The 144,179-nt window shown below is 35.9% G+C and overlaps 1 protein-coding gene across 1 annotated transcript; it reads left to right on the top strand.

Moving 5' to 3' along the window:
* The first annotated feature begins 137,369 nt into the window (after positions 1-137,369).
* On the top strand, positions 137,370-140,206 carry LOC149532201 (GRAS family protein RAM1-like). The gene has a single exon (XM_089809832.1). It carries the CDS (start codon positions 137,857-137,859, stop codon positions 139,576-139,578), a length of 1,722 nt encoding a protein of 573 aa, XP_089665958.1. The 5' UTR covers positions 137,370-137,856; the 3' UTR covers positions 139,579-140,206.
* Positions 140,207-144,179: the final 3,973 nt, after the last annotated feature.

The following is a 144,179-nucleotide window of genomic DNA, read 5'->3' as shown; positions in this document are numbered from 1 at the left end:
CAGAGAAGTTATTTGAAGCTCATGACATCAAAATGTAACCAAGACATTGTTAACACTGATGTGGTCTCTATATGTCCATTCCTTGGTCCACCAACCATTTGTTCACAAGTGATTTAACCTTGGATAATTCAGATTTCTGAACTAACTCTTTAATGTGAGCAACAACATCTAGACTTCTCTCGTCAACACAAGTCTTTAATGTATCCTTGTCTAATACATTAACCGACTCTCTTTTTCTCCCTTTTCTGAAAGTGGCCACATGGAAATCATGTAGTATTCTTCACACTTAGTCCATTCTTGAACAAAAATTGCACCATCCATATCCCCATAGTTCTGATAACATTGTATTATTTTATTCATAACTTTTTCCCCAGACGTGATTTGGAAAATAGCTCTGGTGATAACCTTTTAAAAATAGGACATGAAACACATATCCAAAATTTAAAAACATCCAACGACACAATGAGAAGATACGCCTTCAGCACTGAGACATAATTTAACTACATGTAAATTCGTCAAGGAGATATTTGGTTTGGTATTTGTCATTTATAACTATTCATTAAATGGATTTTATTAGCACATTACCATCATCCTTTGAGGATATTGACTCAACTTGAGAAGTATTCTATCAAACAACATACACGTTTCAGACTTTGCATCTTGAATGCATTTATTCTGTCAAACAGTTCATGTGCTCAATCTATGCTCTCACACTGACCCGCCGGTGTTTCACTTGAATGCTTTCGCTCTCGCAGCTGCAAGCAGAATTGCTTGAAAGTTAAATAAAATCCTTTCCATGTTTTTACAAATGAGTGGAACATTTGGAAGACAATGTGATAGTTAAAATAACTACCAAATTTCGTTTATGATAACTGCCATCTTTGGCTTTTTGACTTCTCTGGCAACTTTGTAAATTAGCCAAGTTTCTGACTAAATTAAGTTTGCCAATAATTTCAATTTTCAATTGGGCCTTTTTGAGAGATTCCATACTTCATGAAATGTATATAATCTTCGAGACTTTCCTCACAATTACATCTTCCATGGGATAAATAAATAATGTTTGCATTGCTGATAAAAGGATGGCCTCATAAACATGTCCGGCTAAATGATATGTCGGATATAATATTTCAATCATCTTTGAGAGGCTCTGAGCACAATATTATCATTGTAACAAAGTTACCGATAAATCTTTCTAGTGGGCTATCATTGGAAGTACCAATAAGTTAATGACAGTTGACTTCTTAAAGCATACCCGATTTTCAAAGATTTGTGATCTCTTGCAAATTTCAAAAATGCATTACACTTGCGATATTCAAATTCTTTCCACAACTCAATTGCATATTTATGTGATTCTATAAGGCTACCAAAATGATTAATTTAATGGTTTTCAACCTTTTCTTCATCATGTATTGTCACCTTCATTTCTTTCTTAAAAAATTAAGTTAATATCTAAAGGCACCCACTTATGTATAGTTTTACAAACTCTATTGATTTGTTGCTTGCTCACTAATTTGCTGATGGTGCTCTGAAATAACTTTGGACATTCAACTTCATCGGAGGCACCAACTCCTTGTGACCTGAATTAGCTAGATAATGAATTCAATATGAAAGTTCAAAATTTTGTCATTTTAGAGTTGGAGCTAACAATATGATAGTGTTTTATACATTCTCACATGTATATAAATGTAAAACATGGTAATGAATATTCATATAACCTTCTTAATTTATCACAACTTATATTTCATTTATAATATTTTGTATAACATAAAATATAGAAATGGAATACTACAAATTGTTTTATTAGTGCTAACACATACCTTATACTTACATTTATTGGATTGGTTTCCGATGTCTCTTTCTTCTTTAACAAAGTGCCTCTGTCCATGTTTCGGGCCCTATGACTAATACTGGTTAAGTTGCATATGATAAGCATGTGTTTGGTCAGTCCCTTCATACTCATTTACATCCACCTTGGCCTTCTGCTAACATCAACTATTTTTATGGGTAAGGACAATGTTCTCCTTATATGTACTCTTCGCATCATATCTTCTTTTTGATTGTTTGCAATGTATACCTCGAATTCATTTCATGTACTATTTGATTTTCCCATGTAGAAGGCATTCACTCCATACTTGCCATAGTTGCAATATTCTTTGCATGTTTTCTTTTAAATTCTATAAACTTCTTTCCTTTTACTATCGATCTCTACACTATGCATTTCTTTCCTAGTGTCTCCCCCTAATTTTGGGCTGCTGCATATGTCAGTGAATAATGACACATTGAGACTTTTAAATGTACTTTTTCCTACTTATTTTTTCAAAATTCCTTCTCCCTTTTTTGGTCTTATAGTTGTTATCCTTTTATACTCTCTGTATTCAATCTCATTCTCGTTGTTTTCAACCTTCATTCCTTCTATCCCAAAATAAATAATATAATTTGGAACTATTAATTCTTCATACTATCAAATGTGATTGAGCTATCTCCAACATGGAAATAGATCCCTTTTCATAGTTTATTGACATATTATCGTTTTACATAGCTGTCGAAAATCCTTTATACATTTATCATTCAAATATGAACACTATGTCTTTTGAACCTGCATATACTATGTCTCACTCATTGTGAGTGCTTGGGTTTATATGACACTCATTTTTGTAGCATGATTCTTCATTGATGATGTTTTTAAGAGTTCATTAGTTTAATCACTAGGCATCATTGTCATATTGTATTTACTTTGCAATATTTTGTGTATCATATCACCATTTTAGAAGGCATTTGGATGTGAAAGGTATTTACACTACCACTCTCTTGATTCTTCCATGCTATCAATGCTTGACTATTGTCGTAATTTTATCTTTTATGCTATCCTTTATTGGATGTCTTGATGAGCTGGTGCTTTTGTAGCTCTTTGTTTGATGATAATTATTAACAATATTTCCTCATGCTTGATATAATATTTTTTCATCATGCTCTACTTCATTGTATTGTTGATTACATCTTGATAAAATTATTCTTTTCCATTACCATTAAATTAGATCTACTCCCCATCAAACCTATATTTACATTTCTTTGCACTTTCTCAAGCAATTTGATTGGTTGTCATCGTGTAATTTTCTTCTTCTTTTTGTTTGATTAAAGATATGTGATACCGGATTGAAAGAGTAATATCTAAATGGAAGAGAATCTTCTTTACAAGAAGGATGGTGGTTTGATTCTGTTGTGCTCTAATATCGCCATATATACTACTAGATTAATTGAGATAAATATGTTATAATAATAAATTGAAGCAAAACAAGAAGTCTTTTTAGAAAAAGAAGAAGGAAGCAACAATAGCAACCATACTAGTAGCAACAAAAATACAAAAAATGGAGGCAAATATAGATGCCACAATCAACATTACATCAAAAGAAAAGCCATAAGAAAAACTAGAATTAAAAATGGAAGCAAAATTGGAATTAAAATGGAAGAAAAATCAGAAGCAAACCTAGAAGCAAAACTAGAAGTAAATTTGGAAGCAACACAAGAAGCAAAATTGTAAGCCAAAGAGGAAACACCAAAGGAATCAATAATGGAAGCAAAATTGGAGGCAAAAAAGGATGTTATAATAGAAGAAAAACCTCATGCCAATTTGGAAGGAATTTTTTTTTTCTATTTTTGATGCTATAGTAAAAACAAAACTAGAAGCAATATCTTTTAGTGCAAAATCCAACACAAATATGGTGTAAAAAGTTAGCACAAAACTTGGCACCAGAGGTTGGAGGAAATTTTTGTGTTAACTTTTACTTACACACAGAGGCTCTTTTTATTGAAAACAAATACACTTAAAGTCAATGTTGTTTTAGGTGCCAAGGATAGGGTTTTGTTGTAGTAAGGAGGACTTGGAAGGTATGTGGAAGGACTATATGAGTGGAAGGAAGAATGGGTGGAAAGATAGGTTCACAAAAAGTGAGAAATGGGAAATTATGATGTCCCTTCACTCAAAGGAAATTTAATAGATAAATAGCAATAGTAAACTACAATAAAGGTGAAATATCAAATAAATAACAAAATATAATTAGAATTATGATAATAAAATACACATAATCATACATATATAATTTGATATATACCTACTTAGTAAATAAATATAATTAAAATATGGCTAAATAATAATATCAAATATCAAATTATCCAATCAATTACTTCGGTAATGGTGAACGTAGGACCCGTAGAATCATCAAAATTGACAAAAATTATAGGCCATCGAATTTGAGAAGGTGAATTCAAAGAATGCAATGTGATGATTGTTGGTACTTTTCTTTGGTTTCAATGAAAGCCCTGTGTTTTCCATGAGAAATTAACACAAGGAAACAACTTCTTTTCTATCTTTGTGTGTTGATTTCAAGAACTGTACTGTACATTGCTCAAATTCCATCTCCACAAATTCCAAAGAAAGAAAAAAGCACTCAAATTTTCACCATAATGAACATATCATAGAAAAAAATGATGTTTTCCTAGCTTCCACAGCTTGGTTCAAGATCTTTTTTTTTTTTGAGAAATGAGTAAACACTTTTGATCAGAGAGACTAAACAAAGTGGCAAACAGACCAAAAATTGTAGATTCTACAAAGTCTCAAAACTACTTTTCTTTGGTTTCAGTGAAATCTTTGAGTTTTCCATGAGAAAGTAACGCAAGAAAACAACTTGTTTTTTGTCCTCCTATGCCAATTCCAAGCACCGTACTGTACATTGCTCAAATTCCATCTCCATAGATTCCAAAGAAAGAAAAAACCACTCAAATCTTCACCATAATGAACAAATCATAGAAAAAAATGATGTTTTCCTAGCTTCAACAACTTGGTCCAAGATCTTTTTTTTTTCTTTTTAGAAAGGAGTAAACACTTTTGATCAGAGAGAGTACAAAGTGGTGAATAGACCAAAAAACATAGATTCTATGAAATCTCAAAACTAAAATTTGAAAACTAAGTATGTAGTCAACACCTTGCTCCATCTCTCAAATATATTTGAGGTATTCAATTAGTTGAAGGCAAGTGAGCCAACTTCCTTAGGAAATGATACCGATAGGGCTCCTCAAGTCGATAGCCAATTTTTTTTTCTAAAACCAAATATGCAAGCTTGAACTAGAAATTGGACATGATCTCTAAAACCTTAGGTGGATAAAAAAACCAGGAACTTAGATTGGGAGATTCCAAAAAAGATAATGGGATGACAATAGTTAGCTGAAGAAGAAAATCGAATGCATTTCCTCCCATAAACTCTGTTTAATCTATCCAAGGCATTAGCAAGAACTTATCCCATCATAAAATCTTGAATGGTGAAGAACATGCTTCAGGCTCAACCATAGCCAAGACAACCTCTCAACACCCACCTAAACCTAAGCCTTTATATAGAAACCCTATCACTAATACATACATTCCTCTACATATAATTTCTAGGGCTCATTGGAATAACCCAAAAACAGGCAGCTCAGATGAATGGAAAAGGCAAGATGAAGATAGATATATCTCAATGATCAATAGACCTTCAAACTGCATACATAAATCTATGAATGGGAAGAAAAAAAACTAGACAACAATGACAACTTCATTATAATTAGCAACATTCACAATATAAAAAGGTGGATGGAATGTCAATATCAAGGCCTATTTGCACATTGGAGTGGGGAGGAATCAAACAAATCAAATTGAATAAGATGGCTTATAGATTTTTGCAATAGCTAGGTAAGTATTTCTAACCATTCTTTACATACTTTATATCTGCATTATCAAAATTTTGAAATTAGAAATATTTTTCTCTATGTCCATTACTGTTTCTTTAAGGGTTATCTGATTAAATTCTTCAAATGGGAACCAAACTTTAGTGAAGACGACATTTCTAATACAAAAACCCAATTTGGATAAACATCAAATCATTATCCCTTGAACTCAAGAATTTGGAAATTATAAAGAAAATTGGATTTGCGATAGGGGACCTTCTAGGTGTTGGAAATGTAGTATAGACTAGGTGACTGAGAGGGGCAGGGGGTGAATCAGGAACCAATAAAACTTATACTTTATTTTACCAATTAAACATTCACCATATAATTGCATGCATGAAAGACTAAAAGCAATAAAACATTCATAACACTTGACACAATATTTGGTAACCTAGAAACCTTCCAAATAGAAGGTAAAACTAGGGTGGGGATGATACCCACAAGCTCTATTATTGTAATATAAAGTTAGCCTATTAAAACTTACAATTGATCACTTTTGATGATCTACCCTATTAGGAGCAATAAGGTCTGTTAGGTCCACCTTGTGAAAGGATTTACAACATAAAATGAACTATGCACTCTATTAAGAGATTTGGAATGAGACTGACGAAGGGCCAAACCACCCTTACCAACCACAAACAACACAATAATAATATCGAGACAAAGAGATGACAAAATGGTTCACAAAGCATGCTTTTATTATACTTGAAAATCCTTACAACATTAAGAAGATGATATCATAGATATGAATTCTTCCAAAAGAGGTTTACAAATGCTTCAACATAAGAGAACTCCCAAATAAGAGCTTCCACAAGAAGAGTCTTCACACCAAGAAGAATTTCCCAACTAAGATCTTATACACTAAGAACTTTCACCACCAAAACTTACTTACTAGGAGAGATCACACCATGAGAGCTTCACTACAAGAGCTTACACTTGAAGAGCTTATCCTTGAAGAATTTACACTTGAAGAGCTTGATTACAAATGATCATAAGCCTTGCTTAAATAGGCACTTACCATCAACGATGTTACAAACACAACCAATGTGGGATAAAAGGTAAATACAACTACAAATATCAAATTGCCACCCAAATACAACTAAGCACCACCATGTGGCCAATTAGAAGATTACATGTCCTTTGTGGATCACAACAAATATTAAATGCATGATTTAAGGAACTTTCCACAAACTTCTAAGATTTCCACCTACACACTTCGATAAATAGAATGAAAGCTATTTTCTTATTTTTCTATTTACGCCACCTATGCACCTTGAAAATAAAAATTCCTCCTTTTCTCCTTTTTTTCTTTTTAAATTTTTAAATATTTTTTTTTCCTCTAATTTTTGTCACTTTCTCTCTCCTTCAATTTTATTTATATTTATTTATTTATTTATTTTTAACAATTTTGATCACACCCCCTTTTTTGTGATGGAGATGCTCCTGCATTAGACACCCATGGTAGGAAATTTTTGTGAATATGAATTCAAAAAATAAAGCAATTGAAAATGACACTTTTTTTTACCTTCTCTTGGAACACCTAGCTAGAACAAGTATATATTGCTGATATATTTTATTCTTTCTTATTTTCCAACATTTAGCTAGGACAAGTGTCTTATGATGAAAACAATCCTCTGCAATGAACTCTACCAAAGTATAACTCTCATCCTCCTCCAATCTTGTTGAATTCAACATACCTATAATAAACTCAATAATTCCATACCAATCTTCCTTTGCATACCACACATCACTAACAAGATCCTCAAGTAAACCATCATCATTATCTTTGAAACTCATTTCATATTCAACATCCCATGGCTCATAAACATTTACCTCTTTTACATATTCATCTTCTCTTTCTTCTTTCATGTCATCAACAATGCATGTAACTAATTCACTTGCTTGATCTCCAACTAAGGCACTATACTCTTCCTCCATTGTTGTAGTTTTCAAATCATCTTGATCTATTTCAGGCTTATAAATATTTTCATCTTCATACTCCTCCTCTCTTTCATCTTCATCCTTTTGCTCTTCTTTTGTATCACATGTGTGACACTCCAATGGATCTTCTTTCCTTTCCACATCCAAAGAATTATCATCATCTCTTTTTTGGTGACATGCTCTTCTCTTTTGCAACTTTGCTTCTAATTCATTCACTTGCTTTTGCAAATCAAAGAATGCAACTCGCAATGCCTCTTGATTTCTTGCTCTAATTTTCTCAAGTTTAGGAATCCTTAGAATCCATCCAATAACAAAAGTCATCTTCTTATTTCTCTTCTCCATACTTAATTATTTAGAAGACAAATCTCATGGAACACAAGCACCTCGTGCAAATTGCCTCATAGTTGGCGATCTGTCTACACAATCAAGAACTTCTTGACAAACTTCACCCAAGCCAAGGTCCTGGTGAAAACTGCCTCACATTCGGTGATCTATCCACATGCTTAGGAACTCCTACTCTAATACCATTTGATGAAAGGCCAAACCACCCTTACTAACTTACAACCAAGGTCACAACAAATATTAAATGCATGATTTAAGGAACTTTCCACAAACTTCTAAGACGCCACCTACACACTTTGATAAATGGAATGACAACTATTTTCTTATTTTTCTATTTATGCCACCTATGCACCTTGAAAATAGAAATTTCTTTTTTTCTCCCTTTTAAAAAAAATTAAAAATTATTTTTTCCTCTATTTTTTGTCACTTTCTCTCTCCACTAGTTTTTTTTTAAATTTTTAATTTTTAACAATTTTGATCACACTCCTTTTTTGTGATGGAGATGTTCTTGCATCAAAGACTATAAAGTCCACCTTTTTCAAGTATTTGATTGATGTAACTATTAGGATGAATCAGTGGCTGATCTCTGATCTGCAACTCAGTTTGCTGAATGAGATTCCTTTGAATAATAATAATCACCTAGCCATGATAGATAAGTCCCTGCTTTTCCTTCTACTACTTATAGCCTTCTATAATTCACACTCATCTACTTGTTCACATTGATATTTGGATATGATACAATGTATTACATATATACCAATTCAATTCATTACCTTCTAGAGTCGGATACAATACCAAATTCAAACAATTTCCACAAAGTCAACTCACTACCATAGCTCAAGTTTTGAAAACCACTCGGGTGATGTTCTAATACTTGAAAAACTTTGGTACTTGGTTGATGTAGATGCTTGATCCATACTATCACTTGGGGTAATAGGAACTCGGTCAACATTGCATGAATCAATGAACACTGAAGAACTCAGTAGACTCGATTGACATGGCATGGCTTGGTCAAAACTACCTTTGTTCACTTTATTCATACTGCAAGCTTAGTAGACACTATAGAGCTTAGTTAACACTATACTCTATCTCAAATTCTCAGTAGATAGTGTGAAGCTTGGCATGAACTGCAATCTGTCTCATTGGCTTGGTAGCAACTGAAACACTTGGCTTACACTGCTAGTAGTATGATAAGCTCGGTAGTGACTTTAGAGCTCTGTAGCAATGTAACCAACTGACTGAGTGTTGAGTCACTAATAAACAAATGATTTGACCATGAGGTCAAAAATATTCCCCTTTGGCATTAGTAACACAAACACTTATCATATCAAAAATATGAATGCTCAAAATACAAGTCAAAACTCCCCCTACCAACATGTTTGGGTTTGTAATTCAATTTTGAATAGAGTCTTCTATTGCTACTACTCGGTAACCTTTGACTTTGTTTTTGATTTTTCAAAATTGTTTTTGTAAACAAATTTACTCCTTTGTATATACATAATTTATATTTGTACATGTATTCCCCCTTTGTATATACAATTCTCCTTACGTATGATATGCATTTACATTCCTCCATTTTTGAAACAAATGCCAAAAAAAAATAACTACAAGATAACACCAAAATTTGGCAAGAATTCAATGTGCACCTTCAAAATTATGGACATAGTCTTGTCACATTTATCTTGCAAAAATTTTGATGCATGTAAGGTTATCTACACTTCTACTAAAAGTTCTATCACATGATCAACTATGGAGAAATTGTTATCATGGATCAATGTCTTTGTATGTGCAATATGTTTTTACATTGCATCCATGTTGGGAAGGATCATGCCTTGAATTTTTGTAAGTTTGGTCCTTTTCCTAGCTTCTTCCCTTAACAATTCAGCCTAAAGACCTGTCAAATATTTGATCTTTACAAAATGTGTAGAACTGCAACTAGGGTCAAGTAAAAATTGATGTGCACTTGCCTTCAAATCAACATCTATCTTTGATAATTTATCCTATATCTCCTTTGTAAAGTTAGATATATCACTTAACTTTACAAACAAAGCAATAATATTATTTACAAATACTTTAAATGTAGCAAGAATAGTAGACAATTCTACTTGGTCAATGGCTATCCTCTATGCTACCTTCTCTAAAACTTTATTCTCAAATTTTCTTTTTGCTCTCTGTAGAAGTTTGTCTTGACCATTGATGTCCTCATTATACTTATGAAAAACTTCAACCAATTGATCCAAAATAGGTTGTTTCTCATCAATCTCAATATCAAAGTATCCATAAATATGCTTTTGATGTCTTCAAGTACCTAGTTTTTGTTCTACTCTTCTCTGAGCTTTTGCTATTTGGCCCTCTTTTCCAAAGCTCACCAAGAGTATCCATTTGATCAAGAATTACATTGAAAATATCCCAATCTAGTATCAAAATGTACTCATCTACATCAATCTGTTCATTAGAGGCTTCTACCTTTTTACCCTTTTATTTCTAAATGGAAGGAACAATTTCCTTTTCTTTACTCAATACATCAGTGCTCAGATGAGGCTTAACCTCAACTATCATTGCACTAGCCTTGGTAGTAACAACAATAGAAATAGTAGTAGAAATGGTAGGAATAGTAACAAATATGGAAGAAATAACACTAACACTAGGAATATTATCAATACCTTGTTGTGATTCAATTAGGCTTGATGCTGGAGTGATTTGAGTTTGCTACTCAATAGATGAAGTGATGGAAACTTCACTCATTAATGCACTCAGTAATATTTCTCCAATAGTTAGTTGAGTGCTTGGTGAAGTAGTGTTTACCTCAACTAACTTGGTAGTAACCTTCTCTAAGCTAGATGACACTAAGGCTTTGCTCAAAGAGTTAGGAAGAGAGGTCATTACCTCTACTACTATCTTTTCAGGATTCAAGTTTGTAATACTTAGGATTTTAGGAAGATCTTCTCTTGCAGCTTCTTGATCTTCTTGATCTTCAAAATCATCTCCTTCCATATTTTCTACTTCCTCATCATCTATATCTTCATTATCTTTTTCCACATTTTCTACTTCATCATCAATTTACACAATCTAATCACTAGGTTTGTGTAACCCATAGATATTTTTCCATGCTATAGTGTTGTATTTCATAATAGATTCTATGTCCTTTGACAAGATCAATAATGTATTGAATTTTGGTGTAAGGTTTTTCTCATTTTTCTTTAATGTTTCCATTACTTCCTTGTTTGAAAAATTAGGCATAAGTTGCCTCAAAGTATGTTCTCTAATGTCTTTTGCAACATTTGATGCATTCTCCTATACAGGTATAATTACCTTTAGAATATTGTTAGGAACTTTCTTGTCCATATCATTAGGAGAGTATGTCCACTTTGTCATTTTTACCACTAGGGCATCTTCTATTTGTTTCTTCTCCTCTGCACTCCTAGTGTCATACTTAAGAGTTCTGAAAGATCATATACCTCCTCTTTCTTCTAATCTTTTCAATCTTTTGGCAAAGGTAGAGGCAGTCTTTGAAATATGATTTTCTCTACTTCATCTTAATCATCATCACCTAACTTTAGTTTTTTCCTTGATTTTTTTGGTCTTCTGGTGAATACAATAGGGGAGGACTTTGTAGGTTTAGTGATTATGACCTTCCCTTTCTTCTTGGAGGTTCCTCTTCTTTAGGTTCTTCTTGCTCTACATGCTCTTCCTCTCCTTCTTCTTCATCAAGGTTATGTCCTTTTCCTTTAGTTAACTTAAGTATCTTTTCTACCTTCTTTCTTCCTCTTTTCATTGCTTGGGGAAGCTTAATTTCAAGAGTAATTATGGCTTTGGCTTCCTGCTAAGTGCAAAAATAAGGTGCCTTAGGGTCAATAGGCATATTCAAGAGAGCTTCAATGATTTCCCTTGTATCATCTATGTTTACTTCATATCCTAGGGGCTTAATGCATGTCACTCTTGGCTTGACTGCATGGATATGAACTTTATCACAATTAACCAGAAAAAAAACATCATGTTCATAGTTTTCTACTAATTTCTTAGGAATTATATATCTACTTTGCATTTTCTATTTGAAGGTTTCAAAATAGGAATCCATTATACTTTCAAAGTTATCACCCATTTCTTCTATAAATTCATTAATCTGATGTAGCACTAGTATATCTTTCTTCCACACCATTGTTCCTTTGGAAGGAAATAACTTTTGCACATAAAAGAATAGGAAATTCAAAAATTAACTAAACTTACATGGATTTTTCTTTGAGAATCAAATTCTCTCCATGTTCTTGCTGAATTGGTTCAATATTAGCTTGACAAGGTTGAAGGATAGGTTAGTCTTTACCACCTTAAATACTGGGTCAACAACTTCACAAGGAACACTGTTTAATATGCTTGAGCTATATATCTTATGAGTAATCACATGGATACCAAACTTTATCTCTATATTTGTAACTCCATTAAGTTTCATACCTTTTCCATCCCACTTGACAAGAGTTCGCTTAGTTAGTTCAACCCGACCTAGGGTTTTTGTAGTTTTTTCCTTGATCAACATTGGCAACCCTATTATCCTATATATCATCTTCTTTGTAATTTGAATAGAGTGATCTAACCACAAATGTATGTCATGGAATCAGCTCAAGATGAGTCTAATCCATTTCCCTTGGAAATCCCTTGGCATATGCAAGAGATGTGTTAATTCTTTGGTTTCCAAATGCTTGTGCTGGGGTTGCAAGCTCCCATCCACACATAATTTATTGAATGGTTGGTTTATCTCTAGGGTTCCTAGCTCTTGAATTGAACAATGATAAAATGATTGAATGTCATGGATTAAAAGTACCTTTGGAGGAATTTGTGACTGTGCTCCAATGGGATCCAGTTCCTCTATGATCGTTGGACTTAGTTTGAATGTCAAAGATTTGCAATCAACTCCTTGAACCAACATCTCCAAACCCTTATTTGTTTTGCTACTAGAAGATGCCAGTCTTGCTTGGTAATGCTTCAAACATGAAAGAAAACTTCAACAACAATACCTTCAAATCACTAAGGGCTTTGGAATGCTCTTAGCTCTTAATTCTAGAAAATTCATGGTGAAATAATGAACTTTAATTTCTCCTTTTAAAAAATTTAGTCTTCAAGTCACCATTAATGCATCATACAAATGCTCACTCAGTGACAAGTTATCCTCCACTCATTCAGGTTTTTATTGCTCAAAAGATACCTTCAACTCAGTAAGAACTTTGAACTTGACAAAGTTAGCAAATCAGCAGAGTTTTTTACTCAACATAAACTTCAATCTCACCATCCACATCCAAGCTTAGTTAGGTCATGCAACCTGAACACACTTGATAAGGTCTTCAGTTGTAATATCTACTCGGTGATCCTTGTGCATCTTGAATGCTGATATGGATCTTCTGCTTTCTGACTAAAACTGATGTGAGATGTCTTCTCAGAATCCAATTTCCAGTAATCTCCATAAAGAACTAGGTTGAAATGGTTGAGTCACCCAACTCATTGACTTGGGTGTCAACACTTTCATTACTCTAATTTGCATTCTTAGGAGATTTCCTTACCCATTTCTACCTCATCTGACTTTTGATATTGCCAGCCTTTTCTTTCTTTTCATCTTCAACTCTTCCTTGGTTCATACAGTTCTTGGCAAGATGTCCAAGTTTTGTACATAGAAAACATCTCTTTTTACCGTCTCTCTTCATTATGTGATGTTTTATGTAGTTTGATTAGTGTGCCCAAAATCACCATAATAGTGATATCTGCACCATGTATTATAATCCCAACCAAATATGGCTTTGAAAATTTGTTCTACTAGGTTTCATTTCTTGGTCTTGCACTTTGAAGATTTGTGTCCTTGTTTTTTGTAACTATGACACTTTCCTTCAAACTTAGGTTTCTCTATGCATTTACTTGCTCTATGTCTTGGTTTATTGCAATTGTAACACATTCCACTAAACTTTGATTTACCATTTCTCAAACACTTGTTTAATGTATGTCCTATTTTTCCACAATGATTGCATGTAGGATTATTGTTCTTTTGAGCTCCTTGCTGAAATGATTCACCTTCTTCTATGTATCCTAATCTAGCTTTGCCTTTGTGTATAAATTGAGTTTGCTCATTCAATTGATTCATGATTTCATGAGATTTCATCATCCCCTCATTGGTTTGCTTCTCTATGTTGGGGTCATTCTACAATCTTTCACTTTCTGTCTTCAAGTTGAAAATATCTTGATTTGCATCATTGAGTTGATCAATCAGATATATTTTCTAAAGAGATAGTTGATTAATTTCATTGTCCTTTTCTTCTATTTCTTCTATTTATTTTTCCTTTTTTTCCATGACTTCACACAATCTGACTAATTGAATTTATTGTTCTCTTTTCAACTTTTTGACTTCTTCATGAAGAGTAAGATTCTTTTCAAGTAGATCTGTGATTATTGCATCAGCTTCATTTGAACTTATTTCTTGACAAATTTCTTCAATTCTTTCTTCAATGTAGAGATTATCATTCATTTGAACTAGAAGATCTTTCCTTCTTTTCAGGGATTGAGAGAGCCGCTCCTTCATTTTCTTGAGTTGATCCATGACCAATTATAGATCTAGTTTTTCATTTTCAATAGCTTTCTCCAGTCTATAGACTTCCATTGTCTTTGATATTTTCTCAAGTTGCTAAACTTATGAAGTGAGAACCGAAGCTCTGATACCAATTTTTGCAAATGTAGGATAGACCAGGTGACTGGGGGGGGGGGGGTGAATCAGGAACCAACAAAACTTATAATGTATTTTACCAATTAAACATTCACCATGTAATTGCATGCATGAAATACTTAAAGCAATAAAAATTTTATAACACTTGTCACAATATTTGGTAACCCAGAAACCTTCCAAATAGAAAGTAAAATTGGAGTGGGGATGATACCCACAAGATTTATTACTATAGTATAAAGTTAGCCTATTAAAGCTTATGACCAATTGGTCACTTCTAATGATCTAACCTATTAGGAGAAATAAGGACTATTAGGTCAATCTTGTGAAAGGATTTACAACATTTAATGAAGTATGCACTTTGTTACGAGATTTGGAATGAGAATTTTAAGTCCACCTTGTTAAAGGATTTGACTGATGCACCTATTAGGATGAATTAGTGGCTAATCTCTAATCTATAACTTGATTTACTGAATGAGATTATTTTGAACAAAAATGATCACCTAGTTGTGATAGATAAGTCTCTACTTTTCCTTATACTACTTGTAGCCTTTTTAATTTTTCTCTCATCTTCTTCTTCTGCTTGTTCACATCGATATTTGGATATGATACAATTTATTACATATATACCAATCCAATTCATTATCTTTTGGAGTCAACTACAATACCAAATTCCAACAATTCTCACAAAGTTGGTTCACTGCTATAACTCGGTTTCTGAAGACCACTCAGGTGATGTTTTGATACTCGGAAACACTTTTTAATACTCAAAAAAATTTGGCACTTGGTTGATGTAGATGCTTAATCCATACTAATTACCTAGGGTAATAGGAACTTAGTCAACACTGGATGACTCAATGAATATTGAAGAACTCGGTAGATTCGATTGACACTACATGGCTCAGTCAACACTACCTTTTTTCACTTTATTAACACTATAAGGTTGGTAGACACTAACAATTAGGTTAACACTATAATCTATCTTAGATTCTCGGTAGATACTATGAAGCTTGACATGAATTGCAATTTATCTAATTGGCTCAGTAGCAACTGAAACACCTGGCTTACACTACTAGCAATATGATAAGCTCGGTTGCAACTTTAGAGCTTGGTTGAAATGTGATCAAATGACTAAGTGTTGAGTCACTAATAGAAAAATTATTTGACCATGAGGTCAAAAATAGGCACAAATAAGAATCATTCTTAATCTAATAATATTAAATTACTAATCAACTTAGAATTAAATAAATAAGAAGTTAAAAACCTTAAAAAAAAACCAATAGATCTATATATGAGTAAGGATAACCATATATAATGGAATCATATTAGGAATTCAAATATTGGATCCAACCTTACATATCTATCTCCAGTCTACTATTAGGAACTTAGATCTAGGAATGGAACTTCCATTCTTAAATAGGGATATAAGAGAATATTTATCTATAAATGAACCTAACAACATTAGGCTAGTAAGTAATAACACTTGTCAGGATAAAGGATCCATAGAAATGGGTGAATCAACCAAAATAAAGGATTTAACATAAGTAAATACAGGGGAAAAGGAGGTTCATAATGAGATGAAAAGCCTATTTAAAGGGGGAATAAACATAATACAATTGGAAAATAAAATGGAGTATTTACTTCAATGTTCGATCTTCTCCCAACAAGAATCATACGCTCAGGAAATTAATAATAAACTACTAGTCTTAGACATGATGTCCCAAAAAATATTATTAATTAATAATGATATAAAAGATCAAATCACAATATGGGAGGAAGAGCATTCAAATCATTTATATAAAGGCAAGCAACTCTAGTCCATAATATGCAGAGCATGGAAGGAATCAGTTGGGATAGAACCATTAATAGAAGACACAATGAAAGACATCAAATTGAAGGACCTAGAAGGTAAAGGTAAGGAGAATAGAAAAATTGAAAATTGAAAATCACTAGAGATAGGGGAAAACTTTAGTTAGAATGCCTCTCTTCAAGTAGAAGAACCAAGCATATGGTTACTTCAATCAATCTTGTCAGCGATGAGAGCATAGTATCAAGAAGATAAATTTAGAAAGTCAATCTCAAAAGGAAAGGGAGAACTACAACTCTAATCATTCTGTACAAAAGTATAAAAAAATAACTCAGTCATTTGAAAGATCCCTTTGCACGATGAAACTCCTTTACCGACAATAATAGGAAGAACAAACCACATCACAACAAGCAAAAAGAACAAAAAAGCAAAAAGGAAGTATAAATTCTGTCAAACTCCAGGCAATGGATCTAACCCCTTTGAGGAAATGGATAATGAGAAAATTCTTTTAATAAATCCAATTCCTTTGGAAATAGAAGCACTAATGGCCAAAGTAGAAATCTTATATCTAGACAAGGATAGAGTGACTCAGAGATCCTATTGGGAAGAATTTGGAATCATTGATGAGATAGGTAAGGTAACCAACATGGAGACCCCTAAAAAATCTATTCAGTTCAAGGTGGAAGAAGAGGTTATATTCCATGAGGATTAAACTAAAAATGATGAATTAATGGTATATATAATTATAGATAAGAAAAAATAAGAGAAGGAAAACAAGGATATGGGAAAGGAGACTAGGGATTACATAGACAAACTAGGAATAACACAAACAATGGAAGGAATTAAATAACCAAATTGTGGAAAATATTACACAAAGAAAAGAAAAATAAAGCCATTAATGGAGTTAAGGACAATAGTACGAAATGCAGATAATCATCAAAAAATTCAAGATGTCTTTAAAGAAGGGAAGGGAAGAGCCTTCCCAACTCACAATGAGGATAATATCGTGGAATGTTAGGGGACTAAATGCCCCTAACAAAAAGTGTTTACTCAAGAGCAACCTCACAAATTGTAACTTTGAATTAATATTGATTCAGGTAACCAAATTAAACATTACAGAAGGAGAGAAACTGAACCAAAAATTAGGAATATGGAGGATTTCTCTAGTAGAATCAGTACAGAAGTTAGGCAGAATTGGCAATATATGGGACCCCATGAGGTTAGAAGTAACAATGATGGCAACCAATCACAATTGGATGGATGGACATATTAGAGGCTTCAAATTAGATATAGTTTTCATAATCATTAATGTCTATGGTCCTACAATCATAATTGATAAAAAGACAATATGAAATGAAATAAACACCTTTATAAACACACAAGAACCTAATACTTTTTGGATAGGAGATTTTAATACAATTCTAGAATTAAGAGAGAAACATGGACGAATTCAAACACTCTCCCAAGTAATGGAAGATTTCATAGATTGGTTCACCAGAGATAATCTTATAGATATTCCACCTACCAATGGTTTATATACATGGCATAATAGAAGGGAAAATTTCTACCAAATCACTAAAAGATTAGATAGACTTATTTTTAAAGGAGATATGCAAACTTTAATGTTCTCCACCCAATTAGCCATTCTACCATATTCATGATTAGACCACTTTCCAATCTTCTTGGAGATAAAAGAAGAAGAAAAACCCTCTAGAAATCCTTTTAAATGCGAAAAGATGTGGTTCCTCGATAATAATTTTATGGAGTGCATCAATCAGTGGTAGAAAGAAGGTATGGTTGAGGGATCCAAAATATTTATTTTATCTCCAAAATAAAACTATTAAAAGAAAATATTCACAAATAGAACAATTTTTTTTAAAGAACATATTTAAAGATGAAGTGGAAATTAAATAAGAAATTTGTAATTTAAATGAAGACATAATAAAATAGGGAATGAGCAACACTAACTACACAAAATAAAAAGAATTACTATTATGACAATAAGATATTCTAACTAAAGAAGAAATCTACTGGAAACAAAAATCTAGAGAAACATGGTTGAAAGAAAGAGATAGGAACACAATTTTTTTTCACAACAACACAATAAATAATAGAAACATTAAAAAAATCTCTAAGATCAAGAATAACAAACGAGTAGAAGTTGATAAGCCATCTCAAATAACTAAAGTCTCTATTATTTTTTATAATAATATGTTGAATGATTATGAGAGCTCCAATCTAACAACTCAAAGTAACATGTTAAACACTACTCTAAAGTTGATTACTGATGAATACATTAAACTTCTAGATAAAGCATTCAAAAAGGAAGAAATAAAGATGACTATCGTTAGCCTTAACCTAGATAAATCACCTAGACCAGATGGATTTCAAGCATTCTTCTTCTAAAAATGATGGGATATACTAGGGATGAACTATGGAAATCTCTTGAAGTAACAAGGAATTCAAAATCACTTTTGGCAGAAATTAATAACACCTTTCTTATACTTATCCCCAAGAAATCGAACTATGAGGGGCCAGGAGATTTTTGACCCATTTCTCTCAACAACACCATCTAGAAAATTCTCACCAAAACCCTAGCTAATAGACTCAAAATAGTTCTTCCCAAATAAATTTTGAAAGAACAAACAGGTTTCATCCCAAATTGATCCATTCTAGATGGCATTATAATCATATAGGAACTGATCCATTCAATTAATTGAATAAAGGAAGCCTGCATGTTAATTAAGCTTTATATTAGAAAAGCCTACGATAAGGTTAATTGGAAATTTCTATGTAAAACCCCATAAGCCTTTGACTTTTCACATCAATGGATAAATTTAGTATTCAACTATATATCTTCACCTAAAATTTCTTTACTTATTAATGGGACCCCTGAAAGGTTTTTTAGCATATCAAGAGGAATAAGGCAAGGGTACCCCATCTCACCATTCCTCTTTATAATCATTATTGAAGCATTTGGAATAGCAATAAAAAGGAGCATAGGGAAACTAAAATTAAAGGCATCTTGGTCACTGAAGGATTAGATAACATAACTCACCAACAATTCAAAGACAACACTATACTTCTAGGACAAAGTACAGTAGAGGAAGCTTGCAATTTCAAAAATGCAATTAACACTTATATGGAAGACTTAGGACAAAGGTTCAATATAAAAAAGTTAGAAATTTTCTTTCTCAATACTAATCCAACAACAAAAGATAAAATTTTCAATTTATGCTATTTAATAAAGGAAATTTTCCTTGCAAATACCTAGGAGTACCTATAAACAAAAAATCTAAAGATAACAAGGCCTGGGAACCCATACTAAATAAATTGGATAAAAAGATTGCAAATTGGAAAGGGAAATGACTTAAAAAAGATGGAAGAGTAACTAAAATCAAATCAATACTTTTGGCCATTCTGACCTACCAAATATCATGTTTTCCCTTACCAATAGGGGTCAAAAAGAAAATAGATCGCAAATGCAAAATCCTTTTTCAGAATGGAACCAATGATAATAAAATGAAAGCACTAATTAAATGGGAAAACATCCATAGACCAAAAGAATGGGGGGTTTAGGTATCAAAATCCTCAACTAGAAAAATATGGCCTTAGGTGCCAAACTAGTTTGGAGGATGTATACTGAGAAGGAAAGTAAATGGGCTCAACTTCTCTACCATAAATACCTTAATTATCTAGATCCTCTTTCTCTCTTTAGAACTGTTAACCCACCCCCGCTAGGTATCTCAAATTTGGGACTTCATGATGCAATGTAGCCCACTTGATTCATTAAAATCTTACCTGGTGATAGCTCCTATTTTCACTAAGCTTAATTTTTAAAATTTATGGCAAAAATACTAAATTGATGTTGTGTTTGTTAGGGTTGTATATTTCTTGTTTTCATCTAAAGAGGAAACCCTAGCATGTTTTGCCTTGATCTAATTATTTTTCATTGTTGTCCCAAGTGTAAAGTTTAGTGCCCTAGGGTTTTAAATTTATCCCACATTGCAAAATCTTCATAAAATTTGAGCTTAGGTCCCTACCCTAGGTTTTATAATTGAGCGGAATTTCATTTTGTGTTTTACATCATCTTCTATGATGTTACGATAAGAGGGTTAGTGGAGCATCACAATGAATAATTTTCAATGTCCTGATCCTAAGATAAAGTGTTGTATCTTAGTATCGTGGATGAGAAAGATGGTCTTCCTAATCTTATGATTGCCTTTATATCATATGATTGTGTGGTAGTTTGATTGGTTTTCTTTTTGGTGATCTCTGATGTTACGACAAGGGAGGTCATCATGGCATTGAGAACAATGAAATAAGGTGCTATGATATTATGAAGCAACGAATATCTTAAGATCGTAAGGTAAATATTTGGTTGCTATGATGATACATGATACTTATGATTGTAAGATCGTAAGGAGATTGAAGATAGGTAAGGTAATGATGCGTTGTTAGATAGGTGTCCATTTTTTGTTTAGCTAAACTATGGTATGAATACTAGATGTATGCTTAGCTAGAGTAGTGGGACCAGAACAATTTTTATAATGAGTTTTTGATTAGCATTTGGTGGTCTCTAATCTTATGAAATATAGTTCATCGTAAGATCTTAGGGTGATAAATGATGTATTCTGATGCTATGAGTAAGCTGCGATCATAAGATCACAAATGAAAATTACAAAATCCATGATGCTATGGTAGAAAGAGTTAATAGTTTATCAGAGTATCATAGATGTTTCAAAGGTAACTAGAGATGTTACAAGATAACAAAAGTGACTGTGATCAAAAAATTGTATGGTGCAAAAGTTTAAGATAAGATGCTATGAAGCTATTTTCCATAAGATCATAAAGAAAGAAAAGGTTAGTGCCAATGTCACAACAACAAAGGAATTGTAAGATCATAGAAGGGTTTTTCCATGGTTTCCAACTAGTTGACAAGGGTTTTTCAAAGGGTTTCATAGCATCATGAGATTGTTTCTTCAGTGGTGAGATAATATGAGAGGTATTTTCATTAGTCACGATCCTAGCATTGTAGAACCTATTTTGACATTAAAGTGTTAAGTCACTTTTTTGAGCTGGAAATAACAATGAATTTCTCAACCAATGAGATTTAAGCACAGTACAAAAGGTGCATGGCTAGATAGTAATGGCAATGCTCCCTTGAGTTGATAGAATAAGTTGATATTATGTTTCAAGCATGTTAAAATAAATGCAAAGTGAATGTTGATTTGAATCTATTAAGTGGTAAATATTTTCCTACTTTACAATTACAATTCGCCATTTGTAGAGAGAGAGAATTTGAGCAGTTTTCGAGTTTTCAGTGCAATACAGATTGTTATTTTCAGAGCTTTGAGAACAGATGCCTGGTTTCCATATCTTATGTTTGCTAGCATATTGTCAAGATTTTTTGATGAAGAGGTGGAGGAAATTCAAGCATCAACCATGGGAGCTACAGAGCCTTCAACCTCTAAGGGTGGGAAAACAAGATAGAAGAAACCAAATAGGTTTGTTAAAGAATGGATAAAACTATTCCTTGGTTCTTCTAATGCTAATGCTACAAATGATCAAGCCTTTATAGATCCATATGCCCTTTGCAGAGATGCTATAAACCTTGGTGTTACTAGTTTGGAACTTTTCAAGTATTTCTATTATAACAAGGAGAAGAAAATTCCTATGTGTAACCCGTGGAAGAAGAATTTAGCCAAGTTTTTCTAGAAGTCTTTGTAGATGTAGATTTGCTGATAGCTCTTTTTCATTGCTACATCCTGACCACTAAATCCTTTCATAGGAAAGATGGAACCATCCTTTACACTCTTGACCGAGAATCATTTATTGAGGCTTTTGGACTGGATGGAGCTATGGGCTAGCCTACAAATTTAAAGGATTTGCAGAGAAAATTTGAGGCAAATACCAAGGTTTATACTAGGAAATCTATGCTACAAAATATTCCCATGGATTTAAAAGAAGTGGGTGATTACCCTAAGAAGTTAAAAAAATTGATGCCACTGAACAAGTTTACAAAAATATTTTGTGAAAATAGTTTTAGTGTCTACAATGTGGTTGGCAAGGATGGGACTAGTATGGTTTATGGAACTGAATTCATAATTACTAGAGATGTACAAGACTCCTACCATGGTGGGGAGTATGATTATGTCAATTACATTCTAGAGGTGATGAAAGAAAATATTGCTTGGGCTTAGAATGGGGAACTAAAGGATTTCACTTTCCATCATTATTCACTGCTGATGCACCTAATCCTCTACAAGAATGTAGGATATATAAGCTCTAACTTTATTGATCACACTTTTGATGCAAATGGAGACCTACTAGTGTAGCTGCAGACGCGAGTATGGGATAGCAATTGTCATTTTTCTAATTTTGTCTCATTTTTCAATAATTTTAGTGATGTAATCATGAATATGTTAGATCCAGGATACTTTAGGGCACCTAAAATTTTAAAGAGCCTTTTGAGGCCTACCCTACTTCCTAAGAATAAAAGACTTTACCATAACAGGGGGGATATTTTCTTATTCCCAACCTTTTCTTTAATAAGAATTTATGGTTGTCCTTAGGCACCCCATATACTACCAAAGTTTATCCCTCCTAGATTAGGTATAACTAAATTTATTTGGCAATTATTTATGGTCAATAGGGAATACCTAGGACCTAAAGTGCATAGGGGAACATTATTATATAGATTTTTTAGGGTTGGGGATTTTACAATTGGCAAAGAAGCCTTGGATCAAATCCATTCTTATCTCCATCACTATAATTTATCTACTGGTCCCTATCTAATGTATGACCTTAATAATTGGATGAAGATCACTCTAAAAGAGATGAAAAATTATGCCCTACCTAGCACCAAGGAATTTCACCATGAGGATGTCATTCCAAACATAGTTGCAAAGGGTGAGGCAGCTAACAAGCTAGATGATGTTTTGAGGATGGAGAGAGAATTGAAGAGAATAGATCCCTAATTTTTGGGATTTTACATGGATATCCCCTATCCATAGAGGATTAGGAAGATGGTCACTGACCATGCTGAGATCATGGCAAAGATGCATGAGGGACCAATGGGAGAGGCAGATAGGGTATGCCTTGACAACCCTAAACTTGATGTGACCCTAGAAGTAGAGGAAGGTGATATCCTTGAACAATCATGGGTCACAAAAGGAAATAAGAGACAAAAGATTGTCCATATTCCTCCTGAGGTAAAACAAAGGACACTATAGATCTTACCTGGGAATAGTCAATATTTTTCTAACTTAAGACAAAATTACGTCCAGAACAAAATAAATGTAGCTGAGAATACACTCACTGATATGGAGTTAGTAGCAGCAAGGTTGGATGGTAGGATCATCCAAGCCCAATAGTTCCTAGAAGATGATGAATTCATCAAATTTATTGAATTCAAAAGATTTCTAAAGAAGATAAAATAGAGTGAGTTGGTATTGAAGATGAAACCAAGAGAATCTAATGAGAAAAAGCTAGAACTAGTAGAGAAGTTGCATGCCTATGATCTTGAAAGTGAAGTAATGGCTCTAGAGGAGGCTAGCGATCTTGTATAAAGGAGTGGTATGCTATTAGTGCTTGGATGGGATTTGGAACTAGCATTTATGCTTGATTAGATAAGGAGGCAGGAAAATACTATTTCATATGAGGCATTTGGTGTAGATGGAGTATAGAGAGGAACTAGTTTCAACATTAATACCAAGTCTTTGGTAGTCTAGAGTATGGCTCCTTCATCCAACAAGCCAAAATTAATGGATGTACAGAGCATTGAGCAAGGTAACATGATTGTATGGACCCTACAAGGAACCTCTAGCACAAAGATTTCTAAGGCTTTGAAACACTTTTCATTTATGAATGAAGCCAAGGCAAAGGAAATAGAAACTAGAATTTCTAAATCCATACATGATTACATAGATGCGAGGAAGCTCTATGAGGATGAGCTAAGAAAATGCCATGTGTATAAGAAGATAATTGTGGAGCTTGAGGCCAAGGTTTAAGCACTTGAAAATGAGGTTGCATCTCTCAGAGAGAAACTTACACAGGCAGAGTAGGTAGTTGCTACAAAATAGAGAGAAGAGCATGAAGATAAACGATAACCAACTAGGGATACAACTGAAGCCCTGACACATACAGAGGATTTGGGAGAAAAGGAGGTATTAGAACCTAGAAGGATGAGCATTGATGCTCAATCTATTCAGTAGGGAAGTGATATAAGGATAATTGTCCTTAGGAATATGATGAGCCATAGAATTGAAGTTTTGAAAAACATGTCACAATAGGCTCACATTTTTTATGTTTCTCTACAAAGTGTTGAGCTATTTTTCAATGAGGCACTTTCATGGATATCACCCACATTTAATATTTGGGGGCCATATACTCAATTTTTGGAGAGGCTAATTGTACTAATGGCTAAAAAGACATATTTGCCTCATAAAATAATCACAGTGAAGGAAGGCCTAGAGATAGTAAAAGAATTGATTGGTTTCTTCATTAGGAAATTACAAATTATACAATGAAAGTTAAAGGTTTTATCTTAGAGAGTACAACCCTACATATCATCAATTTTGGATGCTGCTAGCATAGTAATAGATTGGCAAGAATGGTCTAATTCTTTTGATAACATTTTGAGTTAGGCAACTACAGTATCAATATTTGAAGATACTTCTGATATTCCATATAATAAATTAATTGGTTCCCTATTTAAGGTAGAAATAGATTTGAATAAATTTATTGTTGAATCAAAAGCAATCATGGATGCTAGGTGGACCAAAGCCACTCAGGATTTGTAGGAGGTAAAAACTACAGAGTGGCCCATAAAAAGGGAAACTTATGTCTAGGAAGTGGTAGGAGAGATTAAAGCTCTACTAGTAGGAAGTAGTTGAGATATTTTGCATAAAAGTCAATGAAGGACAAAGAGGAGAAAAATCAAAGGCCTAATATAAATGTTCTTTTACTATCTCAACTACTTATATTTTTTTGATTGATCTTTTGGAAGAATGTTCTATATACCTTTTTGTTCCCATCTTCCAAAGTTTTTGTATCCATTAACATTTTGACATGTGTCCTCTTCTCATATGTAGCTTTTTGCAATCCTATATATGGATTTCTAAGATGAAGAGTAGAGGTCGATTTCCTGTAGAATTTTCTTATTGTCATGCATTATTTTTTAGTCTGTCTATGTGTTCTATAGTTATATGAATGAGTTTAGTTATTGCATACATGAATACAAAATAGGTGAACATTTGGTACCTATGGTTTGTCTCTAATTTATATCATGAGTTTCTATTAGCAGTATAAAGATATGAATAAGAAGGATTTTCCCTTAATTATCATTATCTTTGAGTTTTGTCTCCTTTCTCATATATCCATAATCTTGGGACTAAATTAACAAGTTTCATTTAGTTTAATGCAATTTACACAGTTGCACATCTCTTATTGATTGCTACTAATTTAAAGAATTAGGTAATTGCTTTCTATAATGGATAAAGTTTAGGATTTTTGAAAAGGATGAGAATCAAAATGAAACTTAGAGTTGATGTTGACAATTGTAATCACAAGTTGATTAAAAAGGTCCAAACTTGCTAATCTTTGACTCTATATATTCAATTGGATAAGACACTGGTCCATTTAAAAGTTCAAGAATACACTGACGATTCACTTAATTGTAGAACATTCACAACAACAAATCAATTTACCATTTAATGTATCAAGAACTTAAGTGCTAGTCATCACTTATTTGTGTCTACTTTTTGGTTGTAGTTAGCTATTGTGCTCAGAAAGTTTATTAGCAAATTATAGACATCCTCAAGATGCTATGAAGATAAAGCTCATCTGATGGAATCAATCGGGCCCCAAAGTGGGTCCAGCTAATTTTTTTTTTTGTTTCCGGACAACTGATCACTGTAACTGATCCATTCATTATCTAATACTAGTTGAAATCAAACTCGACCAATGAATCAACATTTGAAACTCATTTTATCCTTTTTCTGCAAACTTTGAATTTCATGTTAGGAGGTCCATTGACTAGTGTTGCATTTTGTGCCTCCTTGCCAAATATTTGAATTTTAAATGCTTACCCGCCAACGATCACTGCTCGATTTTAATGCTATTTTAAACATCCAAGGGAATATTGAAAAAATACTTTAGGCTAACCTTATGATATTTCTTTCCTCGTGCATTTTAGTGTTTTGCAGGCCCACAAGTTCCTCATCATCGAATCAAGGTAGATCTACGGTTGGCGCCATGTCATTATGGAAAGTTGCATGATGTTTTGCGTTAGCGACATAGTGCCTTATCACCACATGCCAGGTGGGTCCTCCTTTCCCCTGTTATTTCTTCGACATCGAGTTTCGCTAAGTCGACGGTGGGCACTATTGGGAATTTTGCTTTCCTTGCTGTTAGTGACATAGTGCCCAGAAAGAAAATGATATTATGACAACATTAGGCAGACAAGTGGGTCCCAGGTATGCTCCGTTAGATACCAGTGATAGATTTGTCAGACAGGTTGGTATGTGGCTAATTCTTATTGTTTGGTACACTAAGAAGTTAGATCCATCTTGCTCACCGTCAGATCTCAAAAAATTGATGATAGGCGCTATCTCGCTATGGGAAATTGCTTGAAGGATATCCATAGCGACATAGCGCCTTGACGACACCTGTCTTAGATGACATAATGGGCCCACCCTTCTCCAAAGTGATAGTATGGCTAGTCCTCGGTGTCAATTGTTAGATGGGTCATAGTACGATGGTGATTTTTCATTGGTCCATTCAGCCAGCTCGATGTGCAGTGGTACAATTTTGTGGCTAACCGTAGATCTAAAGGAAGATCCACGGTAGGCGCTATCTCGCTATGGAGAATTGCAAGGATGTTAACGTTAGCGACATAGCACCCTTTCGCCATGTGGATCAGTGGGGCTAAGGGTTATGAACTATAGGGATAGTTCCAGTTCGGGCTGAGTCAGATGCCAGGTGTGCTGACAGTGTTTCATGGGCTCGAAAGTTTAAAGGCAAGCGCAGTAATACAACGAGTCTTCTTGATCATCAGATTAAGGAAGATTCATGGTGGGCGCTATCTCACTATGGGAAATTTCTCAAAGGATATCCATAGCGACATAGCACCTAGGTGACATGTGTCCTTGTGAGCCTGGCCAAGATTGACAGTTAAGGGGGTAGCGGTTATGTTGTAGCCGTCGCAGTCAGGGTTTAGGAAGATGGCGCAGTTAGTAATGAAAGGCATGGTCAACTCATGAAGACCCGCAAGGTGGCATAAAGAAATTAGCTCATTGGTCCATGTGGCTCGTTCTAGTGCCAAAGATAGGTCAACTAGGTTGACTTGCTGATTCATGAGATAGGAACTAGGGAAGTCGAGGGTTTCTTATGTGAATCTGATCTTCATGATCATTTCCAACTACCAGAAGTGAATGCGAAACAAAGAAGAACACTCCACTGCCCTAGTTGATCCATCTACTTGGTCAGAGCACAGTTATGGGACCATTTATATCTTCTTAGGGCCCTATTCCAACCAAGATCAGAAATCATTGCGTCTGGATCTACATCCAGATCAAGTTTTCCCATGATTGTTCCCTACAGGACTTGATGACGATGGTTGCGGGATAGTTTTGGAGGGAAAATCTTAGTTATGCCTGAACTATAAAGGCATTTTTTGTAAATTTTGTAAAGGTCAGACCTTCTTTGTCATTCTCTGCTGTTGCTTTGCAATTCCAGTGTAAATTCCCCTGTGCCTCTGAATTGTATGATTCTCTACTTTATCTCCTTCAACCATTGGTGTCAAAGTGCAAGAACTCTTTGCCTTCACTATTGTTTTGTGAAAGTCTGTAATTTGCATGACTGTATCTCTTCTGGCCTGTGAATGATATATAAGTGAATCTCTCTTCCTTGTGTCATTTATCTTGGTTTTTTGATCTGTATGTGATTATTAGATTAAAGCAAGTTTGAATGTGTATATCCTTAGTTTCATTCTAGTTCAACAGTGCATATATGGGCAGAGATTGGTTTGAACACTCTATTTTGGTGGATCACCTCTTTAGATTAGATTAGGTAGATTTGGTTTTATGCTCTCCTTCTCCATTTTCCTCTCCAAGAGTAGTTAGGTGCATCCTGATAGCAAGAGGAAGTTGGCCTTCTCCGAAGACTCAACCTCATAGTTCAAGTCCCATAGCTTGGAGGTTGTTTCCATGTTTCACTAGGTTGTCCTCATGCATAGGCTTTGGACAAGGGAACAAACCTAAGTGACAATAATTTTTGGCATGCCCGGTGGGACCACATCTTTCAAAAAATTTCAAGCCTACTAGTTTCAAAAGGGAAGATTTCAAGATCAATATCAAGGAGATAGTACTGGCTTCAATGTTTAAGCCGTCAAGAGGCTCATCCTCCAAAGTACTTGGTGACTCTAAGCTTCAATACATATCTGGTTCCAAGCCAAAGTTGCAGTGATTCATGCCTAGAGCTGAAATAAGGGCATCTTCTAGAGGTAAGTTTTAGTATCAAGTACTTTCATTTTCAAACCTTAGAAGAAGGAAGACTAGAATATCTTTATCACCAGTTAGGAGTGCAGTAGTAACAAATACACCTACAAGATCTATCTCTACTCCTCCTGCTATTAGATCTCAACCTAGACTACCATCAATACATATCAATAGATCACTTGTCTATATGGCATTGCCTAGAGCTCATACTTTTTCCACCTTTAATGGTGGGAGCCCTCTCTTATTAGCCCAAAGACATGACATACCAATAGCTGCCCTCAAAAGTCTACCAAAGTTTACTAGTGAAACTTCTATCTCTCCCTCAGAACACATTCAAGAAGTTGTGAATGTCTGCAATATCCATGGTATTACAGAGGATGATGTTGTAGTTAGGCTTCTTACCTCATCCTTGAAAGGAAAAGCACTACAATGGTATAGAGGTTTAGCTCATGGTTCTATAACAGATTGGGATGGCTTAGGAGCAGGATTGTGCAAACATTTTGAGGATAAAAGTGACTATTTGTCACTTTTAGAGTAGTCAACTACTATAAAAAGATCCCCCCATGAATGTATGATTGATTTTAATTATAGATTTCAAAAGACATGGGATAGAATACCTACTCTAGTGAAACCTACCCTTGGTAATGCTTTCTTGCATTACCTTAGAGCTTTTAATAGTGATATTGCCACTACAATCCAAACTATGGGAGGAGATACCTTGCCTAATGCTTATGACATAGCAATAAAATTAGAGAACATCCTAATACAAGGAGGTAAGCTAGCTCCAAGGCCTCCTATGCCTTTCTTCCCTGACATTCCAATCATCAACCAGTAATGGATCCCCTTCTCACAACTTCTACATCACAATCCCTTGTCCTGGTCCCTCAAGCTTCCACATCTTCAAATGGGATAGATGAAATCAAACAGATGATGCAATCTCTGATGAAAAACATGGATAAAAGAGAAAAGAACCTAGAGAAAAGTTTGCAAGATCAAGGGAAGAAGTTGCAAGATCAAGGGAAGAAGTTAGAAGATCAAGGAAAGAGGCTAGAGGATAATTTCTCTATGATGCAAAAAGTGAGCAACAAGGTGGTGACTTTAGAAAGATAGAAAGCTCAAGGTAGTAAGCCTCATCAATTGCAATATCAAGCTCCCAATAGTGGTAGGCCTCCAAATCCTAATCATTGGAACAATTCTTTTGATTAGAATAGATAGGGTGGCCATGCTTCAACCTCAAATGTAAATCAAAGTAGGGCGAGAGTCCCTCAAAAAAACATGGCCCAAGATCAAGATTTTTGTCCATCCTGCAATTACTCCTATGCCTATTGCATGTATCAGAAGGCTAAATATTTTATGGCCTTGACAATCCAAAAACCTGTAGCAAAACAATCATACAAGGAGGACCAATTTAAGGATGTCTCATATGTGCAAGGATAGGGTGATTGTTCTTTTATGAATCATCAGATGGAGGAGCATTGTAATGTAAACCAAGATTCCATTGCTCATAACAACATGAGCAAGAGAAGAGCTATGGAAGATGCTATCCCTCCTCCTCCCAATCAGGCCTCAACTTCAAATGCAATATCTCATGAGCAAATGACAAATAATCAATCAAGTACCTTTCAGCAGCAAAGGCAAAATCATGGCAGAAAGGATGCAAGTGATCCTTAGGTTATTCCATCTCAACCTCATACAATTGCAGCTCCCAAAGTTTCTACCAAAGCACCTGCTATGCCATTCAGTGTGGTAGAGAAAATGAAGAAGACAAATGTGAATATCTCCATGCAGGATGTTGTTGCTACTATATCCATGCAAAAGAGGTTGTTGTAGCAAGAATTGGAGAGAATTGAACCAAACAATCAAACACTCAGCATGGAAAGTGCCACAAGCCTAGTACAACCATCAAGGGAAGTAGAAACAAGCAAAAAGGTTAGACCTCCTCCATTCTATGTTTCTCTAATTATAGGGGCCAAGCTAGTCCATAATTGCATGATTGATTTAGGGGCTAGCAGTTCAGTGATGCTTAGGAGTGTTGCTGATGCTTGGGGAATGAAATATGAGCCCATTGTTAGGGATGTATTACAGTTGGATGGTAGTACTATCAAGACTATAGGGATCCTTAGGAATGTGGAGATGGCCTTATATGCATGCTCTAGTTGTACTATAACCCAAGATATCTCTGTTGTTGAGGTCAAGCCATATTTTGCCATTTGTCTGTCAAGAGACTTTACTGCCCAAATAGGTGGTTTCATATCTTTGGATTGGTCATATATGTCTTTTAAGACAAGATATGGAGCTGATGCTTCAAATAGAGTAGAGCCTCAAGCCCTCCATCATATTGAATCTTACACCCCTAATTCCATCAACATGAATTGCCCTATCCTAGAGATGGATGAGAATGACATAGAGAATGAGCCCACCACTCCCCTAGCAAAGATACCTGATTTTTTCTTGGATGAATGGGCTGATGCATATCAATTTGATTCTACATTAGAAACCCTTGAGACAAATCTTAGTACATATTGTATATTAGAGAAATATGCTCTAGTTCCCAATCTTGTGGGTACTAAAGAAGATGTGAGTGGGATATGGAGTATGTACTTTGATGGATCAAGGAATAAAAATGGATCAAGGGCTGGTGTGATGTTGATTTCTCCTATACAAGTAAGATACTATTTCTCCTTTAGGCTCCAATTTAGTTGCACTAATAACATAACCAAGTATGAATCCTTGATTCAAGGTCTCCTACTTGCTCAAAAAAGAGGAATCCAAGCCTTAAGGGTGTATGGAGACAGTGAGTTGGTGGTTAATCAAGTGAGAAATTAGAATACCACCAAGAATGGTTTGCTCAAGTCTTATAAACATAGGGTATGGGATTTGCTTGAAGGTTTCAATGCATTTATTATTCAAAGCATCCCTAGAAAAGAAAATAGACATGCTGATAGACTTGTAGCAATAGGTGCATCTTATGATGTACCAAGGAATCTTGAGGAGGAGAAGAAGCAAAAAATTAGAGTGGTAGTAAGGCCTACCATCCTTGATAACAACATCCATTGGCAGGTGTTTGAGTCTGATGAACAAATTGTGACCTTCTTGCAGAATGAGGTAAAATTTTCAGAGAGAAACCAATTGAGACTATAGGATCAGTATGGTGATCAGATCATTAACCTCATCTCCAACAAGCTGCCTAAGGGTCTCATTACCTTAGAGAGTGTTTTTAATCCTGATGACCAAGCAAGAGGCAGGGCCATGAACCTAGCTACTGATGAAGGTGACTACACTCCAATCATGATTGCTGATGGAGTGAGTCCCAAGATTGAACCCCTAATAAGAAAAGAGCTATCCAAATTGATTGAGGCCAATATAATTTTCCCTATCAAGCACTCATCATGGGTAGCAAACCTTGTCCCTGTTAGGAAGAAGAATGAAGAAATTAGATTGTGTGTGGACTTTAGGAACCTTAGCCAAGCTTCCCTTAAAGATCACCATCCTCTCCCTTCTATGGAGTAGATTTTGTTCAAGGTCAGTGGTTCAAAGAGATTTTCATTTCTTGATGGATTTTTTGGCTACAATCAAGTGCTAGTTAAAGAGTTTGATAGGTACAAGACTGCATTTACCACTAAATGGGGTACCTATGCTTATTGTAAGATGCCATTTGGGTTAACCAATGTAGGTGCTACCTTTCAAAAGGAAATGGAGATGGCTTTCAAAAGATTGATTGACAAGTTTGTCTTAGTTTACCTTGATGATATCGTTGTGTATTCAAAGGATGTAGATGATCATTTTGATCATCTTAGACAAGTATTCTTAAGGTGTAGAGAGTTTGGGGTTTCCCTTAACCCAAGCAAGTGTGTCTTTTCCACTAATCAAGAAAAATTATTAGGACACATTGTATCTAAGGATGGTTTAACCATTGATTCAGAGAGAACAAAAGAAATACTTGCCCTCCCTCTTCCTAAACACAAGAAAGGGCTACAAAGTTTCTTAGGTAGGATAAATTTTGTGAGAAGATTTATCCCTAATCTTGCTACCATGGTGAAACCTCTTATATCTATGCTCAAGAAAGGTATGGTCTTTACATGGACCAAGGAAGGGAAGGAAAGTTTTGAAGAGATCAAGATAGCCATAGCCTCAGCCCCTACTCTCATAAATCCAAATTTTGAGAAGGATTTCATTCTTTACACCTTAGGTGGTGAGTCAAGTATCTCTGCTGTCTTGACTCTAACAAATGACAAGAATGAAGAGCAACCCATAGCTTTCTTTAGTGAAGGTCTTAAGGAATATGAAGATAAATACAACTATGTAGAGAAGCAAGCCCTTGCGATCATCAGAGCTTTAAAGAAATTTAGACACCTCCTATCCCACAATAAGATCCATTTGTTGGTACCCCATGCCAGTGTGAAGGATTTCCTTTTGAGAAAAGATATTGGTGAGAAAAGAGCTAGCTGGATTACTAAAGTGATGGAATATGATGTTGACATCCAAATCACCAATCTGGTAAGAGGGAGGGGGTTGTGTAAACAGATGTTATCATCTCAGGAACTTGATGAGGAAGCTACTATGATACTGACAGAGAAACAAGAGGTAAGAAATGGTGACCCAAGGAGTTGGATGGATGATATGAAGAGTTTCTTATTAGGGAATGGATACCCTCAAGGATTAGATAGAACTAAAAGGAGACAATATAGATTACAGTCAATTCCTTATGTCATAGTTGATGGTATCCTTTTTAGAAAAGATTTTAATGGAGTCCTATTAAGATGCCTTGATATAGACTAGGCTGAAAGAATGATCAAAGAACTTCATGATGGTCCTGATGGTGGTCACTTCTCAGCTAGAACAACTGCAATGAAGATCAGGAGGGCTAGTTATTACTGGCCATCTCTATTTCATGATTGTCATAAGTATGTAAGGAAGTGTGAAAAATGTGCCTTCTTCTCTTTCAAACAAAGACTTGCAACTCTTCGCCTTCATCCTATAATTCAGGTGGATCAACCTTTTGCTCAATGGGGATTGGATTTCATAGGCCCTATCAATCCTTGTTCCAGTTCTAGTCACAAATGGATTCTAGCTACTACAGATTACTTCACCAGATGGATAGAGGTAGTTGCATTGAAGAATGCCACTAAATCTTTAGTTGTTGAGTTCTTTGATGGAATTGTGACCAATTTTGGTGCCCCTTCAACCATTATTTTAGATAATGCAAAGTCTTTTGTTGGAGCTCAAATTTGTGCATGGGCAGTGGATCATAACATTTACTTGAGCACATCCTCAAAATACTATCCTCAGGGTAATGGTTTGGCTCAGTCCTCCAATAAGAACCTAATTAGGATCATGAAAAGGAAAATAGAAGATAACCAGAGGTGTTGGAATAAAAAATTAAGGACAGCTCTGTGGGCTGATAGGATAACACCTAAGAGATCATTAGGGAATTCACCGTTCATGTTGGTCTATGGTAGAGAAGCAAGGCTTCCAATTTCATTGGAGTTTCCAGCCCTATAGTTAGCCCATCAATTGGAACTAATTGAAGATGATGCCATGACAGTGAGAATGGCAGAGCTAATGGAGCTAGAAGAGAAGAGAAATTAGGCCATGCAGACCCTAGAGACACACCAGCAGCAAGTAAAGAAGAGCTTTGATAGGAAAGCCAAGGTCAGAACCTTCAAAGAGGGAGATTTGGTTCTGAAATGGTATGCAAATAGGGAAAAACCAGGGAGGCACTCAAAATTTGACACACTGTGGAGTGGTCCCTGTATACACTAATATGTTAGCAAGAAACACTAATCTATTGAAAGACAAAAGCATTAACTAACAAAATTACTATAAACTTTAGATGAGACAAAGTGAGGTCCTCAAATGAGAATATGAGCCATGGATAGGCTCTCTCAATGAGGATAATCACTTGATGTATGGAATGTGTCTATTTGATAGGTCTTGTATGCTCAATTGCTTCAATGTAGGAGATGGACAATGGGAAATTGGTAGCCTTGTGAGCTCTCAATTTGACATTATGAGGGTATGGTTGATGGCTTTGTTTCTCAAACTAGCATGATAACTTTACAAAAATGAGTTGTGATAAAATGCCTTGGGAGGAGATCCAATTTATAGGCTAAGGGCTTGAGGGATCGAGGGGTAAGATGCAAGGATGACAAGATGGTGAGGAAGGGCTATGATGCACCTAAAGGGGAGCACATGGATTGTGCTTGTTTAGCACCAATAGGGAGTGGACACTTGTCACAAGGAGGATGGGTGTGAGAGGATAGGATGAGGGTTGGTCAAAGGCTTCATGAGGGTGGTTGAGTATGTAAGAGTCATGAGTGAGGATGTAAGAGAAATTTATGGCTTTGTAAGAGCATTCATGGCTTGGTGGTTGGGATATTTTGAGGGGAGACTTTGGCTTGGTTTAGGAAAGTTTTAAGCTCATTTAGGATTGTGCAAATGATTAGGGGATGGGTTAGGCTTGGGTTAGGATTAGATTAGGGATGTTAGAGATGTGCAAGTGGATGGTATTGATGAGGGTGGGTGAGTTAGTGGCTAAGATTAGTTAGTATGGGTGGATGGGTTGGATTAGGGTAGATGGAGGATTTAGGATAGTTTAGGGGCTATTAGATTTGAGGGTTTTATTTATTAAAGTGATTTTAATAAATTTGGGATTTGGGATTTGGAATTAGATAGGAGAATAGGATTTAATTGATAAATGATGGGTTATTTGATTTATCAATTAGGACTATAGATGATTAATTAAATTAATTAGCTAGGGGATGGCAAAGGATTAATTAAATAGAATTTAATTAATGATGCCTTTAGAGATAGCTAAATAGGATTACCAAAGAAATGTAATCAAATTTAGGTGTCTACATTTTGCCCCTCTTTGACATAGTGTTGAGACAACACTATTTCAAAGAAGTTTGAACGAAGACAACACGAGGAAGATGTTTTAGCAACAAGGTTGCCCTAGTCTCAAATAAGAAGAGGAGAGAATAGACTTAGATATGCCCCCTCAAAAAGGTGGTGCAGAGAGAAGATGAGGCTCGATGGCTTCTTGAAAAGAAAAAGAATTCAAGACAAGCAGAGACATAGATTGGCAAAGAGAAGGGGCTGAATTAGCTCAAACTCTCACTATGGGAGAATGATAAAGGGAGGTTAGATGCACAAAAGGAAGAAAGCTTAAGAAGTTCTAGGATTGGGGGAAGGATGAGGGAGTGGAGTGCTATAAAAGGACACTAGGAGGAGGGGATGGATGATGGGAAGATAAAGCTGATGCAACAGGATTTCAAAGAGTTGGATTGATGGAAGATGGGTTTCAAAGATCTCTAGGACGAGGATTGTGGATCTCGAAAGATGAGGCTTGGTGGATTGATTTGATGGGTGGATCCCTAAGACTAAGATTGTGGATCCCTAAAGCTAAGAGTGATGATTGATTCTGAGAGATAACTGATGCACAAGCAAGGGTGGGAGAGATGGATGTTGGATATGGATGGGGGATATGGAGATGAAGGGATTCCATTGAAGCTTTTTGAGCAAGGGGATACTTCAAGGAGAGGTACCACCATGTAGTTGAGCACTAGATTTGCTATAGGATAGTTGGTTAATTGCCAAGGTTACCAAGAACATCAAGGCTGTGTCACCAACCATCCAGAGGATTGACAGACTAACTCGAAACAAACACACAAGGATTGCCCCAACATGACACATGAAACCTGAAGGAAACAACATGGAACCGACACTGGGTAATCCACAAGCAAAAAAGAAACAAATGAAAGACTTGATCAAAACTGTATGCTCAGAGTGCCTCATTCGTAGCACACCATGATATAAAAGATCGTGGTGACCATGAGGAGGGAACAACCCAAATCACTTGGAAGAGATATGTTAAGAATCATGCTTGAAATCCTAAAAAGAAAACAAATCGAAAGAAAATGCAAATCCACAAAAAAGTTAACCATTTTCCAAAGAGATCGATAGGACTGGATACTAATGGACCAAGATCAAACGAGAGGAAGGATGCATCCTGCAAGGATCTATCAGTAATATTGAGGATGAGAATGAGCTGGGCAAGAAGAATGCTTTAGGACAACATTTTGATGACAAGGGATCTCGTACAAGGATTCGCTAAAGCACTTAACCAAGAGAACTGCAATTTGTGATCAAGTAGGAATTGACGCAAAGAGATGAGAGATAGACAATGGTACCAAGATAAAGACTAATGGGCAAGGAATAGATAGCTGACAGATCAAAGGATGTACAAGGGATTACCAGACAAAAGTGCAGCATGATAGGATAGCAAAAAGAAAGATAAAGATGAAGAGATAGTGGATAGAAGGATTGGGATGAGGAGGTAGAGGAAAAGCATGGGATAAGGAGATAGAGGGGATGAAAATCTCAAAAGGAGAAGATGGTTTGTGAAAAGCTTAAGATAGTGGGAGTGAGAAGCTCAGGGTGAGGAGACATCAAGAGAAAAGCTCAAGATGGGAGGATAGCAAATGGAGGCTCAGGATGAGGTGATAGATGAGGGCTAGATACCAATGACAAGGGATGTACCAAGTGATGGAAAGATGGAGGTAATGCTGGGAGATGCAAGGATAGATGGAAAAGGGAACAGTGGATAGAGGGATTTGGGTAGAGGAATGCAAAAAGATAAGGATGGAAAGATGGACACCCCACTGTCTCCAAGGAATACAGTGCCCCTAGTTATAATATGCTATTCAAGAGGATTTTGTATGAGGGATGGTGGTAGGATTGAATATTGGTCAACAAGAGGATGAGGGAGATAGATGGAAGCTAGGATGTGAAAGGTTAATGAGGTAGAGGATAAGGAGGATGGGTGGATGAGGCCAATGGAGGGATTGGACGGATGAAAGAATGGGTAGATAAAGGATAGGTGGATACAAACTTTGATGGAAAATGGATGGCAAAGGGATGACCAAATGTAGACACCTAAAAACCTTTAGAAAATAAAGTATTTTTATTTTTTGAAAAATTCCTGATGACATCATCATTTATTAATTAATTAATTATTTAATTAATTAATTTATTTTTATGCCATTAAATCCCTTTATCTTAATTAAAAATATTTAATTAAGGAATCCCTCCCAAAAATGTTTAAATCTTATTTAAACATTATTTCCTTATTTATTAATTATTTAATTAATAAATTGACCAAAAAACCCAAAATAAATAAAAAATTTATTTTTTGCCCAAAACTTGGCCAATTTCCTTAAGACCACTAACCTCTTCCAAAATCTTCTAATCCTTCTTTAATTTTGATTAAAGGCTAATCCCATCATTTCCTACCCTTAATCCCAACTCAAAATATTTAATTAAGATTAAATATTAATCCTCATGTTTATTAAAAAAGTTTTAATAAATATCTCCTCAACCCAAACCCTTGAAATAAATAAAACTTTATTTATTTCCTAAAAATCTAATTTATCCTCATCCTAAGAAGTTCTAGACTCTTCTAGAAAGTCTTCATCCTCATCCTAGGAAATTCTAGACTATTCTAGAAAGTCTTTATCCTCATCCAAAGTCTAGACTCTTCTAGAAGATGTCTTTAAACCTAATCCTAATCCCCTCCTAACCTTGTCACATTCTCTAAACATGGGTTAACACTTACTAACCCAAGCCAAAGTTAACAAATATCTCCTCCTTCACCCACCCTCATTAAATGCCATCCACTTGCCTATCCCTAAGATAATCCTAAACCATCCTAATCCATCCTCTAATCATTTGCACAAGCCTAAGAAAGCTTAAAACCTTCCTAATCAAGCCCAAGTCAAAATTCCTCTCATCTCCCTCAAAATATCCCAACCATAAAACTTTATGAAGCCCACTAGGCCATAAATGACTCTTCCAAAGCCCTTTCATTGCTCTTACAAGCCATTATGAGGGTCTTTATGAAGATTTTATCCCTTGAGCCTCCTTTGTTGACTCATCCTTCCCCTTTCCTCCATCCTCTCACCTTGTGACATTTGTCACTCCTTGATTGGCTGTAAGGAAGCACAATCCATGTGCTCTCCTCTCACGCAATCTGAGCCCTCCATGAGCTTTTCCCCATCTTTGCATCTTAGCCCTCAATCTCTCAAGCCTCTTGCCTATAAATTGGATCCTTCCCCTTTTCAAAATAACACAATCCATGAAGTAAAGTCATAATGCCATTTTGAGAAGCCATTCTACATCAAAACCATACACTCACACCCAAATTCCAACTCCATTTGAAGCCCTTTTTGAAGCATAAAGCTAGAGCATACATCCTATCTATTTAGACAAAGCTACTCAACAAGAGAGCTTCTCATTGAGAGAGCCCATTAATGGCTCATATTCTCAATTAAGATCTCATCTTAGTCTATCTTGAAGTTTATGAATTTTGTTTAGTTTGTAGAAGCTTTATTTAAAGTTGGTTTCTATTAGCATACTAACATTGCTCATATACACCAAAAGCATGTATCTAGTGGTGGACTTTATTTCTATCAAGATCCAAAGGAGGATGGTGGGTGAAATGGATAGGATATGGTTGGTATGGTGGGATGAGATGAGGATGATGGGTGATGGAATGTGCCCCCAAGTGTACAGAGCATTTGGATGGAGGGATTACACATGACACTTGTTTGCCAAGTTTTCACCATGGTACTTGTCCAAGGTGCCTAAATTGCCAAGTTTTCACCATTGGACAATTTTTTTTTTTTTTTTTGTTATTATTATTATTATTATTATTTTAAAACTTTTTTGATGCATTTTGACTCATAGATGTTGGTAGGATGGATGGAAAAGGATTGGATTGAACAAGTGGAATGGTGGGTGGGAGTTTGGCAAATAATGGATGCGAAGACATAAAGCTTGTGGGCAAATGGATGAGGAATTTGGAAAGATCATCACTGGCACACACCTTGAAAGGTGATGAAGTAGTGGGAGAGATGGTATTGAGCGAGGTTGAGGAGAAAATGGAGGAAGAGAAAGATAAGGACTACAAGAAAAGTTGGAAGATGGAGGATTGGAAATTTAGGATAAGAAGCATATGGGTTAAGAGTGGATTGGGGGGATGAAGGATGCATATATGGGGATTTGGATAAAGGATGAATGGATGAGGCTCTTTGAGTAGCATGAATGGATGCCAATTGAGATTTTTTATTGAGATGCATTTCTTTTATGAGCATCTTGGGTATCCACATGACTTTTGACTTTTTCAGCTTGGGCCTTTGTAGTCTCGTGACTTTTTCTTTGATTTGGACAAAAGTTTTCTCTTCTTGAACATTTATTTTAGAAGGGACATGTCGAGACTTGGATTTTTGTGGATTTTTGGATTTATGCTTTTTTATTTTGGCATCCAATATGCTTCTATTATCTATGGGATGAGAACAAGAGCATGGGGGATATGGAGGGATTGTAGATGGAAAGATAGAGGTTGAAGGTTGGAAGGGATTCAAGGATGAGTGCCTTTGATGATCTATCTGGTGGATTTGAGGGGATGGAGGGATAGATTGGAACATAGGATATGGATGGATGGAATGAAGGATATGGGCCTAAAATAGATGGAAATGGGGAAGGTGTAGGTCCCAAGATAGATGGAGGGGATAAAGGATTCATATTAGGTATGTAAGGACCCAAAATGGATGGAAAGGGTGGGGGATTTGAATAAGGGGTATATGGACCCAAAATGGAGGGTTGGAGATAAGGAGTAGTATAAGGGCCCAAAATAGATGTGTGATAAGATGGATGGGAACTTTGGGGTGGAGATGGAAGGACTTGCAACCATGTAGGAATAGCGGGGGTACCAACATCTAGAGATACACTTTTATTTCTTTCTTCAATATGATGTTCATTATTTGGAACACAAGATGTGAGTCCATTATTAGCTAAAGGAGTCGAAGCTTCATATATGATAGTTAGTTCTTCTTCGATGGATCTATCATCATGGATTATGGGATATGTATGAGCATGAAGCAAAGGGGATGGAAGGAGAGAATCTTGATAGGGATGGGTTGATGGAAATGGATCTTGAGATGGAGAAGGTGTGATGGTAGGATTTAGATATGGAGGGGATGGTAAAAGTGGATCATGTAGGAGAATAAGTGGGATGGTGGGATTTTTTATTGTGTCAGGGGATATTTCAACATTCTTTTGGACAAGATCTTGACATGAATGGGTTGGAATGGATGGTATGATAGGAGAAGTATGGATGGTGTTTTTAAGTGAGGTAGATGGATGGGTAGGAGTTTCTTCAATGGGGATGAGTAGATGGGGGAGGGAATCATTAGGTTCATTATATGGGATTTGGGTAATGCCAGGAGGAGGAGATGTGGATGGGATTTGGAGGGATTTCATGGATGGGAGGTAGGAGATGGAAGGGATTTGATAAGTGGGGTGGATGCGATAGGGATGGTAGTGATAGGATGAGGTAAGAGGAGTGATAGGGGTGGGAGAGGGTGTTACTTTGGGCTTCCTTGTGAAATTCCTTGGAGACAAGTGTGTTGGACTAGGAGGAGCAAGGGGATTGAGGTGATGTGTTGTATTACTAGGATTGGTTGGAGGATTTGGAAGAGATTGGGATGGTGGATTTGGACTAGGGATGTAGCTACTAGAATTGTTCTGGAGTGGTGGAGGCTGGGAGATGTAGGTAGAGGAAGATGAAGATATGACTGATGTATAAGAGGAATATGTGGGCACAATATAGGAAGGAGGTAAGGATAAGGATAATAATGGATTTCCCTTGTCAAAGGCATGGTAAGGAGTACTAGTGGGTATGTTTGGAGGAGGGATGGAGTAGTTGGGAGGAATGTTTGGATTTTGGGGGATGTTGGGAGTACTATCTCTAAGGCTTTCAATATATCCGTCATAGTCGACAAGATCATCATCATCATTGGAATAGGATGGAGTGGGAGAAAGGGTGGCATGACAAAACTCATCATGATAGGGTTGGGATTTCATGTTTTGATGATGAGTTGGATGGAGATGGGGTCTTGCATATGGATGAACATGGAAGCTCATGGTTGGATTTGGATTAAGCATAGATTTTGGATTGGCTGATGAAAGATTTCCTAGGGAGAGTCAAAGCTACATGATAGACCTAAGGAGGATTGGTTGGAGATTTTTGGCTTTCCTGTGGATGGAAGACTTCAAGGGTATGCTATCAAAAAGTGAGCGTTTTTCTTTCCTATGTGCAGGGGTGGCTTTTGGTGTCAACTTGAGGATATACAAATGATCCTATGGGCATGACATGAGATTGACCACTTGTGGATCCCAAAATTTAGCTTAAGGTGATGAGGGATGACAAGTGACAAGGCTAGATTACCCTAGACAAAGCTCTGTCAAAGGGATAAGCTTGGGGAGATTGAGGGATTTGGATAGATTGATTGGATAGAAAACTCTGGCAGAGTAACAACAATTCCTTAAAGGCTTGGGTGATTCTGGATTGGGTTGTTAGCTAGCTGGGGGGATGATTTGGATGGACTTTGGATTTGGGATTGTTCTAAAGCAAAGAATTAGATAGATTCAGTTGCGGCGGGGGAGCTTGGATGATTTTCTGATGAGGCAATGACTACGCTAAGTATGCCTTGAGCTGGGAGATTTTTTCTTTTCTGGGATTTTGACCAAAGTTGGAAAACATTCATTCAAAAGCTATGAACAAACAAGTAGACAAAATTTTGGAGCAAGCACGTCAAACACACCAACATCCTAGGAAGTTTTCTACAAGGATGAAATTTGGTTTAGCTAGGGAGTCCTTGATATACGCAAGGTACATGAGGCCCAAATTTGTAGATGAAACCAAAAAGATGTCACACATCCGAGAGGAGTGGTAACTCACTTCTCCTCTTTCACTTCTCAAGGGTATAAAGTTCCTTGAGGCTTAGCCCGAGTGACAAAATTTTGATCCCAAGAGAGGTGTCTTTGGATTCACCTCTCGATCTTTATACTCTGTCAAAACGCTGGAGTTGAGGTCGTCCCAAGGGGTGATAAAATCCCCAAGCAGGCCTCCTAAAAAGTGTAAAACAAGACCACATAAGTGATCTTGGGTTTAAAAGACACGAGTTTATTCCAATTGATGATTTATATTTTGTAAGGTATGATTGAAGACACTTGTGTTTATGACATACAATGTTCATTCTAACTTCACAGTGTCATCAGCGTAATGGAAATCGAGAGATCGTCAACATAAGAAATGTGAGCATCATTAAAATGTGTCAAAATCATGCAATGTTCATTGATTTTTAGGCATTCAAAATTGAGTGAATTCTTTTTAAAACCCAAAGTTGAAGTGTGAGGTATAGCAATGATTAATTGATCCTTTGCATTCAAGATTGTGTTTTTTTGTTTTAAGCATGCATTCCAATAAAAAACTTGATTGAAGATTGATTAAATGACATTCATTCAATGAGAGATGTGTTTGAACATGCAAGTTCATTCTAAGAAAAACCTACAAAAAACATGATTAGGTTTGTCACTCCAACTTGCAATGCTACAAAAAAGTGATTTGATTAGTCACCCAAAAATCCCCAAAATCAAAGCTTAACTATGGGAAATTTTTTTTTAACTTTTTTTGTTATTTTTGTTAACCATTGGAGGATTTTTTTTTTTTTTTGTTTTTTTATTATTTATTTATTTTAAAAACTTTTTTGATGCATTTTGACTCATAGATGTTGGTAGGATGGATAGAAAAGGATTGGATTGAACAAGTGGAATGGTGGGTGGGAGTTTGGCAGATAATGGACGCGAAGACATAAGGCTTGTGGGAAAATGGATGAAGAATTTGGAAAGATGATCATTGGCACACACCTTGAAAGGTGACAAAGTAGTGAGAAAGATGGTATTGAGTGAGGTTGAGGAGAAAATGGAGGAAGAGAAAGATAAGGACTACAAGTAAAGTTGGAAGATGGAGGATTGTAAATTTAGGATAAGAATCATATGGGCTAAGAGTGGATTGGGGCGAATGAAGGATGCGTATATGGGGATTTGGATAAAGGATGAATGGATGAGGCTCTTTGAGTAGCATGAATGGATGCCAATTGAGGATTTTTTGTTGAGATGCATTTCTTTTATGAGCATCTTGGGTATCCACATGACTTTTGACTTTTTCAGCTTGGGCCTTTGTGGTCTCTTAACTTTTTCTTTGATTTGGATAAAATGTTTCTCTTCTTGAACATGTATTTTAGAAGGGACATGTCAAGACTTGGATTTTTGTGGATTTTTGGATTTATGCTTTTTTATTTTGGCATCCAATATGCTTCTATTAGCCATGGGATAGGAACAAGAGCATGGGGGATATGGATGGATTTTGGATGGAAAGATAGAGGTTGAAGGTTGGAAGGGATTCAAGGATAAGTGCCTTTGATGATCTAGCTGGTGGATTTGAGGGGATGGAGGGATAGATTGGAACATAGGCGTGCCAAAATATATACACTAATATGTTAGCAAGAAACACAAATCTATTGAAAGACAAAAAGTATTAACTAACAAAATTACTATAAACTTTAGATGAGACAAAGTGAGGTCCTCAAATGAGAATATGAGCCATGGATAGGCTCTCTCAATGAGGATGATCACTTGATGTCTGGAATGTGTCTATTTGATAGGTCTTGTATGCTCAATTGCTTCAATGTAGGAGATGGACAGTGGCAAATTGGTAGAATTGTGAGCTCTCAATTTGGCATTATGAGGGTATGGTTGATGGATTTGTTTCTCAAACTAGCATGATAACTTTACAAAAATGAGTTGTGATAAAATTGCATGGGAAGAGATCCAATTTATAGGCTAAGGGATTGAGGGATGGAGGGGTAAGATGCAAGGATGGCAAGATGGTGAGGGAGGGCTAGGATGCACCTAAAGGGGAGCACATGGATTGTGCTTGTTTAGCACCAATAGGGAGTGGAAACTTGTCACAAGGAGGATGGGTGTGAGAGGATAGGATAAGGGTTGGTCAAAGGCTTCATGAGGGTGATTGAGTATGTAAGAGTCATGAGTGAGGATGTAAGAGCCATTTATGGCTTTGTAAGAGCATTCATGGCTTGGTGGTTGGGATATTTTGAGGGGAGACTTTGGCTTGGTTTAGGAAAGTTTTAAGCTCATTTAGGATTGTGCAAATGATTAGGGGATGGGTTAGGCTTGGGTTAGGATTAGATTAGGGATGTTAGATATGTGCAAGTGGATGGTATTGATGAGGGTGGGTGAGTTAGTGGCTAAGCTTAGTTAGTATGGGTGGATGGGTTGGATTAGGCTAGATGGAGGATTTAGGATAGTTTAGAGGTTATTAGATTTGAGGGTTTTATTTATTAAAGTGATTTTAATAAATTTGGGATTTGGAATTAGATAGGAGAATAGGATTTAATTGATAAATTATGTGTTATTTGATTTATCAATTAGGACTATAGATGATTAATTAAATTAATCAGCTAGGGGATGGCAACGGATTAATTAAATAGGAATTTAATTAATGATGCCTTTAGAGATAGCTAAATAGGATTACCAAAGCGGTGTAACCAAATTTAGGTGTCTACAGTCCCTACCTGATTGAAAGTTGTAAATAGGCAAATTCTTTTCAGTTAAGTAGGCCTAGTGGTGAAACTTTTCCCATCCCAGTCAATGGGATCTATCTCAAGCCATGTTTTTGATAGGGGTTGAGGTTCTGTACATAGTTAGTTTAGTTAGTTTCCTGTTAGTTCTCTGTTTTTCTAGGAAGTGCACGAACACAAGCTATTTCTCTGAGAGATGGCATGTTTTGAAATTTTGATGGTTGCAGAAGGAGGTTTTGGTCTCTGGTTCCAGTTGCAGAGACAAGGATTTGAGGGTTTTCTTCTCAGAGGTGGGGTTAAGGTTTCACAGTGCTCAAAATATACATGTTTTTTATGACTTTGTAACAAAATGGAAACTTCAGGCCACTGGTCTATGCATAGCAGGCTAGCGTCCCTTGTGAGTTGCTAGAAATGTTGCATTTTGTGACTCCCCGTCAAATATTTGAATTTTAAATGCTTACCTACCAATGGTCACTGTTCGATTTTAATGCTATTTTAAACATCCAAGGGAATATCGAAAAAATACTTTAGGCTAACCTTATGATATTTCTTTCCCCGCACATTTTAGTGTTTTGTGGGCCCCCAAGTTCCTCATCATTGAATCAAGGTAGATCTACGGTTGGTGCCATGTCACTATGGAAAGTTGCACGATGTTTTGCGTTAGCGACATAGCGCCTTGTCGCCACATGCCATGTGGATCCTCCTTTTCCTTGCTATTTCTTTGGCGCTGGGTTTTACTAAGTCAATGGTGGGCGCTATTAAGAATTTTTCTTTCCTCACCGTTAGAGACATAGCACCCAGACGAAAAATGATATTACAGCAACATTAGGAAGGCAGGTGGGTCCCAGGTATGCCCCATCAGATACCAGTGATAGATTTTTTAGACAGGTTGGTACGTGGCCAGTTCTTATTAGTTGGTACACTAAGAAGTTAGATCCATCTTGCTCACCATCAGATCTCAAAAAATCGATGGTAGGCGCTATCTTTCTATGGGAAATTGCTTGAAGGATATCCATAGCGATATAGCACCTCGACGACACATGTCTCAGATGACATAATGGGCTCGCCCTTCTCCAAAGTGATAGTACAGCTCATCCTCGGTGGTAGTTGTCAAATGGGTCATAGTACGGTGGCAATTTTTCATTGGTCCATTCGGCTAGCTCGATGTGTAGTGGTACAATTTTGTGGCTCACCATAGATCTAAAGGAAGATCCACGGCAGGCGTTATCTTGCTATGGAGAATTGTGAGGATGTTAACATTAGCAACATAGCACTCTTTTTCTATGTGGATCAGTGGGGCCAAGGGTTATGAACTACAAGGATGGTGCTAGTTCGAGCCTAGTTGGATGCCAGGTGTGCTGACAGTGTTTCATGGGCCTGAAAGTTTAAAGGCAAGTGCAGTAATACAGCGAGTCTTCTCCATCATCAGATTAAGGAAGATCCACGATGGGCGCTATCTTGCTATGGGAAATTGCTTGAAGGATACCCACAGCGACATAGTGCCTAGGTGACACATGTCCTTGCGAGCTTGGCCAAGATTGACAATTAAGGGGTTAGTGGTTATGTTGTAGCCATCGTGGTCAAGGTTTAGGAAGATGGCATAGTTAGTAAAGAAAGACATGGTCAACTTGTGAAGACCCGCAAGGTGGCATAAAGAAATAAGCTCATTGGTCCACATGGCTCATTCTGGTGCCAAAGATGGGTTGACTAGGTTGACTTGTGATTCATGAGACAGGAATTAGGGAATTCGAGGGTTTCTTGTGTGAATCTGATCTTCATGATCATTTCCAACCACCAGAAGTGAATGCGAAACAAAGAAGAACACTCCACTGCCCCAGTTGATCCATCTACTTGGTTAGAGCACAGTTATGGTGCCATTTCTGTCTTCTTAGGGCCCTGTTCCAACCAAGATCATAAATCATTGCATTTGGATCCGCATCCAAATTGGGTTTTCCCATGATTGTTCCCTGTAGGACTTGATGATGGTGGTTGCAAGATAGTTTTGCATGGAAAATCTTAGTTATGCCTAAACTATAAAGGCATTTTTTATAAATTTTGTAAAGGTCGGACCTTCTCTATTATTCTCTGCTGTTGCTCTACAATTCCAGTGTAAATTCCCCTATGCCTCTGAACTGTATGATTCTCTACTTTATCTCCTTCAGCCATTGGTATGAAAGTGCAAGAACTCTTTGCCTTCGCCATTATTTTGTGAAAGTCTATAATCTGCATGACTGTATCTCTTCTGGCCTGTGAATGATATATAAGTGAATCCTTCTTCCTTGTGTCATTTATCTTGGTTTTCTGATCTGCATGTGATTATTAGATTAAAGCAAGTCTGAATGTGTATATCATTAGTTTCATTTTGGTTCAAAAGTGCATATATGGGCAGAGATTGGTCTGAACACTCTATTTTGGTGCATCACCTCTTTGGATTAGATTAGGTAGTTTTTCTTTTATGCTTTCCTTCTCCCTTTTCCTCTCCAAGACTAGTTAGGTGCATCTTGATAGGAAGAGGAAGCCGGCCTTCTCTAGAGACTCAACCTCATAGTTCAAGTCCCATAGCTTGGAGGTTGTTTCCATGTTTCACTAGGTTGTCCTCATGCATAGGCTTTAGACAAGGGTGCAAACCTAAATGACAATAACTAGCCTTAAAAACTGATCCAAACACCTAATTGGGCTCTGAAAATTGGCACACTAAATCTTTGTTTCGCATACTTGCACCCCGTCAAATGTTGTCTAATGAAAAATTTGAGGTCAAAAGATATTCTCTGTCAAAGTTGAATTCTCAGAACTGCCTACAAGAAAACATGTCAGAAAACCACAAATCATGCTTGGGATCGGCTTCAAAAATTGGGCAAACTATCACTTGGGGAACAAAAACTGGGGTATTAGTTCACTGTCATGAAGACATTATAAACCTGTGATTTGGGATCATGATGAATAACTGGAAAAAAATGGCGAGCGGTCAAAGTGGGCTACTCAAACTTTGCAGATTGGGGACAATGGCATAAAGCAATTTTTGCAAATGGAATTGACCTGAAAAAGTGTGCAAATTGATTCATCAAGATTTGAAACTTGGCACAATTAAAGTATTTTTAGAGGACAACACAATGGTATAATCCATTTGATCTCACCTACCATAGGTTAGGAGTTATAACATCACAGATAGGGGTTCCAACAAATCTGCAAATGCTGACACCAGTAAAAAGATAAAAATTGCATTTGGAATCACGTTTGAAAACATATCAAACAGATTTGTCATAAGCTAAAACTTGAAACATAACATGTCTCTAATGTCTATAATGCAATGCAAAAGGAATTTCATCATTTAGGTCAACTGGGTCAAAATTATAACTCGTCAAATAGGGGTTCCTAGAATTATGTGCAATGTGCATCAACATGAAAATAGTAAACTGCCAACTTTGAGGGGTTCAAAACCTTGTCAAATGGATTTGAAACGACTCAAAATCTGAAACATAGGCTCTCAGGTATGGACACTAGATACTCCCAAAGTGGTGAATCATGACACATTACTGGGTGCAAGATATTCAGATGCAAACATGGCCTCCTATCGCTATTTGACACTCAAGGTGAAAATGTAGATTTGGAACTAACTCAAAATGAGACTTCACGAAATGGCTTAGAATCTCAATTTAACTTCATGGAACAAGTGGATAGGCTGAATGGAGGGTGTTAGAAACATTAAACACCTCATGGGGCTCAAAAGTACAATCAGGTACAAATGCATTTAAAAGTGCTTATGGGGCTTAATTTCTTCAACAGTGCTCAAAATTCAGGCTACAATTTTGAATGCCAACAACTTCTTGCCTCAGTTCCTCTTCATTATCTACATTATCAAAATGATTGACTTATTCATTATCAATCTCTTCATCTTTCTCTTGATCATCATCATCATCATCATCCTTGTCACTTACACTAACTAAAAAATCACTTAGCTTGCGAAGAAGATAAACATTCTTCCATTTTTTTGTAGCATTCTTCACAACATGCTCAATGTCTTTCAATAACACAAGACAAGTGTTGAATCTTAAAGTTGGCTTTTCTTCATTTTTCTTCAAAGATTCTTTTACCTCCTTGCCATCTAAATTTGGCATGAGTTTCCTTAGGGTCTACTCATATATATCTTTTTGCAGTTTTCATGGCATGCTCCCATCTTGGCTTAATCTTTTCCATCAAAGCATTAGGAATTTGCTGAGCTAGCTAGTCAGATGAGTACTTCCACTTACCCATCTTGGATATTAATATATCTTTTATTTACTTCTCCTCCTTTGCAGTCTTGGTCTCATATTTTAGTGCCTTGAAATTTGTAATGCTAGATCCTGATTTTAATTCTTTTATCCTTTCCTCAAAGGTGGGTGGAGACCTCTTGAAGATTATGTCTCCTCCTTTATCTGCTTTCTTCCTGGATGATCTTCTAGTGAACATAGTAGTAGATGTCTTGGAAAGCTTGGTATTAATTACCTTACCTTTCTTCTATAGTGGTTCTTCTTGCTTTGACTTTTCTTCATCTTCTACTTCTTCATCCTCTCCTTTTCCTTTAGTTAAAAAAAGAGTGGAACTAGTTTTTAGTTTAGCAATTCTCTTCTTGCCCTTGTTGACTTCTTGAGGGAGTTTGATTTCTAGTTCTATTCTAGCCTTTGCCTCAGCATAGGTGCCAAAGTAAGTAGCTTTATGATCAACAAGCTCATTTATCAATGCCTCAGTTATGTCTTTGGTTTCATCAATGTTCACCTCATATCCTAGAGTTTTTACCCATGCTATTCTTGGCCTAACTGACTGAATGTATACTTTGTCACTATCAACCATGAAACAAACATCATCTTTGTAATATTCAAATAACTTCTTTGGAATCCTAAATCTATTATTCATCTTCTCTTTAAATGCATCGAAGTATTTATCCATAATGCTTGCATAGTTCTCTCCCATTTTAGCAATATATTCATTAATCTAATAAATAATGGGTACATCTTTTCTCCAAACTACTATACCTTTTGATGGGAAGAACTTTTGAACATAGAAAAATAAACAAGTCAAGAGTGAACCAAACTTACACGGATTGTTTTTGGAAGTTTTGATGCTCTCCATGTTCTTGTTGAACTAGATTAGTAGTAACTCAGCAAGGTCAAGTGACAGGTTGTTTTTGGCCACCTTATATGCTAAATATATTGCTTCACAAGATATGCTATTCAATCTACTCAAGCTATAGATTTTGTGGGTGATGACATGTATGCCAAACTTCAATTCCATGTCAGTGACACAACTTATCTTCATTCCCCTTCCATCCCACTCGACAAGGGTTTCCTTGTCCAATTCAACTTGACCTAGGGTTTAGTAATTTTTGCCTTTGACAACATGGGAAGACCAGTGATCCTATGGATCATCTTCTTATTTATCAAAATTGGTTGTTCCAACCATAGCTAACCATTGTGCACATGACTAAGGAAAAATCCTATCCATTTTATTTGGAAATCCCGTGGCATATGAGGAATGTGAGTTAAACCTTTTGTCTCAAGATGTTGATGCTCAGGTTTCAACACACCATCAATGCATAACTCCTTCAAACATTCATCCATCTCTAATGTTCTAATATCTTGAATAACACATTTGAAATGTGAACAAATATCATTGATTAAAAGTACCTTTGGAGGAATTTTCAATTGCACTCTACTTAGATCTAAGGTTTCTGCAATGGTAGGAGTCAACTTAAAATCTGGTGCTTTCCATTCCACACCTCGAACCAACATGTCTAAACCTCTTTTTGTTTTGCTAATAGTGGATGTCATCTTCACTCGGTAGGGTTTGAAAGAATACAAAAACTTTTAGTAACAATTTGCTTACATTTCTTGAATGCTCTGAAGATTGCTCTGCATAGATAGCTCTTGAAAATTCAAGGTGAGAAATGATTTTGATTCTACCCTTTTATAAAATTTCTCCTTTTGATCACCATAAATGCTTGGTATAGTTATTCACTCAAGTGACAGACTATCATCCACTTCACTTGCATTGAATACTCAGTAGTCTTTTGTGACTCAATAACCACAAAAAATTTAGTTACTCCTGACCTTGCTTAGTAGAGTCTATAACTTGACCTTGCTTGGTAAGAATAGCAACTTGGTAGTGATTTCCATCTCTTACTTGGTGATCCCTTTGCATCTTGAATACTAATATGGATCTTTCATCTCATCAACTAGAATTGATATTAGATGTCTTCTCCAGTATCCTAGTTCTAGTTCTCCTTTGAGAAATCAAGTGGAAATGGTGGAGTCACCCAATTCCTGAGTGACATCATCATTTCTTGGGCTTACATTTTCAAAAGATTTTGGAACCCATTGCTATCTCATTTTCTTTATGATTTTATTAGCTTTTTCCTTATTTTCATCTTCAATTCTTCTAGTATTCATACAGTTCTTAGCTAGATAACCAAGTTCTGTACAATTGAAACATCTTCTGGTAGTATCTCTTTCCCTCATGTGATACTTCTCAGAATTCATTCCAATGTGTCCAAAATTTCCATAGTAATGACATTTACACCAACTGTTGTAGTCCCAACCAAATATAACTTTTACAATCTGTTCTATTGGATTCAATATCTCAGTTTTGCATTATGATGACTTGTGTCCATGTTTCCATTTGTGACATTTGCCTTCAAATTTTGGTTTTTCTTTGTAGTCATTTTCTCTATGACCATGCTGATTACAATTATAGCATTTTCCATTAAATTTTTCTTTCCCATTTCTCCAACATTTTTTTGATGTATGACCTATCTTACCACAGTAACTGCAAGTAGGTTTTTGATTCTTTTGAGCTCCTTGCTTGGATGATTCACCTTCTTCTATATATCCAATTCATGCTTTCTACTTTTGTTTGTAATGACTTTTCTCATTCAACTAATTCATGTCTACTTGAGATTTTATCATCCTTTCATTGATTTTCCTTTTAGTGTTTAGATCATTCTACAATTTTTCATTCTTTGATCTTAGATTCATTATCTCTTTATTTGCATTGGTGAGTTGATTAATAAAGTTTTCTTGCTGAAGGGATAGGTGTTAAATTTCATTGTTCTTTCCTTCCATCTCTTGTTTTATCTTATTTTTCTCTTTTGTAGCTTCACACAATCTTACTAACTAAATTTCTTGCTCTTTTCTTAGTTTTATTACTTCTTCTTGAAGACTACTATTCTTTTCCAATAGTTCTTTGATTGCTTCATCAGCTTCATCTGAATTGCTTGAATGGATGTCTTCAGTTCTTTCTTCGATGTATAGTTGATCATTCATCTAGATTGCAAGATATTTTCTTCTTTTTAAGGATTGAGAGAGTTTTTCTTTTGCTTTCTTGAGTTGTCCAATAGTCAATTCCAAATCTAGCTTCTCATTGTTAATAGCTTTGTCAAGTCTGAATACCTTCATTGTCTCTGATCTTTGCTCAAGATATTAAACTTAACTCTAAGAACACAAAGCTTTGATACCAATTGTTGGAAATACTATGATAGGCTAAGTTACTAAGAGGGGAGGGGTGAATCAGTAACCAATAAAACTTAATTCTTAATTAGCAATTAATTTTTCATGAGTATTCTGATCTAATTGCATGCATGAGAAATTGAAAACATTAAAGCATACATAACACTATTGACACACAATTTGGTGACCCAGAAACCTTTCAAATAGAAAGTAAAACTAGGGTGAGGATGATACCTTCAAGCTTTAGTACTATAGTACAAATTTGGCCTATTAAGGCTTACAATGATCACTTTTGATGATCTTCCCTATTAGGAGCAATAAGGATTGCTAGGTTCACCTTGCGAAAGGATTTACAAACATACAATAAATTATGCACTTGGTAAAGAGATTTACATAAGATTATTAGGTCTACCTTGTTAAAGGATTTGACTAATCCACCTATTAGGATGAAATAGTGGTTGATCTTTGATTTGCAACTTGGTTTGCTGAATGAGATTCCTTTAAGTGTACAAATCACCTTGCTATAATAGATAAATCTTTGTTGTTCCTTATATTGTTGTAGCCTTTGTAATTTTCCGTTCTACTCTTCTCTAATTATTACATTACTTCCATTCTATATCATATATTGGATGTGACACAATACATTACATATATACCAATCCAATTACAAATTACAAAGTCAACCACAATACAAGTTTACACAAATATTACAAAGTCAGCCAAAGTGTAGAAACTCAGGTTCTAAAGATTGACTCGGTGAGGTTCTAATAATCAACATCCACTATCAATGCTTGACATCATCATGCACTCAGGAGACATAGAAGATCTATCCATATTGATTACTTCCAAGTAGTCTTAAACTCAGTTTGCACTGGTGACTCGGTGAATATTGTGAAACTCAACATATAAACTGAATCACTTGATTCACATTGCATAGCTTGATCAATGCTATCACTACAAGATCAGTATAAAATGAGTCACTTGGTTAACACTTAGTAGCTCAGTTAACACTAAACTCACATCACATCAACTGCAAACTCCGTAAGCACTACACAACTCGATTTGCACTAGTAAACTCAACATACACTGAGATGCTCAGTTTACACTGCTAATCATCAGCATAGTAGTAACTACTTGGCACAAACTCAAATCTATCCAAAGGAATCAGTAGCAATTGGAATGCTAGGTTAACACTGTTATCTATACAATATGCATGGTAGATACTTACAATCTGAATAAGTGTATGTCACTAATGACAAACATGACTTGGAATGTTAACAGTCTGTGACTGATAGATAAGGAAATCTTTTAAGTACATGAAAGAATATGTGGTTGATTAATGAATGGAATCCAAACACACTATTCTTTTTCCTCTTGATCTCTTATAGGTTCTCTAAGAGTTGCATTCTTAGTATCTCACTAAGATTTGCTTGTTCTTTCTCTACACATATCTTATATGCTACATAAATGAATTTTGCTGAAAGTTCATTAATCTTAGAAGTTGCACAAATAGAATAAGCAATAATTCTACTTAAAAATAATACATTATCTTAATTGATGGTGCTGATCACCATAGCCTTTCCATTATACATTGCTTTAGTATAACTTTCAACTTTCTTCTTGACCAATTTCTCACCTATAGGTACACTACCTTGTTTACTAAGAGCAGTTACCTCATGAATAAGGTTGGTAGAAATATCAACTACTTTTTCTTCCATCCATAATTTACCATCATGCATCCTACTTAATATGATATGTGTCCACTCATCTGTGTCTAACTCACTATAGAAGTGATATTTAAACAAGTCTAATTCCCTTAGATGTTCAAATTTTCACAGTCATGTCGTGATTGAAAGCTAATTCCACATCTTTGTTCATGAATTCACTACCAATCAATTCAAACTTACTATTTAAATAACTTCCTACATCTTCAAGATATACTATGTTGTTCAAAGTGATAGACAACACTGAGTTAGGGTTTCCTTCAGTAGGTTTTACAAAAATAATCTTTAACTTAGGTCTATCTTTGTTCTCATCACTGTGCACTACTGACATATCCATGATTCTATCAATTATGAAACTTTTACTAAACAAGTTTGTGAAAAATGATAAAATACCTCTTGATAAGTAGGAGATAATTTCCACAGCTAGTCAAATTGTGATATGAATAACAGGATTTAACTGTGTGATTTTGAGTCAAACTCGATGACCCATGTTTCATGAGTAGTGATTCAACATGAATCTATCTCTCATGAGAATAAATGGAACACTTAGCACTCATTGGATCTAGGTGATGCTCACAGGGGTGAAGCACCAGGACTTCCCGGGAGGTCACCCATCCAAAAATACCTCTTTCCAAAAATAGGGTTTTCTTCAAAATCACTCTGACAAGTCACTTCTGAGTGCTCTTTGCTTTGAATGTGTTCACAATGAAGTGAAAATCAATTATGTACTATATTTATTCCATCAACTTGAACTTGCATTAATTGCATACTTTGCAAACATGAAAAAGCTATCAATAATGTTCTATAATTAAATAACCACTGAAGATCATCTATTTGATCTTCAGATGTCATCTAAGGTTTACAATAGCCTCCTTTCATCATGAGCAACCTCTACAAGACTTCACATCACAAAATTCTCTGCAAAAACATACTTTCCATCTTTTGCTATAGAATTAGCCTTTATTGTAATACCAATAACTTTGAATTCCTTCATAACTTGTTTAGATGAGCTCCAAATTACAAGTGAGCTTAGGTACCATCCAAAATTAACTAGATACACCTTTTCCAAACTTCGCTACCTCTAATTCGATCTTTGAATGAAGTTCTCAAATTCTGATGCTGGGAACAAGCTTAATTCAATTTAATTAAATCAAACTCAACAAATGACTTCAATTTTACTGTCTCATCATCATCTAGATTTTGTTTTGATATATCTATTCCTTTCACAAATGCTTCATTAATTTCATCTTGAAGTTTACTAACAATGTTTCTTTTTTCCTCATTGTTTCTATTATTTCTAGAGTTCCTTTCCTGGTTCCTTCTATTATTTCCATCATTCCTTCTGTTCTCCAAGTTTCTTCCATTGTTCCTTCTATCTTTGAAGTTTCTATCCATTTTGTAGTTTTTTTTGTGTGTTTGAAGTTGTTGCATAACTGACATACATGTACTCTACTTCTAGGATTCTGCTGAGAATCAGGTGCATGACAATTTTGAGCAATGTGTCCTAAGTTGTTACACTTGTAACACATGATCTATCTTATATATTCATAAGATCTTCCTTCTCTTGATGTCCTTTCATTAGATCTTCTTCTATTTGTAGGGTTAGTATTTCTAGATATTCTACTCTTTCTTCTATCATTATCATACTTAGGTTTCCTACAATCAATTGCATTATGACCCATACCATGACAATTATAACAAAAAAAGTCCTTAACATGATTAAATGAATTATTAGCACAATCTCTTTTCACATGGCCTATTTCATTATATAAGAAACACTTACCTCTAAATGCATACCTGGTTGCCTTACCAGACTCCACTTGCTTTGGTTTATCCAAGATATCAACTTCCTTAGGTTCATCATGTTAGAAACAATAGTCCCTAAGTTAACTGGGAGCGGGGGGGGGGGGGGGGGGGGGGGGTGGTGTGTGAATCAGTTATCTAATAGTTAAAACACTTATCCTCTTTAAACAAACTTAACCATTAAACCAAAGTAAATAGCAACCACACAAAGATGCACATAAATAATTACACTAGATATGTTGACTAGGGAAACCCTTGATTAGAGGGAAAACCCCAGTGAGAATGATGGCTACAAGATGATGTACTAATATAAATATTCCTTGTTAGAGGATGGACCCTATTAGGAGTCTATTACAACATTTAGTACAAAGAGTCCCTATTAGGAGACTTTGAATCCCTGTTAGGAAATTCCAACCCTATTAGGAGTTGTGCTAACTTTATTGGGAGTTGTGGAAGACAACTGAACCCACTATTCAAATAGCTTCAGGATCAAATCAATGAACCCACTATCTAATTAACCTTGGTACTATTGTTTTTAGAATAATAGATGCGAAACATGCTTCTACTTCTTCCTTTGTCCAGTACATCAGATTTGTTCTCCTTCAGACCATGCAATTAGATCTAGAACTCAGTTCTCAATAATAATAATCCTTAAGGTCACTTACATGCATAGGTAAATCACTCTACTTCTTTAGCACTCTACTTGCTCAATAGTTCACAAGTCTCATATGCTCTCTATTTCTTAAACATGGAAAACATCTTTCGTTCATACCATGCCCAATAATAAATCCTTGAGTCAGCTTCCCACTTAATTATAATATGTCAATTAGATGAATACACATTTAATAAATGTTGTCAACTCACAGTCATAAGCAAACTTTTACTCATGCGACTTCTATACATGCGCATTCTCTGACATCATCACTGACTAGTATACTGTCTCCAATTAACTGTGCAACCTTTCATTACATTTGTGATGAACTGCAACAATCACACAATAGGAACTAATTTTCTAATACTTTGTTTCCATACAGTTCTCTGTAGATCAATAATATCTTCCATATACTGTCAATTTAGGTTCCACACACTTACCTTTGTAACAAACACATACTATAGTATACTTTGGACACTGCGTATCAATAGATGAATAATGTATTGTTCTTAATGCAAAGATCACAATCTGTTGCTCTGTCATTCTTCACAAACTTACTATTATGTTGTCATCAATGAAAAACATAGTCATGAATACATCATATCAATGTTCTGCAATGCTCCCCCATAGTGATAGCATTAGAATTCATGCAAACAATCTCCATGTTTGGCACTGATGGCAACATAGATGAAAGACATCTAAGTTCCAAGAATACCAAGTATACAGATCAATCAAATCTTGCTTTATTTTCCTCAACCAAATTTCATACATCATGTTCTCATTTCTTCCCCATTATACTACATAGAATATTTTTCATGTCACTTTCTCCCCCATTGACATCAATGTCAAAGGTTAAGGTGTAATACACAAATAGTCCAATTGCTCAAAGATACAATAATCTATCAACATGACCACAAGCTGGTCTATTGCTTTACAAATTTTGTATATAAATCCATAAATACCTCAAGTTTCTAGAGACACTATTGCATACCAATTACCAATTACCAAGAGTCCTTTGCTGACTTTGTTCATCACAGATACTTCCCCATTGAGGAAGCATCAACATTCAATCTAGTTCTAACAATGGTACTATGTGTTAGTGTAAATAATTATTATTTACACTTTACTTAAGTTTACTTAGGATAAATGCATTATTTTATTATTTCTTAGGTTAGAAACCTAATATTTTTTGTACTCATATGAGTTGTCATGTTGACAACACAGGAGTAAGCAACTCTATTTTAGCACATGGTGTCAACATCATTGGAGTTTGAATAAACAACTGAGTTGTCATGTAGACAACACAATTGTTTGCACTCTTAATTAAGCACATGGTGTCTATAACATAAATTTATGTGACACACCTTTGTAGGCTTATCCTCTCATCATCACACTAACTCCTATGCATAATGGAGGATAACCCATTCCTGGTGGACATGTGCTTAGTTGTGGAGCTTATCATATTACTAAGTCCTAAACATTCTAGATGCATCTTAGAGGCCTTTATATACAAGCACATCTAGTGTACTATACAATAAATTAATCAATTGAATATCATATTGTTATTCTAATCATATTTTGTTGGTCTATTTTGTGCTAGTTATTGTGCTTCTTGGTCTTGGGTGATTTTTCCCTAAGGAAAATTCTTACACTATGTACCCTAGACTGATGCACTTTTGCATCTTCTAATCTGAAGTAGGAAAGGGCATAACCCTAGCATACCTCTTAGGTACTCAAATGTGTCCTTTGGTAAGGCCTTTGTGAAAATATTTTCAATCTATTCCTTAGTGTAAACATATTCTAGTCTGATTTCTTTCTTTGCAACTTTCTCTCAACACATGATACTTTATAGGGACGTGCTTAGTCTTAGAATGAAAAACAAGATTCTTAGACACGCTTATTGTACTTTTGTTATCACAGTAAATGATAACAGGTTATTTGAATGTAATTCTAATAACTTTCACCATCTACTTCATCCATATAACTTGATTATAGTTGTATGTTGCTACAACATATTATGCCTCTGCGGTACTCTGTGAAGTGCAATCTGGTTTCTTGCTGAGCCAAGAAACTAGTCTTCCACCAAGAAAGAATGTCCCTCCACTAGTTCTTTTTCTATCATCCATATCTCCTACTCAATCAACATTAGTATAAGTGCAAAGAGTAAAATCATTACCTTTGTAATACCAAATGCCATAATTAGATGTCCCTTCAAATATTTAAATATCCTTTTTACTCCTACATAGTGATATTCTTTAGGATCAGCCTAAAATATTGCCACAATTCCAACCACATTAGCTATATTTGGTCTACTATGAGTTTGATACTGCAATCCTCTCATCATAGATATGTACTTCTTTTGTTCAATAGAAGGTGTCTCATCCTTGCTAGATAACTTGTGACCAATTACCATAGGAGTTCGAACAGGTTTAAAATTTTCTAGTCCAAATATTTTAAGAAAATCTTTTAAATACTTAGTCTGAGAAATAAAGATTCCTTCTTTATTTTGTACTATCTCCAATCCTAGGAAATATTTCATCTCTCCTATCATACTCATTTCAAATTCTTTCTTCATTTCTTCTACAAACTTCTTACTTTCTTCATCATTTCCTCCAAATATAATGTCATCAACAAATATTTCTCCTTGCTCATTCATCTTGTTCCTGAATACCCATTTGGTTCCTATCACATTCTTATCTACTAGTCTGGGGACCAATTCCCATGTCTCATTCTTTACTATCTAATCCAATTCCTCTTTCATAGCTTATTTCCAGTAATCATCTTTACATGCTTCATCTATATTCTTTGGTTCAAATTGAGATATCAAGTATAGTTCTTCATTAACTCTACTTCTTGTCATCACACCTTTGTCTTTTCTTTTGATGATTTGTTTGGATGGGTGATTCTTTATGATGTTATTTCCTAAAGTAGAAGTTGTTATCTGAACTCTCAACTTTGCTAAAGGTTCCAAGCTTTGTTCTTGCCTTTTCTCTCTTTCATTCTACAAATCATGGCCAGTCTCAAGAAATACCTCATCATTCCTTGGCTTAGTAAAAACATCATTATCATCTAAATTGTAATCAATTATTCTCTCTTGTACTCTAAACTTCTCATCAATTCTCACATTAGCATTTTCCATAATAGTTTTAGTTCTTTGATTATAACATCTATACGTCTTTCTTTTCAATGAATAACCAAGAAACATGCCTTCATCACTTCTAACATCAAACTTATTAATGCCACCATCTCTCTTAATGTAACACTTACTTCCAAATATTTTGAAGTACTTAACTGTAGGTGAGTGACCAAACCATAGTTCATAAGGTGTCTTGTTTGTGTCCTTCCTGATCTGGACTCTATTCATAGTATAGACTGTTGTATTCATTGCTTCTTTCCAAAATGTCTTGGATACATCATTCTCTACTAACGTAGCTCTAGCTATATCTATAATAGACTTGTTCCTTCTCTCTACAATTCCATTCTATTCAAGAGTCTTCAACTCAACTCTTTCTTATGCTCTAAGGTTAGATCTCTGCTCTTTAATTTGATTCTAATGCTACAAATCATTGTTATTGATAACCTCCACATCTTCATGGTTAGCCTTTTGATCAACAATAGTTACTAAAGCTATCTCCTCTACTACTTCCTTTTCCTTAACCAATTCAAGCTTATTGTCTTTATCATAATCCTTCAAGAATCTTTCCATACTTTCTTTAAATTCTTCATCTTCATCAAAAATCAAAATCTTTCTAGATTTCCTTATTCTCTTAGGGCATGTAGATGCATAATGACCAAAATCATTACCTATCAAACAAGAAAAAATTTTCATACCTTCTTTTTCTCTTTTCATAAACAAATCAATACCTTGCTTCATCTTCATGTCTTATTTGGATAACTCACCAAGAGCTTTTTTGTCAAAATTTCCACTATTTGACTTAGGACTATTTTTGGTCACCACTAATCTCCCAAAGATGTTAAGCTTATCCTTCAAGGACCTAATGCTTTGATACCAATTGTTGGAAACAATAGTCCACCAAGATAATTGAGAGGCGGGGGGGGGGGGGGGGGGGGGGGGGGGGGGGGGCGGGCGGTGAATCAGTTATCCAAAAAGTAAAATATTTATCCTCTTTAAACAAAATTAACCATTCAAGAAAAGTAAACAACAACCATACAAAGATGCACATAAACAATTACACCATATATGTTGACTAGGGAAACCCTTGATCAGAGGGAAAACCCTAGTGGGAATGATGCCCACAAGATGATGTACTAATATAAATATTCCTTATTAGAGAATGGACCCTGTTAGGAGTCTATTACAACATTTAGTACAAAGAGTCTCTGTTAGTAGACTTTGAATCCCTGCTAGGAGATTCCAACCCTGTTAGGAGTTGTGGAAGATAGCTAAACCCACTATTCAAATAGCTTTAGGATTAGATCAATGAACCCACTATCCAATTGACCTTGATACTATTCCTTTCAAAATAATAGATGTGAAACAAGCTTCTACTTCTTCCTTTTTCCAGTATGTCAGACTTCTTTTGCTTCAGACCATGAAATCAGATCTAGAACTCAGTTCTCAATAATAATAATCCTTAAGGTCACTTACACATACATGTAAATCACTCTACTTCTTTAGCGCTCTACTTGCTCAATAGTTTACAAGTCTCATATGCTCTCAATTTCTTAAACATAGATTTTTTTTTCCTTTATAGCATGCCTAATAATAAATCCTTGAGTTAGCTTCCCACTTAATTATAATATGGAAATTAAATGAATACTCATTTAATTAATTTTGTTGGCTCATAGTCATAAGCATACTTTTACTCGTGTGACTTTTGTACATGCGCATTCTCTGACATTATCACCAATTAGTATACTATCTCTAGTTACTGCACAACCTTTCATTATATTTGTGATGAATTGAAGCAATCACACAATAGGAACTACTTTCCTAATACTCTATTTCCATAAAATTCTCTATAGATCAATAATATCTTTCATATATTATCAATTTAGGTTCCATGCACTTACCCTTGTAAAAAAAACATACTATAGTATACTTTGGACACTGCATATCAATATATGAGTAATGTATTATTCTTAATACAAAGATCACAATCTGCTACTTTGTTAGTCTTCACAAACTTACTACTATGTTGTCATCAATGACAGACACAGTCATGAATACATCATATCAATGTTCTGCAATGCTCCCCCATAGTGATAGCATCAACATTCATGCTAACATATCAGAAGATTGACTGGATTCAATCTTATCATTAGATTTATCATTTTATTTTGGATCTGATCTAGTCTTAGGTTTCTTCACACACATGCTAATTAGATAACCAAGACCAATCTTATCATTGTATATAAGAAATATGTTAGCAAGAAACACTAATCTATTAAAAGACCAAAGCATTAACTAGCATAAAAATCATAACATATGAAATAGACAAAGTGAAAACCCTCAAATGAGAATATGAGCCATAGAATGTGCTCTCTCAATGAGGATGGTCACTTGATTTAGGGATGAGTCTATTATGTGGATGTGGGATGTATGCTCAAAATACTCAAACTATGCTTCAATGGAGATGGAAAATGGAAAATTGGTAGCTTTGTGAGCTCTCAATTTGGCATTATAAGGGTATGGTTAAAGGCTTTGTTTCTCAAACTAGCATTATAACTTTAGCTTAAAGGTTGTGATGAAATGGCTTGGGAGGGGATTCAATTTATAGGCTAAGGGCTTAAGGGTTTGAGGGCTAAGATGAAAGGATGGGAAAAAGCTCATGGAGGGCTCAGATTGAGTGAGAGGAGAGCACATGGATTGTGCTTTCTTACAGCCAATCAGGGAGTGACACATGTCACAAGGTGAGTGGATGGAGGAAAGGGCAAGGATGAGTCAACAAAGGAGGCTCAAGGCCTTAAAGACCCTCATAAATGGCTTGTAAGAGCAATGAATGGACTTGTAAGAGTCTTTATGGCCTTGTAAGAGCATTCATGGTTGGGTGGTTGGGATATTTTGGAGAGAGTTGAGATTGTTGACTTTTCTTGGCTTAGGAAAGTCTTAAGCTTGCTTAGGGAATGTGACAAGGTTAGGAGGAGGATCAAGCTTGGGTTTAGGATTAGATTAGGGATGCTAGAGATATGCAAGTGGATGGCATTTAATGAGGGTGGATGAGTTAGTAGCTAAGCTTGGTTAGTATGGGTGGATGGGGTGGATTAGGCTAAGAAGGGGGTTTAGGGATAGGCTTAGGGTGAGGATGAAGACTTTCTAGAAGAGTCTAGAATTTCCTAGGATGAGGATAAAAGATGTTTTAGGAAATAAATAAAGTTTTATTTATTTCATGGGTTTGGGTTGAAGAGATATTCATTAAAACATTTGTAATAAACATGAGGATTAATATTTAACCTTAATTAAATATTTTGAGTTGGGATTAAGGGTAGAAAATGATGGGATTAGCCTTTAATCAAAATTAAAGAAGGATTAGAAGATTTTGGAAGAGGTTAGTGGTCTTAAGGAAATTGGCCAAGTTTTGGGCAAAAAATAAATAAATTATTTATTTTGGGATTTTTGGTCAATTTATTAATTAAATAATTAATAAATAAGGAAATAATGTTTAAATAAGATTTAAACATTTTTGGGAGGGATTTCTTAATTAAATATTTTTAATTAAGATAAAGGGATTTAATGACATAAAAATAAATTAATTAATTAAATAATTAATTAATTAATAAATGATGATGTCATCAGGAACTTTTTCAGAAAATAAAAATACTTTATTTTCTAAAGGATTTTAGGTGTCTATATTTTTCCCCTCTTTGATGTGATGCCGCAAGTGGCATGGCATCAAAGATAAGAAAATAAGATGTCCAAGGCTAGAGCAGAAGAGGAGAGAATGGATTGCGAGATGCCCCCTCAAGAAGGCAGCAGGGAGAGAAAGCGAGGCTCAATGGCTTCTTGAAAAGTACAAGAATCCAAGATGAGCAAGGAGACTCAGATTGGCTAAGAGAAGGGGCTGAATTAGCTCAAACTCTCACGATGGGAGAATGATAAAGGGAGAATCAGAGGCACAAGAGGAAGCAAGCTTAAGACCTGGGAAGGTGGAGGATGAAGGAGCAGAGCACTATAAAAAGGAATCTAGGATAGGGAGAAGGATGAGGGGATTATAAAATCTGATGCAACAAGATTTCAAAGAGTCAAATTGGTGGAAGATGGGTTTCAGAGATCCCTAGGACTAGGATTGTGGATCTCGAAAGATGAGGCTTGGTGTACTGATTGGATTGGTGGATCCCTAAGACTAGGATTGTGGATCCCTAAAGCTAAACGTGATGATTGATTCTAAGAGATACAATTGCATGAGTTGGGGTAGGAGAGACAGATGCTGGATATGGATGGGGGATAATGGAGATGAAGGGAATCTATTGAAGCTTTTTGAGAGGGGGGGATACTTCAAAGAGAAGTACCATCATGTAGTTGAGCACTAGATTTTGTATAGGACTGTTGGTTAATTGCCAAGGTTACCAAGAACATCAAGGCCATGTCACCAACTATCCAGAGGACTGATGGACTGACTCAAAACAAAAACACAAGGATTTCCCCAGCATCACACATGAATCATGGAAGAATCAGAGAGGAACCGACACTGGGTAACCCACAAGAAAAAAAGAAAAACAAACAAAAGACTTGATCAAGACATTACGTCCAGATTGCCCCATTCGCAATATACCATGATATGGAAGATCGTGGCAACCTTGAGGAGGGAACAAAAAGATTGCTTGGAAAAGATACTTCAAGACCCAAAGGGAAGATTTCAAATCAAAAGAAAGTAAAAATCCAAAAGAGAACCATTTGCCCACGAGATGGGTAGGACAAGGTACTAACAGACCAAGACTAGACATGAGGAAAGCTATATCCTACAAGGATCTATCAGAGAGCACCTAGGCTGATGGATTTGGATGTTTTATGTGTCTGGCAAGCTAAACTAAGAAGGATAACACTTTGGTGATAGGATCTAGCTAAAGGATGCATTGGAATAACTAACCAAGGGTTGTGTGATGTGCGCAAGATGCTGATCAAGGATGAACTGACACGAAAGTTGGATAGATACAATGGTACTAAGCTAAAGAGGATGTACAAGATGACGGACCAAGATATGTTACAAATGTACAAGGTTGTTCATGTTTTGGTTTTTGTGAGATGGAAATGTTTGTGAAGGGTGGGATTTTTGCAATAGTTGATAGGCGGATAGGTAGATGGTTTGTGAAAAGCTTAAGGAAAATGGGATTCTTTGTGTGCATGTGATAGGGTACAAGCTAGGATACAAGATTTGGTATATAATACAAGCTAGAATATGGTATAAGCTTTGGAAAAGATTTGGATATACAAGCTATGATACAAGGGATGATACAAGATTTACAAGCTGGGGTACAAGATTTACAAGCTGAGGTACAAGATTTACAAGTTGTATAGGAGGTATTTACAAGCTTCATTAGATTTTGGATATTTGGTCGGAACACCAAGGGAACAAGCAGGTGTTTTATTGGATGGTGGGTGATTGGATCAGGGATAGGATAGTGATAGATAATGGATTAGTCTTAGTACACAAGGTGCACGAATTACAAGATTTTCACCAAGGTACCTATCCAAGGTGCTTGAATTGCCAAGTTTGCACCATTGGATGCTTATTTCTCTTTACTATTTTTTTTGTTTTTCAAAAGTTGGGTATACCAAGGATCTTCAAGCATAGAACCTCTTGAGATGAATGATTTTAGTAGGATCATTCAAGAGTTCTCCTTCCAGTGTAGATAGTTGATAGGCTCCAGAGCCAAAGGAGGCAGTGACAACATAAAGACCAAGCCAGGTAGGTTCAAACTTGCCTTTCTTTTCTCGATCAGCTTGGACTTTCATATTTTCTTTGAGGACCATGTCGCCTGGCTAAAAGTGTCATGGGAGCACCTTCTTGTTGAAATTCCTTTTGATATGAGTTTGATAGACTGTGAGATGATCATAGGCTTATTGTCACTTCTTGTCTAAGAGATCTAGCTGGGTGAGCTGAGCTACTCTGTATTCTTCATCTGATATTTGGCCCTACAAAGATATGTGTGTTGGTAGTTGATAGTTTGTTGATTTTTTGGTTGATAACGTGGGTTGGACTAATTTTGGGAAGGACCAACAATATTCACATATCTGGTGTCAGTGACGTCGTCTATTGCAACGTGCTTGTTTTTGTTCCAATACCTAGACTTGTCATTGGACTGTGATTGATTTTGGTTGGCTTCCTTGTAAATCTTGACCACACCATCTTTAATGAGTCCTTTATCAAGGATCATTCCTTTCTCTTTAATATCTTTATAGGTCTGCAAACAGTTCATGGTCATGTGGTGAGCCAAGCTAGGATGGGCATTATCAATAAACATTTTCACCAAATGGTGCTCTGGCAAGGTGCAACATATGCGGGTGGTAAGGGTTTGCCATTTTTGTAGATATTCGAGAAGGCTTTCTCCACCTTTTTGCTTAGTGTGGACAAGATCAACTACTGATAGCTCTGTTTCAACAAGATGGGCATATTGGGCTACAAATGCCTCAGATAATTCAGCAAAAATTTTAATTGTGCCATAGGGGTTTCTATAAAACCATTCAAGAGCTGGTCCGGCCAAGCTTTTGGGAAAGAGATGCAAGAGGAAGATGTCATCGTATGCCACTTCTTGGTAGTGTAGGTAAAATTCTTTGATATATGTGATAGGGTCTCCTTTTCCTCTAAATTTGTCAAATTTGGGTGTCTCAAAATGCTTGGAAAATGGTGTCATGGTAATGGCTCTGTCAAATGGGTAAGGACACACATTCTCAAACTTGAAGGTTTTTGGATAATTTCCCTCCTGGATGTTCTTCAAAGCTGTCTTCATGGCTTCCCATTCTGAATTAATGGGTGATGGTTGGGGTGCCCCCTGTAGACACCTAAATTTGATTACACTATTCTAGTAATCCTATTTAGTTATCTAAAAAGGGCATTATTAATTAAATTTCTATTTAATTAATCCTTTGTCATCCCCTAGTTGATTAATTTAATTAATCATGTATAGTCCTAATTGATAAATCAAATAATCTATTATTTATCAATTAAATCCTATTCTTCTATCTAATTCCAAAAATCCCCATTTATTAAATAAATCTATTTGATAAATGAAATCCTCAAATTCAAAAACCCCTAACCTATCTCTAATCCTCCATTTAGCCTAATCCACCCCATCCACCCATACTAACCAAGCTTAGCCACTAACTCACCCACCCTCATTAATGCCATCCACTTGCACATCTCTAACATCCCTAATCTAATCCTAAACCCAAGCCTAATCCACCCCCTAATGTTGTCACATTCCTTAAACAAGTTTAAGACTTTCCTAATCCAAACCAAAGCCTCCCCTCAAAAAAACCCAACCACTAAGTCATGAGTGCTCTTACAAAACATAAAGACTCTTACAAGCCCACTCATGACTCTTACATCCATCTTACACACTCTTCCCTCTTCCACACTCATTCCTCTTACATCCCTCTTACATACTCAACCCCACTCATCATGACTTTAACCAACCCTTTACCCTAACCTCTCACACTCATCCTCCTTGTGACAAGTGTCACCTTTCCATTGGTGCTAAACAAGCACAATCCATGTGCTCCCCTTTGAGTGCATCTTAGCCCTCCTTAAGCCTTCATCCATCCTTGCATCTAAGCCCTCCATCTCTCTACCCCTTAGCCTATAAATTGAATCCCATCCCAAGCCATTTCATCAACAATCTTTGAGCTAAAGTTACCATGCTATTTTGAGAACCAAAGCCATCAACCATACCCTTATAATGCCAAATTGAGAGCTCACAAAGCTACCAATTTTCCATTACCCATCTCCATTGAAGCAGCTTTTGAGCATCTTGAGCATACATCCACAGCAAAAGGACACATCTACAGAATCAAGAAAGCATGGAGTGTTTTCTCTTGTGAGGTTTGCACTTCTTATTTTCTTTCTTAGTCTAAGCATATATGTGAATTTAGTTTTTGGTTTGTGAATGTTTACTTCATTTGTTAATGTTCTTTGCATACTGATTCTGGTTCTACATTTTGGCACGCCCGGGCGTATATCGAGGACTCCCTAGCTAAACCAATTGTCTGCCTTGCAGAAAACCATCTAGGATGTTAATGTGTTTGGAGTGACTGATCGAAACATTTGTAGAACATACACACTCCTTGGCGCAAGTACCACATTCTGAGAACCACAAACTTCTATCTGGGTGTTCCTATCTATTGCTTTTTTTTATTTTACTTGTTGAATGAATGTTTGCCAAACTTGGTCAATCCTAGCTTAGGGCACACTTAGCGTAGTCACTGCCTATTTTGGAAGTTGAACAAGTTGAAGCAAAACAACTAAGATTTTTCCCAAAGCCAAGCAAATTCAGGAATTTATGTCGGAACAACCCAAACCCAAACAGAAGTTTCACAAGGTCAAACTCAAGCCATCTCTAGCATACCAAGAACTTTTAGCCAAGAGAAAAGAAATAACACCAAGCCCACGAATTTCCAAACTCCACAAAGCAGAGGAAAAAGCTACCGACAAAGCACTTCAAGAGGCCTGGTTAGAGCGCACCATCAAATTTAGCCAACATCCAGGAGTTAATCCTGCTTATGCCTTACCAACTAGGCATGATTTCTATGATTAGACACCCTTGTTTCTCCACATCTTCTTGGATAAGCTTCACTCTAGAGTCATCTTTGTAGAAAATCCATCCATCTTAGCTTATCCCCTTAAGCATTATTAGCTCATCCATCTCATTTAGAATCATACCATCTAGCTAGTAATCGAAAATCTGCACATCTAAGCTTTCAAAATTGTTGTCACCTTGCTAAAAGTTTGCCATTCCTAAAATCTTCCAAATCCACCAATCTCACCAAGGTTATCCCTTTGATAGAGCTTTGTCTAAGGTAATCTAGCTTTGTCACTTGTTATCCCTCATCACCTTGAGCTAAAGGTTGGGATCCACAAGTGGTCAATCTCATGTTTTTCCTAAAGGATCATCAGTCTATCCTTAAGTTGACACAATCACCACCAAGCTTGCACATAGGAAAGCAGACCTTTTGTGCTTTGACAACATATCTTTGAAGATAGAATCCCCAACCCAATCCTCCTTAGGTTTTGTCATATAGCTTTGCCTCAACCTAGGAAATCATTTGCATAGAAAAGCCTTCCCCCTTTTGCATCCATCAGCATTATTGCATCTCATCCCTAGGAGCATTTTTCATGCCACCCGTCACTCGCTTAGCCAAGAAGAAAGAAACAATGGAGCCCTATCATTTGGATCGAACAACCTCACCCCCCTGGAGCACTCAGCCATCCTTCAGCCCAGAGCAAGCTATGCCATCACCTACTGACATTGAAGCTTTCATGAACCAACCAGGAAATGCAGTATTGGTAAACGCCATTATAGACAAAAACAAAGAGACAATCATGGCTAATTTTCGAAGGGACAATGTAGGAACCTTTGACTTTGGAAGACCCCCTCCATTATCAGATCCATCTCACCCATTGTTTGGGCAGCTGCCACCACCCATAGGCTCTTATGATCCAAATTATCCTCAATTTATTCCAAAAGAAGAGCCTCCAGCCAATCCATATGACCCAACAGACCCAAACATACCATCATCCACCCAAGTTGAAATCTCCATGCCGCAAGCCAACCCAGCCACCACCACTCCATCCTTGGTTCATACCTCTCCGCTCCAAACCCCCTTTACCCAAAACACCTCACCGTTCACCCCCTTCACTATTGTTGCTGCTCCCCAACCTAGCCTTCCCAATCCACCCATCTCCCAAATCAGTGCTAGCATCTTTGGCCAACCTCAGCAATATACAATAGGGATGCCACCCATGGGGCCAAATAATCAACCTTTCATCGCCCCCAGCTTGTTCACCATAGCCCAAAGCACAATCCCATCATTTCCATTAGGTCTTGGGAGCTCAATACCACTAGCCACAAATCCACAAGCTACTACCTTCACTCCACAAAGCTATCAAATCCCACAAGCTACTGCCAATCTTCTACCAAGCTCCCAAGTGACCCCAGCTCCCGCCACCACTCTACCAAGCTTCCAAATCCAGCCACAAAGCTATCAAACCCCATCAGTTCCATTCCCAAGCTTTCAATTCCCACCACCTCCACCACCAACTAATCCATTACCTCCAATTACCAACTACTTTTCAATGCCACTTCTAGGAGGTAATCCACCACCCCAGCCAACCACCAATTATTTGCAAATGCCATCCCAAATGGGGGCACAACCCACATATATTGGTCAAACCCCACAAGCCCTCCGATCCTTTCCCCAAGCCTCACAACCATCTTATACCTTACCTCCACAAAGCAATCCATTTACCCCACAGCCAGCTTATGTTCCTCAATCCCAACCTCAAATCCCATATCAACAGCAAGCCTCGCAGCACATGCAACAATATGCGCCACCTCCCCCTCAACAACCCGTCATCCACCATGCAGCTGCCCAAACAATGTAAAATCCCTATCAGAAAATCCCTCATAACCATCCATATTCAATGGCCCCATCCACCACATACCTACCTCAAGGCACTCCTACATTGGGGGCACCCCAACCATCACCTATCAATTCAGAGTGGGAGCAAATGAAGACGGCTTTGAAAGCCATCCAAGAAGGGAATGATCCAAAGACATTCAAGTTTGAGAATGTGTTTCCTTACCCATTTGACAGAGCCATTACCACGACACCATTTCCCAAACACTTTGAGGTACCTAAATTTGACAAATTCAGAGGAAAAGGAGACCCTGTCACACATATCAAAGAATTTTACATGCATTTCCAGGACGTGGCATACAATGATGTCTTCCTCTTGCGCCTTTTTCCCAAAAGCTTGGCTGGACCAGCTCTTGAATGGTTTTATAGAATCCCCTATGGCACAATTAAAAACTTTGCTGAATTATCTGAGGCATTTGTAGCCCAATATGCCCATCTTGTTGAAACAGAGCTATCAATAGTTGATCTTGTCCACACCAAGCAAAAAGGTGGAGAAAGCCTTGCCGAATACCTGCAAAGATGGAAAACCCTTACCACCCGCATATCCTGCACCTTGCCAGAACGCCATGTGGTGAAAATGTTTATTGATAATGCACATCCCAGCTTGGCTCACCACATGACCATGAACTGTTTGCAGACCTATAGGGATATCAAAGAGAAAGGAATGATCCTTGAGCAAGGACTCATCAAAGATGGTGTGGTAAAGATTTACAAAGAGACCAACCAAAATCAATCACATTCCAATGACAAGTCTAGGTATTGGAACAAAAACAAGCATGTTGCAACAGATGGGGTTACTGACACCAGACATGTGAATATCGTTGGTCCTTCTCAAAACCAGTCTAACCCACCATATCAAACAAACAACCAACAAGCTACCAATTACCAACAACGAAATAACCAAAGCTATCAAAACCACAATACAAGACCCAACTTTCAAGGGTCTAACAATCAAGCTAATGCCATCAATGTAGCTGCAGGGCAAAAGCCCAGATTCCAACCTGCACCTAGAAACTATACACCCCTTGGTGAGCCATTGGATGTTATTTTTGAGAAATTGGCTAAGGAAAACCTCATCAAATTTCCTCCTACCCAACAAATTGATCCAAGCCAATCCAAAGCTGCATGGTACAAGGACAATGAGTATTGCAAGTTCCATAGGGTAAACGGTCACACCACCCTCAGATGCATGAAACTGAAAGACTATGTGCAAGACCTCATTGATCGGAAGGAAATCACTGTTGGTGCCCAAACCTCTCCCAATGCAGGCTTACAGATTTATCAAAATGCTTTTCCTCCACACAACAACCAAAATCCTGGAAAAACACCTATCCAAAACAACACCAACAACTGCCAGCGAAACCAACAACATGGGAAGAACAATGACCACACTTCATGCTATATAGACTATGGTAGCCTTATAGGTTGTATATCTGAGAAAGAGCCTTCTGTCAATGTTATCAATATCCGAGGACTAGACAATGAGTGTGCGGTCACCACTCGAAGAGCGCGATTTAACATCGCAGGCCCACCAGTTTCATCAACACCATCAGCTCCATCAAAATCTCGATACAATATCTTGGAACACCTTGGGAACATGCCAGCCCAAATATCGATTTTAGACCTTCTCCGCACTAGTCCTGTGTACAAAGACATCCTTGACAGTGCTCTCATAGAATCCCGTGTCCCTTCTGATATCAATGCTACTGATTTTCGTAATCTTGTTGGACACCTTTCATCCTCATGTGCCCTATCTTTCAAACCCACCGACATACCCGCGGTTGAGCCAGATCACACCCTTCCACTTCGCATAGCCATCATGGTATCCAATTTTGCCGTGAAAAGAGTAATGATAGATAATGGATCAGCCTTGAACATTTGCACCCTAAAATTCATAAAACAAGCTGGGTATACTGAGGCAGATATGATCAGTGAGGTTATCACCATCAAAGCTTATGACAACTTGGAAAGGACCACAGAAGGGACTATTTTGCTACCAATCAAGGTTGGGCCAGTCATTCAAGAGACAGTTTGCCATGTTGTTGATCTAAACCTACCATTTAACATCCTCCTCGGTCGCCCATGGATTCATGCTATGAAGGCTGTTCCATCCACCTACCATCAGTGCATCAAATTTTTGCATCAAGGCACTGAGGTAACTATCCATGCCAATCCAGAACCCTTTGCTTACTGCAATGCGGTTGAAGCTTCATATACAAACCATTGCCCTGGAATAGACATCGACACAGCCATTGCCAGCTCATCCCAAACTTGTAATGACGCAGAAACCATCCTTGCCTCCACCCTATCTACTGTAAAGATCAACAACAAAGGATGTGGAGAATATAGTCTATCAGATGCATTTGCTGTCAGAGCAATCCCACTTGATCCACATACCCATGGACGGCCAACATATCACAAAGCTAAGGAGATTCCACCTCCTCGATACAAACATTTTGGCCCAACCACCTTTGTGTCCTCAAAAATTCCTCTTCATGAGGAGCTCACTCCAGATATCAACAATTGGCTACATAAGGATGCACCTCCAAGAAATCAAGCACGCCTTGATCACTTCAGCCAGAAGTATCCCCAACAACATAAGCTCATCACTGAAAAATGGAACTATCAAGGAGGTGGACTAGGACCAGAAGAAAGGGGCATGCAATGTCCCATCAAAGCACATGATTGGGAAATAAAGTCAGGTCTTGGCTTTGGCATACCCACAACTGGGGGCACCAACAAGAATGGTCACGCTTTTTTGAACATCCACCGTGACCGCGACCTTGTCAAAATCGAAGACATTCCTGAGGAAGTTGAAAAGAGAGCCTATGATGATATCCCAGACCAAATCTTCCTAGGAGACTCTGTTCTCCGAGAACTATCCATCCATCTCATTGACCTACCACTTGCTCATCCACAACTCATAGATTGGGACCAACCAAGTGTCATACATATTGATGAGTTTGCATTAGAGGAAGCGCTTCTAAGATTCATGGGAGCTGAAAATCCTCATAAGAAGACAAAGCCAGATTCTGCCTATATCTACAAGCTAGATCCCAAGGGGTATTTTGGAAAAAATCCCCAACCTAGTTTCGATACACCCAAAACTAGAACTAAGGTAAATCTGGGACTAGCTAAGGCAGCGAAGAGAACCCCTCAGCAAGAAAATCCAGAGCCACAAGCAGAACATGAGGATTTAGTATTGCCTCCTCAAGATAATCGACCAGAGGTGTCTTCTATTCTAATAAAGGATACTAGAGAAGTCAACATTGGTTCTTCAGAGATCCCTAGAATTGTTCACATTGCTGCATCCCTATCACAAGACCAAGTTGACCTCCTCTTTGAGGTTTTACGAGAGAACATTGGCCGATTTGCATGGTCATATCAGGACATGCCAGGAATCGATCCAAAGCTTGTAGTTCATCATCTTGCAATCGATCCAAAGATCAAGCCCGTCAGACAAAAGCTTAGAAAAATGCACCCCAAGGTGGCATTACTAGTCAAAGCTGAACTAGAAAGAATGTTAGCTGCTAAGGTTATCCGACCTATCGACTACTCAGAATGGATCTCCAACATGGTCCCTATCACTAAGCCTTCTGGTGACATCAGAATCTGTACTGATTTTAGAGATCTTAACAAAGCTTGTCCAAAGGATGATTTTCCCTTGCCCAACATAGATATGATTGTAGATCTTACAGCTGGACATGAAATCCTGTCCCTTATGGATGGATTTTCTGGGTATAATCAGATCAAGATTGTAGAAGAGGATCAACATAAGACAACATTCACTACCCCCTGGGGAACCTTTTGCTACACCATGATGCCTTTTGGCCTAAAGAATGCTGGGGCTACCTATCAAAGAGCTATGACAACCATTTTCCATGATCTTATCCATAGCATTTTGGAAGATTATGTGGACGATATCCTGGTCAAATCTCACACCTTCATGGATCATCTTGCTAACCTGGAAAAAGTCTTTGATAGGTTGGCCCAATATTATCTCATGCTAAATCCCAAGAAGTGTGTCTTTGGGGTCACATTTGGCAAGCTTCTAGGCTTCATAGTTTCTAAACGGGGTATAGAGATCGACCCCAAAAAGGTCAAGGCTATCTTAGACATGCCTCCTCCCCAGACACTGCGACAACTTTTCTCTCTTCAAGGAAAACTTCAATCTGTCTGGCGCTTCATCTCCCAACTTGCAGATAAGTGTACACCATTTTCACACTTGCTAAAGAAGAATGAGAACTTCAAGTGGGATCTTTTATGTCAACGCAGCTTCGATCAGCTCAAGCAGTATCTCACCAATCCCCCTATCTTGGTTCCACCAGTTCCTGGTCATCCCTTGATCTTGTATATATCAGCAACACCTACTACTCTAGGGGCACTTCTAGCACAACATGATGATTATAGCAGAGAGAGATCCATCTACTATATTAGTAGAACCCTAGTTGGTTATGAACTCAATTACACTCCTATGGAAAAAGCTTGTTTGGCAGTTGTTTTCTCAACTCAAAAGCTTCGCCACTACATGCTAAGTCATACCATCCAGCTAGTCTCCAAGATTGACCCTCTCAAGCATATGCTCTCCAGAACAACACTTACAGGCCGTTTGGCCAAATGGGTTATGCTACTAAGTGAGTTTGACATCCAGTATGTGGACAGAAAGGCAATCAAAGGACAAGCTATAGCAGATCACCTAGCTGATGCACCTCTAGTAGATGCATTGCCTTTGCTCACAGAATTTCCAGATGAGCATATCTGCCTGATTGAAGAACAACCCCCATGGAAGCTTTATTTTGATGGCTCATACACCTCTCATGGATCAGGGGCAGGAATATTATTAGTTACACCTCAAGGAGATTACATTCCAAAAGCCTTCAAGCTACAATTCCCTAGCACCAACAATATAGCAGAATATGAAGCTCTTGTAGCAGGATTAAAGATAGCTGCAGAATGGAATATCACTAAGTTACAAGTCTTTGGTGATTCCCAACTCATCATCAAACAAGTCTTAAATGAATATCAAACCAAAGATGAAAAGCTATTACCCTACAAAGAGCTAGTTGATCAGCTGACCCAACATTTTACAAAGCTTCAGTTTACACAAGTGCCTCGAATGCAGAACAAGGCAGCAGATGCCATGGCCACTATCGGCTCGCTCTTGGAAATTCCCCAAGAAGCTACGCAGTATGAGTTTTTAGTTGAGCATCTCCTCACACCTGCCTATGCGAATGAGGATTCAAACCGTGTTTGTATCTTGGTTGGTCCCCAATCCCCTTGGTACCATGAAATTCACGCTTACCTTAACGATGGTATCATATCCCCTCACCTCACACGTACCCAATGCCAGAACCTCATCCAAAAATCATCCCGCTATGTTATCATAGCCAATACCCTATATCGTCGAGGTTATCATGATACTCTCTCTCGATGTTTAGATGAAAATGAGGCCGCGATGGCATTAAAAGAAGTACATTCTGGACTTTGCGGTGCCCACATGAGTGGTATTGTCCTAGCACGAAAAATACTTAGAGTAGGCTACTATTGGCCTACCATTGAAGAAGCCTCTTGTGACTTTGTCAGAAAGTGTCTCCCATGTCAGCAGCATGCAAATCTTGTGCATGCTCCAGCACAGGATCTACAGCCTATTGCACCACCTTGGCCTTTTGCTTGTTGGGGCCTTGATCTAGTTGAAACTATCACACCTCTCTCATCTGATGGACATAAATGGATAATAACAGCTACAGACTATTTCACTAAGTGGGTGGAAGCAGTCCCCCTATTCTCAGCTACAGGAGTTCAAGTCTCCAAGTTCATCTTGTACCACATTGTTTGCCGCTTCGGCATCCCATCCACCATCTTCACTGACCACGGAGGTAACTTTGAAAATCTCAACATGGAAGAATTATGCACTTCCCTCCGCATCCATCACCACTTTTCTAGCCCATATTTCCCACAAGGTAACGGCCAGGTAGAGGCAACTAATAAAACCCTCCTCAAAATCCTAAAGAAAGTTGTCAATGATTTCGGCCGTGATTGGCACCTTCAAATAAATTCGGCTCTATGGGCCTATCGAACTTCCTTCCGTACATCCACAGGCACAACTCCATACTCCCTAGTCTATGGTGCCGAAGCGGTATTACCTATAGAAGTTGAACTTCCCTCACTACGCATATCTTTGCGAGGGCAAATCTCAGATGAAGAATACAGAGTAGCTCGACTCACCCAGCTAGATCTCTTAGACAAGAAGATACAACAAGCCTATGACCATCTCACAGTCTATCAAACTCGTCTCAAAAGGAATTTCAACAAGAAGGTGCTCCCACGACACTTTCAGCCAGGTGACATGGTCCTCAAAGAAAATATGAAAGTCCAAGCAGATCGAGAAAAGAAAGGCAAGTTTGAACCTACATGGCTTGGTATGTGGTTACTGCCTCCTTTGGCTCCGGAGCCTATCAATTATCTACACGAGAAGGAGAACTCTTGAATGATCCCACTAACATCATTCATCTCAAGAAGTTCTATGCTTGAAGATCCTTGGTATACCCAGCTTTTGAAAAAATACAAAAAAAAAAAATAGTAAAGAGAAATAAGCGTCCAATGGTGAAAACTTGGCAATTCAAGCGCCTTGGATAGGTACCTTGGTGAAAACCTGGTAATTCAGGCACCTTGTGTGCTAAAGACTAATCCATTATCTATCACTATCCTATCCCTCATCCATCCACCCACCATCCCATGAAACACCTACTTGTTCCCTTGGTGTTCCAATCAAATATCCAAAATCTGATGGAGCTTGTCAATACCTCCTGTACAACTTGTAAATCTTGTACCAAAGCTTGTATTATACCTTGTAAATCTTGTACCATACCTTGTATATATCTAAATCTTGTCCAAAGCTTGTACCATATTCTAGCTTGTAAATAATCTTGTATCCTAGCCTGTATCCTATCACATGCACACACAGAATCCCATTTTCCTTAAGCTTTTCACAAACCATCTACCTATCCACCTATCAACTATTATAGACATCCCATCCTTCACAAACATTTCCATCTCACAAAAAAAACAAAACATGAACAAACTTGTACATTTGTAACATATCTTGGTCTGTCAGCTTGTGTATCCTCTTTAGCTTAGTATCATTGTATCTATCCGGCTTTCGTGTTAGTTCATCCTTGGTCAACATCTTGCACACATCACACACCTTGGTTAGATATTTCAATGCATCCTTTAGCTAGATCTCCTGTCACTAAAGTGTTATCCTTCTTAGTTCAGCTTGCCAGACGCATCACTCATCCAGATCCATCAGCTTAGGTGCTCTCTGATAGATCCTTGCAGGATATAGCTTTCTTCATGTCTGATCTTGGTCTGTTAGTACCTCGTCCTACCCATCTCGTTGACAAACAGTTCTCTTTTGGATTTTCGCTTTCTTTTGATTTGGGATCTTCCCTTTTGGGTCTTGAAATATCTTTTCCAAGCAATCTCCTTGTTCCCTCCTCAAGGTTGCCATGATCTTCCATATCATGGTATGCTGCGAATGGGGCAATTAGAGCGTAAGGTCTTGATCAGGTCTTTTGCTTGTTTTTCTTTTTCTGCTTGGGGAAAGGATCGGGGAGCTTGTGGAACTTGAATTTGGATTTGAGGAGTTTGACCAATATATGTGGGTTGTGCCCCCATTTGGGAAGGTATTTGCATGGCAAAAGAGGCCAAGTAATTGGTGGTTGGTGGTGGTGGATTTCCTCCTAGAAGTGGCATAGAAAAATAGTTAGTAATAGGAGGTAATGGATTAGTTGGTGGTGGAGGTGGTGAGAATTGAAAGCTTTGAAATGGAACTAATGGGGTTTGATAGCTTGGTGGTTGGATTTGAAAGCTTGGTAGAGTGGTGGCAGAAGCTTGGGTCACTTGAGAGCTTGGCAGAACATTGGTAGTAGCTGGTGGGGTTTGATAGCTTTGTGGAGTGAGGGTCATAGCTTGTGGATTTGTGGCTGATGGCACTAAGCCCCAAGGACCTAGTGGAAATGATGGAATTGTGCTCTGAGCTAAGGTAAACAAGTTGGGGGTGATGAAAGGTTGATTACTTGACCCCATGGGTGGCATCCCAGTTGTATATTGCTAAGGTTGGCCAAAGATGCTAGCACTAATTTGGGAGATGGGTGGATTTGGAAAGCTGGGTTGGAGAGCAGCAGCAACAATAGTGAAGGGAGTGAATGATGAGGTGTTTTGGGCAAAGGGGGTTTGGGATGGAGTGGTATGGACCAATGGTGGAGTGGTGGTGGCTGGATTGGCTTGTGGAAGGGAGATTTCAACTTGAGTGGAGGCTGGATTGGCTTGTGGAAGGGAGATTTCAACTTGAGTGGAGGCTGGTATGTTTGGGTCTGTTGGATCATATAGATTGGCTTGAGGCTCTTCTTTTGGCACATATTAAGGATAATTCAAATCATAAGAGCCTATGGGTGGTGGGAGTTGCTCAAACAAGGGGTGAGATGGATCTGATAAGGGAGGAGGTCTTCCAAAGTTGAAGGCTCCTATATTGTCCCTTTGAAAGTTAGCCATGATTGTTTCTTTGTTCTTGTCTATAATGGTGCTCACCAATACTGCATTTCCTGGTTGGTTCATGAAAGCTTCAATGTCAGTAGGTGATGGTATAGTGTTCTCTGGGCTGAAGGATGGTTGAGTGCTCAAGGGGAGTGATGCTATTTGATCCAAATGATAGGGCTCCATTGTTTCCCTCTTCTTCTTGGCTAAGCGAGTGATGGGTGGCATGAAAATGCAGAATGTTTCCTAGGGATGAGATGCAACAAATGCTAATGGATGCAAAAGGGGATGGATTTTCTATGCAAATGATTTCTTAGGCTGAGAAAAAGCTATATGACAAAACCTAAGGAGGATTGGGTTGGGGATTCTAACTTAAAAGATATGTTGCCAAAGCATGAAAGGTCTGCTTTCTTATGTGCAAGCTTGGTGGTGATTGTGTCAACTTAAGGATAGACTGATGATCCTTTAGGAAGAACACGAGATTGACCACTTGTGGATCGCAACCTTTAGCTTAAGGTGATGAGGGATAACAAGTGACAAAGCTAGATTACCCTAGACAAAGCTCTGTCAAAGGGATAACCTTGGTGAGATTGGTGGATTTGGAAGATGTTAGGAATGACAAACTCTTGGCAAGGTGACAACAATTTTGAAGGCTTGGATGTGAAATTTTTGGATTGCTGGCTAGATGGTTTGGTTCTAAATGAGATGGATGAGCTAAAATGCTTAAGGGGAGGACTAAAGATAGTTGGCTTACCTACAAGGATGACTCTAAAGTGGAGCTTATGCAAGAGGATGTGGAGAAACAAGGGTGTCTAATCATAGAAATCATGCCTAGTTGGTAATGCATAAGCAGGGTTAACTCTTGGATGTTGGTTAAGTTGGATAGTGCGATCTAACCAGGCGTCTTGAAGGGCTTTGTTGGTAGCTTTGTCCTCTACTTTGTGGAGTTTGGCAATTCGAGGGCTTGGTGTTATTTCCTTTCTCTTGGCTGAAAGTTCTTGGTATGCCTGAGATGGCTTGAGTTTGGCTTTGTGAAACTTTTGTTTGGGTTTAGGTTGTTCTGATATGAATTCCTGAATCTGCTTGGCTTTGAGAGATCTCAGTTGTTTTGCTTCAACTTGTTCAACTTTTGAAACAGGTAGTGACTACGCTAAGTGTGCTCTAAGCTAAGATTGACCAAGTTTGGCAAACATTCATTCAATAAGTAAAAGATCAAGTAATAGATAGAAACAACCAGGTAGAAGTTTTGATTCCCAAAATGTGATACTTGTGCCAAGGTGTGTGTGTGTTTTTTACAAATGTTTTGATTAGTCACTTCAAACACATTAACACCATAGATGGTTGTCTACAAGGCTAACACTTGGTTTAGCTAGGGAGTCCTCGATATACCCAAGGTACGTGAGGCCCAAATCTGTAGATAAAATCAAAAAAATGTCACACAACTGAGAGGGGCGGTAACCCACTTCTCCTCTTTCACTTCTCAAGGGTATAAAGTTCCTTGAGGCTTAGCCCGAGTGATAGAATTTTGATCCCAAGAGAGGTGTCTTTGGGTTCACCTCCCAATCTTTATACTCTGTCGAAACACTGGAGTTGAGGTCGTCCCAAGGGGTGATAAAATCCCCAAGCAGGCCTCCTAAAACTTAAACAAGATTTTGAATCCTAATCTTATGCACCCAAGATGGCGTCAAAAGATGACAAGGGGAGAGAAGACTTGGATGATCTTGGGCTAAAAGACAGAATTCTTTTCCAACTGACATTTAAGTTTTTTGATCTAGACTTTGCAAGCACTCATGTTTAAGATAAAAATGTTCAATTCCAACTTGAAGCGTTAACAAAAGTAAAATTGATCAAAGAAAGAATACACCAAGAAGATTTAGGGTCAACAAAAGTAAACTCGCGCGCCCAGAGGCCCTCCACGTTAAGTATCGATTGATTTTTCTTTAAGGCATTCAAGATTGAGTGTGAGTTTATTTTAAGTCCAAAACAAAGATGTGTGAAATTTTATTTCAAGCGCACGCCCGGAGGCCCACCACGTCAAGAGTTGTCCAATTTTAATGCCCAAATGAAGTGTTAGCAAGACTAACTTTCATTCAAGAGATTTTCTAACTTAGAAAAACCACTAAAAACCTATGTGAGTGGAGTTTGATTTTTGTGGAGCACCTAACACCCTCCTAGGTGGACCCATCCTCATAAATGGCATTGAGATTGCAACCAATGGTTAAAATGATGGGTAATTAAAGAGGGTGAGTCCAACTACAAACTCACTCAAAGCATTTTTATTAGTTTTTTATAACTTAGAAAATTTCTAAAATGTGGAGTTAGGTTCTTTTTATGCCCAAAAAGTGAAGTGTGAGATATTGCAATGGTTAATTGATCTTTTGCATTCAATATTGTATTTATTTGTTTTAAGCATGCATTCCAAAAAAATTTATGATTTTAATCCATGGCATTCAAGATTGTGTTTGAGCAACATTCATTCAAAGAAAAATGTGTTTAAGCATGCAAGTTCATTTTTCAAGCGCATTAAACCATGTAAGGAGAACCTGCAAGAAACATGATTAGTGGTTTCATAAATGCTCCAATCTGCAAAGCTACAAAAGCCAATTTGATTAGTCACCCAAAAATCTCAAAATTTGAAGCTTCACCACGGGGAAAATAAAATCAAATTTTTTTGTTCTTTTTTCTAAGCGTAAATTTAAAAAAAAACCTCTACTCTATGGAACCACCAAAAGTTAAAATTTGATTTATACTTTAAAAAAAATAAAAAAATAAAAAAATAAAAAGTGCAGGAATAGAGATGTTAAAACAGAAATGCAACAATAACAGGCGGAGACGACAGTTCATTAGGCGGAGACGCCAAACTGCAGAGATGCTAAACTGCAGAGACGCCAATCTGTGGAGACGACAGAGAAAGATGCAGAGATGACAATTTAGTTTGGCAACGCAAAAAAAAAAAACCAGGTAGAGATGCTGAACTGTGGAGATGACAGTTCAGTTTGGCGGCGACGGAGATGACAGAATATTAGAGGCGGCGGTGGAGACGACAGAGTATCTGGCAGAGACGCTGAACTGCGGAGACGATAGATAAGATTGTGAAGAGGACGGTTTAGGTGGTGGCGCTGACAACAGGAGACCAGGTGGAGACACTAAACTGCGGAGACGTCAGTTTGGTTGCAGAGATGACAGAGCATCAGGCGCAGACGACAATTTGCAGACACAGACGCCAATCTGCAGAGATGACACTACTCGAACAGAACAAAAATGCATGGGTTTTTCCAAATGTTTTTAAATTTTTTGATTATTTTCGAGTTTTAGAGGGTATGTCTTCTTCCCAAGTGCGCCCTTCAACCTGCAAAAATAAGGAAAACACCCTACAACTCACTCAAACAACAAAAAATGTTAGATGGTTAGTTTACAACAATAAAATATGGATTGAAATGACCCATAGTGGGGGTCCCACCAGGCGTACAAAATGTATATGAGAAATATGTTAGTAAGAAACACTAATCTATTAAAAGACCAAAGCATTAACTAGCATAAAAATCATAACATATGAGATAGACAAAGTGAAAACTCTCAAATGAGAATATGAGCCATGGAATGGGCTCTCTTAATGAGAATGGTCACTTGATTTAGGGATGAGTCTATTATGTGGATGTGGGGTGTATGCTCAAAATACTCAAACTATGCTTCAATGCAGATGGAAAATGGCAAATTGGTAGCTTTGTGAGCTCTCAATTTGGCATTATAAAGGTATGGTTAAAGGCTTTATTTCTCAAACTAGCATTATAACTTTAGCTTAAAGGTTGTGATGAAATGGCTTGAGAGGGGATTCAATTTATAGGCTAAGGGCTTGAGGGTTTGAGGGCTAAGATGCAAGGATGGAAAAAAACTCATGGAGGGCTCAGATTGCATGAGAGGAGAGCATATGGATTGTGCTTCCTTACAGCCAATCAGGGAGTGACACATGTCACAGGGTGAGTGGATAGAGGAAAAGGCAAGGATGAGTCAACAAAGGAGGCTCAAGGCCTTAAAGAACCTCATAAATGGCTTGTAAGAGTAATGAATGGACTTGTAAGAGTCTTTATGGCCTTGTAAGAGCATTCATGGTTGGGTGGTTGAGATATTTTGGAGAGAGTTGAGATTGTTGACTTTTCTTAGCTTAGGAAAGTCTTAAGTTTGCTTAGGGAATGTGACAAGGTTAGGAGGGGATTAGGCTTGGGTTTAGGATTAGATTAGGGATGTTAGAGATATGCAAGTGGATGGCATTTAATGAGGGTGGGTGAGTTAGTAGCTAAGCTTGGTTAGTATGGGTGGATGGGGTGGATTAGGCTAAGAAGGGGGTTTAGGGATAGGCTTAGGGTGAGGATGAAGACTTTCTAGAAGAGTCTAGAATTTCCTAAGATGAGGATAAAAGGTTTTTTAGGAAATAAATAAAGTTTTATTTATTTCATGGGTTTGGGTTGAAGAGATATTCATTAAAACATTTTTAATAAACATAAGGATTAATATTTAACCTTAATTAAATATTTTGAGTTGGGATTAAGGGTAGAAAATGATGGGATTAGCCTTTAATCGAAATTAAAGAAGGATTAGAAGATTTTGGAAGAGGTTAGTGGTCTTAAGGAAATTGGCCAAGTTTTGGGCAAAAAATAAATAAATAATTTATTTTGAGATTTTTGGTCAATTTATTAATTAAATAATTAATAAATAAGGAAATAATGTTTAAATAAAATTTAAACATTTTTGGGAGGGATTTCTTTTTAATTAAGATAAAGGGATTTAATGACATAAAAATAAATTAATTAATTAAATAATTAATTAATTAATAAATGATGATGTCATTAGGGACTTTTTCAGAAAATAAAAATACTTTATTTTCTAAAGGATTTTAGGTGTCTACAATCATAAGTAGGTCTTTGTATTGACATTGAATCATCAAGCTTTTCTTTGCTAGAATAAAGCTTCTCAAGCTACTACTTACATTGTATTAATTCACCTTTCACAATAGTATTGTACTTATGGAGTTCTTCATGATCTTCTTTCAATGTTTCAAACTTAGATCTTTTCTTTGCCAAACTTTCTCTCAGATCTGCATTTTTAGTCTTCAAGTTAGATTCAATTTTGCTAGGATCATTTCTCAAAGTCAATTTTAGATTTGTAATCTTTAATTCATGCTTCAAGATCTCGTACTCTATTTGCAACTTTGAATGATCATCATCACTAGTTCCAGATTCAGTAGATTTAGGCTTGAATTTGAGATGTTCAATCCTTTCCTTCAATTGACCAATGTATACTTTGGAGCCTTCATATCTGTCCTTCATCTTATATCTTTCTTCATTAAGGAGATCAATTTGTTCAAGAGCTTCTTCGAGGTTCTTCATCAACTATTCCATATCCATAGGGTTCTTACTTAAGCTATTAAGCCTCTTCAAAGTAATTGTGCTATGATACCAATTATTAAAAATAGGGATTACTTTCACCATTTGGATATTATTACCTATTTTAAATCATGCATAATAAAACAATAAAGTAATGTTGAACAATAATAGTAAAAATGCACAAAGATAACTCACAACACCATAATTTGTTAACTAGGGAAACCCTGGCCAAGGGATAACCCTAGTGGGGATGATACCCACTAGATAATATACTGATATATAAGTCCCTTGTTAGAGGATGGATCCTATTAGGATTCAATGAGAAAATTTAGTATAAGGAGTCCCTATTAGGAGACTTTAAATCCTTGTCAAGAGATTCCAACCCTGTTACAAGTTGTGGTACAATAGATGCAAGATAAGCTCACTGCCCAAACATGTATTTCCAATTACAAGAAGAGCTCACTTCCCAAACAAGTAATACAAATTTTTGAATAGGTATTGTATCTTCTTCCTTGACCAATCTTTGATCTTCAGCTTGATCTCAGATCATCAAATAGCTCATGTAAAACTTCACATATATCACTTTCACAAAAGTTTGCATATTGCACTTTCACTTTCACTTTCCACTTTCTTATCACAAAATGTCCTTTGCATAAATACCATGCCTTTTCAAAAAAAAAATTCTGGGTTGCCTGACACCTAAAACCATTTTTCCAACTTAGAGTAAACACCTAGGATGTCGGCCCTAATTGGACAAGTAATTATCTTGTGAAAAAAATTTATTTCCTTCAATTTTTCTGTCCTATTCTATCAAAACACGAATATATCTATTTTGTATAGTCTGTACTAACTTGTAAGGTTATACACATCATCACCAACATTTATACTATATCCATGTAACTTTGCTAGTCATAATATGATGTCAGTAACATGTTATAAACAAAACAATATACTACTATAAACCAAATTCTATAGTTAGGCAATTTTTTGATTACCAAACACTATGTATCTTTATTTATGAGGTTTCTTGTGAACATGTACATTATGTGTTGCCATAAATGACAACAATTACATATCACTATTAGCCAATTGTCAACAATTATATCCTACATTCACACTTTGTTGTTTATGTTCCTAAAACTGCTGTGAAGAGTATTTTGACTTAGCAAGACATGGGGTTAAATGAAAGGGTTATGTGGGTGGCCAAGTTACAAGAATATGATATTTATATAAAACCAACAAAGTTAGTAAGGGGGAAGGGTTTATGTGAGTTGATTTCTGAAAGCAATACTCTTCCACTAGAAGAGGAGGAACCATAGTATTATTTGTAAGCCTCACTAATTCATCATTTTCCTAGGTGGCTTCTTATTTGACCTCTGGAGATTTACCACAAGGTATGGCACCCAAAGAGAAAAAATATTTGAAACTAAAGGCTGAAAAGTATGTACTAGCCCAAGGTATTTTGTATAAGAGAGGTTTAGATGGAACATACTTAAGATGTGTAGATACAATTCAACAAAAGAAGTTGCTTAAGACTTTTCATGATGAGGTATGTAGAGGCCACTTCTCTTCTTCTATCATTGGTTATAAAATACTTAGAAACTTATTTTATTGGCCTGAGATGTTTCAAGATGCTTATCTATATGTTAAAGATTATGAAAAATGTAAACTATTCATGGGTAAGCCTCAATTAGTTGCATTGCCTCTTAGACTAGTAATTATTGATGAACCTTTTAAACAATTGGGAATTTATTTTATTAGCCCTATAAATCCAACCTCAAGTGCATGATACATGTAAATCTTAACAACAACTAATTATTTCACTAAATGGGTTGAGGCCATTCTAACCAAAAAGGGAAATACTCAAGTAACTTGCAAGTTTCTTAGAAGTCATATTCTGGTGAGATTTTGTGTACATATAGAGATCATTTCTGATAATGCCACATATTTTTCTTCTTGGGAAATAAGTATGTTCTCCTATGAGAATGGGATCACTTTGGCACATGCTTTAGATAATTTCCCCCAAGGAAATGACCAAACTGTGTCAAGTAATAAAAAAAATAGTGTCAATCATGAAAAAAATGGTAAGTGATAATGGTAAGGATTGGCATAAGAAATTGTATGAGGCACTTTGGGTAGACAATATTTCTCCTAAGAGAGAAATAGGTATGTCTCCATTTGAGATAGTTTATGGGATTGATACACAAGTTTCTTTACCCCTGAACCTTCTAGCATCAAAATTGCAAACAACAATCGAAGTTTCTTTTTTTCAAACATCTCTGGAAAAGAGGATTATGTATCTAAAAAAATTAGAGGAAGAAAGGAATGAGATAGTAGAAAAAATAATAGAATATTAGATGAGAGTGAAGAATTTTTTTTGATAGGAATATGAGACCTAGAAAGTTTATTCTAAATGATGAAGTCCTCTTGTGGGATAAACAAAATGAGAAGAAAGGAAGCCACAAAAAATTTGAGTCCTTATGGAAAGACCCTTTTAAAGTACAGAAAGTAGTTGGACCTAATGTTGTGAAATTTCCTTATCTGGATGGTGAAACTCTACCATATACCTACAATGGGCAAGATTTGAAATTGTTTAAGTTTTGAGAGTTTTGTTCTTTCTCTGTACATATCTAGCTTAGGTTCCTTTGTTTTTGTGTTCTTTCTTTTTCTTTTTCTTTTCTTTTCCTTCTTTAGGTCTACCTACCCAATTTTCTTAGTTCTCTATTTTTTGTTCGAAAACTAGTCCCCAGACAGAGCCAATGTTAGTTCGAGATTTTCTAGAGTTGTCATTTCTTTTGATATATATTTTTCTGATTCACTGCTACTTAAATTATTCATTTTTTAACCATCAACTCTACCTCTTGTTAGTCTTTTTGAGATGCAATAAATGATTTTTAGTGGCTCATTTATAGATCTTACCCTAAGAATTATTTCCTCTCTCTCTTTTCCTATTGTTGACCAAGTTTGACCCATGAAATCTCAATACCAAGCTCAAATGGTATAAAGCATTATTGAACCTCTTGTACCCCTTGTACCTAGTTCAATATTTTGGTGGTTTCTTTGGTTTAATTGGTCGGTGATTCTAATGTGAAACTTGTTGGTGGGCCCTACCTGGATGGGATGCAAAATTCAAGGAGAAGTTGCACTACAGCTAGATGCCATTTTAGAACTGACATGCTCATGTGCAATTTAATCATTTGCAGAAAGGTGACAGATGATTAATATTTTGAGATTTGAACATCATCAATAATTAGGCTGAGATATAGATTTTTGGATTCGGCGCATGTGAAAGAAAAATATCATTGGGTTTCTTGCTTGGTAATTAATGCTAAAATCTATAATAGTCCCATCTCCCCTTTTCACAACATGTAAAGATTTATTGTGTTTGTCACATAATCAAGGCCTTTTCCTTGTTTTTTAGTTTATATGAAGTGAATCATTTATTGCAAAGAGACGCTTAAGTTTTATTAGGTAATTTAAATGCTAGCTATAGGAGTCGGGAGAAAGAGCAAGGTTTTATAGTTTCTATAGTTGTTGTTCACTAGGTAACTTTCATACTACCCATTCCTGCATTTCATCTTTTGATAAATAGGGTAGTGACGATTTATTTTATTTCCAAAAAGGTGAGATTCTGAGTCATGAAGTCTAATTTTCATATGTTTGGGAATACTCATAGTCTATATAGTAAGTCACCCATCATATCAGATACTAATCTACTAGGGGTAAATTTAGAGGGAATAACAGAGAAGCTATGTGAGAGGATTTCAGAACCCTTTTCCACTAAAGTTCTTGATTGTAATTTTATTATGGCCTCAACTTTTCCACCTGCCTATCCTTGTCCATAATCGATCCAAGAATGTATCCAAATGTATAATGTGACTAGTAATATCATTCTAAAAAAGGATGGAAGTATGTTGTTAAGTATCACTAGAGAATATGTGTCCAATTTGTTTCATCTTGAAGAACAAGAGTTTACTAACGTGACCCCTACATCGTCCTTGGGTGAAATTTTCAGCAACTCTAGATGTATATAGGAATGTCATTGCACAAAGCTAGACTATGTCATTCTACGAAGGTGGTTCTAGGTTACCTAAAACCCTTAAGAAAGATCAAATGTCCCCACAAGTTCATGACATAATAGTTCTATTACACAAGATATGTCGTTCTTTGGATGTGAGTATTTTTGAGGACTAGATGTATTTCTATATTCATATAGTGTTGGAAGGGTCACAGTTTTTGAACTACACCAAGTTGATAACTAGCTATTTGAGAAATCAGCTCAAGGGGACTCTAAACTTAAAGAAAGATTTCTATATGTCCTCATATTTGATGTACATGTTAGCTAGCACACAAGATTTATAATATTTACCTCATGAACAGTGGACTAAAGGTATCATTGTATACAATTATTGCCCTATATTGCTTAAAGAAAAATCCATGGAAAATTTTAGGAGAGTCCATGATAGATTCTTTGGGAAGCCATGTTTTGAAATGAAGGGTTCTCTTCATCATAGAATTTTTCATGAATCTTAGAAGCTTGTTCAATCCTATGAGAGTATATAATTCAATATCCTAAGTTTACTTACCTAAGGATAGGAGGCTTTAATGGTGAACCTATGTGACTTCCCAGATATGTTTTTGACTATTTTATTTTAGTAGAGGTGTCTTGATAACTAGTTTCTATCATAAACAAGTTTTCCACTGAGGAGGCATTAGACATTATCTTCCCAGTTAAGTTAGGAAAACTAACCTATAAGATTATGGAAGATGCCATATACATAGGTCTAGACTTAGCTAATTTCTATTTTGGCTTCTATCATGATAGGTGTGATTTTGATAATAAGGGCATATTTCATAGCTTGTTCAAAACCAACATTAAATTTGTGCCTACGCATAATGTTGAGTATTTTTGGGAACATTGTACCAATGAACTAGAAGTATGGGAAAGAGAGTCTTCCAGATTTACCATTTCTCATTAAACTTAACCTGCTAAATATGGATGAGGACACCTCAGGTGTTGAAGAAGATAAATCAAATCTCATTGACACTCAAGCAATTGAGTCCCTAGTTTCCAAAAAAGTTGTCGTAAATTAGGATTCCCAAGAAGAGGATAACATCCTTGAAAGGAAAAAGGTTGTTTTTGAAAGAAAAAATTCCTAGTTGAAAATTAGAAAGAGAAAGCATGTTCCAAAATGTTCTAATGCTATCCTTAAATTTGTAGGTAGAAGGAGATCTTCCAGAACTAGCAATTTGAAGGTTACTGATATTTCCTTAGTACACAAAACCCGTTCCAAAAGAAAAGCTAAAATGTCAACACCAATAGGGTCTAATAAAGCTATCTAGGTTGGTAGTGAACCTAAAAAAGAATAAGGTGGTGAACTTATTGACAATCATCAACAAGTTCAAATGATAGTGGGAACATCTCCTCAGAGGATTGAAGTTATGAGTACTCCAACTAAGAATAGTAAACCCCAAAAAGTTGTTGCTTCCACTCTAAATTGGTTAGTTACTTTGGTGAATAAAAAGTGAAGCTTGGTACCTATTTATTTTTTGGTAGATGATATTGTGAGAAAATATACTACTAGGACTCCTAAGCCTAAGAGAACTAAGAGCACAACTAGGATATTGTTTGATAACAAAATAGGTAAAAGAATTGATAAGGTAGCCACATATAATCACAAGGAAGGTATTGATGAACTTTTCTTGAGTAACTTTAAAGTTACCCGTACGGTCCTAGGAGTGATCAATCATGAAACTAAAGAACACTGGGTGGAAGTATCAAATAAACAGATTTTTTTGCAGTCTCAAAAGGATAGAATTGAGAAGAAAAAGTTGAAGGGTGTAATAGGTGCAATGCTTGATTATATAAGTTCACTGAAAGGATAGAGTTCAACATCCAATGATAAATTATTATGTACATTTTATGTGAGCATGCCTGGAAATCAGCAATTGAGGAATGATCTAAAAAAGGGAAAGGCTATGAATGCCATTGTCTATAACTAGATTGATCAATGGGTAAATCTAGTGGCTAAGATCATGAGAGATTTACAAAAAATCTTCACTCTGGCTAAAGTTGTACTTAATAAATCTTGCTTTCAAGGGATGATATGGAAAGTAGAAGCTAAACAATTATTAGCCATGGTCACTTAATTGGTGGAGGTAGAAGATTACAGTTCAAATAAGTTCTTAGAATAGAATCCATTAAAACATGTTGATACAGGGTTGACTCATATCTTGCAGAAGAACATAGCTTGGAGAGTGTCAAATTATAGGTCAACCATCTCTCACATGTAATCCTTTGAGGAGTCCAAAGCTTCCTTAGAGAGTGTGAACAAGGAGTTTCAAACAATTAGTTCAACTCATTCTATCCTATCTAAGGAAGTAGATCTTGATATTAAGATATTGATTAAGCAGTATGAAGGAATGAGAGATGTGTAATCATCAACTTCATGAATACCTTGACATTGTCACTAAGATGAAATAGGATAAAGACACATGGAAGAACCAACTCTAGAGCATAAAGAGTCCAAATACAACTGCCATGTCCGCATTTAGGGGATGGAAATTAGCACATGGACCAATCAATGTAGAGGATCATAATGATAAAGAAGAGTCACTTAAGGAGCAAGAGGATGATTAGCTATACACATTTATTTCTTTATGTTTTAGAGATAAACTTTAGTAGTTAGTTTTTGGTTCTACGTAACCATGATTTGGTTATTCAAACTACTTTCATAAAACTATCCAAGAATTGAGCTTTAATGGAGATTCTTATATGCATGAAACTAAGTAGTAGTAGGGGTTGGTAGTTTTTGATTGAGATCAAAATTGAAGACTTTAGTTAGTATTTTGTTTTTCAAACTCCCTGCAAGTATTTTTGAATTTTTAGTAGCATACAGAAATGAAATGATTTTCAAATGAATGAAGGTTTCATAAACTATTCAAAGAATTTGTGCTTTGAGTTATATTTGGTTGGTTTATTATTGAATCAATTCTAAATCATGGAGCTTTTCTCTTTTACTAGATCCAAATACAATGCAAATTCTAAATATCTAATTGATTCTTTGTTGCCCTTCTTGAATATGTGTGCTGATGGAAAAACTGTGTATATCTATTGTTATATGCTTAGTTCATAGAATTTCATTCATATTTATCTAATTTTCCCCCTTATCTAAGAATATACGGGATGTCTCATTACTTTCAGGTTAAAAGTAATTTAGATTCAAGAGTTCTTTTTTGAAGATTTGATAAGGAAGCTGAACCATAGTAAAATTTAGAGAAGAATTAAAGAAGTAATAATTCTTCAACTGTTGGAAAGTTGTTTTTGTCTTGAGAAATTGAGCATAAAGAGTTTTAATTGTTTATTTTATTAAAAATATGAATCTATTTACCAATAGGTTAGAAGTAAGACCAATCAAAATTAACAAAGCTATAATATGTCAAGTTACTGGATACCCTACCTTGGATAGACCAAAGAGCATAAGAAGCACAACATGCAATGATATTGAAAAATCTACCAAAGAAAAGTGGAATGGTCAATGGATGTCGATTGATGGGATTGATGATCCTATGATTGAATTTGAAGTATGAGTAATTACACACAAATTTATCTAGTCTAGAAAATTGAATAGTGTACCATGTGTTGTAGTAAACATAGGCTAAAAAATTGTCAAAAAGGATCATACTTATGATCTTTCCAAGCTACAACTACAAAAATTGACAGAGAATGTGGGAGCAATTAGAAAATAAAAGAACACATCATGTAAGTTTGGGTCTTGGTTAGTTTGTATATTATTTTATGTACAAAAATATTTTCTTATAGTTGGTACAATAGTATGGGATAGGAAAAAGACAATTATGGAATAGATAAATAATTTGGTAAGTCAGTTGGGAGAAAACTTTGAATTAATCATGGATAACTATTGTGAGGAATTCAAAAGTAAAATGAAAAATTGAATGAGGATTCTCAAATCTATTGTAGATAAATATGTTGATGAGATATGTTTCATGGGAGATACAAATTTTCTTTATGCACATGCAGTGCTACCTAGAATTGTATGGTTGAGGCCTATGTGTTATGTGGTTAATATTGATGAAGTTAGAATAGCAGTGACTTCACTTTTGTGAGAATATGTTGATGCTAATGTTGAGTTGTTCAAAAAATATGAAATAGTAAAGGATCAAATGAATGTAGTGTCAAGTGAAACCAAGATAGAAAAAGGAAAAAGGAAAGTTATGAGGACAAGGAAGATGATGAAGATGAAGAATCTAAAGATACAACTGAAGCTGAGGAACGAAAAGGCAAAGAGATAGCTATTACCAAGCCTAAGGAAACTAAGAAAAAGAAAGTGATAATTGTTGATCCCAAAATTAAAGCTGATCTCAAGAAAGGTGTGTAGAAGGTTTCTATACCTCAAGAGCCTAAAAGAAAAATTATAATGAGATCAAAGACATCTCAGCCCCCAACTATCAAAACAAAATGAAGTCAAGCAAAGAGAAAACAATATAGTTCACCTTAGTAGAAAATTTCTAAGAGGCCAAAGAGAAAATTAGTTGTAGAAGAGGAGAAAGATGATGAAGAGACCGAGTTTGACGATTTGAGAGTATTTTAGATTGTGTTAGGACCACCTCCTATAGTGGTAGATAAGGTATGTATAGAAATTAATGAACTAGCAAGCTTGACAGGATTCAAAGACATCAACTTTGATTCCTTAAACAAAGAAGATCAATAAAACTTAAAAAACATTTGATAGAAATGATGACCCAATTTAAGATTACACCTAAAGAGTTGGGAAAAATGTTCTAGAAAATTTGTATAACACAATTTATGCTAAATGGAAGGTTGAAGTGGGTAATAGCTACTAAGAGATAGATTAAAGAGATCACTCTAGTAGAGACAGTGCCAGATTTAGGGAAGACACACATGTCTATTACCCTAAAAGATTTTGTAAAGAAATTCATGCCAAAAGAAAGGGCATACTAAATTTTGATGAATAAATCACATGATTTGAGCAAGAGAGAATCAATGTATAGTAAGGAGCATTTTCATTTCTCAATCCATCAATTAATAAAGAAGATGAGGAGGTAGAGGAAAGAGATGGAGAAGTCAAAGAAGAAGAGGACAAAGCAGGAAAAGTTGCAAAACTAGCTGAGGAAATTAGGCAACTAGTAGAAGGATGTGAACAACAAGATGTTGTCACCATTGAAAACATTCATGTTTCATCACCACATGATCATAATTTTTTAATAGAGGAAGGCCTAACAAATGTTGAACCTAATACATCTCTACCTATCACCAATCCAATTATGTTACAAATCATAGATTATCCAAGGATTGACTATGTGAAGACTGATAATGTCAAGGTTACAATTGTATGCATTAATTATGGCCTATTAATTAACCACACTTTAACATGATCCTCACATGTGAAACCATCCTAGAATGAACATTGAGTTGTTCATCCAAAATAATTTGGAAAATTGATCCATTGCCTCCTAACTAGATGGATTATGCTATTGCTTTCAGAATGATAAGCTAGCAACCAAACCTCTAGTATGAAGGATTTGATTAAACTATATGAGAATGTAATATTATACTAGATAAAATGCAATTAATCTAAGAATAAAAGAAAGCAAATTAAACTTTTTGTATGCATTTTAAAATCTAGATGATATTAATAATGCAAGAAAATGTAAAAGCTATGAATGTATGAGCAAGTGAATATTTCAGCATAAATTCAATACCAAATCCATTCAAAATCTTTTTTGAAATGAGGAATTGAAAGCTTCTTAAATAGAATCCAAGAATTGATCAATGGTCAAGATCAATTTAGATGGATGGTCAAGATTAGAACTGAGATTCAGTTAGAATGGAAAGTTTCCTTATGAAAAGGAAGTTAACTAATTTCTTTTGAGTGGAATAAGGAGTTAACTGATTTAATTCCTTTTCTAATTTCAGTCAATTAAGAGTTTCCATTTATGAATTGAAGAGAGAATATTGGAGAAGATATTTAATTTAATTAAAATTGAATATGACCTCATAATTAAAAATTCTAATCAATTGAATAATTAAATTCAACAATTAGAATGAGGATAATTAATTAAATCAAATATATTTAATTCCTCATGTATTTTAGCTAAAGGGGTGAATTTAATTTAATTAAAGCACTAGGACTTATAATAAAATTAATTCAATTAAAAGGTTAATTTATCCAATTCAATGAATATTGAGGAATTAATTAAAGTAAGTGATTAATATAGATTAATGATTTTCTACATTTGACACTTAGGTCGAGTAGAGATTATCAAAATCAGGATTGCCTGGTAAAATATGACTTAGGATTGATTGAATAGACTAGAATTGGTCTAGCATGGAAATGTGCCATTTTTGGGGTATTACATTTGCCCCTCTTTGAATGAATGTGGAAACAACACATTTGATTCAAAGAAATCAAAAGTATGAAGCATAGATCAAGAAATGAGATTAGTTCTAAGATTGATGACATGAAAACCAATTGATAAGCTTTTTAAGGTTATCTCTAGAATGAAGCTTAACCTTAAGGGATCCAGATAGAACACCTAGATACAAATATGTAATGAGATTGGTTCCAAAATTGATGACACAAAAACCAATTGATAAGCTTTTTAAGATTATCTCCAAAATGAAGCTTAACCTTAGGGAATCTAGCTAGAACACCTAGATATTGAGATTTGACAAGCTTTTTAAGGTTATCTCCAGAACAAAGCTTAACCATAGGAAATCAAGATAGAACACCTAGATATTGATAATTGATGAAACACAGATTTTCAACCTCTATAGAATTGTTCCCAGAATGAGACTCAATTCTCAGGAGTTGAGGTTAGATTATCTCGATACTTGTCCATTAGAAGATGAAAAAATTAATCATGAAATATAGAATTATCCCTAGAATGAGGCTTAATCCTCAAGAGTCAGGGTTAGATTGTCCCAAGACCTATCCATTGAATAGTGATCAAAAGTAAGAGCTTATAATTATCTCTAGAATGAAGCTTAATTGTCAACAAGAGTTAGGAACATCTCTAGAACAAAGCTTAATCCTTAGCAAGAATTTGTAATTATCTCCAGAATGGAGCTTAATCCCCTAGAGTCTAGATAGAACACCTGAATACTAGTCTAGGAAAGAGATAACAAGACTTATCATGAGTCATAGAATCATCCCTACAATGAGGCTTGATCCCCAAGAGTTAGAGTTAGACTGTCCCAATACTCGTCCATCAAACTTTGACAAGAACTGTTATAAGATTGATCAGTTGATCGAAAGATAAGAGAGATGACATAAATTCCAGATAGAGGGGAATGAGATTCCCTAAGTGATTAGATGCCCTGAGTGATGAGGACATAAGATTGAGAGTGAGTTGAAGTGAGTTTTGAAAGATTCAATGATGTAATCATCCTGCTCTCTTCGGGAGCAAAATCAAAAGATGATACACTAGAATAGTGATCAAAGTAGTATATTGAGAGATACTAAAGAAATATGATATTCAAAATAATGTAGAAGAGATCAAAAGAATCTAAAGAAAATTTGGAGTCAATGCAAAGTGATTTTGAGATCCAAAAGACCAAGTTTGATCAAAGTTAACCAGATTTGACCAAAGTTGACTTTTTCCAAAAATTTTGAATTTTTTTGAAGAAAATGTGATTTGACAAGATTCCAAGATTCACAAAGTATCAAAAAAATGGACTACACAAGCATTTGATCGCGTCAGTCCAAAAATTTTAAAATGCAATTTTGAGCTGTTTAAGTGTGTTAGATTTCCAATTCAATCCCGAAAATGGTTTCAGAGTAGCTAAATTAGTGAGGGGATGATTAATCAATCATTTGTGTAGTTCTAAAGAAACATGATACTTTTAAGAAGTCAAAAATCCCTAACCACAAAAGATGCAAGTATATCAATGATCGAACCACGTGCTTATGCAAATGCAACCCTATGCTAGATGCAACCCTAAGTCTGGTTACCAATCTTTGAAAATTATCATCACTAAGCATTTAGAAAAATATCACATGTCATAAAATTCCCACTGACATTGCAATCATAGGAATATGAATAGGACATTTGTTCTAGTTTTGTCATGATTAAATGTAAGTATTCGAGGCAAAAGAAGCTCGAATGACTAGAACATTTGTCCCTTTAATGTAGAAAGCAAACATAAGCATCAGAGCATAAACACTAAGATGACTAAAAAATTTCTTGCATATAAAAACACCAGACACACAAGGGATCCTTTTTATGCTAAGTAATCAGTAAGTATTCTATCTGCATCAACCTTTGCATTCGTAACCTCAGACAAAAGTGTGCTAGGTATACTCGTAGTGACCCGTATGTTCACTTAATAGGATGAGTATCAGTATTTATTGTAGCATAAAGAGTTCACTCCAACAAGCAAGGAGAAGAACCAACCTCACTAATTTATCCATTTAAAAAGAGTTGAGGTACACACAACCATCCAATACAAGATAGAGGCTCTTATAGTGGACACCCCTTTAATATGGATGCTTTAGATTATTGGAACTAGACCACAAACAAAAAGCAAAGAAAGTCCATGTTTCTCTCATCAAAAGTGACATCATCGAGTTGCTCAAAGAGACATGATAAAAATGAAAGCAAAACAAAGAAAGAAAAGCTCAGTATATCCCAAACAAGTTCATTGTTTTTAGTTCAAGTTTTTGTGTTATAGGATTGATGTCAAGTGTCAATGTTCAGAACATGTATGAAAGAAATTTCTTTAGTAGGGTGACAATAGTAGATAGATGTAGTTAGAAAAATTGGTGACTGAAGTAAAAGAGGAATCTTCAGTAAGAAGAGCCTTAGTAGGAAACTGAGTGACAATAGATAGACGTAGTTAGAACAACTATTGACTGACATGAGAGACATCTTCCATGAGAGGAATCTCAATAGTGACATTAGCGACAGCTGGAAGATGTAGTTATAGCAACTAGTGATTATCATGAGAAATTTTCTATGAGAGGAATCTCTAAAGGGACACTAGTGATAGTAGGAAGACATAGTTAAAATAACTGGTGACTAATGCAAGAGATTCCTATGACACTATAGGGTGTTGCCCCCGAGCTATAACAAGATTCAATCCATGGATACATGAGAGAAAGCAACAAATTAAAGTAGGAAAGCAACTATATAGGAGCCAAAAGATGCACTATGAGATATAGCATTTGAAACAAGAGGTGCATGTTTACTAGGTTTTCATTAATGGTACTTTTTTTTGTTTTTCAATTTTTTTTGTATTTTTGTATTTTTTATTTTTTTTCTATTTTAGTATTTTTCCCTTTTTTGGTATTATCAAGGTGCCTATTGCTAGGTTTTCACTATGATAATGATTTTTTCAAAACTTTTAAGCTTATACAAAGAGCTTTTGAAATCAGATCAGCTATACAACTACTTTAGATGGAGAGTGTTGATGGCCTTGTGAGTGCCTCTCCCTTGGTTATAGAAAGTTGGTAAGCACCAGATCCAAACATTGTAATGACTATGTAGGGACCAAGCTAGTTGGCTTCAAACTTCCCTTTTTGTACTTGTTGTTACTGATTCTTAGGGTTTTCTCTCATAATGAGATCACCCAATTGAAAGTCATGTGGCTTAACTTTCTTATTGTAGCTTCTAGATATATGTTGCTGATAAGCTTGAAGATGGTCACACGCCACTTACCGACATTCATCTAACAATTCTAGCTCTTGAAGCTGAGATATTCTATAGTCATCATCAATAATGAGGCCCTTCATGGAGATTCTCAAAGTGGGAATCTCAACCTCAATTGGAAGCACAACATCTACTCCATATACCAAAGAAAAGGGCATTCTACCAATTGGAGTACTGATACTTATTCTGTAAGCCCATCAAGCCACATTAATTTGAAGGTGCTAGTCCCTTCTAGATTTGTTAATTGTGCAATGCAAGATCTTAAGGATTACCTTGTTGGATGCTTCCGCTTGACCATTACCCTAGGGGTAATAAATAGAAGACCAATGTTGCATGATTCTAAACTTTTTGCACAACTCCTTAAGATCCTTGTTTTTAAACTGTCCTTCATTGTCAGTAATGATGCAAGAAGGTACACCATACCTACAAATGATGTAATTCATGATGAACATAGCTATAATTTTTCCATTTTCTATAGAGAGAGGGACTATGTCTACCCACTTAGTGAAGTAGTCTATAGCTGTAATGATGAACTTGTGTCCATTTGAAGAGGATGGGTGAATCTAAACCACAAGATCAAAGGCCCATTATTGGAATTGTCATAACATGATAGAAACAATTAACTCCTTGGCTAGAGAATGAATCATATTTCCATGGAGCTGGAATTGTTTGTAAGACTTGGCATATTTGATTGACTCTTGCTCCATATTTGACCAATAATAACCAACTCTAATAAGTTTATGAGCTAGTGTTAGGCCATTAGAGTAAGATCCAAAAATGCCCTCATGTACATTGATTAATGTGTGTTTGGACTCATTAGGTTCTAGATACCTAAGGAGAGTTTTTTTGAGACCTCTCCTAAACAATTCATCAGCAATAATGCCATACCATGAAGTGTTACAGATAAGGCGACATTTTGCATTCTAGGTTAGATTGTCTGGGATGGTTTGATCATGTAGATAGGAGTATATATAGTGGTAGCAGGATGAATCATGTCCTACAACTGAACAAATCATTTGAGATTCAAGGGAATTATAGGTAGGGTAGAGTAATGTTTACACCAGGAACTCATGTTGAAGATCATTCTTTGGCATTTTAACATGGAAGCAAGAGTAGCCATAGCATTTGTCGCTTTGTTGTCTATTCAAGGAATTTGTTGAAAATTGATATGAGAAGAGAATTTCTTTAGGTCATCCACCATGCATTTATAAGGGACCAATTTCTCATGCTTCGTCTAAAACATCATTAACCTAGTTGATTATGAGCTATGAATCACCAAAGATGTTTAACTCATCCACTCTCCATTCGGCTTCAATCTTCATGCCATTAAATAGGACTTCATATTTTGCAATGTTTTTTGTACAAGGAAACAAAATCTTGTATGCCTTGGGTAGTTTTTACCTCTGTGGTGTTATGAACAATAGCCCAACACTGGATCCCTGTTGTGTGAAGGAACTATCGAAGAAGATCACCCAAGTTTGGTGTGTGAGTGTTAGAATTGATTCATAAAGGAAATCAATGTTTAGTTGAATAAGACTCTACATTGGTGCTTCTACTAGCTGATTAGTGATTTCCTATCCTTTGATAACCTTTCTCTCAACATATTGAATGTCAAACGCACTTAGTATCATGACCCACTTAGCCAACCTTCCTGTTAGAGCTACCTTGCTGAGTAAGTATTTTAGTGGTTCAATTTTAGCATCCAGTCATGTAGTATGAGAGAGAATGTAGTGTCTCAAATTTTGGGAAGTAAAGACAACTACCAAGAAAGCCTTCTCAATGATACTATAATTCATTTCATAAGAAATTAGTGTGTGACTCAGATAGTAGATAACTCTTTCCTTGTTATCATTGTCTTCTTAACATAGAAAAATACCAAGAGATGACTTTGTTGCTGAGATGTACAAAATAAGAGGCTTCTTATAGATAGGAGGCATCAAGATTAGTGGATTAACAAGGTATTGATTTATCTATGTTAGATTCTAATCGCAATCTTGGCTCTAGTTATATTTCACACCTTTATGTAGAGTCTTAGTAAAAGGTTGTCACCTATCCACTAGCTGTGAAATGCATTTGTTAATAGATTGAAGTCTTCCTTATAAGCCCCTCATCTAGCTAATATTATGGGGTGGAGGCATGTCCATGATTGCTTGAACTTTCTTTGGATCAACTTCAATTCCTTTTGCAGAGATAATGTAACCAAGTAGTTTCCTAGATGTTACACCAAATGCACATTTCTTGGGGTTGAGTCTTAGACTAAATTTCTCCATATGATCTAGAATGGGTCCCAAATCTTGAAGGTGAGTGTTGCATTTTGTGCTCTTAACCAAGGTATCATTGAGATAGTCTTCCATGGTCTTATGCATCATATCATGGAAAATTGTTGTAACTGCCTTTTGATATGTGGCACCAGCATTTTTCAGACCAAATGGCATTATGTTCTAATAGAAAGTTCCCTATGCACAAGTGAAACCAGTCTTTTCCTAATCTTCTGGTGCAATTTTAATCTAATTATAACTAGAATATTCATCCATGAGTGAGTACATTTCATATCTTGATGTCATGTCTACTATCATATCAATGTTAAGGAGTGGAAAATCATCCTTCAGACATGCTAAGTTCAGATCTCAAAAATTTGTATAGACTCTAATAGATTTGTTATGTTTGGAGGCTAGAACAATGTTTGATATCTATTCAATGTAATCAATAACATAGATGAAACTAGCTTTCAGAAGCTTTTCCAGCTCAACTTTGATCAGTAATCCAACATGAGGATACATTTTCCTAAGTTTATGTTTGACTGGTTTAGCTCCTGGCACAATAGATAAGTGATGCATTATGAGATCAGGATCTAATCTTGGCATGTTTGAGAATGTCCATGGAAAGTTTATCTTTTTCTCTTCAAAGAAGGCAATGAACTCCTCTTTTTCTTCTAGAGATAGTGACTGTGCAAGATATATCATGTGAGGCTATTCCTCTATTCCCAAGTTGATCAATTGTGTTGGCTCTATCAACACTAATGATCTTTCATGAAAATGAATAGGAAGTGCATCAAATATCCCATTTGTAGGCACCTCAAAGAGGTTTTCACCCTTGGATACATCTTTTATTTTTACTATTTTTAGGTTCTAACACTATCACAATATGGTTTTCACCATTGAAGCTTCTATTTCTTTTCTTTTTGATTGTATGACTAAGATATTTAATATAAGCTTTAGTCATGTTAACACTTTGTTTGCTGATGGAAGATGTTATAGGTTTGACAACATTTAAGTAACAAGCAAGAGCATAGTCATTCTAGAATGTAGGGACTTTGATAGATGCATTGGAATTCCAGTCTATGAGATTGGGATAGGTGAGTGAAAGAGATGTGGTGTGTTTGATAGCATTCATAGTATAATCATCAAATGCGTGGACAAGAAAATTGAGACCTAGAGAGACTTCATCCATAGGTGTGTTTGAATACCTTTGAGTTCTAATGTCATTAATCAAAGACTCAATGAAACTAGTTGGATAAGAGTCATCCAACCTAACCCTAGATGATTCACCTACTTCAAGAATATTTTCATAGATATGAACTTGATTTATATCTTTGTCTATAGTTTCTTCTGAGAGAGAGTCAAATTCATACTCTTGAGAATTAGTGCTACATAGAGACAAACTATAGTATTCCCCAATAGTGATATAGATAAATTCTCCTTCATCATTTGGATTTTTACAAAGGTAGTCAGTGAGTAAAGCATGACTAGACTCTCCTTGTCATTGTTGAATATGGGGAGAATCGACAGTGTCATCAGAAGAATCACTATTAATATCCACAATGCTGACACATGGTACAAAGTTATCTGGTTATACAAAGAATTTAGCAAAATTATTAAGAATTGGATAAGGATAAGGATCCTCATTGTCAGCATTTTCTATATGGTCATTAGACTTAGCTTGTGACTCATTTTTAGATGAATTCTTAGATTTTGGTATAAATTTGTTAATCCCTAGATGAAAGGAAATCTTCTTGAAGCCTAGACTGGATGTATCTCGATTCCTTCTAGCTATCACTTTGTTAGGATCAACTAGACCATTTTTGTTGCATCCAATAGGACCATTCCCCTTCTAGCCAAATCATTTCATGAGTTTAAGACCTAGACCAGACTTTTCAAGAGTAATTTCACGAGACTATTTTGTGAGGTCAACTAGAGTCTCCTCTTTGTAGATCCATGCAACAATGGCTCTATTTTTATCTTCCTCCTCAAGAGGCACAATAGATTTGACAAAGGTACCATTGTACTTGGTTTGAGGTGTCAACACAAAAGGTCTCTTCACTTCAGATGTCTCCCATAATGATAGGGAGAATTAGGAAGATATGTCAAATACAAAACTGGTTCTATGTGATATTCACCTATTCTAATTTTTTTCAACTTGAATGATTACTCAATTTTTTTCAGCTTATTATCATGATGGTCTATAGACTCCCTATTTCTAGGTACAAAGATTTTAGCAAATTTCAACATATTGCAAGTATATCTAGTATTTGTGGGTATTGTGACTTCAGATCCATGAACTGGAAACTTTACACATTGACGGTAAGTGGAAGGCATAGCTCACATCTCATGTATCCATGGTCTTCCTAGAATTATGTTGTAAGCTAAGGGAATCTTGAGGACTTGAAAGATGACATCCCTTTCTATAGGACAAACATGGGGAGGCAACACAATAAGACCTAAATATTTTCACTCAACTTTGTCATATGCCTTGATAGTTATCTTGTGATGAGGGTCAATGGACTCTTTAGAATAGCCTAATTGTCTGAGTAGAGTAGCAAAAATAATGTTTAAACTAGCCCCATTGTCAATGAGTACAGGACAAACACATTGTTGGTGTATCATGACTTCAATGTGTAGAGGTTGTTAATGTGGATGACTCAGTGAATTTTCATCCTCCTTAGAGAAGGACATATAGTAAGGTGAGGTCAGGTGACCTACCATAGATTGGAGCCTCTAAAGATCAAGATCTTGGGGTACATTTTCCTCAGTGAGGGATTTCTCAAGAATCTACCTATGAGTAGGTGAGATTTTGAGCAATTCAAAGATCATAATTTGAGCATTTTTCATTGTAATTGATTGAGGATATTGTAGCTAGCAACTATAGATGATGTTGTAACTTTTGTTCCTTTGCTAGATGGACCAACAAGTGGTTTTTCTTTGTGTCATTCTAACTTAGGAGCAAAAGGTGCAGGGCCTTTGAGAACTAACTTGGCATGGGAAAACATAATAGTGTTGGAACAAGATTGTGATGGTTCATTGTCAGATGTATTGCATGTGGGACCCCTTAAGACAAAGGGTGTCTTAGGTTTAGTTTTGTCTTATTTTCCCTTGATGATGATAACATCACAATACTCAACATCCACTCATTCAACCATGTGGACTATCTCTTCATCATCATTAGCGTACATATAGTTGATCTTGTTGTGAGATTTTTGTTTCAAGTTTTCTCCTTTTTCATAAGATGGGAATGGCTCCTTGAAAGCCTTTTGATCTGTGTTCTTATTATGTCCATCCACAACAATGTCACCATCATCAATTAGGTCTTCAACTTTGTGATGCAATTTGATGCAATTATTGGTTTTGTGACCTTTATTTTGGTGATATTCAAAAAATGTGGTTTCATTCCACCATGTTGGTCACGATTGTGGATCATAAGGACACGAGTTATCCAATGGAGAAATGAGCTTGTTTTGTAGCAAGGTCTTTTAGACCACATCAAAAGGTTCATCAAGAGGTGTATATTATCATTTTGGGTGTGTGAACCAAGATGAGTTCTCAACATTCTTGGATGCTTTGAGATTATTTGCAAGATTGAAAGCTACCTTAGCAAGTTTAGGAGTAATGTTGTCAACAACTCCATCATGCACAACCTCTAAGTTTTTGTTCACATACTTGGATTTTTCCTTATTAGAGGCGGATCCTTATTTAGTGTCCTTTTAATGGGTTAGTTCCCCCTTTTTGACCATGAATTCCTCTATCCAGATATCTTGTGTGACTATGTCTTCGAAGGTGTGTAGACCTTGAAGTTGAACTTTATACCCAAAGTTAGGTAAAATATTATCAGTGAAGATGACAAGATTTTTCAATTTAGAGATGTTTCATGAATATTTGCTGTAAATTTGTCTCCATCTCTGAAGGAATGTGAGGAAAGGTTCCCCAAATTTCTATTTAAGGTTACACATGTCTTGTATGTTAACTGGGTGTTGTATGTTGTGGGAGTACTATTGGAAAAATAGGTTAGCAATCTCATTAAATGTTTTGATACTAGTAGGCAAGCATGAAAACCACTCCATAGCCTGACCACCTCTACTTCTTGGGAATAGATGCATGAAATATGTTTTATTATGCACAAATTCCATAGATAGGGCACTAAATTCCCACAAATAATCTTGGGGATCGAAAGTTCCAAAGTATTTATTGTACTTAGGTAACTCAACTCCTCTTCAAAAAGGAGGCATGTCTATACAATTGTCAAAAGGAAATAGACAAAGAGTGTCTAAGGTGTATGTTTTTGTAGGTTTGTCCTTATCACACATCATTTGGGCTAACTTGCATGATCTTTAGTTGTTTTTGAAACTTGGACATTTCAGTTTCCTCTTTAGGTGTAATGATAGTTTCAACATTAAAGTGATGAGGTAGCTTGGCTCCCTCTTGAGCAAGTTTAAGAGAGTATTTCTCTTTCTCTTCGTTAAGAAAGATTTCCATGACTTTCTAGAAGTTTTTGTCCTTATGACTTTGATATATTCAGGAAGTATTTCTACTTCTTCCTCATTCTCATCCATAAAAAGGTTTCTTATATCTTTTAGGTAAAAGCACAAACCTATGTCACCTTTCATAAAGAAATGACATATTAGAATGTGATAGTTTGACATTAATGACAAAAAAATGGTCTTTGTGTTTAGAATTTGAAGATGATGTAAACTGATGAAATGTATAGAATTGGATAAATTTTATGCCTATAATTTTTATAACTTTTTTGAGTAATAATTTATTCATTTTTGTTTATTTTGAAGTCCCTTTTTTAACTGTAAAAAATATAGGGTGTAGTTCCCATCAAACAAGTATATGCAAATCATCTTTTTTTTGTTCGTATTTGAAAATATCTAATAGATGACATACATAGCTAGGAAACAAATAAAGAAATAATTATTTTTGATGTATATTTTCTTTGTTATAAGTTTTCAAGATCAACCTTATCAGAATCCAATAGTGTTTTCCTCTGATAAAAAATTCCCTATCAAATCTACAGCTTCTTGAAAAACAATTACATATTCATGAAGAAGATTCTCTCCTCTATAGATAAATATAATTAAAAAAATTTTTTGATATGATTTACTATTTTTTTTTTTTTTTTGAAGGAGCATCTTCTAAAATGTTTAAATATTAACTTATAATATTTTTAAATTATAACATATTATAACTAATCAAAACACTAAAAAAATTATATAATGATGATCTTGAATCTAAGATCTATAAAAGGGTATTTTTAGTTTTTGAAAAAAATTGAGTTTTGATAGAGAAATGAGATTTGACTAAAATAGGTTTTTATATCCTAAATGGTGACACAGATCTGTGCTTTTACCTTTTCATTCCTTTGGTGATCTTGTATCTACTATGTTCTTCGTGTTCTGGTTCTTGATCAACCATTTTAGGAATGTGATAAGTTTCAATTTGTGTTGTTTGGAAAAGGTTTTTTGAATAAGAATTCAGCTGGGTTATTTGGACATATGATCTTTGCTAATTTCAGGATTGTCTTGATACAAGGGGTTCCTAGTTTGTTGAAAGTCTATGGAAAACGTTCTCTGAATATGAGGTTATCTAACACGTGAAGGAGATCATGAAGACTCCTCACTGGATGAATTGGAGATAGATCATGTATAAATTGAGAAGCAACCTATTCCACAATTACAACCCCTAGCTCTACCTTGTCTAAGTATAAGGGGATAAAACATGTTTTCGCTTCTTGTTGCCACAATCATAGACAAGGACCACACTAGAAAATAGTCTCCAAAAAGTGAGATAAGAGAGTTGTATACTTAGGTACGAGTCATCTAAGTAATGCCTAGAATAGCCAAAGATTATGACTATCATGACACAAAGTATGACAAACACAAAAGGTCAGAATAAAATGATTGAATAAGGAGACTAGTTTGTGTGCAAATCACAAGTTGTTGACTAAGCAAGAAGTCACTATTTGTCACTATTTGTAGACAAAGAAGTAATAAATGTTGTAGATATAGATTAGATTTAGAGCACAGATAGCTTCGATAGAATAGTTTGATAATTTTTAGGACAAGATCCTGTGTGAAGATTCTCAGGGAACCACGTGAAAAAGCATAAAGAACCAGGAAAAGATTTAGAAAAATATTTTTTTACTAGATTTCTTGTGTGAGAACTTGTACAGAGCCATGCGAGGAGTTGACAGTTTGAAAAAAAGATAATCTTGGCATAAAAAGAATTTTTTTTGTAGAATCTTGCATGAAGATTCACAAAGGGCCATGCGAGGACTTGCATAGAGCCACACGAGGAAGTGCTGACAAGGTATTTTCTCATGCAAAAATTCACAAAACTAGGTGCAAGAATTTGGACAGACTAACAACTTTGACTGGATTTTAAAGTAATTTTCAATGTTTTTGATAGTTCTGAATAGAGATTGATTGTGTTTACATTTTTTAAATAGATAGTAGGATATTTTTCAAGTTTTGGACAGCATTTTGGTTTCCAAAAAGATAGTTGTTGTTAGATAGACACGAGAAGTAAGCAGTAGTCACAAACAATCCAATCGAGGACAAATCAACTCAAAGGGATGGGGGAGTCTTGACCTTTAGTTTGTTTGACAGATTTGGACAACTTTAAAGACTTAAGAACAAACATGTTTTATCCCTAAAACCAAAAATGGTAGAGGAAGAAAACCTTTGTCTCACAACTTATGTGCATGCGTTCACCTCACATAGCTGTGTCACCCCACTAGAGGGCACCTATGTTTTTGGTGTATTCCAAGGACTCAATAACATATATGCTAAATGAAAACCCTTTTGATAGGGGTCAAGCATGCATAACACCTTCCAACATCTAAGTACATGCCTATGGTGAGTATCTACAGGAGAGATTCTTCTCTCTCCTTGCACAAAGATTATGCCCTCTTTTGGAGGTGAACCAGGTAGTAACTAACTAAGAGGTTTTTACTCAAATTCCATTCATATTAATTCCTAGTGGCTTTGCAAGTGAAGTTGAGTCTAGCAACCCACACTAGCATCTGAAAGTACACACACTTGATTGGCAAGACTTGGGTTAGTACCAACCAGTGCAACAAATAAAGCCTCTTCTTGATATGCAATATCAGAATGAAGAAGAGGAAATTAATATGGATTTGGAGTCTTTCACTCTACAAAGCTTCTTTATTGTAGTGAGTTGGAATATCCGATGAAAGGAGTGTGTTCACTTGGGTTATTCTTAGAGGTTGGATCACTCTGATAGGCCCTCTAAAGGTTGACTTAGATTGGTGGTTCAGATCTATGGGTCCAAGTTTTTGATTTCCCTCAAGGGGAAAGAACATACTTCTTTACCTCATCACTTGGCCAAATATGCAAGACATATTCATCACCGAGTTAGCTTAATTAATCCAGACTTGTCTTTTCTCAAGATTTTGATTTCCTACAAGAAAATCATCATCTCTTCATAGAAAAGACTCATACAGGAGAACCACTAACTTGCTTGCCTCTCTCAACAACCATCTTTCAAAGGCATCTAGGTTTCTGATTTACTTTTGGGCATCACTTCCAAGTAATAAAGAGCATACTTCTCTATTCCTTTATCTTGCACCCTAAAAAGTTCAAAGCCCTATTTATACTAAGTGTAAAAGGTAGTAAAATAAAACATGACATTTAAGTGGGTTTGAAATGATTTCTTTGACATGCATATCTTCGACAAACATCCTACAATCAAACAATCAGTACATGTTTCAAGTGTTTGTGATAAGATATCTTCAATGAGCATTTTGCAAACCACTATTAAGCTATTTGAAAATTAGAAATCAAAATGAAAAATGTTTCATAAACAACTTGTTAGTCAAAACATGATGATAAAGTGAATTTTGAAAACTACATTTGCATTTGCATTTGCTAATACAAAATTTTGTGTGAAATCCTACATAGGCTCGCATGAGAAAATGGTGTGTACCGCATGAGAAATTGCATAATTATACACTTTTTTGCATGAGGAAGTGCAATGAAATGGGAAAAATTTAATTTACTTTGCATAAAAATGAGATTTCTCATGTGAAAATCTAGAAAATTGTACAGACTATAGCAATAGAATAATAAAAAATGTAGAAAAATAGAACAAATGAAGCTAGAAACTTGATTTCTTAGCCCCATGGTGGGTGCCAAAAATGTATGCATTAATTATGGCCTGTTAATCATCCTCACTTCAACATGATCCTTACATGCAAAACCATCCTAGAATGAACATTGAGTTGCTCATTCAAAATAATTTGGCAAATCAATCTGTTGCCTCCTAACTAGATGGATTATGCTATTTCTCTTAAAACAAGAAGCTAGGAACTATACCTCTAGTATGAAGGATTTGTTTTGTTAGAAATAATAGTCCACCAATATAAGTGGAAGGCGGGGGGGGGGGGGGGTGTGGTGAATTAGTATATGACAATTTGAAACATTTATCCTCTTAAACAATCTTGACCATTCAACCAAAGTAAACAACAACCATAAAGAGATGTACATAAACAATTACACCATATATGTTGACTAGGGAAATCCTTGATCAAAGGGAAACCCTAGTGGGAATGATGCCCACAAAAGGATGTACTAATATGAATATTCCTTATTAGAGGATGGACCTTGTTAGGATTCTATTACAACATTTAGTACAAAGAGTCCCTGTTAGGAGTTATGGAAGGCAATTGAACCCATTGTCCAAATAGCTTTAGGATCAGATAAATGAACCCATTGTCCAATTGACCTCAGTACTATTCCTTTCAGAATAATAGATGTGTAACAAGATTTCATATCTTCCTCTATCTAGTACGTTGGACTCCTTCACCTTTAGATCATGCAATTAGACCTAGAACTTTGAACTTAGTAATAATAACCCTTAAGGTCACTTACATGCATAGGTAGGTCACTCTACTTTTGTATCATTTTTTTGCTCAGTAATTTTCAAGTCTTCTCTTCTCTTTATCTGTAAAATATGAAATACATCTTTCCTTTATACCATGCTCAATAATAAATCCTCTAGTCATCTTTCAACATGTTAATTAAATGAAATATACATTTAATTAATGTTATCAACTCACAATTATACACAAACTTTCATATGTGTGAGTTCTGTACATGCGCACTCTTTGACATCATCAATGGTTAGTATACCATCTCCAGTTCACTGCACAACCCTTCACTACAATTGTAATGAACTGTAGCAATCATACAATAGAATTTTCTTTCCTAATACTCTATTTTCATACGGTTCTCTGTAGATCAACCATATCTTACGTACATTGTCACATTAGGTTTTGCGCACTTGCCCTTGTAACAAATACACAATGTAGTATGCACTGGTAACTACACATCATCAAATAAGTAATATAATGTTCTCAATACAAAAATCATAGTATGCTATGTTGTCAGTCTTTTACAAACTTATTACTATGTTGTCATCAATGACAAACACAATTATAAATACATCCTATCAATGTTTTGCAATGCTCCCCTATAGCATCAACATTCATGCTAATAATCTCCCCCTTTGGCATTGATGGCAACATAGATGAAAAATATCTAAGTTCCAAAAATACCATCATGTTCTGCTTTCTTCTCAATTGAACTACATGGAATATTTTTCATGTCACTTTCTCACCCATTGACATCAATGTCAAAGAGAATATGTAAATGGTCCAGTTTCTTGAACATACAATAATTTATCAGCACGACCGCAAGCCAGTCTGTTTCTTTAAAACTTAGGTAAAACATTTTTGTCAAGATGGAAACATGATTCTATGTTCAAGGAGAGAATCATGGAGGTAATTATGGTTGTAATTGTAGATCATTAATCCCTATGTTCTATGATCAATGAATTAGAAAATAGGAATGACTTAGTGACAAAAAGGATGAATTTGGATCATTGATCAAGATCTAGAAACTTCTTAAGATGGCTATTTAAGAAGGGTTTCAAGATAGGAATTTTTGTTGCATGTGTGAGGTATGCATGAATGTGAAGTTGAAGGAGATTAGTGAAGATAAGTGTTGTGAAGGAGTAAGGAGACCGAGAAGTGTAGAGAGGTGATAGTGCATTTCAATCACAATGAGGTGATTATATATTGGAAAGAGAAGATTTTTCATCTACAATCAAGTGCATACCAAAGGATCAGGGTACTGATTACATTCTAACCAATGTATTAGGTGAATCTCTTAACATAGTGGTATCTCTTAATAGAGTGTTCACATTATTATGATGAAAAATAATTTAATCAAGGTAGACTTAACAATCTTGTAAGCTTTTAAGAGAGTAGACTCCTCATAGGGTAGATCATCATATGTGATCAAAATTGTAGCCCTAGGAGGGATACTTTATTGCTGCACTAATAGAAATTTTATGGGTGTCATCCTCACTGTAGTTTTACCTTCTCATTGGAGGGTGTCCATGTTACCAAATATTGTGTTATGTGTTGATTACATGTTTATGTGTTCCATTCATGTTATTAGATGTTAGATTTGATATTTCATATTGTTACATGATGCTACATGGTTAAGGTCAAGGTTAACATTGAGATGTTTGGTGAATTAAGTTTGAACATAGTTTATGTTTGAAGTGGTAGAAGTTTTGAAGAATCTAATTCACATCTCCCCCCCCCCCCTCAACATCTTACTTTCCCATTAGATTTCCAACACTATGCAGTAGATGTTGTTTATTAGATGTATTTAATTGCATATGTTGTATCCATGCTTTTTCTTGTGAGATTATGTGTTTATTATTTATTTATGATCATGGGACATTGTACTTGAGACTTAAACTAATTAATATAACTTCTTAAACGTGATTCAATGTGAAGGAACCCTTGAGGATTGAATTATGTATTTGCATTGCATATATGTATTTAATGTGTATGTGTATATTACTTCTGGATTGTTACTTAGACATTGTTTAAACTTTTCAAGAAATAGTTCAGTAAACATTGTAACATGTTAGGTTTATTTCTCTTGGGTTCCTGAGTAGGGTGTTAGATCTGGTATCAGAGCCCAAGTTCAACATTGGAAACTTTGGGCATATTGTACATCACCACTTAAATAATTAGTTCAACTTATAACAAGATTACACAACAAACTTTTATCAATAAAGAACTTTTAATCTAGATAATTGAACAATAAATTTTGAAATGATAGAATTTTTCAATGTGAAACTTGGAAACTCTTATCATCTATGTTTTAGATTCTCACTTTGTGTCTATGTGTATACCCTTATCTTTCTGATGGATTATGAGATGTCATTTTGGGGTTTGGTTGATTGTAGAGGAGATGGTGTCTGAAACTAGATCTATTTCAATATTTGTTAAACAGATGAATGTTGGATCAATATGGTTTTTGGTTTATTCTTAAATCAAAATCATATTTCTCTTAGTGACTGAAAGCGTATACTTAGTCAACTTATTTGTAATAGCTTTCGATAGTACATTTTTACTTTTAGTTACCCTAGTTGTAGTAGTGGGCTTCCAAGAGTAGTCCTAATTCTAGGGTGGGTGGATGCAATGTTCACCTATAGTTGCCTTTTCATTCTATCTGTCAGACTCTTTCAGGATTATTTTTATGCATGTGCTAATCTTAGATATATTTAATTTACAATTATATGGCATTATTTCATAACTTGGATTGCATAAACATCAATGATGATGACTTAGTTGATTATATTTCACAAGGAATAATGATGATTATTATTACTTGAATATAACTAGTGCTTTAATTATTCCTAGTTAGTTAAAGTGGTTTCTCTCATGATGATGTTGTATGATAGGTCTCTAAATGATGATTATTTTATGTTCGTAATGATGAATTGTTATATTTGAGCATTCAATGATTTGAACTTGTGATTTACTATGGTACTTACCCCATACTTGCATGTGTATAGTGTGTGTCTATTTTACTTTTTTGTTTGACATGTCTAATGTGATTGAGTGAGGGAGTCACGTTACAAGCTAGGGTTGTCATTGCACCAAAAGATCAACTTGTTAATGTTTGATACAACCACTAGATTTATAGAATACATGAGGCAGTTAAACCATGTTACGAATCTTGAAGGGGATTGTTGGAAGTTAGTCCAATAAGCCACCCCGCCCCCCCCAAATGTTACTTGAGGAGATTTGAACCTAATACCACTTGTTACAAGATAGAGTTATCATTGCACCAAAAGATCGACCAGTCAATGCTTGATATAACCACTAGACTTATAGAACACAAGATGATGTAGGGGCATCTGAGGTTCCTGAAGATTCATGCATTTTTATGAAATTTTGGAGGTGCTCAGTCATCTCTATTATGGTTCTCAATTGGAGGCTTGACTAAATGGGCTTGGTGATTAAGCTCGGTGCTCAGTCAAAGAAGAAAGGTGGATGCTTGGTCATTATTGAATATAGTGTTGGATGAGGTTCTCGATCACTGAAGGTACTTGGTCATTGTGTTGCTCGATCATTGTTGGAGCTCAACATCTCATGTTGCTTGACACTTGTTGTGCTTGACAGGTATTGGTTGCTTGGAATATGTTGGTTTCTTAGAAATGCTTAGGAGTTTACTGACACTCAGTAGTGTGTTGGTGTCGATTGGAGTTCTTGTAGGTTTTCTCGATCATATTGAAACATTTAATGCATGTAGCATGTGACCATGACGTAGATCAATCTAGGATTTTGTGTGGACCTATTTGGGTCTTGGTTGTCTCTTCTATGTGTACTTAATTTGTGTTGTAAAACTTTTAAGGCATTTGGTATTTAATTCCTATTAGAGGCCGACTTTTGGCTCAACATGTATTAAATGGTAGGATTTAATTTAATTTATAATGAAATGGGCCGACTTGTGGCTTAGTTTGTTATAAGTAAGGGGTCTTGTGAAATCTTTAGGCATTCATTAAAAGGGAGTGGATCCTAAGTTCAGTGTGGAGTAGTTGAAGAGTGAGTTTTCCTGAGTCTATGGACAAAGTGCCAAATGTGAGGCAGTTTGGAGCACGATTATAGTGGAGTTGTGAGTTTGTGAGAGGGCTAGTAGCTGAGGCTTGAGAACCAAAGGATTTCTGAGGGTACAAGTGTAGATTCTTCTTGGTGATCTTATCTAGTTGTGGATCTTGAATAGCTAGGGTTTGGATTGTATCTTGAAGGATCAATTATTTTATGAATAAAGAGTTGTGATTTGGTATCAGATCTTGCATTGTTGTTGTGTGGTTATTTGATGAGGGCTAGGACATCTCCTCTAGGGATTTTTCTAACTTGCATTGCATCAAATGGTATCAAAGTGAAGTTTGTCCTTGAGTGTGTAGACCGATCGCCAAAGTTAAGGTAGTTTGCACTAGGACCTTGGGTTGAGAGAAGTTGATTTGAGAATATCTTGATCTAGTGGTGGATTTTTATTTCTAGATTCCTAGATCTCTTGGTTGTGAGGTGGGAGATCATGGTTTTGATTTGCAATTACAGAGGACTTGCAGATGGATCAATGGATGAGAAGATGGAAGATTAATCTTGTTGAGGCATGATGATAGAGAGTATGTGTATTGAAGATCTATGTTCTTGGACTTTTGATTTGGTTCCTCATTGTTCATGTGAGGTGACAAGTTGTGATCTGACTTGCAAACAATTTGGGTTTATCACAAGAAGCATGGGAAGGATTTTTGTTAGAGGGTTTGCGAAGATCTTGGAAGATGGCTCTGAGAGGATTGGACCCTAGGATGTGTTGCCCCACTTTTTTTTTCTAATCTATTGGAAAAAGTGAGTTCTATATTTTTAGATGAGGTCAGTCTCTTTCCCAAAATGTTTGAGTCTAGGTCTAGATTCTTAAAGGCTAGGCAACCTCTATTGTATTTTCCCAATATGCCTTCTCTTTCTCCATAGTCGGGCGAGTAGTTGTTTTTATCTTGTAATTTTTTGGGTAAGTTAGTATCCAATTCGATAGAGATCAAATTTCACTCATTATAGATGAAGCATGTTCACTATTTGTTCATAGCATATTAATGGCTGAAGAAATAAGCATTGGCGAAAAATCTCATCTTGCCTTCTCCTTGGTGGGTTTCCAACCCATGAAAGTAAGTTTCTATGAAGGCTTACTTAGAGGCATGTTTTGCTTAAAAAGATTCAAAGAAGGTACATTTTTAAAGTGAATTGATGTTTGAGTCTAAGATGAGACTCCTAAACATGATTTGGATTTGTTATCTCTCAAATACTAAGCCTTGGTGGAAAACCTAAAACTGTCTTCTCCCTTGTGAGTTTCCAACCCAAGAAGACAATTTTTCGTAGAAGAGATAAAGGTGAAAAACAAGATGTTAAGTGACACCCCAACAGATCCGTACACCTTAACTGAACATCCTAAACAACCAAAAATACAGTTGTCAAAGATTCAACCAATAAAGGGGATTGGCTAAAAAATAGAAATTGCCTACTCCTTGGTTGGTACACCTTAACTAAACATCCTTAACAACCAAAAATATAGTTGTCAAAGATTCAACCAATAAAGGAGCATTGGCTGAAAAATAGAAATTGCCTACTCCTTGGTGGGTTTCCAACCAATGTAGGCAATTTTTTGATTGTACATGAAAAATCAATTCAACAAATAGATTTGGCCCCCATACTAGATCTAGTATATGTCTAAATGATTATAGAATAAATCAAGTAATTACAAAAGGAAGATATGGTTAGGATCTCAATTGGCGGACTTTCATCAACGGAGTACTCCAATGGCAACTTTTTGAAACTTAAAGGAAAATGGAAAAGTAAATAATGGATTTATAGAAAGTTACCATTATGCTTAACAAAATAGTGAAAAGAATTTTAAATGTCCATTGAGGCCTTGCATTTACTCTCTAATGGGTATTTCCTTAAATTTCACTCATGTGGCACAAATTCTGAAGAATAATGAATGAATCAAAATCCTTATATAAAAATACACAGGTAGTTAAAGAAGTTACCTTGTTTACTTGATTTTTCATTCTATCAATATGAATAACTATTTGAAAGACAGAAACTATTGTATTTTTTTCTTATTCACTCTTTCAATTCAAAATCTCATTCATACATTACGGCCACCAAGTTTGTGGGTTTTGATGGTTTGACTAGAATCAAGTCTCAATTGCAAAATTTCATAGATGCATCCCTTTGTTTCTATGATATGGTGGATTTCCAAAGGAGGGTAAAATATGATTGAAATCATCCTATTACTGAGAAGATTCAAGAATGTGGTTTAGTCAAAGCTATTAGTTTTTCGGTTGCAGTCCAAGCCCCGAAACTCATTTACAAATGTATTCATCATTACAATCCAGAAACCAAGAAAATAGTTCTGCCAGATGACATTGTGTTTATTTCAATTAATAGGTAGACGGTGGTAAATTGTCTTTGTGTGCCAAAGCTAGTGGAGTTCTTTGAGTTAATTGTTGGTGGGGCCATCTTTGAATTCTCAACAAAGAAGATGATCTGGACAAAGAAGATCACGCGAACTTGGTTCCAAATGCCGCAAAGTGACAAGAGCAAAGTCCCCAAAACTTTGTTTGGCACCAACCTCAAACTAGAGATAATTAATATTTTGGTTCTTCTACACAGATTGAGAGGTGAAGTAGAAGCCCTAAATTTTGTTGAGCAATATTTTGTTTTGGTGCAGGTTATATGCTCCAACATATAGTATATTGATTGGGTGCAAGAGGTGAGTGAGATTCTTTCCAATGCCCTCCAAGCGGCCAAGTTTTGCAATTCATTCTACATGTCTTCATTCTTGATTTACATGCTAGCTTCTTTGAAATTATGGTTTGGTCTTCTGAGATTTAAAAAATTCCTTGATGATGTTAAATCCTATGAGTTTTATCCATGTCTCCAACTACAGAATAGCTATGCAGATTATGTAAAGGTGAATGATGCTTTTACCATGAGAATTTATAGGGAACTACAAGGATGCCCAAAAAAGAGATTCTCTCTCGAATCCATGACTTCCATCAGTCAATTTGGCTACTATTTATTCACTTATCATCATTTTCTTATATGCATATTGTAGCTTTTGATGGTTTTTCCATAAAGCTACCAAGATATCCGAGTGATATGATAGTGCTAATCAAGATTATTCAACAAGTTTTGCAGGTGAACGTCCTAAGTGGAAGCCTGAAAAAGAAGGGATATGAATTCCCTATGAAGGTAGGATCTTTCAGTTATGACACCCATTCAGATGCCAAGAACATGATGAAGGTCTTCAAAAAGAAGTTCAAGCTAGATATGTATGATGTCCTACGGCCTATGTTCGACCCTAATGGGTATGCTAGAGACATCCTCCATATTGGGAGTGTGATAAAGCATATCACCACAATTGAATATTATTGGGTTGATTACAAAGATGAATTCAAGATTCATGATCAAGCCTTCGCAAGATTGACATTCGATCAAGTGAAGATGTATAAAGTAAACATAGATGTAGATGGAGTTGAGGATGATGGTCTAAATATTTATAACAATACTTATTTGAACAAGTTGAGGAGTACTCTCATAAGCTCTAAACCTTTCGAAGATGCTATAGAAGATCTAGACGTAATGATGGCTAGAATCTAAAAGAGAACTAGAAAGTAGGTCGAGTGGACCATAGCAAGGTGAAGAAGGAGCAAATGTGCATCCACCCGATCCTCCCCAAATGAAGCAACAACTTCATCTTCTCACAATGGTGCTTTAGGAACAATCCTACCTCTCACTCAAGGACCCAATCAACTAGCCAGAGGAGGTGATCAACCTCCTCACAAGAACATCCCACTTGATAAAACTTTTCAGGATGGTTTAGTGCTAGTGATCAGAATGGAGATAGAGGCCAAGAAGAAGGCAGAAGAATTAAAGGATCATGTAGTCATGGTAGCTCTCTCACCCTGCAGCAATCTAATCTCATCTATAAGTGTCACATTACTCCTACCCAATAGCCCCCAAATACAAGTTGTTGACCTTGGAGATGGTGGGAGTAGTGAAAGTGAATCTACAGAGTTAGATGAAGTAGCAAACAAAAAATCTGAAGCAGAAAAAGTATCTGAAGTTCCAAAGCTCATTTCCCTAGCTTCAAAGAATCCTTTCTCTTCAGATTCAAAGGCATCGAATCCTATTACGAGGAAAATGTTTATTGTGGATACACTAGGGATTGCATCTAAGGTAATTGGCACTAAGTCATGGCTCAAGAATACCTTAGACAAAAAGAGGAAAATGAAAGAAGAGGGAGCTTCAAACAAAGAGACTTTGTATCTAGCCATCTATTCTGGATCGACATTGAGCAAGTTGAAGAAGTAGAAGACTTTGTCCATCCTCAGTTGAGACCCAGATATTGGGCACCTAACTATGGAGATAGCCAAGCCTAATAAAGAAGGTAGGATTGAAGACCTAACCAAGATGACTTCACATTACAGTCTTTGGATCTTGGAGAACTTACGCATGACACCAAAGTGGGTTTATGGAAATCAACAAATGAAGTGATAGAGGGACAACTCAAAGGTCTCAAGCTTACCAAAGTTGGGATGAAGGTGGAGATCCACGAACTTAACTACTTCAATGAGTAACTAATTACCCCACTAGAAAGTATTTCAAGAGTGCCACCTACCAATGATCCTACAACCATAGATATTCAGGCTATCATCTCCCAGCTACAAGAAGACAAACACTTTGGGAAAATTGGTAGAAAAGTGGAGTGAAAAATTCAAGTTTGAAGGACTTGCAGTCATAGAGAAACTCGATAATGCAGTGTTGAATCTAGAAATGAAAAAGGATAACATCTTGGCCAACTGGGCTACTTTGTTAATAGAAGGGGAAAAGAGTGAAGGTTGCATCTCCCTCTTGAATATGGTCATCCAAATGAAGACTAAAGAAAAAATGGAAGCAAATATTCTACCAAAAGGAGATTAGCCCTTGTTTGAATGGCAACAAAGCTTGCAATTCAAAGCTGAAATGATTTTGGAGGCAGAGGAATGATTAAAAGAAATAGAGAGCAAAGTTAAGGAGGAACAAGACAAGAACTATGAGTTACTAAAAGGGCTACACACTAACTCCCAAACTAGTAGACAAGGGAAATGAGTAGTAGGAGTTGCTATCATGCAAAATAACTTCTCTAATTAGATGGATAATCTAATAGAGAAATCTACTAATCATCAAAACAGAGTGTCGGATCTCCAATGGCTCAATGGGTGTATACACGTGGCGATGGAGGAAATGCAAGAACTATTGAATGCAATTGAAAAATTGGCTAGAGAACACTCCAAGTGGATCTTAAGATACACCAATGTTCATGATCATAGACACAAAGAGCTTATTCCAATCATTATCGTTGCCAAGGCCTATAAGGCGAAGTTGGAAAAGTGAAAGAAGGTGAAGTGGTCTTTCTCCCACCCTTTTGTATTTTGATGTGAAATTGTAACCGACAATTGGCTTTTGGCCACTTGTCATTTTTGAAGAGATGAATCAGTTTAGTTCCATTTTCTAATGGTCATCTCAAAATCTTATATGTTCCCAATTGAAAGATTAATGAAAGGTCGGCTAATTTTTGGTGTGAAGTACTTCAGGTTGCAAAGACAAATTGAATATAGTTTGTGTCAATTATTTACTGTTCCATTGCATGTTTTAGTTTAAATGTCTCTTGAAGTTGAATTAAACTGGTGAATGAACAGAGCTTTGTTGTCCCATTTTAATGCAATAAAATAAAGATAATCATAGTATTGTTTGAAGTAAAAAGAGGCCCTTTAAGTCTTTTCTTAAGTTAGTTTCTTTCTGTTTAAAAGTTTTAGTCAAGCATCTTAGCCTTCCAATATGATTCATTGCTACATCATCAAATTCTGTAGGTTCATAGGATGTATGAGTTCACAAATTTGATTAGTGTAAAGACCCAAATTCTAGCCTAAGTTAGTTCTTGTCTAGGCATAACTTGGTTTTTCTCTTTTGTTTTTTGGTCAAGAACATACCCCATTTTAGAATTAGGAACAAACAAATTCATTGCAAATCAAAAACTCAAGGGAGTTGTACCTACAAATTCAGAGGGAAATCAGTCACTTAGTGTAGTTTCCCAACTATTGTAATTACTTATTATTCAAGAGTTTTGGGCATTTAAGAGTTTGATAGAAAAGAAAAATCTACTTACCAATAGGATGGTTGTGAATCTCCATGATGTGGTGGAAAGGAGGCTTTCTAATATGTTTGCTCGATTTGAAGCTAGTTTAGTTGTTCGAGATAAGGAGGTGTTCGCTCGGTTTGAAGCTAGTTTGGCTGATCAAGTTAAGGACGGGACGAGGAAGGCATTCCGTAAATGTTTGTGGAGTTGGAGTCTACAAATCTAGAAGAAACTTGTCTGGTTAGTTAGAAGACTTGTTAGAGAGAGAAGAGGGCATGGAAAGGTCGAGGTGGACGAGTTTGGTTTTGTTGATCAGTTTGTGAAGTCCAATATAGAACCTAAAGAGAAACTGGAGGTTGTTTTTGAGGATATTCCTAACCTTGTTGATATTGGGATGGAGATTGGTTTTCATGATCAGTCAGTTGAGTCTAACATGGAAATTATAGAGCACTTGATCATGGAGGACTAGGTTATTGTTGGTGATGAGTTATGTGTTGCAGAGCATCTTGTTGTGAGCAATGAGATTGCTAGTGTTGAGAGTTTGATGTATGTTGCTGAGGGGTTACATATTGTTGCCGATGTGGAGTTTTTTGTTGTTGGTGTTGATTCACTAGTTTCTTATTTAGTGATGAAGCTTTATGTTTAGTTTGTTCCTGGAAATGAGCATGCTAATTGGATGGTTGAGATTCTAGTGTTTGACAGCATAATGCAGATGTAGATGATTTACATGTTGGTTTTCTTGTCTCTATTGGAGTGGAAGCCTTTGGTGAAGGTGAAGATGGTTGTGGATTTTTCATTGGGCATCAAAGTGTGGGACACACTTTTCTTTGTACCTTGAGAGCTTGATGCAAGGGCATCTAAGGTTTTTGAAGGTTTAGGCATTTTTATGGAAAGATGGAGGTGCTCAGTTGAAGAAGAAAGGTGGATGCTCAATCATTATTGGGTGTAGTATTGGTTGAGGTGCTCAATCATCGAAGGTACTCATTTTTTTTGGTTCTTGGTCATTGTTGGAGCTCGACATCTTTTGTTGCTCGACACTTATTGTGCTTAGTAGGTATTGGTTTCTCGACATATGTTGGTTTCTCAGAAATGCTTGGGAGTTTGTTGACACTTGGCAGTGTGTTGGTGCCGACTAGAGTTCTTGTGGGTTTTCTCAATCATGTTGAAGCATTTAATGTATGTAGCATGTGATTGTGACATGCATCAATCTAGGAGTTTGTGTGGACCTTATTGACCAAATTTTTCACTTGCCTACAATCTTTTTAAGATCTGTAAAATTTAGGAAGAACTTTTTCTAAAGTGCTTAGGGTTTCTAAGAGTTGTATTAATCCTCATGAAAAACCCTAGGTCAAATATTTGTCTTGATTTTTCATTTGAGTTCTTTCGAAATACATTTAACTTTTCAAAAAAGGAGATATGTGAAAAACCTTGTTATACCTTCATATCCCTAAGTTTAAAACTAATGTTTTGTCTTTGTATTACATGATCTCTTGTATCTTCTAAGTCATGATGTTGTGAAGTCTCTATAATTGCAACATTACTCTGATTTGCTTGCTAACCATTTCCAAGGTGGCAAAAGGGAAAAATGGTCTATTTTGAGCTCAGCGCGGCTTTGCAATGGTCAGCGATAACATCAAGGTTGGAGATTTGAATGAGCAAAATAGGGAAGAGCGCATGATTGCAAGTCATTTTGACTTAAAACAATTCAAGTTTTGATCGTGTGAATAAGAGGAAGCAATTAGAAGAAATGTTAGCATGACATCATGGGGGATCAGATAAAATGTGAAGATTCGGTCACAAGGATGTGAAAAAGCATTGATGGTTAAGAATTATAAGCAAGTGAACCTTTGCAAGTGGGTTAAAGAAACCTTGGGCTAATGGAGCGACGTTGTGAAATCTTATACTCACACCTTCACAAGGTTACCTACTAAGTTAAGGGATTGAGTTGCAAAGTAGAAAAGAGAAAAAAGGTAGTCAAATAAAACCATGTTCAAATAATTGCATAGTTTAAATATGAAGGTGATGTCTAGGATCTGAAACTGCAAAAGATGCCTAGTAGTTAATAGAAATTCTTATTACTAGCTTGCAAAGGTTTGATGCAAAGTAATATGTTAAGTTACAATGAAGTGATTCATTGATTGTTGAGGTTAAGGGTTTATATTATGGCACCATTGTTGGAGTTAATAAATAACTCAGAGTAAGGGTCACGAGGTGGCGAATGCTATGGATCTCGCCTTCACAAGGTTTAAATGTAGTTGCCAAATTAATGTTATGAACATGCGATGGCAAGTTCATAATGACTAAGGTTAATAACCAGTGCAGGTTTGCAAGGGTTTACATAACAAGTCAAAATTCAAGTGGTGAAGCTATGAGAAGAAGATAATGGTCAAGAAAAAAAATGGAGTGCATCTTCGCAAGTCAAGAGTAAAGGTAAACAAATAATGATGTGAAGCTACAAACAAAGAAATTGTTGTAGTTAAGAATGTTCATCACACTCTTGCATGATTCCATAGATAGTCAGGATATTAGGTTGTGATGTTGCAAAATAAGAAAAATGTTAAAGAAAAATGCTTGGCATAGCATGACATGGTTAACGTGAACATCTTATCAGATGGTTGCAAAGGAGTGATAAGGTAAAACTATAAAGTAGTGCACTATCGCAAGGAGAAAAGATGTTAGGGTATAAATGGTAGTGAAAGTGCAAAATGGTAAGTAAAGCACTCATCGTCAAATCATAGCGGTTAGAGTAATAAAGTAAAATGGTGTTGTGAAGGAGAAAACAAAGGCATTTGTGACATCGTAAACTAGATTCAATAGTTGAAGAGATAAGATGTGAGGCTACGAAATGTCAAAAAGGTAAGCTTGTTTGCATAGTTGTAGTTGTTAGTTTTAAGGCATGAAATAAGTTTTAACAGCCACATATGAGCTGGATAAAAAGAACATGAGCTAGAAGTGCAACAAATGAAAAAGTGTAGATTTTGCCAGCTTTTCAAGAATCGATAGGTTTTTAGGTGTGCTGATCTTAAATACCATTAATGCCACACTCCCATTGTAGAGACAAATAAAGTTTGAAAGATAGGGAAATTTTCACTACTGTTTTCATAATTACTTAAGTTTCTTGAGTGAGTTTCAAGTTGTAGAGTGATTTCCAGTGACTTTTCAGCATCCAATATATAGAACTAATAGAATTACTTGAAAAAATGGCTTAGAGAGAGGTAGAACTAATTACAAAAGTAGTGATTGAAGACCAGTTGCACTGCCAAAAGTGCCCAACACATTTGTAGAAGAGTGGATACATATTTTGCCTGGTTCAAACAACACCCAAAATGTAAATAATCTTTATTTCAAAGACCCATATAAATTATGTAGAGACATAGAGGTCCCTGACAGAAATGGGTATGAGTTGTTCTAGTACTTTTACAAGAATAGAGTAGCAAAGGTTCCAATATGTAACCCTTAGGTAAGAAACTTGGGCAAGTTAATTATGCTAGAAGTGTTTGTAGACGTGGACTTGGTGAAAGCATTAATCAAATGCTACAATCCTGTTAACAAGTCATTCCATAGAAAGGACAGAAGTATTTTCTTATCCCTAGATAAAGAAACATTTATAGAAGTATTTGACTTGGGAGGAGCTATGTCATAGCCAATTGCGATAGAGATATTGAATGAAATTTTCAAAATCAAAAGAGTTCCTAAAAGGGCAAGAATATGACTAGATATATTCCTTCATGAAAGAAGAATGCGAGAGACATTCCAAAGAAGAAAGATACTGAAAAGATTATGCCCTTGGAATTCTTGAAAAGATACTTTTAAAATACTATGTTTGGAATCAACAAAGCCCTAGGTTTAGATGGAACCATGGATGCTTTGGGAGGACATTTAATCATGGCTTTGAATATCAAAGACCCAAATTATAATGTTGGGTATGATTTTGTGGAATATATCATTGATAGTATCTATAAGGAGATCATTGTTGCCCAACAAGGAGAATTGAAGGATTTTAAATTCTGTCACTATTCCCTAATCACGCATCTGATCTTGTTCATGAATGTGGATACATTTGATTAGAGTTTCTTCAAATCTACACAAGAATGGGGAGAAAGGTTGTTGGTACAAAGATGGACAAGGGTATGGCAAATGTTTTACCCATATTCTAATGTCATTTCTTTTTATAATGATTTTGTTTATCCAATTTTGAAAATGATAGGAATGTTAATTGAGAGAATCCATAGGAGTGTAAAAAAGGTTGTTAAACCTAAAATGTACTTTGATATTGGAAAGAAATTAACACATAATTGGGGAAGTGTTTTCCGTTACAAGCTAGAGTTGTTGTTGCACCAAAAGATCGACCTATCAATGCCCGATACAACCACTAGACTTATACAACACAGGAGGCGGTTAAGCCATGTCACAAATTCCACAGGGGAATGTTGGTGATTCATCCAAAAATCCCCCTCTTAGTGTTACTCGAGGAGATTTGAACCTGTGACCAAGCTCTGATACCACTTGTTACAAGCTAGAGTTGTCATTGCACCAAAAGATCAACCTATTAATGCCCGATACAGCCACTAGACTTATACAACATAGGAGATGGTTAAGCCATGTCATGAATCCCACAAGATAAGGTTCACGGTTAGTCCAACATTTTCTTGTTTGAAGAATATATTGTGATAAGGATCTTTGAATTCCCTCAGCCACCCCATATCTTGCCCAAGTATGTCCTTGAAAGGGTAGGATTTTTAGAAGTATTTTGGCAACTGATTCCTTTGAATAGATAATACCTAGGCAAAGGTGTCAAGAAAGGAACCCTTTTGTGTAGATGCACTAAGGTAGGAGATTTTGAAATAGGTAAGAATACCATTGAGGAAACCAATGCATTTTTGAGAAATTTTAAGCTACCAACTGGACCAGCCAGAACTTATGATCTATTCAATGTAGTTAGATATGTCTTGAAGAACATGAGAGGGTACAATTTGCCTCCCACAAAACCTATGTGGGAAGAAGATGTTATTGCTAATAGGTTAAATGAGGATCTCTGCAGGGAAAGGATGGTAAAGTCTAGGGATATTGTCAGTTTTGAATATGAAATGAGGAAAGCAAACCCATCATTCAAAGGTTTCTATACTGATGAAGAATACTAGTCCAAATTGGAGAAGTGTGTGGTGAATTTTAAAGAATTAGTAGCTCAAGTGCCTAAGGTAATCAGAAAAAAGATTGACCTTGAGTATTTATATGATGAGATTATGGTGGAGATCTCTGATGATGAAGATCAACTTGAAGAAGATATCCCTAAGAGTTCTGAGTGGGTAGAACAAAGGAACAAAAGGCAAAAGATTGTAGAATTGCTAGAAAAAGCTTAGCAAAAGGCCCTCTAGATTCTACTAAGGGGTAGTAAATACTTTGATGACATTAGAAGAAGGTTCTTGTTATCCCAAGAATCCGAAGATGAGTAGAGAACAAAGAAATTGTAGCTGGAGGCTCAAATGGTTGATGATAGGATTATTGAAGCTCGTGAGTTTATGAGTGATGATAGTTTCATCAAATATAATGAATTAAAAAATTTATTGTTTAAAATAAAGAAAAATGAACTAGCTCTATAGATGAAGCCAGGAGATTTTGATGAATTAGTTGTTGGGTTAGTGCAAAAGTTACAGGAATATGACCATGTCGGCAAAACCCTCACTATTAAAGAAGTGAGAGATTTGGTAACCAGGAGTGGTATGATTTCTTTCCTAGGATGGGATATCAGCTCATCTTTTCTATAGGATCAAATGAGGAGATAGGAGAGATCAATCTCATTTAAAGATGAAAATTAGTATGGAGAGCTAAGAGGGTCAGGATATAACATAGATGCTAAAACGATGGCAATGTGGAGTTTATCTCCAAAGCATGATAAGCCTACCCTCACGGAGATCAAAGAATACCCTAGGGGGGATGTCATTTTCTAGCATGCACAGTCTACTTCTAGTGATCAAATATATGGGATGCATACTTTAATAGCATTAATGGGAAAGAATAAGATGGATACTCTTCATGCCCAGCTAGAAAAAACATATGAAAGGTTTATCAAGACAAGAAGAAGCAATGAAGAGGAAATGAAGAAAACATATGTCTTGCAGCAAAAGACTATTAAGCTAGAAGTGGAAGTAGCATCATTGAAGAAAACTATTAGAACTGCTACAAAAATCCATAACAAAGGTGTGCAGACAGAAGGCCAAGCCCCTGAAATAGGGGAGGCATCAAGTCGTGTAATGAAAGTTGATGAAGAAGACTTAGAAGCAAGCAAGGATGCAAAAATTAGAATAATGAAAAACTTGTTGATTCATAAGATAAATGTACTAAAGACAATCTCTAAGAATGTGCGTAGCAATTACCTTGCATTGGAGCGAGCAGAATATAGATGTTCAAAGGCTATTGCTCGATTATCTCCACTTTTTAGTACATGGGGCCCTTACATGCATTTTTTTGATAGTTTAGTCCCTTTTCTACCTCAGAAGAAAGACTTGCCAAAAGTGACTATTGTAAACACCAAGGAAATGATCCATAAAATAAAATATTTAAATGGTTTCTTTGGTGGTAAGATGCAGCTGATCCAAAATAAGATGAAAAAAATTGTTGTAGGTACACCTAATTTTGTAACTACAATTTTGGATAGTGATGTCAAAATAAAAGATTGGGTAGAATGGTCATCTTCTCTTGATGAAATCCTTGATCGTCTTAGGTTTTTGTCTTATTGCAATAATAAAGCAAGTGCTACAGTAGTATATGATATGATCGATATGCTTTATAAGATACAAGCTGAAATGTCTAAAGTAGTTGTTGAAGTCAAAGAAATAACAGATGCCAAGTGGACCAAATTCTTAGATGAATTGGAGGCAGTCAAAGATGCCACTTGGCCGGATGTGGATATAGATATTACTATATGGGAACTTATTGCAGATATGAAAGCCCTGCCATCTGGTGATAGTGACTACTATAGCAACAGGATGTAGTTAAAGGCATAAGGGACAAAGAAAAGGCATGGATGGTGATAGGATCTAAAGACAAACCAAATTTTCTAAAGAGACATCTGCTGACAAATGCCACTTGCCATTTTTTACAACTGCATCCAAAGTTTTGATCTAAGCATAGAGAATGTTTTGTATTGTAACTAAATAGAAATATCTTGGTATTTGTTTTTAAATAGTTTTTTGACAAGTGTCCTCCCCATCTGAAGCTTGTTACAATCCTCTCTATAAAAGGATTCCCAAGATGTGGAGTTAGGGTCTAAAATCCATGTAAATTTTAGTGTATTATGTTATTTGTATTTAGTCCAGTCAATCTTTGTGACAATTTTGTGATGCATTCATCTGTATATTTGAGAATACAAGTGAACATTGAATGAAAAGTTATGTTTTTTAAGCATTTATGGGTTTATATCAGTATTAATTAATTTTCAAGAAGAATTAATACAAAGAGAGTATTTTGTCATATCTTTTCTCTTTAGATTCTATCTCCATTGTCATGTGTTGGATATGTTGGGATTGTGTGAGCAAGGTTTATGCAATTTAATGCAACTAGGATAGGTTGTATATTAATTTGTTGTTGCTTTTAATTCAAGGAATTAAGTAAATGCTTCAATGAATTGGTAGGATTTTCAGTCATATAGCAAGGATATTTATAAGAATAGCTTTAGAGTTAATTAGTGATAAAATTGATTGTAAGGCAAACAATTAGGTCAAAATTTACTGATTCAACTCTAAATACCAATGAATAAGGCATTGGTCGTATATTTAGTTTCATATTGAAGAGATCATAGGGTTGCAATGAAGCATAAAGTTCAAAATCAAATCAATTTTCACTTTCATGTATGAAGAGTTTAATTGTTGGTCAACACTTATTTGCAATAATCTCTATGTGTTATAGTTAGCTAATATAACCAAGAATTATCTTTAAAACCAAGAAGATTTGTGACCAATATCTACTATAAGGGATGAGCATGATGAAAGAATATCAGTGAATGAATGAGGTGTCAAGAGAGTATTAAGTATCATAGGCCTTTTATCTTTAAGGTACACCCGCCTAAGCCCTGCAGAGCTTAAAGAGTAGAGAATCCCTGAGATTTTGTTAATGTTGGATCCAGATTTGAGGAGTTCTTAGTTGAATATAGCAGGTAGCTAATCTTTAGACTAAGTTGTGTCCTCGACATCCTGGTATCATAATCCTTCATTTCTTGGTGGTTTTAAAACTCCAACATACCTATTTGGGTCTTGGTTGTCTCTTCTATTTGCATTTAATTTGTGCTCTAAGCCTTTTAAGGCATTTGGTATTTAATTTGTATTAGAGCCAACTTATGGCTCAACATGTATTAAATGGTAGGATTTAATTTAATTTGTAATGAAGTAAGTTGACTTTTGGCTTAGTTGGGTATAATTAGGGGCTCTTATGGGGTCTTTAGGCATTCATTTAGAGGGAGTGGATCCTGAGTTTAGTGTGGAGTAGCTAAAGGGTGAGTTTTCCTGAGTCTGTGGACAGAGTGCCAAATGTGAGGCAGTTCATAGCAGGATTGTAGTGGAGTTGTGAATTTGTGAGAAGGGCTAGTAGCTAAGGCTTGAGAACTAGAGGATTGCTTGGTGGACCTAAGAGTACAAGTGCAGATTCTTCTTTGTGTTCTTATCCAATTGTGGATATGGACTAGTTAGGTTTTGGATTGGATCTTAAAGAATCTTGCAAAACTATTACTTTCTTTGTATTTGGTTGTAATTGTGAAGACCTTATAGCTTGACACATTGCATGTAATTAGTTATTTTATGAATAAAGAGTTGTGCTGTGGTATCATATTTTGCATTGTTATTGTGTTTTCATTGTGTGGTTATTTGCTAGGGGCTAGAACATCTCCTCTATGGATTCTCTTGTCTTGCACTGCATCACAAGAGACAGTTAAGCCATGCCACAAATCCTGAAGGAGAATGTTGGCAGTTAGTCCAACAAGTCGTAGTCACCTACTAGCCAATATCTATAGAATTGTCATTACTTGTGTGTGTGTGTGTGTGTGTGTGTGTGTGTGTGCGCGTGCGCGTGCGTAGGTTGAAGGTATCAAGCACTGACTTCCCTAAATTGTCAAGATGAGCATGTTGTAATGAACATATCTAATCCCAACCATAGCCTAAACACTTGTCATGCAATGAGGACTCATATCTAATTGTCTAACCTTTTTAAACCGACAAGTATTTTTATATGTATGTTGTTTGACTTTTGTTTTGGTTGGTTTTCCTTATGTGTTTTGTGAGGCTTTAAGTCTTTGATTTTCTTGCTAGAATGTTTATTTATGATTCTCAGATCAATCATTGGTATTTGGATCATTAAATGTTATTTGATTTTAAAAGGGAAGATATTTAAATAAGACGATATTTAATTCTTTGAGAATTATTTGAATATATGGCTAATTTAAAAGATTTAATTTAAAGTTCTAAATTAGAAAACTAAATGAAAAGACTTTAAATATTAAATATTATTTTAGTGCAAATATTTAATTAATATTGATTAAGATTAGAGTTGCATTTAAATAATGAACTCTAATTATATTTATCGATTAAAATAATAAATAATTACTTTTATCGTGCTTGCATTAAATGATAAAGTGGGAATTTATTTTCTAAGTTTATTTTATTTTATTTTATTTTAAATGAGTTAAATAAACAAAAATGGATTAATTAAATAAAATAATTATATTTTAGGGATTTTAGATAACCCTAAAAAAAAGTTTGGGCACTATATTAGGAGATTCAGTTCATTATTTCACACATAAATTTTGGAGAGCAAAATTTGGAATTGGAGCAAAAGAATTGTTGAAAGTTTCAAAGCGTTTGGATTTTCTTGCATTCATAGATTGTCTCAGATTTTAGCTATTATTTTGAGGTAGGGTTTGAAAACTCATTTTAGAATTTTATTGAAAGATTTGTGTACTTCGTGTCTTCCTAGATGCTTGCATAATGCTTATTAATTTACTGTATTGATTTTTGAATAAAGAATTATGATGTAGACTTTGAAAAGGAAAACTTATTGATCAAGAAAAATCAACTAAGGAAAACTATAGAAATATCTAAAAAATTATCATGACTGTATTCTTTTAAAACTCTTTCTAATATAAGGAAAATTCAAATATAGAAAATTGGAAGAAAACAACAAATTGAATAGTTAAGGTTTCAATTTTAACTTTTCCATTACAACCATGTGATTATCATGAATTTTCTAAATAAAGATAATTATTCTTCTTATATCTAAAATAATTTAGTTGCAAATTTTATTGGAATAACAAAAAACTAATTAAGAGGAAAGCATGTTGTAACTAAACTTATACATACATGTGAAAACAAATATATTAAAATAAAAAACTAAGAATATTATGCTTGTGTGATTTGAGATATCAAAGACATGCAAAAATACTAATTGCATGTTTCTTTTTATTTTATTAAAGTATAATTTAATTTTTAGATTTATATATTTTCTAAACAAAATTCTTTTTTATTATTACTAATTATAAATTTCAGAAATTTTAAGAAAAACTATTTAAAAAATAAAATAGAAAATTTATTTATTTATTTCAAAAATTAAATAAATAAATACTACTTATTTTCTTATAAGTGGATTTCTAATATTAATATTTTAAACAAAAAAACACTTTGTGGGATATAACTTATTATATATTTATTAATGCAAGTGGAGTTAATGATTTAATTATATTTTAGGAAGAGTTATAGTGTAGTTAACTATATAATCATCTAATTATGAATAGTCCCTTTCTATTAATAAATTAATATACTAGTTACATATTCACAAAAAAGGGGTTGGGGGATACAAGATCACCCCACAAGAGTTCACATGGCCAAAGCCAGAATCAACAACTATACATCAAAAAAATATTTAAGTAGCTTCCTTAGACCGCCAGAGTAGTGGTAGTCGAGGGAGGTGGTTCATCACAATCATTAAAACCCCAATCATCCTTGGGATTGGTAGGTGGACTAGGAACAATCCAACCATCAACAACGTCATCACCAACAACATTTTCTTTGTCTTTCTCCTCCACTTGCAGTGGAGAAATAGCCAGATTTAGGCGAAAAGGCCATTTGGAGCCACCAACACCAAGAGGAGCAGTAGGAGGGGGAGCCATAGGAACTAGGGACTAGCTAGAGCCGCAACGAGGCAGAGAAGTCAAGTGTCGCTGCCAACCATCATTGCACCACTAGGAGAGCAATGGCAGGGAGCTTACAAGTGCGATGTATGTGAGTGGCGAGTAGAAGAACTGCGACCCCGACAACGACCCCGAGGTGGAGTATGGTTAGTTGAGGAGTCAAGAGGCACTCTAGCGACCATGCAAGGCACATTATCTTAGTGATTGAGAAATTCCTCAAGGTGGACCACCTCTAGAGCCACCTTGTTGGCTTGGATCTAAATCTGCAACATGACATTATTACAAATGCATGCTTTATTGTACATAGAAACACTGATATCAAGAAAGTTGTGAGTGAAAAGAACAATATTTCTATCCTTCCATAAAGTAAACAAAATCTCCATCCTGAAAGTATGCCAAATCTGGGCAAATTTGCTAGGGATCTTGGGAGAATCACCCAACACAATCGTGTGCCAAGAAAAGGGTTCTCGCCTAAAGGGCTTGAAAAAATCATGTATCCAATGCCAATAATTCTGAGCACACCTATAGAACCAAAAAATATGCAAAAGACTCAGGATGCCCATAAAAAGGACAACGAGGATCTTGAACACCAATATGCTTGAGCCGTGGCTCAAGGGGAAGCCCTTGAAATAGCAAGCACCAAGAAAAATTGGCAATCTTCGGCTTAGTGATAGCACTCCAGATGGTGCCAAATCACATTCTCCAATGATAAGTAGAAGACTAAAGATGCCAGCACTAGTTGAGAATATTTGCCGTAGGAAGATGGGGAGAAAGCCAATGATATTCTAAGTTGGGCTTGTAACTGGTGAAGGACGTGGCAAGATACCACTTTCAGTCTTTCCACCAAGGTCACATAGACTAGATGCCCACTTTGTGGAACAAATGATCTGGAAAGGCAAAGAGCAAAAGATCAAAAGTCTATCGATCTGGACGACCAAGACGGAACTGGACCTGCATATCCTCCCAAGATCTGAGACTCATAGGGATCCTAGAAAAAAGATCCTTAGGAGTCTTGATGCTACATTTGAAAAAATGGAGAGCACATATGAGAGAATTTGTAAATAATTTAATTATAATTATAATTTCAAGTTTGAGTTACCTCTAGTTGCATTATGAATTAAAGGAAAATTAAATGAAAGATAAATATTAACATTGGACTTAAATAGAAGTTGATTCAATATTTTCTAGAAATAAAATTATATTAAAATTTGATTTAATAATATACATTTATGTTATTAATTAAATTATTTATGCTTTATAATTATTAACATGATAATATTGAATGATATTTTATATGCACAAAGAGACTTGGCATTTAAATATTTATTCATTTTAATAAGTCTATCAGCATAACAATTTATGTAAACATGTATATTCTTACTTTATTGCTAAACATATCCTTATGGATCAATCTAACATAGAAAATCATGGAATTAAACTATATGGCTGAAAAATGTGTTTCTTTATGATTTGTCTAGCATCTCATGATAGTTTTTGTGACTTGTATAGTTGGCCAAACTTGGATGTGCACTAAAGGCTTCTTTTTAAGATTTATTTTATGATAAATTTTTGACTGGATGTCATGATGTATCTTTTATGATTGAAATTGAGATTTATATTTATGAGTTTTATTTTGATGAGCATTTATGAGAACTTGGATTTTGAGAACCAATGTTATTTTTTTGGTTGTTTATTAAGGAACTGAATTCGATAAAATATTAATTTTGTGGTATGAGACACAATTGTGGTTTGTGAGCTTTTGGGAAGGTGGTTTACGTGCACTTTATGAGAGTGGCTAGCAATAGGTGTTGGGGCCCAAAGTGTCTGCCAAGGTAACTCATTGTAAGTTGTGTATCAAGTGATAACATAGTAATTAAAAATCTTGCCTCACCCATGCCTTGAGATACATTAAAAAGATAAGTTAGAGATTTTGCCGCAATCATACCTTGAGTGCTTATTTAAGCCAAAGATGGGAATGAGATGATACCTTGAGAGGTATGACTAGTTTTTCTCATCTCCATGAGAGGGTATTTTAGTTCCGCATAGAGTCACTAGGGAGCTGAGGTCCTGAGAGACTACCAAGGTAACCTTAGAGTTGGCTCATGGGATGACACTGCCTAATATGTAGCCTAAGTCTCCTCTATATATTTTGTATTTGCCTCTGGCAATATACTTATTGATTGGATGTCATTTACTCTTGACAATTGACTTTTATTAATGAGTGCTAGTTATTCATTTGTGGTGTTTTTATTGTTGGTGTATTTATTATTGATGATTTTTTTTCTTTGATGACAATTGATATCTATGGGTTATTGTACTATTGACATTTGGCACTTGGTTTGAGAATGGTTTGTCTTTCAGTATTTTATCTTTTTGATTTGGTATTGGTTTTGTATTTGGCTTATGTATATTGACTTTGGTATGAGGTGTTGGGTTGATTGATCATCTTTTCTATTTTGATTATCTTTTATTCTTTAGTAGTTTGTGTACCCTTGAGGTATATTTGGCTATCGATATCCCTTTCCTATGATCATTTTATGGTTTGATCATTTGTTTGTGAATCATTCATTACCTTCCTTGCACGGTGGGAGTGAAAGCCTGACTAGGCGACCATGTAGTCGAGAGGTAGTGACTTCTTACCATTTGGGTCCCCTTCAAATTTGGCAGATGTTGGATGTTTATTGATGTAGTTATACCATTATCATTCTTATTCCTATCTTGGAGACTTTTATTCAGTTAATGTATACATGTTATTGTTGACACAAAAGCTTACACCGTAGCCTGAGGGATGAAAATCATCAAAACCTTGATTGAAAGAAACCTTGAAATGATAGAAATGATGTCATTTAATGCATAACCATGCAAATGGGTAACCCAGATGGTGGAGAGATGTCCTTTGCATTGTTTCTAGCCCTACATTCATTTGAGAGTGGTTGGTATTGATCATGGAGATCAGATTGTGTACGAAAACTGCCTTCTTCCCATGGTTGGCTCAACAAAATAATTAAAGTCAATAGGTCAACTAGGTCAAGCAACTAAGATGAGCCACGTGGACCAATAGTCTTATTTCTTTTCACCATCTCATGAAGTCTTTGAGCATTGACAACCTTACTTAGTCGCAGCTTTGCCACCCTTCTACTTCATAAACTACTTAACCATGTAAAACTGAGAAATCAGTTAGATGATCGCCAATCGCTGCTTCGCAACTTAACTTTGGCATTTCCTTTTTACTACAATGACCTAGTGATAACTGGAAAACCTTGGGTCACAACTTCACAACCTGAAAGGGAAATAACATAAAATATTCTGCGAAACCACGACCACCCTTTCAAACTGTTGATCGCCCAATTGCAACTTGAAATCCCTTTAAGCATGAAACATTTGCGACCCCGTGATCAATGAGGACTTAACTACCACTGCTAACTGTCTACCTTCCACCCGAGCCTGCAAGGACACATGTCTACAAGGTGCTTCCCCGCTTTGTCTAAAACCCTCACAACTTCAAAATGTGGAAAAGCACTGATTGTCGATCATCAAATGATCAATGATCAGGAAAGACTTTAGTTATTACTACACTTACCTTTAAAACTTTCGGGCCCATTGAATATTCGGCATCCACCTCAACAACACGTAATCCTCCTAACAAATCAACATAAAATAACTAGCACATACTTTCCACCTCAACATTACCTGGCATCTTATCTCACATTCTTTTTCAACTTTGGTGGCCTATACTGAAGAATGAACCTACAAATACACGTGACACGATTTCGCTTCCCTGCATTCCTTAAAAACCTTGCAACTTCATAAAGTGGGGAAGCGATCCTCGTAGATCTTCCTTCATCTGACGATGAAAACAAAACTGGCCCACCTCTTACATAGTCGACACCTGTACTTGGTCTAGTCATCAACTTTGTCCAATGAAATAGTGCTAAATTTCCACTGTGCCCTAACATGTCTTCAGGTTGTTCTGATAGGCTTCCTTTTGTGGCTTTGACAGGAATGGGTCTACCAGCTCCATGTGGTGGCAAGGTGCTTGCCCGCTCTGTCTAAACATCGAGCAACTCCAAAAAGTGGGGAAGTGCTCGTCGTCAATCTTAGAAGATCTGACGATCCAGAAACATGCAGTCCACTTATCCACCATGTTAGTACCTCGACCAATGAAATGCCCGCCATATGCCAACTCATCTGACAACCCTCTACCTTGTCTGCGACCCACAAGAAAATAGGACCCACATGACACATGACACAATGTCGCTTTCTCGCATTGCTTAAAGTTCTAGCAATGTCAGATAGATTTGTGCAAGATTTGACGGTAAAGAAAGCTGTGGGGGGGGTGCGAAATAAACTTAGGAATATATGGAAATATAATAAAGTTTTTATTTCATTTGTTTCGTATTTTCATTAGTATTTGAATTTAAATATGGAATGTGACCGTTGGGTGGGTTGTAGCATTTGAATTTAAATATTTGGCGAGAGGGCAAATATGGTTAACAGTTATCATGTATCTTGTGTTTTGATGTATTTGTTTCTATTTAGACATACCTTATGACCTATGCAGTGGATGTTGTCTACTAGATGTATTTCATTATATCAATTGTATCCATGTTTTTTCCTTATGACATGATGTATTTTTTATTTCTTTATGATTATGGGACATTGTACTTGAGACTTCAACTAATTAATATAACTTTTTAAACATGACTCAACATGAAGGAACCCTTGAGGAATGAAATATGCATTTGTATTACATATGCATATTTGATGTGTATGTGTATATTGCTTCCACATTGTTACTTCAATGTTGTTTAAACTTAAAAAAAAGTTTGGTAAACATTGTAACATGTTAAGTTTATTTCTCTTGGGTTCTCGAGTGGGGCATTGCAGAGAGTGTCATTCATCTTGCAAAGCATTGTGTCTTATGTTCTAAGGCCAAACACATATAGTTGAGGTAGTACTTCATTTACTCAATTTTAGATGATGGATAACTAAAGCTAGAAAATATACCTAAAGATGAAAATCCAATGGATATGTTATAAGGAAGGGAGAAGTTAAACTCTATTTCAATTTCGGTTGGTCTTCAAGATTAAAAAATAATAAAAGGAACAACAAAATCCAAGGTGCATCAATCTGATGGGAGCTTTAGGGGTAGCGATGTTGCTATAGGATCAGTCTCTAAGTGGGAGGTAGTTTAGTCGGAGCTTGATCAGTTCCCAAGTGGGAGATTGCTAGTTTGTGGTGACTGATCAAGCAAGTACTATATAGTTGTCAAACATTTCTGGGTTGACTCATCAAACATTTCCCTAGGTTGAGTTATCGAGTGTTTTTTTGGGTTTACTTGCTAACTGACATTGTAAACCACCTAAATGCCTATAAATAAGTGACAGTGTAATGTAAAACTATACCAGGTTGTAATTTTCTTTTCGCTAGATAACAAGATTGGACTCTCTCTTTGGTGGATGTAGCCCAAGATTGGGTGAACAACGTTAAGTCTTTGTGTCTTACATTCTACTTCTTTGTGGTTTGTTTCTTTACATTATTGGTTATATTTGCACGTAACTATTATATATTTGCATTCTTTTTTATACGTTTGATTGCGTAGTAATTTTTTTGCATCAACTTTTAGGATCATGCTACATGATCCATTATCAAGATGATAGAAATAGAGCCAAGGAAATAAAATTCATTCTATTTTTGAATCCTAACAAGATGGCGTAAGAGGAGATTTCCAATTGGGTGGACAAAGGTGTTAGCAATGACCTTAGGCTCTCTAAGAGTAATTCCATCATTACCTTCACTTGATCTTTGTCCATTTTCATTTTCTCAATCCTCTTTTGCACCTTGACAGTTGAGAACTACGAGATAGCTCTATCTTGATCAAAGTTATAGTGTCTTGTTGTGATCAATGGACTTGTTATTATAAGGCTTCATTAAAAATCTACATAGTTAAATCCTGATAGCAATATCACAATTCATTAACCTTGTTTAGGCTAGTTTTAACAATACTTTTATATTGACAATAGTTCTATATTGTTTGAACTTGATGTTTACTAGTTATTTAGAACTTCTTTTTACATTAATGAATTTTTGTCATTTTTAATTCCAACTTTGTTGAATACAACCAAAACAAATAGTTCCTTTGTAATATTTTAGAGCTCCTTACAGAAATAGAAATCCATTTGAAATTTTTTAGTCTTACAAGCATGGGACCACAAAAATCATCACAAGTTGAAATTATTTTCTTGAGGGACCCATATAACCTTTGTACTTTAAAGAGCAATTATTTGATCCAGTGCATATATTAGAGTAAAAAAAATAGATAAGCAATATTATCCCCGTCTTTGATTTAACAGGCCTACTTTTGTTTTATGATTTTGTTTATGACATTGACAAGATAAACTAGGTTGTAACTGAACTTGAAACAAGGGTAGTGCAGATCTATCTGTATGGTAGCTATCAATACGGTATTGACAATAGTATTCCGTATGTGGTAGATATGATTTTGCGGGCACAACAATTGAGAAGTGGGAAGTTCGAGGTCAAAGAGTAGGAGGTGAGAGGGTAACTAGGAAACCGGATTGCTTGCTTGCTGATGTAGAAATACATTTATTTATGTGTATATAATTGGATGACAGAGAGCTGTGTTGTCTGACATTGAGGAAGAGTGTTTTAAGATGGTAAGGGAGGGCATGCTCCCTTGTCTTGTAAGGTAAAGCGAAGCAATACAAGGCAAGGCAGATTATATAATTGAAGCTCTACTGGTTTTCTCACATCATCTCCATCAATCATTTACCATTCATATCTCTATCCCTTCAGCCTTTATATAGGCTGGAGTTTACTGCAACAAGGCAGGCATTAGAGCATACGTCAAACTTGTGATTCATAGCCAAATATCTCTCTGGCACAAAAAAGAAGTATTAGGAAGAGGCATACTTTTTTCAGCAATGTCAACCATGTCATATAATCCTCATACTTCTTCGCATCCTTATTCTGATTGGCTTCTCCACAATTCAGCTATAGACATGCAGGCCCAGCAGCAGCTTTACTGGGAGCCCAGTGTTGTTGTGGGCTTGGATAGTTCTTCCAGCCCTCCTGCTGATAAATTTAGTGTCTTTGCAACAATACCCACAAGCCAATGCACGGCCGTTTGGGACTCTGGGAGGTTTTATCACAAGCAGCAATCTATTAGCCCTTTAATTTTAAGGGCCAGTGAGCGAGACTGCTTTGAAAACAGGAGCATGGGATATTCATATAGTGATGGTCTGACATCCATGTCTACCGTCACGGAAGAAAATAGTGTTCTAGATGGCTTGTATCAGGGATTCGATGCAGAAGAAGAAGGGATTGTCCCGAGCAAGGCCTTTGATGAGCTCACGATCCCTCCATTTTTCGAAGATGGTATGGACGATGTTCCCTTTTTAGTCACTGCCCAAGCTAGCTGCAGCCCTTCTGATCATTCTGAAGCTGTTGGATCCAGCAGCTCTGTTAGCTTGCATTCGCCTCTGGACCAGTTCAGCAGCGAGTTTAGAGAATGCCCATCTGAGTTGCAGGCCGTTTTAGGTCCCCCAGTAGCCCAAGAGGACCTTGTCGAAATCCTCATCAAATGTGCCGAGGCCTCCTCAGAAGGACAACATGATATCCTCCACTCTTGTCTTGCGAAGCTTCAAGAGCTATCTTCTCCGTTTGGAGATCCCCTGCAAAGGATATCCTTCTATGCAAGCGAGGCTCTGAAGAAGCACGGCATCCAGCATGGGAGAATCGAGGAGAAAACCGATGAGAAGTCCTGGCTGGAGCGTGATTTAGCTCAACAAGCCTTCTATCGGTTTCTTCCATATCACAAATTTCTTCACTTCACTAGCAACCAGACAATACTTGAAGCTACAGGGGGCGCCTCGCATGTTCATATCATCGACCTTGAGATCAGGCAGGGCTTGCAGTGGCCCAGCTTCATACAATCTTTGTCCCTCCGACCTGGAGGACCCCCGAAGCTGCTCAAGATTACAGCCATAGGGAACGATGAGCACAGATTGAACCAGACAGGAAGGCGTTTGTACGAGTTTGCTCAGTCACTGGGGATTGAATTTGCCTTTCGCCCACTGATTGCGGAAATGGAAGAACTCGATGAATCTGCCTTCGATATAGAAGCCCATGAAACTGTAGCCGTGAATTGCTCCTTAGTTCTCAACAGAATGCTCTGCAAATCAGGTAAAATTCATGGGCTGTTGGCATTGTTGAGAAGGTTGAATCCTGTGATCCTTACAGTAATGGAAATTGAAAGCAATCAGAACATGCCCTCTCTTGTGGCCCGGTTCCTGCAGTGTCTTGTTTTCCTCAGGGCCGTGTTCCATTCCATTGAAGCCTCTATGGAAAGAAATAACCCTGAAAGAGTTCTGATTGAGAGAGTTTGCATTGCACCCAATATCGCTAGTGTTCTTCTGGACGATAAGGAGAATTCTCTTAGATATGCCTGCATTGATAGTTGGCGAAAGTTTCTTCGTCATTCTGGCTTTAAGGATTCTCCCCTCAGTCATTACAGCCAATGCCAGGCTAATCTCTTGTTGGATTTGTATTCAAACGAATCCTTCAAGCTCCACCAAGATGGATTCACTATAACTCTTGCATGGCAGGATACTCCTATTGTTTCAGTCTCTGCATGGAAATTATAGTTTCATGCATGAACTAATTATCCAAGGGAGAATCGACTTGTATTCTTAGTAACTAATATTGTCTTTCTGAAAAAAGCCTCGCAAGCGGCAATATAAGAAACCCAGTCTCAGCTGCAGATCAACTCCATTAAAGCAGGATAGCACAGGGCAAGGCCTGAACGGTTTAGAGGAATAGGTCTTCTGAAACCTATTTACTGATTCCGTATTCTGATTATTCATAAGTCTATTGTTTAACAGGGAGACCCTATTCTAGTAATAGGAACTACAAAAATATATTTTCTTCTGCACTGATGCAGTAGGAATTGCAAGAAAATACTGCAAACGGACAGATTGCAATATGCATTCATCCAGCTTCGCCTGCATAATAGTGTGCATCATTATAGAGTAGCTTAGTTAGAGATGTTTCTGTATACTAGGTTTGGACAAGTGCATAGTGTAAAGGAAGTAATTGCACTTGCGCTTACTTAGAACCAAGCATGATCTCTGCAAATGTACATTTCTCTCCTCCAGAGATGACTCTAAGATTTATAATTATTGATCTAAGCCTAAGAAGCAAGGCTATTCAGGGTTGTCTAGCATCATCGTGTCGGTTTCTTTCATAAATGAAATTTACAAGTATTGTTCACAAGAGAGTATTACCCTTTCTTAAATGTGGGTTCAATTATGACTGTTTTCCATTACTCGAGTTCCCTGTTTGAGGGGCAACTCTTCCGCAGTACCAATGGCTCGATAGAAAAAACTGAAGTCAGCGAGCAATTTAAATAATGGAGCAGGTGTTAAGTTTTAACAGTGGTTGAATGCAAATCGATCATTCTGAATTATTAGCATGACAACCATGAATTAAAACCAACTACAAGCTATAAGCCAGGGTCTTTTTTAATCTTCTTGACTATGAATCTGTCTTGAAGTTTCACTCAAGAATTATATCTAATAATAAAACATATTGTAAATGAAGGTTTTATCCTGCGTGCATTATTCAACAGCCTTGTGGCTTCCTCATGTTGAATAATGAGTATCTATTAATAATTCTTTCGTTTGAGGTGATGACTTCAATCCCACCAACAGCTCCATGGAAATAAAACCCTGATCTAGAATTGAAATGCTTGAGCAAGAAAACCCACTACTTTGTTGATGTCTAAATGAACTTCGAGACTAAAAGCTATGATTTTAAGCACAGCGACTCCACAATATGACCATGGGAATTCCCCACGGTTCCATTGGACTTCCTTAATATAGCCGTAGTGATTCATTTCAAAGTTATATCCCATAGGAAAAAATGACTTGAAACCTGTAGGCATTAAGCTTTACAAATAGTGGGATCTAATTCCCCTGTTCAAAGAAAAACAAGAAACTATTGATGAAAAAAGTCAAGTCATTCTTCTGAATAAGAACATAATGAAGGGTTGATCCAAGTATGCCCTCAAAGGGCAAATTTAAGCTCTGCAAATATATTGTACTTATGACTTGACTGTAATAGAGTCTGTGTTAGGAAGACTTCTCTTATTCAAAAGATTGTATTTGAAATTATCATATCTAATAAATAAATAATCATCATCAGAAAGATGAGAGAGTGATTTAAATATGATACAAAACCAATTTGATAGGGCCTTGATTAGATGAAAATGATACCAATTCCCTAACGGCTTTTAGCTAGCAGTAAGGTGGGGAGGCTTACAAATGCAAAACCCTAGGATCCATATTCCAAACCCTTATTAGTTGTCATCTATGCCTATGCAGCTTTGTCAACAAGGCATTCTAAAAAGGGATGATCATGCTATCATGAGGCCATCATTCTCGCATTCTACCCTTTAAGAAATAGTAGATTGGGCCTGTTCTGTTAAATTGTCCAAACCTTCAGATTACAATTTGCCAAAAAGTTGGAAAATATGAATAAGGTTACAAGTTTCCAGTAGTCTTTGTGTTTCATTTATTGCGTTGTTCTTTCTGTCCTTAGAGGAATATATTTGTTAGGTAAAAAAATTTGAATGTAGAATTTCTCAGAAGATACAAGAAACAACATTAGTCAATCACACCACTGACGAAACATCTAAGGTTTACTTCTTCAGATTATGAAATTAATAGATGTCCAGCACAACAGGAAATTCTCAGATGGGACAGAAATGATTCATGGTAGATGAACTGTGCTTTAAATTGAAGAATTCTTTACAAATACCTTGACACTTATATTGAAACTAATATTGGTGGAAGATAATTTTTTTAATAATATTATTTAATATTGATAAAAAAATTAATTTTTTTATATATGATTTAATTGCTTATAGCTGATGTACTTGTTTCTGATTTGTATGGACACATGTTTATGGGATCTGTTATCGGTGAAGGGTCATTAATAATTATTTTAAATTATTACCTGATATCTACAAAAAGATATCCACACTACAACCGTTTAAAAACTTGTCAATACTTGTATGCTTCCGATATCAATACTTGTATACAGATGTTCCAGCAGTTGTGAGCTATGAATACCACTAAAATTCTAATATTCAATAAAAATTTAAAAATTCTGACTACTGGTGTTACAAAAAATATGACCTCTGATCATATTAAATTCATTAACATGCTTTTGCTTATCAATTTCTTCTTAGTCTTTGAAAATAGTAATTAAAAGATTGGATGAAAAAGAGGAAAAAGGTAATTGAAACATGGACGCACTCATACCCCTATCTCCTTCCTTCCATGAATCTATATTATTTCGACCCCACAATAGAAGTATATACAATTTGGCCCTTAATGTATTTAGATGCAAGTGATTGAGTGGTTTGCCAAAGTATAGAATTTAAATGAAATTGAAAAAGAGTGAAAAAGAAAGCGCTGAATTGATTTCATTTTCAGAAAAGCACAGATGAGGACAACATGTACCGAGACCCTTATGGTGAGAGTTAGGCCAAAGGGCACGTCAGTGCAAGAATTCCAAGTGAAAGCTCTGCATTTGAAAAGTGGACTTTGAGAGCAGTTGAATCAGGTAAACAACATAAGATCTGATTGATTTTTATGTGAATGAAGACAATGCAAACGGTCAGTACAACACCACGATAGATATTTTAGCACTAATAATTGAAAGGGCTAAAGATTTCTAAGAAAAATCTTTTGCCAGGAATTGAAAAGTTCTTCGCCCAAGCGTAGACAAACCCTTGCCAAAACTCACAATGCATCTACGGGAAACCATGGTTGCCACTTAGGTATGGAAGATCAAACTTCCGTAACCAATAGAAAAATTGGGTACAATAAATGCCAACCATGACATCTCCACCACATGTAAATGGCAACTCTATCACGCCAGGGATGATGTTTGACGGGTCTAAATTTTGTGCAGACAATCACAAGGAAGTTGTACGAAACAAAAGCTTTTCAGTACATTTGGGAGGACGAAGCAGATTAAAAATACTGACCTGTATGTGGGTGTCTATGGGGCCTGGACCTGCACTGAAGCTAGGGCATGAATTTCTGGAGCGGGACCACCCAGACCTTTTATGATGGACGGATGGTGAAAGTAAATGTGACTTGCCCTAAATGCTTGCCAAACAAGAGAAGGGCCGTTTGGTTGCTGGAATTGATTTAGAAATTGGAATCTAAAATATTTCATTTAGGATTCTGGAACTTGAAATCCATATTTAAGTTTTTGAAATTTATTTAGGGGTTGTTTAGTTCAAATATAAAAATATTTGATATTTGAAATTTGTTATTTCAAGCTTGTTTGGTTTAAAATACAAATATATGGTTTAAAAAATAAATATAAAATTTACAGTGAGAAAGGTGATTCATATATCCAATTTGTTCAACTCCACACATGCCGAAAATGTTGATGTTCATTGCAAAATAAAAATTGAAGAAAAAGTTAAAAGAAAGACGAAAGAAATTAGATATGTGCGGTACTAGTTATTTTATTTAATCCAAACATATTTATGAAATAATCTTTCTAATTTCTTCAAGCGCTTGCTAATTTTTACAAAATGGCAATGCAAGGGTGCCCGAAGTATATGCAAAAGGTATCATCTCTTGAAACACCTCACTCTCTCGCTTACAACTCAAATAAATTTCAAAAATATGTGCAAAAAAAGGTACTCCCAAATGGGCATCTGGATGTCAAACCTAATTAAATTTCACTTTAGTTGAAATCCTCATTTTCAAAAAATGGGAATTAAAACATGAATTCCAAATAACAAGTATTTTCAGGGGAGACAAAAAATTTTTTTTGGGGGTCAAATGGAGATACCGAACCCACATTTCCTCGAATTCGAATTCCTATTTTGTAGACCCAAATAGTGGATTAGGAATTTTTGAAGATTCTAAATTCCAATTCACACTCAAATCTGCGACCCAAACGGACAAGGGTCCATTTGTTTGGTGGAATATGATTTTAGAATTGGCATTCAAAATCTTGGATTTGGGATTCTGGAACTTGAAGTCTAGATTACAATTTCTCGAATTTATATTGGAACCATTTGGTTCAAACCCAAAAATATTTGATATTCAAAATTTGTTATTCCAAACCTCTTTGGTTCAAAAATATGAATATGTGATTGAGAAGAAAAATATAAATGTTACACTGATCATAACAAAAAGCCTCAAATTTCTAATCT

Source organism: Cupressus sempervirens, chromosome 11 (genome assembly GCF_028749045.1).
Source record: "Cupressus sempervirens isolate cs-2001-9-10 chromosome 11, ASM2874904v1, whole genome shotgun sequence".
NCBI classification, from domain to species: Eukaryota; Viridiplantae; Streptophyta; class Pinopsida; order Cupressales; family Cupressaceae; genus Cupressus; species Cupressus sempervirens.
This window is presented reverse-complemented; position numbering and strand designations above follow the sequence as displayed.

Excerpts from the sequence above, each read along its gene's own strand:
- LOC149532201 (XM_089809832.1), top strand. The coding sequence starts at position 137,857 with ATGTCAACCATGTCATATAATCCTCATACTTCTTCGCATCCTTATTCT.